Source organism: Anas platyrhynchos, chromosome W, assembly GCF_047663525.1.
Source record: "Anas platyrhynchos isolate ZD024472 breed Pekin duck chromosome W, IASCAAS_PekinDuck_T2T, whole genome shotgun sequence".
Lineage (NCBI taxonomy): Eukaryota > Metazoa > Chordata > Aves > Anseriformes > Anatidae > Anas > Anas platyrhynchos.
Genome location: NC_092620.1, coordinates 3,384,808 through 3,527,529, shown reverse-complemented (window position 1 = coordinate 3,527,529; position 142,722 = coordinate 3,384,808). Strand labels below are relative to the sequence as shown.

The 142,722-nt window shown below is 50.5% G+C and overlaps 4 protein-coding genes and 1 pseudogene across 7 annotated transcripts; 3 read left to right on the top strand and 2 right to left on the bottom strand.

The window, feature by feature from the left end:
• Positions 1-24,530: 24,530 nt before the first annotated feature.
• LOC119714295 (tropomyosin beta chain) lies at positions 24,531-37,832 on the bottom strand. Of its 4 annotated transcripts, none has more exons than XM_038169459.2 (9): positions 37,612-37,832; positions 36,872-36,997; positions 30,567-30,700; positions 29,115-29,232; positions 28,921-28,991; positions 28,605-28,680; positions 27,894-27,956; positions 27,599-27,668; positions 24,531-24,836 (listed from the first exon to the last, which is right to left on the bottom strand). In XM_038169459.2, the coding sequence occupies exons 1-9, from the start codon at positions 37,723-37,725 to the stop codon at positions 24,754-24,756; spliced, it is 855 nt and encodes a 284-aa protein (XP_038025387.1). In that variant the 5' UTR covers positions 37,726-37,832; the 3' UTR covers positions 24,531-24,753. The 4 variants fall into 4 exon arrangements, with proteins under 4 accessions (XP_038025387.1, XP_038025386.1, XP_038025385.1 ...); XM_038169458.2 differs by lacking the exon at positions 28,605-28,680 and adding an exon at positions 28,079-28,154; XM_038169457.2 differs by lacking the exon at positions 24,531-24,836 and adding an exon at positions 26,537-27,250.
• Positions 37,833-40,696: 2,864 nt separating this feature from the next.
• LOC101795363 (talin-1-like) lies at positions 40,697-83,623 on the bottom strand (annotated as a pseudogene).
• Positions 83,624-83,720: 97 nt separating this feature from the next.
• LOC101798346 (cyclic AMP-responsive element-binding protein 3-like) lies at positions 83,721-88,345 on the top strand. Its single transcript, XM_072030492.1, is given in 11 exon segments — positions 83,721-83,879; positions 84,324-84,461; positions 84,531-84,804; positions 85,052-85,176; positions 85,393-85,485; positions 85,969-86,075; positions 86,226-86,294; positions 86,447-86,531; positions 86,665-86,743; positions 87,172-87,333; positions 87,336-88,345. Coding segments are annotated over 11 exon segments (1,488 nt in total). The 3' UTR covers positions 87,533-88,345.
• Positions 88,346-91,180: 2,835 nt separating this feature from the next.
• On the top strand, positions 91,181-101,267 carry LOC101799710 (dual specificity testis-specific protein kinase 1). The gene is given in 2 exon segments (XM_072030491.1): positions 91,181-92,155; positions 92,157-101,267. Coding segments are annotated over 2 exon segments (1,143 nt in total). The 5' UTR covers positions 91,181-91,232; the 3' UTR covers positions 92,377-101,267.
• A 16,596-nt stretch (positions 101,268-117,863) lies between these two features.
• Positions 117,864-124,556, top strand: LOC140000516 (endogenous retrovirus group PABLB member 1 Env polyprotein-like). The gene has a single exon (XM_072030434.1). The coding sequence runs from the start codon at positions 122,783-122,785 to the stop codon at positions 123,968-123,970; it is 1,188 nt and encodes a 395-aa protein (XP_071886535.1). The 5' UTR covers positions 117,864-122,782; the 3' UTR covers positions 123,971-124,556.
• Positions 124,557-142,722: the final 18,166 nt, after the last annotated feature.

Here is a 142,722-nt window from a genome sequence, read left to right as displayed (position 1 = left end):
CTCACCTTATGAGATGTTATATGGAATGCTGTATTCCCAAAGAATGCCAATGGATTATTCTTTGATAGATAATTATGAAAGCCAGAAATATGTGATCATGACAGGGAAACAAGTACAACAATTAAGGGAAAAGGGAATTTTAGCACAAAACGCCCCACTGGGGTTTGCTATTCATAAGATACAACCAGGAGACATGGTCTTAATAAAAACCTGGAGGGAAGAATCATTGAACCCCCGATGGGAGGGACTGTACCTTGTTTTACTGACTATTGAAACAGCTGTGAGAACAGCAGAAAGGGGTTGGCCCCACGCATCCAGAATAAAAGGACCAATACCTATTGAAGCTTGGAGGGTTGAGTCCACTCCTGGGGAACTGAAACTCAAGCTAAGGAAGAACTAATATTCTGGCAACGAGGCTCTGCATGAATTAAGGATGCCAAATAAAGGGGACAAGCCTGAAGTGAGGAAAGGGAGAAGGCAAGACCGGGGCAGGACCCTCCACTGCGGTGTGTATGGTCTACTGAGGGAGGCAACCCCTATGGGTATTGACCGTCGAGTGAGGGCCTCGACCGGACTTCTCCCACACTAAGGCTAGGTTGTCCCAAGAAAATAACATAAGAACCTTTTTTTAAACCCATATAAAATTGTGATTAGTTTTCCAGGAGCTGGATCACCCCAAAAGGCTGAACGGTAACTCAAGCCTGAATCGACCCTGAAAGCGGGCCCAACCCCTTGATTGAAGGCGTTTCCCACACCCTCAAGATTGGACATGCAGAAGGATAAGAAATGCTATACTTCCCGGTATTGTTTTTACAGGGGCAATTGAGCCATGGGCAAGAATGGAGGAATAACTTTTTCATTCTGGGGGAGGAAGTGGCCAAGGCCTTTAACCTTAGTAACTGCTGGGTTTGTGGAGGAGCAGGGGGGAACTGAAAGGTGGCCCTGGGTAGCTGGCCCGGTCAAGTGGTGGGCTAGTAATTTGAGTGAAGTTCATAATGGGACACAATTTTGGAAAGAGGAAGGAGGCCTGTGCACTTGTCAGATCAGGGTATATACTGTTTAAACAGAACAGGAACGATAGCAGTAGGAAAAAACATTTGTAATTGTATTCTGTATCCCAGATATGATTGTACTGATCCTGAATGTAGACCTATAAACTGTACAGCATGTAGTGGGAAATGGAATGCCACACATGTCCAGCTGAGAAACAGGACTTGGCTGAAATGCTCATATAGGGAATTTTTTTGGATCTGGATGTGAAACCATTGAAAGAGCACAAGCAGAGGGACAATTTGACGGTCAGATCTTGAGCTGTCAGCGTGATAACACCACTAGGGAACAGCATGTGGTAAAGGTCTACTGCTGGAGATGGCAAGATGAGAATGGGAGGCGAGTGTTCTTTAAACATTTCTGGTCAGCTTGTAATATGACAAGCCGCGAAGGAGAACTTAGTCGTAATTGTAGATGGGAATCCAATGAGGGAGCTTGGAGGTGTGCATATACGAGTACTAATGGGGCAGACATTGTAACAGGACCACTCGGTAACAAGAACAATCTGTATTTTAACGCTCCAAAGAATAAAAAAGGATGGGATGGTCCTTTTCCAAATGGAACGTGGGCCCTAAAGGGACATTATTGGGTGCGTGGCAAACATGCTTACAAGAGGCTACCAAAAAAACTGGTCAGAAATATGCTATGTGAGGTACATAAGACCCTTGTTCTTTTTATTGTCACAAATACAAGGAAATCATTTAGGAATAAAATTATATGATGATCTGAATAGAATGAAATGATCTATTGATGCTTCCTTAGCCGGGGGTAGTGCCCAAAAATGGAGAGAGAATGAATGGCCTCCTGAGAGAATCATACAGGATTATGGACCAGCTACCTGGAACCCAAATGAGGTAATATCCGGGGCCCGAGAACCTATTTATAATTTGAATCAAATAATTAGGTTGCAAGCTGTCCTCGAAATTGTAAACAATCAAACAGCAACGGCTTTGGATCTTTTGGCTGATCAATCCACACAGATGAGGAATGCTATCTTTCAACATAGAATGGTTTTAGACTATTTACCAGCAGAAGAAGGGGAAGTGTGTGGAAAACTGAACGATTCTAATTGTTGTTTACAAATTGATGATAATGGAAAAGTGGTTAAACAGATAACAAAGGAAATTAGAAAATTAGCCCACATCCCAGTACAAACTTGGAAATGTATGGATTGGGATTTGTATTCATGGCTGCCCAGTGGACCATGGGTTAAAAGGATGTTATTTTTATTTTTATGTGGTGTAATTATGTTATTATTTATACCTTGTATGATACCTTACTTTACATTATTGATACACCAAATAATAAATAGTACCCAATTTGTGATGACTTTGGTAGAGAAGAAAGGTGATATGTCAATAATGATGCTTAAGACATGGACCCCCCAAGAACAGACTGATGAAATCCAGTTGTTACTGGAAAAAGTTGAAGAAGAGACACAAACTGAGAATATTAAAAAGAAGATGAAGGATTGTAAGGAATGTTTCAGCAATTCATGTCAATAGAGGGCTTGAAGGGTAAACCTTGAGTCTCTGATATCTGGGGGGGGGGTCAGAATAACTGCTAACTATTGTGACTATTGCATGGGACACTACGCAAGTCTCTGATATCTGGCCAAGAGATTGTTATAAATGAGGATGCAACTCAATCTGAATTTAGTAATATTTATAAAAGTCAAGTAAACAGCGCTGGGTGCGCGGGGAGTCTATGCTCTACCAACACGCACAAATGAACATCAAACATTCGAAATATACAGACCATTGGTTTTACATACTAAACCCGAGTATGCCTAAACATATGTACAATCAGAAAAGGCAACAAACAGTACTTTAAGTCTATTATTATCAATGTCCATGACTGGCGGAGCATAGTTGGCCTGGTTGAAGTGCTCCCATATCTTCCATGACTTATAACAGTCTACATTTTCCATTCCTTTTCTTGATTACAAACACCGGAGAATTCCAGGGCTAGTCATGGGAACAATATGCCTTGCTTTAAGTTGTCAAGCAACTCGGTCTTCAGACCTTATGTATCCTATTGCTATTATTATTGTTGCTATTATTATTTTCCTGTCTTAATAAACTGTCTTTATCTCGACTCACAGGCTTTGCTTTCCCATTTCTCTCCCCCATCCCAGAGAGGGAGGGGGAAGGGTGAGAGAATGGCTGTGTGGTGTTTAGCAGCCAAGCAGATTAAACCACAGTAATAATAATAATAATAATAATAATAATAATAATAATAATAATAGTACTATAATATAATATAATAATGTGTACAAAACAAGTGATGCACAATGCAATTGCTCACCACCCACTGACCGATGCCCAGCATAACCCTGAGCAGCCCAGCCCTCCTCCCCCCATCTAGCCACTACTATATATTGTTTAGCATGATGTCAGATGGGATGGAATACCCCTTTGGCCAGTTTGGGTCAGCTGTCCTGGGTCTGTCCCCTCCCAGCTCTTGCTGCACCCCCAGCCTGCCCACTGGCAGTACCGGCAGTCAGGGTGCTAGGAGGAGCTGCGCTTCAGTACCGACCACCTCCGAAGCAGATCGAACTCCTTCATATGCTGCCAATATCTCCTTTTCGGTTGGAGTGTAGCAGGCCTCAGATCCTCTGTATCCTGACTCCAAAACCCCAAGGGTCGACCTCGAGTTTCCCCAGGTTCTTTCTGCTAGAGGCTCCAGGTGGGGCCATTCTCTCCGGCTGCGGTGTAGAGCACATTCTTTACATCTGGTCCTGTTCAAACTGGCCCAAGGGCTACTGCATGAACTATGTCCTGCTTGATTTGTTGAAAGGCTTGTCATTGCTCAGGGCCCCATTCAAACTCATTCTTCTTACGGGTTACTTGGTAAAGCGGGTTTACAATCAGACCGTAATTTGGAATGTGCATTCTCCAAAACCCCACGACAGCTAGGAAAGTTTGTGTTTCTTTTTTGTTAGTTGGTGGAGACATAGCTGTTATTTTGTTGATCACATCCATTGGGATTTGATGACGTCCATCTTGCCATTTTATTCCTAAAAAATGGATCTCTCATGCAGGTCCTTTGACTTTGTTTTATGGCAAAACTGGCCTTCAGAAGGATTTGGACTATTTTCTTCCCTTTCTCGAAAACTTCCTCTGCTGTTTCACCCCACACAATAATGTCATCGATGTACTGCAGGTGTTCAGGAGCTTCCCCCTGCTCCAGCGCAGACTGGATCAGTCCATGGCAAATGGTAGTGCTGTGTTTCCACCCCTGGGGCAGCCGATTCCAAGTATATTGGACTCCCCTCCAAGTGAAAGCAAACTGTGGCCTGCACTCTGCTGCTAAAGGGATGGAGAAAAATGCATCAGTGATATCAATTGTGGCGTACCACTTGGCTGCCTTCGATTCCAGTTCATACTGGAGTTCTAGCATGTCCAGCACTGCAGCACTCAGTGGTGGCGTGACTTCGTTCAGGCCCCGATAGTCCACTGTTAGTCTCCACTCACCATTAGATTTTTGCACTGGCCATATGGGACTTTTGAAAGGTGAATGATTCTTGCTGATCACTCCTTGGCTCTCCAATTGAAGAATTAGCTTATGGATGGGAATCAGGGAATCTCAGATGGTGAGATATTGCTGCCAGTGCACAGTTGTGGTAGTGATTGGCACCTGCTGTTCTTCGTCCCTCATCAGCCCCATAACAGAAGGGTCCTCTGAGAGACTGGACAAGGTAGATAATTTTTTAATGTCCTCTGTCTCTAAGGCAGCTATGCCAAAAGCCCACTGGAACCCTTTTGGGTCCTTGAAATATCCTCTTCTAAGATTGTCTATGCCAAGGATGCACAGAGCATCCAGGCCAGTTGCAATACAGTGCTTTTCCCACTCATTCCCAGTTAGACTCACTTCAGCCTCCAATACAGTCAACTGCTGAGATCCCCCTGTCACTCCATAAATACAGATGGGCTCTGGCCCTTTATAGCTTGATGGCTTTATAGTACATTGTGCACCAGTGTCTACTAAAGCCTTATACTTCTGTGCGTCTGACGTGACAGGCCATCGAATCCATACAGTCCAATAAACTCGATTGTCCCTTTCCTCCCCCTGGCTGGAGGCAGGGCCCCCCTAGTCCTGGTCATAATCTTCATTTCTGTGTTTAAAGGACTGCCTGCTGGAAGTTGGAGCAGCAAACTTTTCAGAGAAGCCCTTTTTCCCGACTGTTTTCTTTTGCAACTCACGTACCCATGCCTCTAGGGTTGCGGTAGATTTTCCATCCCATTTTCTCATGTCCTCTCCATGGTCACATAGGTAAAACCACAGGGTAGCACGGGGTGAGTACCCACCATATCGTCTTCCTTGCGTAGATGAATGCTTACCCCTGACAGCTGAGACACTGCTTTGTACAGGTGGGGAGGAAAATAATCTCTCTTCAAGTTGGTGGACGCTTTCAGAAAGTTTCTCCACAGCTGAGACGCAGGCCTGTAAGGAAGAGGAGAGACTTTCTTCGTACTGCTGGAGTTGTTTAGCCACTTCATCCACTGTGGGTTCCTCATCCTCTTTCCAGGCCATTATTGCCAATGAGCTGGCATATGATGATGGTGCACTCCGTACAAACTTCCGCCACATGGGTCGTGTACACCTGACTTCATCTGGATCTGTGGATGTTTGTCCGTTGTCTGGGTGCTCATAAATCACCTCTCATATGGCTAATTCCCTCAGGTACTGGATTCCCTTCTCCATAGTGGTCCACTTGCCTGGTAGACATAAAAGTTCTTCCTTGAAGGGATACCTTTCCCTCACAGCTGAGAAGAGACACCTCCAGAGGCTGTAAGGTCGTGCTCCATCTCCAATTGCTTTGTCAATGCCTGCGTCTCTAGCAAGGGATCCCAGCCGTCTGGCTTCCCTGCCGTCTAATTCCACACAATTGTCTCCGGTGTCCCAGCACTGGAGCAGCCAGGTGACAAACTGCTCACCTATGCAGCGACCAAAATCTTTTCACACATATCGTAGCTCACAGTGGTATGGGTTTCGGGTAGTTACTGCTGATTTTTCGACATCCTCATCTTCATCCTCCTGCATCTCTGATGGCACAGCCTTGCCTTCTCTATAGCTAGACCTAGCAGAAGACTCTGCATTCTAAACGACCTGAATCTCTATACCATTTTTTCACCTTGTCTACAAGGGCAACTTGCACTGCTACAGCTCGCTTCTCTGACCCAGCCACAGGAACTGGAGCGGCTGCAGGAGCTGGAACTGGAATGGCTGCAGGAGCTGGAACATCTGCAGGAGCTGGAGTGGCTGTGAGAGCTGGAGCGGCTGCAGGGGCTGAAGGGGCTGCAGGGTCCATCGTAGGGGTTGGAGTGGCCATTGGGCCTGTCACAGGACTTGGAGTGGCCGCAGGGTCTGTCACTAGGTTGATAGTAGCATCAATTGCAGCTTGATAGGTATAGGCCAGACCCCAGCACGTTACAGAGATTTGTGTCACTTTGGAACTGCCAGAGTCATGACACCCTTTTTTCAAGCATTCTACCAGTTTTTTAGGATTTTGCAGTTGTTCAGGGATGACTTTCCAAAACACTGGAGGTGCCCACTGCTCTAGAAACCTGCCCATATCCTCCCACACTCCCTGCCACTCACAACTATCCTGCCTCAGGACAGATCTCTGGATGAGATTCCTAAGTACTTGTTTAACCTTAAATAAAACCTGAAGCACGTTCAGGAGATATAACAACAAGACCATGCTGGTCTGAGTATCCCAAGGATATTCAACATCTTGGAGAGCTATTGTAACAAGCTCGGAGGATAAGAGGGTGGTGAAGGAGAAAGGGAGAGTGAACAAGTAGGAAAAAATATCTTCCCCTTTCCCCTCCACAGATTGACTCCCTGATGAAAAAAGGCAATAGGTGTAATTGCTAACAGTTTCCGAGATATGGTTTCCAAAGTATAGAGTCAATGACAGTGCTGAGTACAAATACCAGGTTAGGGTCATGACCAGAAATTTCATCGTACCATAAGCCATTGTTACATTGCACAGTACCATAACGATCTTAAACCAGGGCCCGGAAAGGATAAACAGCATGACAGGGAGCACATACAGAAAGTAACGTGCTATAAAACTCAATTTGGAAAACAGGCGCAGCAGACTTGAGATTAAAGGAATCAACATTGTGACTAGCAACAATTAAGAAGGTCTAATACTTATGCCAATTTTAGTTTAGCACATTCTGCTCAGATCTGTCGTTATCTCAACCCTTCGTACCCCACATTGGGCACCAAAAAGGACTGTTGTGGTTTAACCCAGCTGACAGCTAAACACCACACAGCCGTTCGCTCACCCTCCCCCCTCCCTCTCTGGGATGGGGGAGAGAAATGGGAAAGCAAAGCCTGTGAGTTGAGATAAAGACAGTTTATTAAGAGAGGAAAATAACAATAACAATAATAATAATAACAATAATGATGGTGATAGTACTACTACTAATGATGTGTACAAAACAAGTGATGCACAATGCAATTGCTCACCACCTTCTGACCAATGCCCAGCATAACCCTGAGCAGCCCGGCCCTCCTCCCCCCGGCTAGCCACCACTATATATTGTTTAGCATGATGTCAGATGGGTTGGAATAACCCCTTTGGCTAGTTTGGGTCACCTGTCCTGGGTCTGTCCCTTCCCAGCTCCTGCTGCACCCCCAGCCTGCCCACTGGCAGGACAGAGTGAGGAGCTGAAATGTCCTTGGCTTGGTGTAAGCACTGCTCTGCAACAATTAAAACATCAGTGTGTTATCAGCTCTCTTCTCATCCTAGGAAATCCTATGAAAAAAAAGCAAGGCTTTTGATACTGTCTCCCATGACATCCTGCTAGCAAAGCTGAGGAAGAGTGAAATAGATGAGTGGACGGCAAGGTGGGTTGAGAACTGGCTGACTGGCCGAGCTCAGAGGGTGGTGATCAGAGGAGCAGAGTCTGGCTGGAGGCCTGTGACTAGCAGTGTTCCCCAGGGGTCGGTGCTGGGTCCGGTCTTGTTAAACATCTTCATCGACGACCTTGATGAGGGAATAGTGTCTGCCCTCAGCAAGTACGCCGATGACACAAAGCTGGGAGGAGTGGCTGACATGCCAGAAGGCTGTGCTGCCATTCAGTGAGACCTGGACCGGCTGGAGAGATGGGCAGTGTTATAAATGGCTCAGTCTTCAAAACGGGATTAAATAAAAAAATAGGATTTATTAAAAGAATAGAGGTAAGCAAACAGCGCTGGGTGCACCAGGAGTCTCCGCTCCACCAGGATGCACACCAGTTACATCAAGTAGCTGATTTTTATGCTCCTAGACTAATACATATTCATTACTACTTCTAAAAAAAATAGGTTATTATAATTAGCTTCCGGGGTCCAGTCCCTCCTACTGGAGCATGCGCATCAGTAGGTCTCTAGGGGTCTTTCATGCTGAAGCCTCGTAGTCTTCCTCTCCAAGTTTTTTTCTTGTCCTTCCCCTTTGTACTCCTTGGCACCGTGTCAAGTTTATACAGCATCCCCTGCAGGTCTTGTCTCCTAGCCGTCCTGCAGCTTCTTTTTTTTCTTCTTAATCTCTTGGCCACCTGGCCAGATATCAGAGGCCTGCATAGTATCCCATAACAGTCACTAGTTGTTATCAGTTGTTCTGAAACCCCCAGACATCAAAGACTTCATACAAACACAAATAGCTTTCTTATTGACACTTCATTAGTAATTAAAACATTCCTCACCAGCCATTCACAGGGACAGTCACACCTATAGCAGTGTTAAGTTAATCTCTTAAGAAGACAAAAAAAAGGCTGTAACTGTTAGAAATAGAAGTCCGGAATAACAAAGGCAAACAGGTTCATAAATTTGAGGAGTATTTTCTGAAGACTTGATAAATTGACTAGAATGAGGGGGAGACTGGGACACACTGCATCTGTGGTTCAAGAATTAAATTGCCAGTGCAGGACCCAGAGGCAGACAGGGCTGTTCTTTATTGACACAAATTGTTAAAACATTCCTCACAATCCCTTACCTTCTTTTTAATATCAACAATTCGTGTCTCTTCTGTTGTTAATAACTGGATTTCATCAGTCCGTTCTTGGAGGGTCCAATTCTTAAGCATCATAATTGACATATCCCCTTCCTTTTTTTAATGAAGTTATTACAAATGTACTATTTATCACCTGGTGTATTAATAATGTAAGGCAAGGTATCATACAAGGTATAAACAATAACAACATTACACCACATAACAATAGCAATAACATTCTTTTAACCCATGGTCCACCAGGCAGCCATGAAAATAAATCCCATTCCATATCCTTCCAGGTTTGTGCTGGGACGTGGGCCAATTTTCTAATTTCCTTTACAAGTTCATTTACAGCTTTTCTTTCTGTTGTGGTTTAACCCAGCGGGCAGCTAAACAACACACAGCCGCTCGCTCACCTCCCCCCCTCCTTTTCTGGGATGGGAGAGAGAAATGGGAAAGTGAAGCCTGTGAGTTGAGATAAAAACAAGAAAATAATAACAATAATAATAATAACAATAATGATGATAATAGTACTATTAGTAATAATGTGTACGAAACAAGTGATGCACAATGCAATTGCTCACCACCTGCTGTCCGATGCCCAGCCTAACCCCGAGCAGTCCGGCCCTCCTCCCAGCCTGTCTGCTGGCAGGACAGTGAGAAGCTGAAACATCCTTGGCTTGGTGTAAGCACTGCTCTGCAACAATTAAAACATCAGCATATCATTAGCATTCTTCTCATCTGTCGTGGTTTAACCCGGCCGGCAGCTAAACACCACGCAGCCGTTCGCTCACCCTCCCCCCTCCCTCTCTGGGACGGGGAAGAGAAATGGAGAGTGAAGCCCGTGAGTTGAGATAAAGACAGTTTAATAAGACAGGAAAATAATAATAACAAAAATAATAATAACAATAATAATAATAATGATACAATGGTGATAATACGAAAGTAATAGTATGTACAAACAAGTGATGCACAATGCAATTGCTCACCACCCGCTGACCGATGCCCAGCCTAACCCCGAGCAGTCTGGCCCCCTCCCCCCGGCTAGCCACCCCTATATATTGTTTAGCATGACGTCAGATGGTATGGAATACCCCTTTGGCTAGTTTGGGTCACCTGTCCTGGGTCTGTCCCCTCCCAGCTCTTACTGCACCCCCAGCCTGCCCGTTGGCAGGACAGAGCAAAAGGCTGAGATGTCCTTGGCTTAGTATAAGCACTGCTCTGCAACAATTAAAGCATCGGGGTGTTATCAGCACTCTTCTCATCCTAAGCCAAAACACAGCATTCCACCAGCTACTAGGAAGAAAATTAATTCTGTGCTAACTGAAACCAGGACATCTATCCACCCCTTATTCCATACCATTTATGTCATGCTCAGGTTACACTATTTTCCATACATTCTAATTAGTCACCTATAGTAATCATGGTAGTGATAACATACAGTATAATATACTATTTAACATGGTACAATTCAGTTCATGGGCTATTCTCACCCAGTATTAAATCTCCTTGAGGTACACACCGGACCTCTCCGTTCTTTTGCATCACCCACCAAGTGTATCCAGGTCCCTGAGCGAAAACAATTCCACGAATAGGTTTGCCTTTTCCTGAGGCAGGAGTAGCCCAGACTGTTTTACCCAGCATATTTTTTACATGCACTACAGGAACTTTATCCCCATCTACAGTACGTAACAGGTTTGATTGGGCAGGTCCAGCTCGGTTGGTAGATCCCCTAGTATTGACTAACCAGGTGGCCTTTGCCAAATGCGTATCCCAGTTTTTGAACGTCCCAGCGCCCATTGCTTTCAAGGTAGTCTTTAACAGGCCATTGTATCGTTCAACTTTCCCGGAGGCTGGTGCATGATAGGGGATGTGATACACCCATTCAATACCATGTTCTTTGGCCCAAGTGTCTATGAGGTTGTTTCGGAAGTGAGTCCCATTGTCTGATTCTATTCTTTCTGGGGTGCCATGTCGCCATAGGACTTGCTTTTCAAGGCCCAGGATGGTGTTCCGGGCGGTGGCATGAGGCACAGGATATGTTTCCAGCCATCCGGTGGTTGCTTCCACCATTGTAAGTACGTGGCGCTTGCCATTGCGAGTTTGAGGGAGTGTGATGTAATCAATCTGCCAGGCCTCTCCATATTTATATTTCAGCCATCGTCCTCCATACCAAAGAGGCTTTGACCGTTTGGCTTGCTTGATTGCAGCACATGTTTCACAGTCATGAATAACCTGTGCTATAGCGTCCATGGTCAAGTCCACCCCTCGATCACGAGCCCATCTGTATGTTGCGTCTCTACCTTGATGGCCTGAGGTGTCATGGGCCCATCGGGCTACAAATAATTCACCTTTATGCTGCCAATCCAGGTCCACCTGAGCTACTTCAATCTTAGCAGCCTGATCCACCTGCTGGTTGTTTTGATGTTCTTCAGTAGCCCGATTCTTGGGCACATGAGCATCTACGTGGCGTACTTTCACAGCCAGGTTCTCTACCCGAGCAGCAATATCTTGCCACAATGCAGCAGCCCAGATGGGTTTGCCCCTACGCTGCCAGTTGTTTTGCTTCCATTGCTGTAACCATCCCCACAGGGCATTTGCTACCATCCATGAATCGGTGTAGAGATAGAGAACTGGCCATTTTTCTCGTTCAGCAATGTCTAAAGCCAGCTGAATGGCTTTCACTTCTGCAAACTGACTCGATTCACGTTCTCTACAGGGGCAGCTTGCACTGCTACTGCTCGTTTCTCTGACTTTGTTACAGGGTCTGCCACAGGGGTTGGAATGCCCTCTGCAGGGGCAGCTTGCACTAAGTTGATAGCAGTATCAATGGCAGCTCGATAGGCATGAGCCAGGCCCCAGCACGTTACAATGATTTGTGTTACTTTGGAACTGCCAGCATCATGACACCTTTTTTTCAAGCATTCTGCCAGTTTTTGAGGATTTTGCCATTGCTCAGGGGTGAATTTCCAACACACTGGGGGTGCCAACTGCTCTAGATGCCTGCCCATATCCACCCATACTCCCTGCCACCCACAACTATCCTGCCTCCGGGCAGATCTCCGGATGAGCTCCCCAAGTAGTTGTTTAACTTTAAGCAGAATCTGAAGTGCATTCAGGAGGCAGAACAACAAGACTATGCTGGTCTGAGTATCCCAAGGATATTCAATATCTTGGAGAGCTATTGTAACAAGCTCGGAGGATAAGAGGGTGGTGAAGGAGAAAGGGAGAGTGATCGAATAAGAAAAAAATATCTTCCCCTTTCCCCTCCACAGATTGACTCCCTGATGAAAAAAGGCAACAGGTATAATTGCTAATAGTTCCCAAGATACTGTTTCCAAAGTACAGAGTCCACGATGTTACTGAGTATGAATACCAAGTTAGAGTCATGACCAGATATCTTATCGTCTCATAAGCCATTGCTATAATACTCAGTACCATAATGATCTGAAACCAGGGCCCAGAGAGGATAAACAACACTACAGAGAGAAAATACGGAAAATAATGTACTATAATACTCAATTTGGAAAACAGGCGCAGCAGAGTTGAGATTAAAGCAATCAGCATCATGACAAGTGACTATTAAGCAGGTCTAATCCTTACACCAATTTTAGTTTAACACACTCTGATCAGATCTGCCGTTATCTCAACCTTTCGGGCCCCACGTTGGGCGCCAAAAAGGCTGTCGTGGTTTAACCCGGCCGGCAGCTAAACACCACGCAGCCGTTCGCTCACCCTCCCCCCTCCCTCTCTGGGACGGGGAAGAGAAATGGAGAGTGAAGCCCGTGAGTTGAGATAAAGACAGTTTAATAAGACAGGAAAATAATAATAACAAAAATAATAATAACAATAATAATAATAATGATACAATGGTGATAATACGAAAGTAATAGTATGTACAAACAAGTGATGCACAATGCAATTGCTCACCACCCGCTGACCGATGCCCAGCCTAACCCCGAGCAGTCTGGCCCCCTCCCCCCAGCTAGCCACCCCTATATATTGTTTAGCATGACGTCAGATGGTATGGAATACCCCTTTGGCTAGTTTGGGTCACCTGTCCTGGGTCTGTCCCCTCCCAGCTCTTACTGCACCCCCAGCCTGCCCGTTGGCAGGACAGAGCAAAAGGCTGAGATGTCCTTGGCTTAGTATAAGCACTGCTCTGCAACAATTAAAGCATCGGGGTGTTATCAGCACTCTTCTCATCCTAAGCCAAAACACAGCATTCCACCAGCTACTAGGAAGAAAATTAATTCTGTGCTAACTGAAACCAGGACATCATCCTAAACCAGAACATAACATTCTATCAGCTACTAGGAAGAAACACCCTTTTTATCAATCTTTAAACAGCAATTACTAAAGCAAAATTTTCCACAGACTTCTCCTTCTTGTGCTAGTAAATAATCCAAAGCTAGGCAATTTTGATACAAAGCAGGTCTCATCTTGGGATTTTGCTTTGCAATTAATCCAAGTGCATCTCCGGTTTTATTTATAACTATTTCTATTACAGCTAATAACATAATTATTCTATTAAGTATATATACTGGGGTCCTATAGCCCCAGGATCTGTCTTCTGCCCACGTAGCTGTATCATAATAGGCAAACGCCTTCAATCAAGGGGTTGGGCCCGCTTTCAGGGTCGATTCAGGCTTGTGTTACCATTCGGCCTGTCAGGGTGATCCAGCTCCTGGAAAACGAATCACAATTTTATATAGGTTAAAAAAAAGGTTCTTATGTTATTTTCTCAGGACAACCTGACCTTAGTGTGGGAGAAGTCCGGTCGAGGCCCTCTCACTCGGCAGTCAATACCCATAGGGGTTGCCTCCCTCGGTAGACCATACACACCGCAGTGGAGGGTCCTGCCCCGGTCTTGCCTTCTCCCTTTCCTCACTTCAGGCTTGTCCCCTTTATTTGGCATCCTTAATTCATGCAGAGCCTCGTTTCCAGAATATTAGTTCTTCCTTAGCTTGAGTTTCAGTTCCCCAGGAGTGGACTCAACCCTCCAAGTTTCAGTAGTTACTGGTGCTTTTATTCCAGATGCGTGGGTCCCTTTCTGTGGTTCTCGCAGCTGTTTCAATAGTCAGTAAAACAAGGTACAGTCCCTCACATCGGGGGGTTCAGTGATTCTTCCCTCCCGTGGCTGCTTGTTGAAACACTTTCTTTTTTATCTTCTGACAAGTAAAGCAACGGTTATGTAATTTGCTTTGCCATATGGCCCTTTCCAGGTTCCTGTAGCAGGATTCATCTGATAGCCACGGCTACATTCACATTTGTAGCCACCTTTCAGGTTGATACAAATTTGACTACAGATACCAGGGTTTTGGCATTCATCAATATCTCCACAGTTTCCCAGCTGGACAGTCACATTCATTTATGTTGCATTCCTTCAGGGGCTCATCACCCCAGTCCTTGCAGTCTCTCTGCTGGTTACACACTTTATTGATATCTATGCATTCTCCACTTCTGCACTTGAATTTGCCAGGTCCAGAGCACTGAATAACATTGTTACAGTTTGCTTCATCAGTGCCATCCAGACAGTCTCTCACACCACTGAACTGCCTACTCCCATGGACACAGCTCCCATCTACACATCTGAACTGGTCTGGTCTGCAGGTCCGAGAAGGGCAGTTAATTTCATCACTTCCATCCTTGCAATCAGGATCTCTGTCACATCGCCACTTCTTGTGGATACATTCACCTGAGCCGCACTGCACCTCACTCACAGAACACTTCACCGGAGGTGCAGGCTGGCGGCCACGCTGCTCCAAAGATTCATCCGAGTGGTCGGAGCAGTCACCTTGACCATTGCAGACAAAGCTTTTGGAAATACATTGCCCACTACTACATGTGAACTCTGCTGCACTACAAGTCACATTGCCACAATTCTCTTCATCTTCTCCACTGTCACAGTCTTTTTTACCATCACATTTCCACGACACTGGGATACGCTGGGTTGACTAAGGACCACATGATTCAAAGATCGAAGCCAAAATTCCTTTAAGTGGTATATTCTTTATTGCAGCGCTGGATGCACGGGGGATCTCTCCACCTATCGTGCATACCCAAAGCGGAAAGCAGTCTTGAATTTATACAATCAATCTATCAATATTCTACAAGCGCCTATACATATTCATTACCTATCCCCCCCTTCCCTCGCTTCTCATGCTAATTAGCCTTTTGGCACCTTGCGCCTGCATAGAGCCTCCCAAGAATTGTGGGCAGGGGTCTTTGGGACGTGGGCAGTGGTCTTTGGGAGGAAGACCCCGAGTCTTCCTCACAGTGTACTTTTCACCTTTGGTCAGGAATCTGCTGAGTTGGCATGTTTCTTAATTGCAAGCGCTGGTTGTTGCTAATTCTTCCATTTGTTGTATCTTTATAATGAATTCCAATGTCCAGTTTTGAGATTTATAGTCCTTACATTTGTTTCTCTGTCCGTCTGCCGCTTCCTTATCATGAGTTCCAGTGTCTTGTTTCAAGATATACAGTCCTTGTCTGGGGATTGTCCTTGCCTCCCCAACCAGAGAACATCTCTGCACCTCCAGAGAGGAAAAGTCACAGAATTTTCTAGGTTGGAAGAGACCTCAAGATCATCGAGTCCAACCTCTGACCAACGCTAACAGTCCCCACTAAACCATATCCCTAAGCTCTACATCTAAACGTCTTTTAAAGACTTCCAGGGATGGTGACTCCACCACCTCCCTGGGCAGCCTGTTCCAGTGCCTAACAACCCTTTCAGTAAAGAAGTTCTTCCTAACATCTAACCTAAAACTCCCCTGGCGCAACTTAAGCCCATTCCCCCTCGTCCTGTCACCAGGCACATGGAAGAACAGGCCATCCCCCACCTCACTACAGCCTCCTTTGAGGTATCTGTAGAGAGCAATAAGGTCGCCCCTGAGCCTCCTCTTCTCCAGGCTGAACAAGCCCAGCTCCTTCAGCCGCTCCTCGTAGGACTTGTTCTCCAGGCCCCTCACCAGCTTCGTCGCACTTCTCTGGAAGTGACATAGGCATGGGGAGGCTGGAAGGGGAGAAAGGCATTACAGCAGGCTAGAAAAGCCAAAGGTGTGTGTTTATTATTGTGAGGATGTCAGGCACTGTCTGTGTAGCATTTTCACTCCAGGTCGTCGACAGCAAGAACTTTCATGCAGAGCAGCATGTGACAAACTGATTTTCTTTGCAACTTTCAGCTGACCTTTGAATACTCCCCAATGCCTCCCCAATACCTCCTTAATCACACAGCTGATTTCATTTACCTGGCATGTTCTCATATGACACAGCTCAGCACTCTTGTCAGACCCATCTTCACAGTCTGGATCCCCATCACACTGCCATCCATCTGTTTGGCACACACTGACCACTGTTGCACACAAAGTCAGATTCAGCACACGTCTTCTTCACACAAGCACTCTCATCACTGCCATCTGAGCAGTCTTCACATTTTGCTCTAGCACCGTTGGCAGCAGTGCACAGTCAGGCGAAGGCGAGCAGCAGGCAGAGCACCCCGCAGCGCGGCAGCACCCAACGCCACCCCGCACCGTCACCTGTGTCACTTATACTACTCCTATTACCCATGCTGTTAGTGTCAGTGGCATCCTCCTGGTACCGTTTCTGTCTTTGTCTCCCCCCTTTTCTTTTTGTCACTGGCCATTCACCACAAATGGATAAGACACATGATTACTAATTAGGAAAGAGAGTGTAACGTCTGCTATACGGCTGCAGGCAGTGCCAGCTGCAACCTTAGAAGCGGTTTCTGAAAGAGCCTGCCGGTGGGCATTTGGCAGTGTAATCTGCGTCTCTGCACTCCTGCCCCGCAATAGAGCTAAGTCGTCATTAGTAATAGTTATAACACCGATCTGGGGACTAATAGTCTTTTTTGCATTGCAAGATAAACCTCTTATAAAAAGAATGCTAGAGAGAAGCAGCATAGCCGCTGCTGCCTCCATGGTTACGTCAGACAGGCTGCAGGGTCCTGATGTCCGCCCCTCTGCTATGTGCCGACTTGCCACACGGTGAGGGTCGGCTGCCGTTGTCCACTGACGCCTCTGGTTTCCCGTAGCAACTCGATCTCTCGGTGCCGCTCCGGGCTCCCGGCCTGTTGGGGTCTCAACCTGTTCGGGCCTCATATGTTGCAGGAAGCACGGCCGAAAGCACAACAGACACCAGTAGAGTCAGATCATGCTCCCGCCTTTTTCTTGTCACACTCAAAGCATTTAAGAGCAAAAATAGGATCACAAGATACACCGCCAGGCCCATATATTAGGCACCACCACTCAAAACTTGGATAAAACAGCACTTCTTTTCAGTCTGTCACGCACTTCGTTCGTCTCCGCCCACTCCCCTTGCGGAGAGTACAGAACCAGGATTGGAACTCTGCACTCGCTTTCCAGCAACACTGCGTCTTACTCGCACAGCACAATCGCACACAGAGGCCTCTAGCACATCTCATTCATACCACAGGAATATAATTTAGAATGATAACCAACCAAACAAGTATTGTCTCTGACTGTTCTTCATGAAGTGACTTGTAACACTTTGTTTCAAACCCTTGCACTTACACAAATACTTTCAACACAAAATACCTGGACATTTAAGAATAAGACATACAATTATTAACACTCCAGTTAGTATCCCTCCAGCAGCTGAAAACATAATGTTTGTCCACAGCTTCAGGAGATCTTTGTCTGCTCCTGCGGTGAGCAGCTGAGAGTGGAGTCCCCTCTGAGCAAAACACTCAGGGTGCACCTAGGGGCGTCCACGCTGCAGCTGATGCCGCAGCCGAGCAGAGTGTCTCCTGCCTGGCTCACCAAAATGCCTCACAGAAAGCTGACTCCACAATCAGTAAGATTGTAAAGTAGGTATGTTTACTCAGTTCTGGGCAGCACAGGGCGGGTAGTCCCACCAAAGTCGTGCACGCCTAATGTGGCAACTTGCTTTAGTAAAGAGTTACATATACATGAACATTCCTATACATATACATAACCTGTCCCTTTGTGATCAGTCCTCCTTATCTCAGACCCCTTGATTAAAGTCTGAACCATGAGGTTGTTTTTGATCTGGTTCTCGGTTTCCGAGAGGCTCCTGTTATCTGGTGGTATAAGTGCAGCACAGGCACAAATGTAGCACATATTCATTCTTAATCAATTGCTCTCTAATTTCTAATTCCAATGTTTCAGCTTGCTCTTTTCCGGATCCACGGGTATTCTACTATTAATGTTCAAAGCCTGACAGACCCCGTCCTCCGTGGATCAAAATACATGGGGTCTTAAGGGTTCTTTTGGTCATTCTATCATATAATACTGGATCATTTTTAATTTACTCTTTAATTTTCTGGGGCCCCTATTGTTCCAATTTCTAATCATTATTCATAATGGACTTTCTGGTGGCATATCTGGTAATTTTCTCCCTTCCTGGTCCTCGGTCTTCGATTTTATCTGACTCATCTGGGAATTTTACTTGTGGCAATTCCCACAGCCCTTGGTTGCCCCCAGTGAGAGTGGCTTGCAGGGGGTTTAGGACCTATCACCCACCCATGTATCCCTGAATTCTATAGGAACCACTTCTATAGAATCACTCCCTTCACTGGCCAAGCCCCCCCACAGGAGATTAGAACCGGTGAGAAAACAAAAAGACCTCCACGCTGACTTTAGAAGTCTCAGTTACACTCTCACACACACAAACACTGGCAACTGCACCTTTACCCAACCGAACGGTATCCGCAAACACGACTCCGTCATCTTCGTCCGGATCTTCGCGCGCAGAATTACGGGCAAAAAAAACAACAGCCGGCAAGGGAGCTCAAAAAAATCAAATTCTTTGCTTACCTTTATTCAGGTTCAGGATGGCATCAGTCCCGACCCAACTCAAACAGGAGCCACCAAATGGTGGGGCGCCTCTCCTAGATCAAATCAGAATTCAGGAACCATAGCCATCCCGGACGAGCCCCCAAATTGTTATAAATGGCTCAGTCTTCAAAATAGTTCTTCTAGAAATAGAAGTCCGGAATAACAAAGGCAAACAGGTTCATAAATTTGAGGAGTATTTTCTGAAGACTTGATAAAATGATTAGAATGAGGGGGAGACTGGGACACACTGCATCTGTGGTACAAGAATTAAATTGCCAGTGCAGGACCCAGAGGCAGACAGGACTGTTCTTTATTGACACGAATTGTTAAAACATTCCTCACAGGCAGGAAGAAACCAATTGAGATTTAATAAGAGCAAGTGTAGAGTCCTGCACCTGGGAAGGAACAACCTGAAGTATCAGTACAGGCTGGGGGACGACCTGCTGGAGACGAGCTCTGACAAAAAGGACCTGGGGGTCCTGGTGGACGACAGGTTGACCATGAGCCAGCACTGTGCCCTGGTGGCCAAGAGGGCTAATGGGATCCTGGCGTGCATTAAAAGCAGTGTGGCCAGCAGGTCAAGGGAGGTGATCCTCCCCCTCTACTCTGCCCTGGGCAGGCCTCACCTGGGATATTGTGTCCAGTTCTGGGCTCCCTGGTACAAGAAAGGCAGGGATCTCCTGGAAAGAGTCCAGCGGAGGGCCACAAAGATGATATGGGGCCTGGAGCATCTTCCCTATGAGGAAAGGCTGAAAGACCTGGGTCTGTTCAGCCTGGAGAAGAGAAGACTGAGAGGGGATCTCCTCAATGTATATAAATATCTGAGGGGTGGGGGACAGAAGGATGTAGCCAACCTCTTCTCAGTGGTTTGTGGGGATAGGACAAGGGGCAACGGCAGCAAGTTAGAGCACAGGAAGTTCTGCACTGACATGTGAAAGAACTTCTTCACAGTGAGAGTGACGGAGCATTGGAACAGGCTGCCCAGGGAGGTTGTGGAGTCTCCTTCTCTGGAGATATTCAAGGCCTGTCTGGATGCCTATCTGGGCAGCCTGCTCTGAGGAACCTGCTTTGGCAGGGGGGTTGGACCTGATGATCTTTCGAGGTCCCTTCCAACCCCTACAGTTCTGTGATTCTGTGATTCTTAATGCCTTCTTTGCATCTGTCTTTAATAGTCAGACCACTTATCCTTGGAGTTCGGAATAGATCACCTTGAATGCAACCACACAGCATCTGTTAGACAACCAGGGGATCAGGCCCAGCCAGCATGGGTGAATGAAAGTCAAGTCCTGCCTGACCAACCTCATCTCCTTTTATGACCGGGTAACCCACTTGGTGGATGAGGGAAAGGCTGTTGACGCAGTCTACCTAGTAGACTTCAGCAAGGCCTTTGATGCGGTCTCACCCAGTATTCTCCTGGAGAAGCTGGAAGCCCATGGCTTGGACAGGTACACTCTTTGATGGGTTAAAAACTGTCTGGACAGCTGGGCCCAGAGAGTGGTGGTGAACAGAGTGAAATCCATCTGGCAGACCATCACCAGTGGTGTTCCCCAGGGGTTGGCATTGGGGCCTATCCTCTTTAATATCTTTACTGATGACTTGGATGAGGGAATTGAGTGCATCCTCAGCAAGTTTGCAGACGACACCAAGTTGGGGAGAAGTGTCGATCTACCGCAGGGTAGGAAGGCCCTGCAGAGGGACCTGGGAAGGTTGGATCGATGGGCAGAGGCCAATGGGATGAGGTTCAATATGGCTAAGTGCCGGGTCCTGTACTTTGACAATAACTCCATGCGGTGCTACAGGCTTGGGGCAGAGTGGCTAGAAAGCTGTTCAAAGGAAAAGGATCTGGGGGTGCTGATTGATGCTCACCTGAACATGAGCCAGCAGTGTGCCCAGGTGGCCAAGAAGGCCAACAGCATCCTGGCTTGTATCAGGAATAGTGTAGCCAGCAGGACCAGGGAGGTGATTGTCCCCCTGTACTCTGCTCTGGTGAGGCTGCACCTCAAGTCCTGTGTTCAGCTTTGGGCCCCTCATTACAAGAAGGACATCACGGCCCTGGAGCGTGTCCAGAGAAGGGCTACGAAGCTGGTGAAGGGCCTGGACCACAAGTCCTGTGAGGAGTGGCTGAGGGAACTGGGTTTTTTCAGCCTGGAGAAGAGGAGGGTCGGGGAGACCTTATTGCTCTCTACAACTACCTGAAAGGAGGCTGTGGGGAGCTGGGGGTCGGCCTCTTTTCGCAGATACCCAGTGATAGGACTAGTAGGAATGGCCTTAAGTTGCGCCAGGGGAGATTTAGGTTGGAAATTGGGAGGCATTTCTTCTCAGAAAGAGTGGTCAGGCATAGGAATGGGTTGCCCAGGATGGTGGTGGAGTCACTGTCCCTGGGGGTGTTTAAGGAAAGGTTGAACATGGTTTAGTGGGTGACATTGGTGGTAGGGGGATGGTTGGACCAGATGATCTTGGAGGTCTTTTCCAACCTTAATGATTCTATGATTGTATGACACCATGCTGAGTGGTGTGGTCTGCTCACTGAGGGGGGGATGGTGGACAGAGGGAGCTGGGGAGGCTGAGAGGTGGGGCTGGGCAAGCCTCATGGGGTTCAGCAAGGCCAAGTGCAAGGTCCTGCATCTGGGAGGGGGGAATCCCAAGCACAAATACAGGCTGGGAGGAGAATGCATTGAGAGCAGCCCTGAGGAGAAGGACCTGGGGGTGTTGGTTGATGAGAAGCTCGACACGAGCCTGCAATGTGTGCTTGCAGCCCAGAAATCCAACTGTATCCCAGGCTGCATCAAAAGAAGTATGGACAGCAGGTCAAGGGAGGTGATTGTCCCTCCCTGCTCTGCTCTCGTGAGACCCCACCTGGAGTACTGCACCTAGCTCTGGGGCCCCCAGCACAAGAAGGACATGGAAGTACTAGAGCAAGTCCAGAGGAGGCCACAAAGATGCTCAGAGGGCTGGAGTACCTCTCTTACAAAGAGATGCTGGGGGAGTTGGGGTTGTTCAGCCTGGAGAATAGAAGGCTCCAGGGAGACCTTATAGCAGCCTTCCAGTGCCTAAAGAGGGCCTACAGGAAAGCTGGGGAGGGACTCTTTGTCAGGAATTGTAGTGATAGGACAAGGGGGAATGGCTTTAAACTAAAAGAGGGGAGATTTAGGTTAGACATCAGGAAGAAATTCTTCACTCAGAGGATGGTGAGGCACTGGCATAGGCTACCCAGAGAAGCTGTGGATGCCCCATCCCTCGCAGTGCCCAAGGCCAGGCTGGATAGGGCTTTGGGCAACCTGGTCTGGTGGGAGGTGTCCCTGACCATGACAGGGGGGCTGGAATTAGGTGGTCTTTAAGGTCCCTCCCAACCCAAACCATTCTGTGATTCTCTGATCATTGAGCTATCAGACCCAGGTCAGCACATCCAAAGGCTGAGATGCAGCAAGAGGGTTGCATGGGGAGGCATGGCAGGAACATGGCTCCTAGCTGAGACTTGGCCAGTACCAGCCTCCTGGGGCTCCCCACTTTCTCATAGAACAAGGGGGAGCAGAGGGTGAAGGGAAGGCAGAGCAGTGCTGGGCCCTTGGGGATCAGCTGGTGACCATGGGCAGAGCATCACTGGGAACAATCACCAGAGCCTCCACAGAAACAGCAAGTTCAGAGGTGAAGTAGGATATGGCAGAGGGATGTAAATGGTTAAACAGGCCAATCCTATCCAGGAGGCTGGAATGGGGAAAAGTACTGGGTGTGAAAGGGCTCTTTGTCCTGGCAGGAAGGTGAGTGATGCCCAGAAGCTGGGCACTGGGGACGCACCCTGATAGGGAGGCCAGGCAGGATTGTTTGCAGGGCAGGGTGCTTTGCATGGGGACAGGCTCCAGACAAGAGGTGTTTTTGCCCTCTTGTTCCTTTTACAGCCAGACAAATCCATTTCAGGGAGGTGCTCACTAAATATCAGCTTAACACAGTGATTTGTTGAAACCCCCAACCTTTGCACTGAGCAAGCTCAGACAGCCAGGAGAGCACCATACTTCTCCTCCAGCACCATGTCCCATGATGTGACAACCCAATGGAGAATGAGCACTGAGGCACAGAGCAGGGAGTGCCCATGCAAGGTGATTTAAAGATCGAAGCCGAAATTTCCTTAAGTGGTATATTCTTTATTGCAGTGCTGGATGCATGGGGGATCTTTCCGCCTATCGTGCATGTTCGAAGTGGCAAACTATCTCATATTTATACAGCGAAACAATGAATATTATATTAGTGCCTATACATATTCATTACCTAACCCCACCTACTCTCGCTTCATATGCTAATTAGCTTATCAGTCCTTGCGTTTGCACAAAGCCTTCCAAGAATTGTGGGCCAGGGTCTTCGGGATGTGGGCAGTGGTCTTTGGGAGGAAGGCCGTAGGTCTTCCTCGTGATGCACTTTTCACCTTTGCTTAATCAGTTGTTTTCCAAGCTGTAAAAATGCTGAGTTGGCTTTCAGTTTAACTGAGGGTCGGCAGATAACAGGATGTCTCAGTTAACAAGACATTACAGATAGTTGACTCAAGTTATCTCAAGTCTCAGCCTGACTGAGGGTTGACAGATAACGGGATGTTTCAAATAACAAGATGCTTCAACATAACAGAAGGTCAACAGATAACAAGATGTCATCTATTTTGTTCTCGCTAATTTTTAAACACAAGTTTTATTCTATCCTAAAGTGAGTTTATACAATATCAAAGGGGAGCCCTTTGCTGCGTAGTCAAAGGCCTTCAGAACTCCAAATGTGATTTGAGGGGCCAGAAACACCTGGGCAGGAAAGAGCTGCACTCTCTCCATCCTTTCCTGAGCTGAGGGGTGCTGCAAATAAAGGAAAGCAGATAGGGAAAGCTCTCCCTGTCACTTGCTGGAGTGATGGCTTGGCCCAGAGAGGGGTCAGTATGAATTAATATTTCCTGGCCACATGAGGCTGTCCTGCCAGAGTGATATCTGCTGAGTGGTGTGGGACAGCAGGGCTCTGCGCAAGCTTCAGAGGGGCCCGAAGCAGAGGGCAGGGCTAGATCACAGCTTTGGGCATCCCCAGGGAGTCCATCCCTTTTTGGTGACAGTGATGAGACACATCCTGCCACTCTTCATTTTGTGTTGGAGAAAATACAACAGAACAGAAGGAAACTTCCTGAACGCTCTGGGAATTGGTTGCCTGCCATATTAGTATTTGCTAGTTTATACAGCTGTCCCTCAGGCAGCTGGTAATAGAAAATGTAACTAGTATGCAGGGTGAGCAGCTCTAGAACTGGAGAAGACCCTGGTAAGTAACAACATGTGCATGTGTGTGGTCACACACTTGTACATGTGCTCAGGTGGCATCATTAGCACAGGCCATGGAGCAGAGTCAATTCTCCATTGACTCTGTCAAAGACCATGCAACTTCTGCAAGTGCCCGGCAGATAACATAACAGTGGTGGAAAGGGACACGCTAGTAACATCTCTCTGCTGCTGTGCACTTGAGGAGGATGCTCAGTTTGGACTGAGCTTGAGACTTTGAGGTTTCCTGTGCATCCTTGCTGTCAGTCCCATCCCAAGGCCAAGGAGGACATACCTGCCCCATAGCAAGGCCCCTGCAGAGTGGCCCTGCATCTCCCAGTGCCTGTACCCACCCACAATGACCAAGCACACTCATCCTTCTTGTCAAATTGCTTTAATAGTTGGACATGAAGACAGGACAGAGCCGTTCGGGCTGTGCACAGACAAGATGCCCCTTGAGCCACAGTGTAAGGCTGCAGGGCTTCCCTTTTCAATGGATGTGTGGATTTGGCCAAGATGCAGTTCAGCTGATGACATCCTGAGCGTGCCAGTGAAGTGCACGTGTAGGGTAGGGAAGAGGGGCGGGGGCTCCCCAGGCAGCTCAGAGGTTGTTCAGCTCCAACAAGGTCTGGTCCAGGACCTGGTGGATGCCCACATTCTCCTCTTTAGCACTGGCCAGACTCTCTGTGAACACAAGGGACACCCAGCCAGCCACGAACACAGACATGGCACAAGCATATCCAGGCACAGTTGGACCCACGCACACAGATGGGCAGCTCAGTACGGTAACAGTCTGAGGGGGGCGTCCCTGTCTAGCAGCCCCAGCACCAGCAGGGATGAGCCCAGACCCTCTGCGATCCCTGGGTGTCAGGCAGTCCCTGCTGTTCAGCTTCTCCCTCCTCCCACTGCACCCTGTTGCCCTTAGCCAGCCCCACCAGGGTATGGGTACCACTCCCCAGCCAGCTGCCACTGTGGCCCCATCTCCCCATCCTGCTGTCCCCGCTGGCTTCAACGGGCATATGCACAAACCCTCAGCCAGCGAAAGAGGAGAGCCAGTGCCTGCAGCATGAGCCAAGTGCTCTGTGAAGAAGAGTGAGACAGCAGGACAGGAAGGTGGGCAGAGAGGACAGCAGAGAAGGAGCAGACCTAATGAGGCTGCAAGGACGAGCTCCGCCAGGCGGCCTGGTGCCAGGGGAGCCTCCTCCAGCGCTGGCTTCCAGATGGCATCTGCCTTCCTGCTAGAGATGGGGATGGGATGAGGGCTCTGCCCACCCAGCACCCTGCAGGGACCCCACCGCGAGGGCATCCTCCCTGCATGGTTTGGGGTGCCCAGAGGGAGGGGGAAGCAGCTGGCCACCTGGGACAAGAGAAGGAAGGCAGTGACACAAGCCACAGCGACAGAAGCCACTGTGTCCCTCTCCAGTGAGGCCAGGTCGATGCCAGGGGACAGCCACCATCGTGTGGGCATCCCGGGACATGGCAAAACCCTTCATCCCTCTCTCAAGAAAAAAAAACATCACCTCTGCAGGGGCTCCCTGTCCCCCCAAGCAGGACAATTACCCCAGGGGGGAGTGGGCAGGGGCTCCCAGCCCCAAACCAGCCTGGTCAAAACAGGGCAGGGAGCAGTCGGGGCTGGGAGCATCCTGGGGGCGGAAGCCTGGGCTGGGGCTGGAGCTGTTGCAGCTCAGTTGTTAAGTTCAGTAAGAATGACCCACAGCTCGTTAGTGAGAACGCAGTTTTTCTCAGCTTCCTGCCGGGAGTGCTCTAGAGAAAACGGAGATGTCAGCACAGCAAAGGGGAGAGAGAAAAGCAAGTTAGTGAAGAGACAGTGCTGCCCACAAGAGCCTTTGCTGGGCACCTCGTGGCCACCTAGTCGACACTGGGGACCAGTGGGGATGGCAGGAGGAAGCAGCCAGTCCCAGGTATATCAATTCTGAGACAGGGTTGTAGGGCAGGGTAGGATGCTGAGGGAGGAGGAGGAGGATTGGGGACCCATTTATGGGCCAGGAACCGCTGCCAAATAGTAGGGCCAACCCCATTGGCAAGAGCGGGTGATGGAGAAGAGCGGTCAGGGCTGTGAGAGGTTGTTGCGATGTCCAGGAGTGCAGATGGGGAATGGACAGGACCGGGTCTAACCCTATTAATTCAGGCCAAAAGAGTGATGGAGAACATCTTGGAAGGTGGCACAAGATGAGGAAAGCTGTGCTCAAGCGAGCTGGAGGTGGTGGGGGACATCCCCGGGCTGAGGCACAAAGGGGCTCAGCTGCAGCCATGCAGTCCTTTCGGCCACCTCCCGCCCTTGGCTGCCAGTACCCATGTGAGACAGCAGGAAATGAAGGATGAGAGTGGAGAACCAGAGCAGCATGAAGAAAACAAAGGAGAAACCAAGGAGAGAAAACACTTTATTGAGACCAACTCAGTAACCCAGAGGGACAGAACAACAACAACAAAAAAAAGTAATGAAATGCAAACTGAAGAGCAATGTGCAAAGGAAAGAGGGGAGCGGGGAGGGGAGCAGTGGGGCTGGGGGCTGCCTGCCTGGGGCCAGACACCCCCTCAGCCCCCAGGCCAGAGCCCACCCCTCCTCAGAGGTGCTGCTTCTGGATGTGTCCCCCCCCACCCTAGGCTCGGTGAGAAGCACCGAGGCTTTGTTGGGGGATGCGGGATCCCTGGTTCTTGTGCTGCCGGGGGGGGTGGGGGTAGGCTGGAGCAAAGGGCTCCTGGGCACAGCTTCGTCCCCCCTGCAAGCCACCTGTAACCCCGAGGCGCATGGGGGCTGCTCCCCTTTACCCCAAACACCCCATAGCACCTACGCCTTGTTTTTGTTTTCCCCCAAAAGAGGGACACTGTGGGGACACCCCAGGCTGGCTCCTGTGACTGCCAGACGCGGGCCAGGAAGGACAGAGAGGGAACAGGGCAGGCAGGAGGAGCGGTGGGGGGGGCGGGTAGGCAAGCGGCTGAGCTGGGGAGGAGGGAGGCAGGTGGGGGAGGGGTGTCAGTGCCCAGCGGAGGGGCTCAGAGTGAGGTGATGTCGTTAAGTGCATTGTCCAGCTCCTCGCTGATGGCTTTGTACTTCATCTTCTGTGCATACACTTCATCTGCAGGTGGGGGGAGGTGGGGGGGGGCAGGTGGTGGAGCGGGGATGGGGCAAGTGGCAGAGAGAGAATGATGGTGAGCAGGAGATGAGGGCGGCAGGAACGTGCAGGTACGGCACTGGGCACAGGCAGCATGGATGCAGCCCTATTTCCCACCCAGGGACCCCAGCACTCCACCCCCACAGCATCCTAGCCTCCCTCCTGGGGTTCCTGCCCACCTCCTGCACAAGGATCCCTGCCTCAGCTTGCACATGGGGTGCTTCAGCCTCAGTCCAGCCAAGCCCCCCCGGGAATATGTCCTGTTCCGTTCTCCCTGGGAAAGAGGGGCACAGGGTGGCAGGGCCATTTTACCTTCTAAGTCATCAATGGTTTTCTCCAGCTTTGCCACAGACCGCTCAGCAAACTCTGCCCGGGTCTCCGCCTGTGGAAGCACAGCAGGAAGAGGCTGAGCGTGATGGGGATGTCCCTAAACCCACATCCCAAGCCTGTCCCACACCCCAAAACTGCCCCATTTGCATCTCCTGCACCTGGGCTCCTCAAAGGTGGCGAGCACCTGAATTAGCCTCCAAGCTTGGGAGGTGAGAGATTATTTTGCTGCTGCCAGAGTGTGTCCTGTACCCACGGAGACCCAAACCAAGAGCCTTACCTCCTTCAGTTTTTCCCCTAGGAGCTTGATTTCCTCCTCGTACTTGTCCTCCTTGGTGGAATACTGCAGGGACAGAGAGGTGTGCCCATGAGCCCCGTGGGACACCACTGGTCATCCTTCACCTCAGCGAGGGAGCCCCATCCCCCTCAGCCCCAAGCACTGTGCCCAGCCCCAGCAGCCCCTACCTTGTCAGCCTGGGCCTCCAGGGACTTCAAGTTGTTGGTGACAATTTTCAGCTCCTCCTCTAGGTCACCACATTTACTATATCCCAAGTGGAGGCCACCAGGCAGGGGAGCAGGGACGGGGAGGGAGTGATGGAGAGAAGGGGGAGCAGAAAGAGCGGGCGCAGGGAAGGAGGAAAGAAAGAGAGAGAACAAGTTGAGAGAGGAGAAAACTCAGGTAGTGCAGGTGGAGGAGGAGCAGAGCCACCAGGCATGGGTCCCTTCCTTGTGCCTCTGTGTGTCACCATGCGTCTCTGCTGCCACTGCTGCCACCATGCTCCTGCATCCCTCTGAGGAGGAGAGCGGACATGGAGGAGCGTGCCCAGCCCACGCTGGCTCCACGCCTGCCCACAGCGATAGAAGGAAAGGCAAGGTGAGGGCTGCGGCCGAGGCAGCAGTGCAAAGAAGAGAGGTGGCTTGCGTGGCTCGAGAGACAGCAACAGAGAGAGAGGGGGCTGCTGCACATAGCCCCATGCCCCTGCTGCAGTACCTCTTCCTCTGAGGCAATGAGGGATTTGAGGGTCTGGTCCATGGTCCGCAGTTCCTCCTCCAACTGTCTCACTCGGCTGGGGTGGAAAAGGGGTGCCCCGGGGGGGGGGGCAGCAGAGAGCAGGTCATGGACGTACCGGGGGCCAGCATCCCTCTGCCTCCCCCCCACTCCCAGCTCACCAGCCAGGGAGCACCCCAACGGCTGGGAAGGGCCATCCCTGTCCCCACATGGACACACAGCTGCCCCTGGCTTCCACGGACATGGGGTAGGGCTGGTGTGGGACCCTCATGCGTTGCACACCGGGTGCCCTGCTCACCTCTCTGCAACCTCTGCCCTCTCCTCCGAGCGCTCTAGCTCTCCCTCAAGGACGACCAGCTTGCGGGCGACCTGTTGGTGGCATCAAAAGGCAGGCATCAGATCCAGCTCGGGGTGCAGGGCTTCAGGGGGGTGACCCCAGGTGACACTGGGGGTCAGGGCTGGGGAAGGGGGCACATGGGTGCTGGCATACACCTCCTCGTATTTGCGGTCAGCCTCTTCTGCTATGTGTTTGGCCTCCTTCAGCTGCATTTCCTGGAGCTCCATCTTCTCCTCATCCTTCATGGCCCTGTTTTCGATGACCTTCATGCCTCTGAGGAAAGCCAAAGCAAGAAGATTAGGAAGAATTTCTTCAGGGAGAGAGGGGTCAAGCAGTGGAACAGGCTGCCCAGGGAAGTCCCATCTCTGGAGGTATTTAAGAGACATGTGGACCTGGCACTAAGTTTAATGATGGGACTTGGTAGGTCAATTGGTGGTTGGACTGGTGATCATGAAGGTCTTTTCCACCTAAATGACTCTGTGATTCTAAGATGTTATTGCTGTGGGCTGAGGTAGCACCTGCACCTCCTGCCTGCCCCCTATGCTCTGACACTGCCATCCTCCAGCTCCAGTGACATGGGACATTGCCTGGGGATACTGGCACCCACTTGGCCACCCCGTGCAGTAGGGTCATGCCAGTGGTACCCCAGGGATGCTGCTGTGCACAATTAAAGTAGCAGAGATGCCCCAAGGCCACCCTGGAGCCATGTCCCAGAGCAATGAGATGTGGCCATGGTGCCTCTCAACCAGGCAGGTCCCCAACTCATCACCTGGGGGGGGGAAGATATGTGCAGTCCATGTAGAGCTAGCCACAGCCTCTGCAAAAGCAGTCTGCAGGCCAGCAACCTTTAGGAAATGTTAGGAAAAATCCAATGGCAAAGCCTTTCCTCACTAAGGGGTGATGCCCACAGACAGGGACACCTGAGGTGGGACATGCAGCAATCACATCCCACTTGGCCCTTCTCCTCTTGCTCAGGTGCTGCTGCTCAAACTGCTCTTTGCCAGTTGAGGCCAGCTGCAAATTGCCAATTGCTCACACAACTGTCAGGAAGGTGGTGATGTGTCTAGGTGCTTACCATGATACCCTTGCACCCTCACCTTCATGGCTCCTGCCCAGGAAACATGTGTGCCACAAGCAGGCACTTCATCAGAGGATGGGCCAATGCACCATATGTGCTCTGCAGTGCTTTCCTGAATTAGGCTGTTTCATTCCCCAGGGCCAACCTCAGTTCCTGGGCACAGGAGTCCCCTCCTGGGCTTTGCTCAGCCCTTGAGCAAAGGAGTCAGCTCTGGGGCAGGAAACCAGCTCCAAGCACTCTCTGGCTTTAGCCTGATATTTGAATAGGCATCCAATCACATTTTTAAGGATTTTATGGGTGGCCTGGAAATTTCAAAGTATGCAAAGATCACCCATAGCATGGGGCGGGGGCGGGTTGGACTCTGTGTTGTCCTCTCGTCCTTTGCAGTCTGCAGGAAACTAACACAAACCCCATGAGGTCAGTTCAATTTTAAGGCTCCCAAAGCCCTTCTGCAAAGACAAGGGGTCCTGCCTTCAATCAAGGGTGACCTAAGGCAACCCTGGCTGTCGTCATTCCCCCCCCATCACACCTCTCGCTCTCATCCGCCGCCTTCTCAGCCTCCTCCAGCTTCTGCAGGGCAGTGGCCAGGCGCTCCTGGGCCCGATCCAGCTCCTCCTCCACCAGCTGGATGCGGCGATTCAGAGAAGCCACCTCAGCTTCAGCCTGTGGAGCAGAAACCCCTCTGTCACCGCCCATCCCCACTCATTTTCAGCAGTTGCTTTTGCATTTGCTAGCTAGAGCACCCCTTCATACCATGTTGCACTCCCACAAGCGCTCGCCCGGCTGGGGCACACACCCCATCACCCTTCCATGAGGACAAAGGAGCTTTCCCCATCCCTAGCATCTCATTTGATGCCACAAAACTCTGTCCTGAGTTTGGCATGTGCAGCCCCTGCACCACATCCTTGTGCCCCCAGCCCCAGCCCTGGAGATGGAAGAGACATGCTCAATGGGTCGTGTTATAAATGAAATCTCAACTCATTCTGAATTTAGTAATATTTATAAAAGGCAAGTAAACAGCACTGGGTGAGCGGGGAGTCTGTGCTCTACCAACATGCACACACGAACATCAAACCTTCTAAATATACAGAACATTGCTTTTACATACTAAACCCAAGTACACCTATGCATATGTACAATCAGAAAAGGTAATGTCCATGACTGGGGGAGCGTAGTTGGAGTTGGTAATCCTGGTTGAAGTGCTCCCATATCTTGAATGACTTATCATATAACAGTCTCAATTTTCCATTTGTGTTGCCTTTTTTTCATCTTGAGGACAGGCTCCCCTCTTATACCCTTCACCCCACAGCAGTCCTTTTCAAAAACAACTTTTCATTGGTCAAACAACTTTGCCCAGCAACAGCAAACACCCAGCAACTTCCATGCCTTAATGGCTACAGAACAAGTAACCCGAGACTGCATGGAGTCTCCTGAATCACCCTTCTTTGTTCCCTCTAAACTCTTTTACATTCCTGGTGGCCTTATCGTTAAGAGTCTGCCCACATCTCCCCCTTCTTTATTAATATCAACCATCTTCTTGACACGAATTATTACTCCATATATCACAGGTTGGATGGCCAGGGTGGCTGTGCCATCACAGGGATGGTGTTTGGGGTTTGCAGAACAGTGAGTAAAGGAGGAGGAATGCCCTGTGCAGATTCACTCCTGAAAAGAGGATGGGAGCCAATTGTGGATTTCCTGTTTACAGATGTGGCAGCAGAGCCAAATAGCTGGGACGCCTTCCCTGGCCCCACACCGCCGAGCCTCACTGCGCCATGGGGCTGCTTGGAGCCCCTGTGCCCCCCCCCCCCCCCCCATTTACAGCCTGGCACCAGGGGCAATGGAGTGAGTTGCCCTCGGTGGGCTGGATCCTGGCCAAACCGAAGCCTCCGGCTGGCAGGACAGGGTCCTATCTGCCCCCTGACCCCTCCACTACCCTCCTCCCTGTTCCCAGGTTCCCCGTGCGCAAGCCCAGGAGCCGGGCAGGCCGGGAGCAGTGGCCCTGGCCCCCTGCCAGCCCCTCCATGCCTGGCCCTGCGCTCTTTCCATTTGCTAAGGCCTCCTGCTCCATCACCACTGGGAAATGCTGCCTCAGCAGCTCCTGGCCCCTCCCCACGGGGGTGTGTGGGAGGGAGGCTGCTGGAAGGAGCGGGGTGGGAAGAAAAAAACCCTGGGGTGCAAAGGGATGGGCAGCAGTGAGAGCACCAAGGGGCAGGCAGCAGCCCAGGGGATCATGCCTCCTGCTCATTCATGGGCTGGAGCAGGCCTGGCCTGGCCCTGTGCTCTAGCAGCGGAAGCACCCTTGGGACACGGAGCAGAGGGAGTGGGGAGCCAGGTGGGGATGTCCCCATGTCCGCCACCACAGTCCCCCATAGGGTGCTGGTGGGCACAGCCAGCACCTCTACAGATGCTCTGCCTCACCCCAGCAGGGACTTTTCTCCCTGGGATTGCCCCCCAAAGTGGGTCAGAGCTGCCCAAATGGGCACTCGGAAACATGCTCACCAGCAGCTCCTGGTGACCTGGAAACCGATTTGCGGCTGCAGGAAGGGGCTGTTTTCTCCCCACACAGCCCCAGTGACAACAGCCCGGGTACTGTACCCAGCTCTGCTGCCCCTGATAGCGCAAGGATGTTAAATGAGCGGGGAAGGCATAGGAAAAATAAACAAAACAAAACAAAAACACACACACAAATACCCAACAACAACAAAAAAGCCACACCAGGAACAAGATGCAACCTGGAAATGCCATCCTACCAACATAAGAGTGGAAATGTTGGCCGACAGCAGTGTGATGGGGTGGCTTCTCCCTGCCAAGGGACATGCTGGAGAGCAGGGGGCTCTGCTGGGAAGTCAAACCCAGAGCTTGGGCATGGGATTCTCAGCCAAACCTCAGGGGGTGGGGGGAACCCTTTCCCAGGGTCTACTGGCCCCAGCCAAGCCAAGGCAGTGAGCTGGCCACTGCCCCATGTCCTGCCAGCTGGGGAAGCCGCAGTGAGCCCTGTCACAGGAGCATCCCTAGCAAGGTCCACGGGTACCTCCCATGGCACTGGGCAGCCCACTGGCAGCGAGGACCCTGCCCAGAGCCCCCCACCCCATACCTGCATCCAGGGAGCTCTCATGCACCAGGATGCACAACTCAGCTGTGCCATGCCCCCCCAGCTCTCTGTCCCAGGGGCAGCGAGGATGCCGGTGCCGGATCCCACCCAGGCATGCCATGGGGCAGCTGGGGATCGGCTGCCCATGCTCGTACCAGGGCAGCCAACACCCAGGAGGGCATACAGTGCTCCGCTTCCTGGTGTCTGGCCCTGAGGGGCTGGCAGCCGTCCAGCCCCCCTTGCAGCGTGGGGGTCCCAGGGGTCCCCAGCCCCAGGAGCCTTACCCGCTCCTGGGCCTGCCGCTCGGCATTGGCCTCCCGCTGCAGATGCTCGGCGTGCTCCTCCGCCTCATCAGCCACCTGCTGTAGGCTCTGGATCTTCTTCTTGACGGCATCAATGGAGCTGATGCCAGCCATGGCCGTGTGGCCAGCGGGGAGCACAAAGAGTCTGTGCTGCCGAGCCCTTTGTGGGATCCGCCTGGCTTGGGCAGGAAGCGCTCAGGCAGCAGTCGCTCCTGCCGCCCACCCTGCCTCCATCCCTTCCTGCTCCTCCTCCTACTGCTGCTGCCACCATGGCCTGCCAGGACCCAGGCCCACCATGCTCCCCAGCCAGAGCATGTGGTGCCCCCAGTTGGAGCACATGCTCCCCCCCCGGCTGGGTATGCAGCCCCTGCCCTGAAGAGGAGGTACATGCCCCCCCTGGCAGGGCACACGTCCGCCCCAGGCTGAGGTGACAAGTTCCCCCCTCCTGAGGGAAGATGTACAGTGCCTTCTGGGCATGGCACATTGCCCCCCTGGGCAGGGTGCATGGCTCCCCACCCCAGCTAGGGTACAGGGTGCCCCCCAGCATAGGGGACATAGCCCCCTCCTGGAACAGGGCACACAGTGCCCCCCAGGCAGGAGTGCATGTCCCCGCCAAGCTCTAGTAGACAGGCGGAAAGGAGCTCAGCAAGTCAATTTTGCTGGGGGGACAAGGGTCCGGGGAATCTGAGGGGGTGCCCTGTGGGCCCCCACAGACAGGGGAGTGGCATACCCATGGGAGCTCCCCAGCCTCTTCACACACCTGCTGCAAAGCCGGGGGGGGTGGGGAGAATTTCTGCCCCATAGGTGAGTCAATGAGAGGGATGGGGCAGGCATCCCCCTGGATACCTGGGCACAGTGTGCCCCCCAGTGTCTCAACCCCTTGGCATGTGCTCCTCTAAACTGGGACCTGGCTGGCAGCCCCACAGAGACCCCTGGGGCCAGTGCCCCATGGGAGAGGCCAGTCCCCCAGCTCTGCATCTTGGCCACAGCAGATGCCCCAATGCGTTAGGAAGCCATAGCACAGTGGCACTCAATCCTGCCTTAAGGAGCTCTGACAGCTCCCGGGCAGCCCTGACCTTACTTCACACCTGCCTCCAGGGATGCTGATTCCTGGGCTGTTCCTGCTGGCTGCCATGGGGTCTGGGGCCACCTTGGGGAGGGCAGCACCCAGACATGCCACTGGAGGGGGGGGCCTGCAGCCCCATGCCCCTGGCCAGGTGGCAGCAGCATGGGAGCACGTGGCCTTGTACTTGGCCCCGGTCCTTTCCCGCTCCCAGTGTGACACTCGGGCACAGAGCGGCACACGGGACACAGGGGTCCCACTGGCTAAGGGGCAATGGGATATGGCAGCAGAGGGCAGGCTAGGGGGCAGGCACCCTGGTCCTGTGGCAGCCAGGCTGGGTGCCTCCAGCTCTGGCCCCACCCAGGGATGCAGTCACTTCCCAGCAGTGCCCCATTCCCTCCCACTGGCTCAGGGAATCACCAAATAAGAGCAAAGTCTCAGCTTGGGAGAGCAACGGGGCGGGAACTTGGTGAAGCCTCCAGGATCATGGCCTGGGAATGGCAGAGCCTGAGTTTCCCTGTGCTCAGCGGGCGGCTGGAGACAGGCTGGCCATTGGGGACATGTGGGGCTGGAGGGGCTGCAGGGAATAAACCCTGCTCCAGCTGCTGTTGGACTTGTGCATTGTCCCTGTGGGCTGTCCTTCTTGGGGGACAAGGAGATGATGGGGCCACGGTGGCCTCATAAAGCTGCTGGGAAGGATCCACAGCTCCATGGAGCTGCCGACCTGGGGCTCTGTCCTGCTCCTCCTTGCCGGAGCAGGGAGCACTTAGTGCTGTCAGCACATTCATGTCCCCGCCATGGACACCCGGTGACTTCCAGGTCTTGCACAGAGCACAGCCTGTCCCTGTGAATGGCACAGACAGCCTGCCCTTCCCGATACTGCAGCAGGGCTCCTTCGCTGTGACCCTGCTCCAGACCCTTCCCTCGAGGGGCCAGAGGCTCCCCGCCCCCATACCTGCCAGGATGGGGGGAAACCTGCTTTCTTCACCAAAACCCGCAGCCTTTCCCCACTGCTGTGGACCTCTCTCAGTGCCACCGAGCACCCCTGAGTCCCCCCCACATCCCGCCAAGCCCCACACTGAGCTCGCCCCACCCCATATGGATCCCATCAGATGGGTACAGACCCTGGCACGGACCCTGGAATGCAGCTCATCCCTCCCTGGCCAGTCCAGCATGCCTGCCTCTTGCCAAGACAAATGAGCCCTTCCAGAGTATTTCCAATGTTTTAACAACTTGGGTTTGTTTCTAACTTTGGGCAGGCCCGAAGGGTCAGCAAACAGCACCAGAGTATTTATCAGGACAAACTTCTCAAAACTCCTGCAAGATGCAGCCTGGCGCTGGCGGGATTCTGGCACCTTGCGGCCCAGAGCTTGGGGGGGCACACAGGCTGGGGACACCCCCTCCTCACCCCCTCTCCGCTGCCGGCACCCCTTGTGCCCATGGAGGCTGAGGGTCCCTGTGAGGTGGCATGGGGGGTGGGTCCTGGTCACTCCCCAGGGACTCTAGGCTACCCTGGGGACTTTACTGCCACTGCTTGTCCCTGCCTACTCTCCTCTGTCCTTGGCAGCCACCTTGGAGATTTGACACATCTCCCCCATTTGGCTCCATAAAACAGCTGGGATTGAATTTTTGGTTCTCAGTCCTGAAAAGCCTGGCCGTGCCCCTGCTGGCTGCACTCCCAATGGCTCCCCTTTAGTTTCTACTCCAGTTTCCAGGGTTGGTTTTCATCAGAGAAGGACTGGCTATCAAAAGGAGGATTTATTTATAGGGTGTCAAATACCCTGTTATACCCAGTTCCTGAGCAGCAATGAGGCCACGCACAGCTGTTCCACCCTTCATCCTGGTCAGGCACAAGCCAATTTCAACACCTTCCTAACATCTCCCTGCCAGGATCCATTTCCCAGGAGAAACATCAGTCATAGCCCTAAATAAAACTCTTCCTGGCCTTTCCCTTCCCAGGGTACAGGATGGCATGTTGGAGCCCAAAAGGACTGTCCTCCCACAAACTCCAAGAATCCTATGCAACCAGTGCTCAGCAGCTGGCCACAGGCGAGAGCTTTTCCTGTTTCTCTGCTCTTTTTCACTTTTCTAACACATTTGTGCGACCACTGTGGAGTTTTCCCTCCACATGTATTGGCAATGCATGGCGAGGCTGCTTGTCCCCGTGTTTTGGGGTGCTGGGACTGAGCAGTGCCCCCGTACCGGAGGCACCTGCGTGGGACCTGCCTGGCACCCACTGCCTGGCTTGGTGTCAGCATGGCAGGGACGGATCCTGCCACCCTTCCCCACCAATGCTTGCCATATAAGGCTCCCCTCTTCCTTTGCTCCCCCCCCCAGGGTCCAGTGCCCACACAGAAGAGGGGTTGCCTACATACATCTGTGGCTTTCTTCTCCGCCTGCTCCAGCTTCTCCTGGGCCTCCTTGACGGACTCAGAGTACTTCTCCACCTCATCCTCCGTGCCCTTCAGCTTCTTCTGCAGGCCCTGCTGTTCCTCCTCCAGCTGCAGAAGGGATGGATTATGGGGGCACCCACAGATGGATTATGGCACCCCTGACGCACAGTTGGTCACCCTGGGGCACCCACCTGGCAGGGGACAGTCACCCTCATCCCAGGGTGGCCCAGGCTGGGGGCACAGCAGGAGCAAGTGGACACAATCACTCTGTCAGTTCAGGGGTCACACATTCTTGGGAAGCCCCAGGTCCCTTGGGGCTGGAGCACCCCTGAGCCTGGAGGGGGCAATGGGGTCCTGATTTGAGGACACAGCTGCAGGGGCACCAGGAAGGTCCCCATCTCTGTGTGGTTGAGGTGGGAGCATGCTGCCCCCCAGGGGTCTCCCCGGCAGAGGGACAGGGAGTTGGCACTGGGGTGTCCCACCAAGACCCAGTGTATTTTGGAAGTGCTGAGGCCAGGTACAACAGGCTGGGACACTGGTCCCCAGGGCTGGCCACCCAGCAGGGTGAGGTCCCCAGGGCTGGGTGTCCCCAGGGTGGTGGTTCCCAAGGTCGGACACACAGTAGGGCAAGGTCCCTGGGGTCAAACCCCTTTAGGGCAGGGGTCCCCATCAACTTTTTTTTTTTTTTGGTGGGGGGGGGGGTCTGTGGGACACCCACCTACCTGCTTGCAGCGGTCCTCTGCCTGCTTCTTGTCAGCCTCTGCCTGCTCAGCTCGGTCGATGGCATTCTCCTTGTCCAGTTTGAGCATCTGCATCTTCTTCTTGATGGCCTCCATGGTGGCAGTGGCGGAGCTTAGGGTGGCGGCGGGGCACGGAGCACCGGGGGCGGCGGCAGTACCGGCACTGAGCCCCCCGCCTCGCCGCGCCGCCTAAGAGCCGGGGAGGGGCCGCGGCGGGTGGGGGCCTCCCCGGTACCTCCCCCACCGCCCGCCAGCACCTTTTAGGGACAGGCTTCGCCACCGGCCGCGGCACCGAGCGGGATGGGAGAAGGGGGGGTATGGGGGGGAGGCACCCGGTAGGCACCACCACGGCCCCCGGCACCAGGCACCCGCGGGGGAACCGGGAGAGGGTTGCCCCGGTGGCGATGGGCTGAGGACACCCCCGGGGGACAGCGCTGGGGACACCCCGGGGGCTCTGTGCTGTGGGGACACACACGTGCTGTGACACCCCACAGGCACTGCTTCCTGGGGCCGCAGGGACACTCCTTGGGCTGTGAATGAAGTGGGGAACACCCAAGGACTGTCATGATGCTGCTGTGCCCCAGGGTCCCCTGGGTTGTCTGTGCCCCCCCCCATCTCCCCTGCAGGACACCATGCTACCAGCACTGCAGCCCCTTTGCTGCAGTTCCATGCCCTGGGGGTCCCCCAAAGCTTCCCCTACCAGACATCCCACCCCCTAAACTCACAGGGGGTTGCTCTATCCTAAGGAGATCCCTGCTCCAATAACGGTACTGTTTCCCAGGACCAGTCCCATTGCTTGCCCGGGCCTGTCCCCATCCCCCTGCCACCCCCCAGGGCCAGCGATGGGCACAGGGATGCTCGGTGAAGGTGGCCACAGTGGGAATCCCACTGTCCCCCCTGCACCAAGCAGGCTTTTCCCAGCACAGCTATCCCAGGACACTTCCCCACACTGCCCTGGCATCCACACTAGACCTGGCAGTAAAACACAGGGAAAACCCTTTGGGAGAGAAGGGAGCTGAGCGACAACCTCCCGATCCCATTCCTGCGTCACAACAAGGCAGGGGCCCTGGTTCCACGCAGGCGCCCCAGTGTTGCCCTGACATCGCTGCCACCTTGTGCCCAGGTGCCATTGTCCCCAGCATGCAGGGACAGCCAGCACCTATGCATCCCATAGGCTGGTGTTTTGGGAGGACATGGGGCATGCAGGCTGCCCCACTCCTTCTGCTCTAAATAAACTACATTCCACAGGCCAAAAAAAATGCAAACCCTTCAGATCCTGGCTCCTCCAAAAATACCCCATGGCTTAATGCCACTCATAAATACTTCTGGCGCATTCCCAGCTGCAGGGTGGGCTCTGAGCCTGGGAGGCCACAGGAAATGAGGGGCTGGGCTGGGCTGGGGCAGGGAGAGGGGGGCATGTGAACTCCCCAGCCCATCGCCCTGGGGCTGCATCCAGCCCAGCACAGGGCTCCCCAAAATGGGGTGCAGGAAACAGCTTTCTGGGGGCAATGCTGAGGGCAGCCTGGATTTTGGGGGACATAGGGAGGACATGAGAGGCATCCTCCAAGGACCAAGGGGCTGCAGGAGCCATGCAAAACAGCAGAGCCGCTGCTGGACACTGGCAAGTAGTATTAATGCTGATGAATTAGGCACATATTTGGAGGAGAGCCAGGAACCCCCAGCATGCTACTGCTGGGGAGGGGGGAGGATCTATCTCCTGTTGTTCCCAGATGAGGATGGATGGCTTTTGAGGAGATGCTTCAGCTCAGGGCAAAGCTGGTGATGTGCATGATGTGAGGAGCCAGGAAAGGGATGGGGGCTTTTAAATGTGTCATCATCGTGTCCCCCCCCCCCCAAGGAACACAGTTCCCCAGGCAGCTGGGGCCATCAGGGTGACCCCATCTGTGAGCCTGCCCTCGAAGCCATCCTCCAGGGTGGCCGCCAGGACAAATGGGTGCAAGGGGTGCACATCCCCTCTCCGTTCCCTGCTCTGGGGTCTGAGTGCCCTCCTGGGGAAAGGCTTTTCCTGCTAACGGTATGTCCCTGGGTGCCACCTGTGCTGCAGCCTCATCCCATCCCAGGAGTTCCTGATGAGCCGGGCTGCAGCTTCCCAAGCCCAGACAAATTTGGGCCGCTGGCACCTTGTGACTGAGGTGTCCCAAGTCCAAGCACCACTTGTGCCTGCTGGAACCTGTGTGCAAAAATACCCCCCACAATCCAGCCAGAAATATTTATGGGGCCGGAGCTCTGGACAGGCTGAATCCTGCCCCATGTCCCTCCCACATGGATTTAGTGCTGGGATCTGTGTCTCCTCCCCTCGTCCAGAGGATGTGGCCAGGGGTCCCCACTGCTGGCAGCCCCCTGCCCAGGTCCAGGGGTGGCAGGGTGGGACGTGCCTGCTTGCTTTCCTTGCTGTGCGATCAGAGGGTCCCATGTCTGGTTGTACCTGGGTGGGAGCCTGGTGCCAGGTCAGGTCAGCACAGATTGTCAGGGGACAGCTGGGAGGGCTAGGATTCCTGTGGGAGGCACAAATCTGCCCTGGAAACAGGCCACCATGGGAGAATGTCCCAGGTGAGGGGGGACAGCATCTTAGCACCCTGGGCGTGCCAGTACCCCAGGCTCAGCTGGGATGCTGTGGGATGCTGCTGTGCTGTGGGGGGACCCAGAACAGCCCCAAGCCCCACAACATGCCCCCCCGCCCCAAGCAAAGGCCTTGCAGAGTTGTGACATGCAATACTCACAGGGCAACTCAGCCTCTTGAGTGTTTGCTGGTGCTGGTATGTTCTGGGGAGGGGGGGATGCAGGGTGCAGGGGACAGATCGCAGGGAAAGAAGTGTCCCCACTCCGCCCCACAGCATCCCTTCCACCACTCGGGTCTCCCCAAACCCAGCTGAGTGATGGCATGGGAGCAGGTGGGGAAGTAGCCAAGCTGGGGCAGCTGCCACCTGCACAGGTCAGCCCCAGGGGGCTATTTCAGGGCCTGAGCTCAGCACCAGCAGCCAGGAAAGCTCAGGCCACATTCCTGGCCCTCTGGCACGCAGACGGCCGCAGCCACAACCGGGGTGGTTTGGGGGGGTCAGCATACTGGGGGATGACCCACCTGCACCCCCTCCTGCTGCCCTGCCCAGGGATATTTTCAGCTGGCTGCAGGAATGGGGCCAGGAGTGCAAAGCCCCAGGGGCAGTTGCTGCGCTGAAGCCCGGCCGGCCCTCAAATCCCCTAGCAACAAAATCCTCCCTGGCCCCCGGCAGCACCTGCAAGGACTGCACATGGCTGGCAGAAGGGGTCCGGACAGCTGAGTGCCGCTCCTGGACATGTCTCGAATAGTTTCCATGCTGTATAAGCACCCGCACTGCGCTTCCCCACCACCACCAAGGAGGGCTGGCAGTCCCCTCACACAGCCCGCGGTGGGGTCTGCAGCACCCCTGCCCACCAGCCCTACTCCTTGGGGCCACCCTGCACCGTCCCAGTGCCCCAGGTCAACCTAGCAGACCCAAACAGATGCTGGCCACCTCCTTGGGTTGCAATCTCCCCTTCCCTGCACCTCCCCATCGACATATGCACGGAGAAAGCAGAAAATCCTTTTTTATTGATGAAGGCATCTTCCCAAGGAGCCATCCTCATCCCCCTACCGCACCCTAGAGCCTCAGGGAGAGCTGGCTTCCTTCTATGTGTAATAGGGGATGCTTAAAGTATCAAAATACTGAGAGAAACCTCAGCAAGTGCAAGGGGAGGGATAGGGTCCTGGAGCCATGGAGGGGTGAGGAGTTCCGGGCCCCTGGACAGGCACTGGGCTGCAGGCAGTTAGTGGGGATGACGTGAACAAGGAGATAAATGAACTTTGAAAGCTGCAGGCTCAATACTACAGACATTTAGAAGTTATAAAGAATACTGGAAAATCTTGGAAAACAATGCAGGCACTTGGGAAAGAAAAGGAGGAGGGCAGAGAGGCAGGATCCTCAGAAAAGGGGACAAGGTGGGGGAGACCAGTTCTGGGGCAAAGCCATCTTGCACCAGCCCTGAGCAGAGGCACTGTGGTGGTGAGCCTGGGCCTCCAGCAAGAAGCCCAGACTGGAGAGGATGCTCTGGGGTGGTTCAGTGCCTCCTGGGGATGCTGCAGAGGAAGAGGGGTGGGCAATTCAGCCAGCAGTAAGGCAACAGAGGTGAAAGGCGGCTCTGTGCAAGAGCGTAGCAAAGGAAGGTGCAGAGCAGCGTACAAGATAGGGCAAGACACCAGCCTTCCCCTCTCCTACCTGGAGGAGGGAGAAGAAAGGAGCTAGAGAAGGAACAACAAAGGCACAAGAAAAATTCTGAAAGGTCTGGAGGGCCGGGACCCACCACAGGAGGGAGCCCTATGTCCCTGCAACTGGGGCTAGCAGCAGGGGCACCCTGAGCCGGTCCAGGACAGGTCCCACTCCTAGCAGCCCCCTACAGGGGTGCTGGTTGGGCCCTGGCGCGGGCGCGTGGGAAGGCGGGCTGGGTGGCGAAGCGGAGATGCTGGTGTGGTACCTGCTCGGGGCAGTGCTGCGCAGTGTATGGGTTAGTCCTGGTGCGCTGGTGCAGGCAGGGCTCTAGTCTACCCGAGGCAGCCCGGCGTTGCTCGAGGTGGGGTGTCTTAAATAGGAGCCGTCGTCAGCAGTCTGTGCAGTGAATGGCAGGAAGTCTCTGCCCAGGCACAGAGCGGTGGCGTGGGGCTCAGTTCTGCTCCTCCTCCTGCAGCTCGGAGGGCAGGAACTTGTACTGCTGCTGCCGGATCATAGCCAACTTCTTGCATGCCTCCTCCAGCTCCCACTCCTTGTGCAGCATCTCCTCCTGGGTTGCAATGATTTGCTAAGGGAACACAGTGAGATGTCTCAGCAGCCCATGGCAGTGACAGAGAGCACACCTTGCTCTGCGCCCTCCCATCCCCTCCCACCTCGTGGTTCCAGAGCAGTCCCTGCATCCCAGACCATGCTCCTTGGGAGACATGGGAAAGTGCAATGTGCCCTGCAGGCAGGTCTCACATCCAGGAGGCAGAGATGGAACCTGTGCCACCCCACACTGGGCTGCACCCATCCCTTATGCAATGCTCTGCCCTTTGCACGCATCCTGGATGCTGGTATGGCACAGGTGTCACACCAAGAAGGCAGGGTGTTACACTGTTAGGACATCAGGATGAGCATGTTCACTGGCTGTGCCCGCAGCTACAAGCAGCAGGAAGACTGCAAAGCCCAGCTGGGTGGGATGGGTGCCATTTCCCTGTCTGCAGCATTGTTTTGAGGCTCTTTGGGAACATACTCTGTGTTGGTGGATGGCAGGACATGGCTGTAGTGGTGGCAGCCAAAGCTCCCCCTGCCCCACTGGAGTAGCCCCACTCCTCACTTGTGCAATTCCCCCCACCATCTTCTCCTTCACCACCACAGTCTCATCGTGGTCCTGAAAGGCAGCTGCCTTCTGTGCTGCCTTCACCAGATTATCTGATGCTCTCTTCACGGCGTTGCCGGCGGCCTGGAGTGGGAAAGAGGTGGGGAAACAGCATCCTAAGCCTGGGGCACAACTGCTGCCTTGGCAGGGGAAGCCCTGTCCCAGCAGGGCAGGAGAGGTGGCCGGGAGAGGTGGGAGCTGCAGGCAGAGATCCCTGAGGATGGCTTGCTGCCAGCATCACTGCTCATGACCATTTCAGGCGCTGCTGCTCCCAGTCAGGCTCCTGTGGCGCTTCCCTCACTCTGCTCCCTTCTGAGTAGCAGGGCAGGGACTTCAGGGCAGCCTGGCTGACCTGTCCCAGATTTTGCCCTGAGGTGCCACACCCAAGGTCCCACTGGGATCCTTGTGTTAACCCCCAGTATGTGAGCATTAACCTCCATGCCATGGTCACGGAGGGTTAATCTCCTATGACAAAATATGTCCCCAGACATTAATGCCAGGGATTCGGTGAACACATTTCAGGCATTCTCAAGCCAGACCATCAGCCCTGAATGTTCCCGGCTCAGCAATCCCAGCCTGGTGGACAGGAGCCCAGAATTATGCATGCATACAGCTAACTAAGGTCCAAGCTACATGGAGCCTGCATCCAAGTGAACCACTGACAGTATGCAGGCAGGGAGCACAACCTTGTGGAGATGCTTCCTCTGTGCCATGGCCTCATCCCACAGTCCCACATGCCCCCTCTCACCACCACCCACCCTTCAAGCACCCACATGGGTGTTCAGGAGCCTGGAGGAGGCAGCTGGGGCTCAAAGGCAGCCTGGGACTCACCTGGAGCCTCATCATGGCATCTGAGTCATGGTCAGCCTTCACCTTGCAGGCCACCAGGAGCTGTGCTGTGGAGGCAGCCACCTGCTTGTCTGACAAGATGAGCTTCTCCTCACTGGCGTGGCCCTGCACTGCCACGTTGGCAGCTTCACACAGGTTGTTGGTAGCAGCAGCCACCATGCATGCCTGCAGCAAGAGAGTGTCAGAGGGGTGTGGGAGCCTCCCAGGAGAGGGTCCCAGGGAGGACATAGGGCTTGGGATGGGGACAATCAATCAGTTTTCATGCCATATCCCAGCTGGTGGGAGAGGGAGCAAGCAGTGGGGATGCCTCCTCCATGGAGGCATCCCACAAGGGCAGCACATCCCCCTTTTTGGAGCAAGAACAAGGGAAGATGTCCCCTGCCCCACAGGCACTACACGACCTTGATACTCACGGCTGAAATGAGTCCCTGGGACCACTGCCCATCATCCACTGCGTTGGCTGGGATGGCTCCCACCTGTGAGGCAGGAGAGGACTAGTGAAGCACGAGGGCTGCGGGCAGCCACTGGAGAAGGGAGGGAGCCCACCACAGTCCTAGATCCACCTGCCTGTTCCGTGAAAGCTCTGCATCTTGCCAACTTCAGCCCCAGGGTCCTTGCTAGAACATCCCACCCACCTTCACCTCAATGTCTCTGAGCAAGCCCACCTCCAAGGGGTCAGCCCAGGACCCCACAAATTGTGCACACAGTGCTTTGGTACTGACTCACACACTGTTCCTTTCTTTCCCCTTCCCAGCCTTACCTTTCCTTGGGCCACTAATTCTCGCTGGGCTGCTGAGGCTGCCTTCACCAGGGCACTCATAGCTGCCACAATAGATTTGGCAGCTTCCAGGATCTGCTTCTCAAAGTCCAGGCTCTCATCTGCTTGCTGTACACAAAAACAGGAGCGTGAGTCCTACACGGGGCTGCCAGGAAGGTGGCAGGGGGCTGAGGGGGGCACACGTAGAGCTGGGGACAGGAGTGATGGCTGTGGGACTCAGGAGAGAAGGGCCTGCCCCAGAGGGGGTTCAGGTGGGGCTCAGTACCCCATGCTACCTTAGGCTTGGCCCTTGGCTTCAGCTGCTCTAGCTTCTTAGATACAGCCTCAATGGCAGCCGCTGCCCCCAGCAGCTCGTTCTCAGCAATGACCTTGGGGTCTTCTGGGTCAACCCACTCCATCCCTAGAGAAGACAGAAAACAAAACAGGTTAAAGCCACATATGGCTTCATTTCTGATCCACCCTACCTCCTCCCATCAGCTGCTGAGCCCCAGGCTTAGATGCTGTCCTGAAGGTGGACAGAGCCATGGAACTCACCTTTCATGGCTTCAGCTGCTTGGATGAGCTCAGTGACAGAGCTGGCCACCCGCTTGGAGTACCCAGCCAGCTGCTGCTTCAGCTCGTGGGTTGGCTTCTGCAGGATCTGGGGGAAAGGAGCAGGTCTAAGCACCTTAGGGAGATCACAAAGCAGAGGGTGGACCCTACCTGGCAGCTCCTTCTGACCCTGTTTTGCCCCTCGCCCCCAGAATTCATCTGCCTGAAAAAGTACCACCAGTCCCACCTAGGGCCCATGGCACCAGCAGCCACACATTTCAGGCTGCTGCTGGTGCCACTGCAAAACAAGGGGACCCTGTAAGTCCATTTGAGGTGCTCCCCCCACAGAAAGAGAACCCCCACCCCCTGTGAGTATGTATTGTTCACTGTTTGCCATCCTGTCTCAAGCGACGCTGGCTGGTCTCCTCCTGTGTGGGGACAGGATGATCTTTTCCTTTTCCTTGGCCCTGTTCAGTCCATGGCTTCTGGGACATCTTGCAGCACCAAGGTCCTCAGTTCAAGTCAGGGTCCTTCCAGCACTCAGCAGCTGCCCCCCAGGATCTCCTTTTCTCCCCTCTTCAAAGCACTTCAAGCTCCAGAAAGCCATCCCCCCTCACCGTTCCCCTTTCCGAGATTCATCTGCAAACACAAGCTGGGCACGGAAGGACCCTGGAGCCAGGTCCCAGCCCCTGCAGGGACATGTCCCCTTCCCAGAAGATCCCCCCTGCAGCTGGGATGGAGGGCAGGCATGCACACACTACAGCACACCAGAGGCCACACATTAGCTTGAGCAGGGATGAGTACAGACACAGACAGCGGGGTCCTGCCCCAAACCACGTAGGCACAGCGCCACCCCAGTGCCGGGCTGGGAACACAGACACGCTGCTCATGCTGAGGTTAGACACTGGCAGGCACACCAAGTGTCACTTTACTCACCAGCTGATGGGGGAGGATGGAGAAGAGAGAAGAAAGCAGTGAATGCTCTGGCAGAGACGTGCAGGCAATGGGGATACGCATGGGGTGGGGTGAAGGAGGTGAGATGGAGAGGTGGGGAGGAAGGCTCAGAGGTTCCAGGCCCTGCTACCATCACCACTTCATACTTCAGCCCTGCATAATTCCTGATGGACAGGCTCCTGAGGCTCCCAGGGCTGGAGGAGGCACCCGCACCCAGAGCGGCTCTCCTCCTCACCCCGCTTGGCACCTCATTTCTCCCCACCCTGAACTCTTTAACTGCAGTTCTCACCCTGCATTTCTCTGCTTTTGGTGATGGAGACCTATTGTTATTAAATAACAAGTCCCCATGGAGGTTCAAATTCCTTCCCCTCCCCAGTGAAATACGCTGCTGGCTTACTCTTTTGCTGGGAGCCAAGTTTTCCATTCCGAGACAAATAACTCTCTTGAACTCTAACCACTTCTGCTCGCACGCTGAGGCGTTGGTTCCCAAAGGGACAGATCCAGCATACATACAGCAACAGTCTTCACTGATGCTGGGGGGTAAGGCAGTATCCTGTCCATAACCTTCTCTTCTACATCCCTCAATGTGGGGCAGGGCTCAGCGCTGCAGACTGCCCCATCAGCACCTCCTCATCCCTTCTGCTTGCTGCCTTCCGGGAACCTGCTGCCCTCCCATAAATGTGACCTCTGTGCTGGCTTCCTGCATTCACAGACCACAGTGCTGCAGAGTCTGGAGGGTTCCTGACTTTATTTGGGACTTGTGTGGGGCCATCCCAGCAAAGTCATGGCAGTTGCATATGGCAGGGAGCCCCCAAGCTGACAGCAATGGCCAATTTGCCCTCGTGAGCATGTCTGGACAAAAAGCAGTATTATTAAGTCTATCATCTGCTCTGACAAGATTTTTAAAATTGCTAAATGGTCTCTTTCTAGAGGCCATAAGCTTACTAAGATGTACCTCCAATGAATATTTCATGGGATGGACTGCATGTATGATATTCAGGAGACATTGCATGACAGATGGAAGCTTACACCCAAAATGCAGTGGAATAACATGCTTCTGCAAGTAGTCTGACCTTGGGCACTGCCACAGTATGTCATTAGCCCAATCATCTGTTAACAACAGGTCACCCAGAGAATTTCACCTAGCATTTCAGTCTTGGCTGCGATGACTTATGTGTGACTAAAGCATCTTCCAGAAAGAAATTTGATCTAGATGCAGAGTATGAAAAACTCACTGCTCTTTGTAACTGTATCCCAATGGTTATGTCTTTCAGATAAAACCATCCTTTGATTTCCCCCGTCTGGCTTCAATTTCTAGCCCTTGGGTCCTGCCTACCTCCCTCTTTGTTTTTAATCCCCTTTTAACCAACCTAGTGAAATCATGCTGCATAACTGACCCCATGCTTGCTCTTTTTCCTTGCTTCAGGTCCAGGGCTATCATCAGATCTACAGGCACACATTCTGTGCATCCTTGCAGCAGGATCAGCTCTTACAATCTTGCCAAGAATGCAAACCACTGGAAGCACTTCACTGAATCCTTTCTTCCCAACTCTTGGTTAATCTAGCCTTAATTCGCTTCATATGAACTACACTGATCTTGTAGGATAGCTAATTAAAGCAGCCAACTGAAGTACTCGGGAGGACTAAGCTGGAGGAAGACTGGATCAAAAGAGTGCAGCTGGCCTTTGCAGTCAACACCTCTGCCACTGCAGGCACTGCCTGTCTCGCACACTCTTGTGTAAGCTTAATGAGCTCTGTTTTCACACTGGCTAAGTTTCTCATTCCCACTACTCATAATGGAAGCTGCTTCAGGATTCTGTTCCTGTGTTGTAAATTTCCAGCCTCTGTTTATGGCCAGTTAATCTCCATCTGTTGTTACCCAAATACTTTTCTTCAGAGCTTGTTGATCACTCTGACATCTGCTTCTGTAAGTAATTATAGGCAGCCCTCCCATCCCTCCTCACCTTGCCTGCCTAAGCAATCAGGGAACATGGGAGGTGCTCCTTTCCTGTATGGGACCATCATGGGGATGGAGGTGAGCCACACGCTAGGTACAGGGGCAAGGAAGGGAAGAGGAATCTGGCACCTGCTTTTTCAAGATGATTTTGACATCAAATGTCTAGGTCAGGTCAAAGCAACTTTAACAGCATTAGCCCAGAGCACTGCAGCAATGAAGAGCTGTGCAGTCTCAAGGCAGCCAGCAGGTCTCTCCTTTATGTCAGGACCTGAAGGACAGGCAGCACGACCTGCATGCCAGTGGCCACTGCATGTTACCTCCTCCCCTGTGCTCAGCCCCATGGCAGGACTCACCTTGGGTGCTTCAGGGACAGGCAGTAAGGGGGAGCACACTAAAAGACCTCAGAGGGAAGAGCTGCAGAGCCCATAGGAAGTTGGGGATCTGGGGAGCACCCCGGTATCTATGGGTGGCCTCAGCAAAACATGGGAATGGGGCTGGGGACACTAACCACCAGCACGTGCTCCAGCAGCTCCAGGTAGCCACCAGCACATTCCCTGTCAAAGCGCAGCGCCCACTGCCGCACGTCCGCGCTCACCTCTGGGTGGTAGGCAGCCTCCTGGAACCCAAAGATAGCGATTCGCATCCAGACGCCTCCCCTGCCACAATGGGGCTCGTGGAGGGCACCCGGCTTGTCCCCCCAAACCTGTGCCAGCCCCATGTCCCCTGACTACCCACGCGGCACCTTGCAGGCGTGCAGCATATCTGCGATGGCACAGCGGCTCAGATTGGCCATGGCGATGACATCCTCCTGCCGACATGAGTTGCCAGCGGCCACAGCTTTGTCCGTGGCCATCGTAATGCCTTTTGTCATTCGGATGAAGTCTTCTGGGGTCGAGACCTGGGCAGGAGGCACTGGGGAGGAGAAGACCTGAGAACAGAGAGTCGGGTGAGGCGCAGGGCAGCAGGAGGGCAGGAGGCCAGCCGCAATGCTGTGGCTGTACTCACCACCAGCTCTTGATGGATGTGCTCTATCGTGGCCTCCAGCGCACGCATCCCTTTCGTGGCCTCGTCCTCGACAGTCTTCACCGTCTTCAGCAAGGAAGTGACGTTGGTGACCATCACCTGTGGAAGGGAGAACAGAACTGGGAAAAAGCCCCAAGAAAGCTCTGGAACGCTGCCAGCACCTGTCCCTCCCTTTGTGGTTTGGTCCCAAACTGTCCCTTCCTTCTCCATACTCCACCTCATTTTGATCTCCCACTTTGTGTTATGCCCTACCTTTTATGTGTCCCCTTGCCCTGACTACCTCCCAGTTGTCCTCCCATCCCTAGACAGGCACAGAAGCACCTTCCTGCTTTTTCTAGCCCTCCTGCCCCATTCCCTTCTCCCCATTGTGCCCCAGTGCAGACCTTGGCAGAGTTCTTCAGCTGGTAGACAGTGGGGTCATCCCCAGCTTTGCCAGCAGCTGCTTTGGTGGCACTGATCAGGTCCCCAAGTGCCTTGGCCACATCCTTCACAGCACTGATCAGAACCACCTAGGAAGAGCAAGACCAGGGTCATGGCTTGCTGTGGTCACAGTCAGGCTGTAGGTGGTGTGGCCCAGCAGCAGAAAATTAGGGCACCCCAGAACATGCCATATACATGGAGTTCAAATCAGCCAGTTCTGCTAGCAGGCAAAGCTCAGCCAGTGTTCTCCAAGATGTGCAGAGTCCAGCCCAGAGCACCAGATGACCTTTTACCCTCAGCTCCAACCCCTTCACACAAACTATAAGCAGCCTCTGTTCACCACAGACACCCCATCCTAGCTGAGTCTCTGGGTCTTCAGATCCCAGGATGGCAGCACCCAGCTTCACCACCTCTGCCAGGTGGGTGATGGTGGTCACAGAGGACTGGGCAGCCTGGGCTAGCTTCTCTTGGTTGGCCATGGCGTTCTGTACCAGCACTTTGGTGTCCTCCACCAGTGCCCTGGCTGTCTTCAAGATGCCCTCCCTGGTGAGAAGAAGGGAGTCAGAGAGGATGCAGCCCTGCAGAGGTGTGCGTGCACAAGGTGCTAAGTAATGACAGACAAACATCTGCCTCTACATGCACATGTGCTCCTTGCTCCCTGCCTTTCATCTGTATGAGCTGGAGGGGGAAACAGCCAGTATGACCCGAACTTGCAGGTCTCCTTGGAGCTGGTCCACAGCTTACAAAGATGCAAGACAGAGGGACAGAGCCTGCCCCACCTATCCTCAGCTGAGCAGGGGCTGGCCAAGGTGTTTTACCCCCCACCCTGGTACCTGTGGTCAGCAAAGGTTTCCGAGTTCTCCTGATTGAGGATCCCTGCTGTGGCAAACATGATGGTGGTGTCGAGGTCAGCGATGATGCCAGAGACAGCGCTGGCAGCGGTGATGCAGGCTTGCGTCCCACGGTTTCCAGCCTGCAGGGCTGCCAGTACATGGGACACCTGCATGGTACAAGCAGGGTGACTGAGTGAGGCAGAGCAGGTTCATGCAATCCCCACCACACACCTCTGACACCTCCCCAGGATAAATCAATCCAAGGAGAGGTCTCAGGAATTGTATGGTCTGGACACCCCTTCTTAGCTTCCATTTATTTTTATCTCATACCTATCATGCTTGGGGGTGCAGGAGACATTGGACTCTGCTACTTTCCAAACAAATACGGCTAGCACCTTATCAGAATGTTACAGCTCATTCCTTCTGTAAGCGCTAAATTCAATTTCTGCACTTTGGCAAGCACTCATAAGAGAGTAAGTTTCCTGATGGAAAGTAAGGTTGGAAAGAAAGAACCTACAAGAGGCCCTGGGCATGCAGACGTGCCAGACAGTATGAACCAGCGTTTGTTTTGCTTTTGTAATCTTGCTTGCAAGCATTGCAGCTCTACCCTTATCAGTTGGATTTTTTAAACTATTTTTTGTATGTTATTAATCACTGTGCTTTTTAGACTGGCTGATGGGCAGGATGCTTTCCATTGTACTAGCAAAAGACGCTGGGGATATTGATCACCTAGCATGAGCTGCAGGCTTACTAGAGACGCAGCAAATGCTACACACACCTCTTCTATGGCTGATTTAGAGAGCCCTGGGCTGCCACCAAGGTGTGGAACAGTCTTTCTCAGCAGGCCATTACCAGCACTTCAGCAGGTAGCACCTGGCCATTGCAGTTACCCATTGCAGCGCAAGTTGTTGTTATGGTGCCAGGAAGGGAACCCGTCCCACGCCCCACCAGCTGAATTGTGCCAGGGCAAGCATGGCACAGAGAGCAGACAGAGCCCAGCAGGACAACAAGAGAACCCAAGGTGGAGGCTCAAAGGGCACATGGCTCAATCTGGCATTCCTCCCAGCGCCTGCCTCCACTCTCCTGTTACCTGCTCTGGGACCCTTGGGGCAGCTCACCTTCTTGGAGACCTTGCACGCACTCTCTATAAGCTCCTTCTTGGTATAGGCATCGCTGGGGCTACACTGCAGGGCTCCAGCCTTGGTCACCAGGGTGGTGCAGCCGTGACCCAGCTCCTGGACCCGGCACTTGATGTGGGAGCCTATCTGGAGGCAAATGGGTGCATGAGAGAGCCTGAAGGGAACTAACCCCTGCACCCATCATACCTGATGGGACACACCAACCACCCCACCCAGCTCCTCTCCACCAACCCTCTCACCTCCTCGGTCTCAGCGGTGAGCGCCACTGGCTTGGCCTCTTGCACCAGCTGCCCATAGTCGTTGGTCAGCTGGTTGGCCAGTATGCCCAGCTCGTCCGGGTTGGTGGTGGATTTGGTGACCTGCCGATGGAAGAAGAACAGGGCTCAGGTGGGCCCTATGGTAGGACAGGTAAGCAAGGAGGACAGCTGCCCTGCCTGGGTGATACTGCAGCACCACTTTCTGCTTCCTGTCTCGAGTGGGGGTGAATAGGAGTGCAGTGGCAGCCTTACTGGCCCCTGCACCCACCATCTCCTGCACAGTCACTGCAATAGCCTTGGCCATCTTCACCATCGTGATCTGGTAGTCCACAAAGGTCCCCTCTGGCTCGCCCACTGGCCCCTCATCCAACTGCAAGAGAACATCAGGAGAGTTTGGCTCCAGCCCCTGCCCAGAGACACTCCTTGACTACAGCACGGCAAGAGACTTGTGCTTCCCTGCTTGGGGTTATGCCCACTATGGCCCTGGGCACTCCCTCCCCAGACTGGCCCCCAGAACTCCAATGGGGAAAGATCTAAATATCTTCCTGCATCTCTCCCTGCCTCTTTGGTTGCTCAAGTGCAGTGCCTCTCCTTCCCAAGCAGGACTCAGAGCCAGCATCCCAAGGAAGACAAGAAACAACTAAGTCCCACATAGGGTTTGACTCTGACTTCTCCTTTCCTTCAGCCCCATCCCTCTCTGTGTTCCCCTCACCTGGTTTATGGCCTGGGTGATGGAGTCCACCATGCCCCCAACAACACCTGCAGCGCTGGCTGCCTCGTTCAGTGTGGTGGTCAGGTCCTCCGCAGCCTCCTTCATCATCTGCACAGCTTCTTCCAGAGCCTCCTGTGTCTGGGCAGCTTGCTGCAAGGAGGAGATGGAATGAGAGAAGGAAGCTGCCCCCCCAGCAGGGACACCAGACACTTGCTAGGGATTTTGGTGCCCAGCATGCATGTATGACATGTGACAAATGTCTGAGGCTCACACTGTTGCCACATGCACCTCCTGCTCACCTTGGGGTTCCCACCAGCCTCCTTGGTGGTGTACAACATCTGCAGGGCAGATTCAGCCAGCGTTTTGGTCTGGTCCAGGAGGTTCATCTGCTGCTGGTGGTTGGGTGTCTTGGAGGCAGCACCGATAGCTGCCAAAATGAGCGGCTCAAAGTACTGAGCCATCTGGGACACCTAGGGAAGAGCAGTGTCAGTAGCTCCTAGCACACGCTGGTCAAAACCTCTCCTCCTAATGTGGACTCCTCCATACGCCTGGTGCCTGAACACCCTCTCCCCATCCCTCCCCTCCCATTACCTTGTGTCCCAGCTGTGAGGCCTCAGCCCACGCTGCACTGGCCACGGGCTCAATCAGATTGTTGATCTCCTGCACAGCTGTAATCATCTGGTTGTGTAAAGCCTGTTGCAAAGAGAGTGCATGGCAAGGCTGGCCTCACTGAGCTCTGCTAGAGAGGAGTTAACCTGCTGCCATTAAGCAAGGCTCCGAATTCCTGATTTCATCGCTAAACAAGCTCTGTCTCTAAGGGCTGTGTGACCAGACAGCCCTTCCCAGGTGCAGCACAGCCCTGCTCTGTTTCACTGAGACAGACATGCAGCAAGGACACAAAGCTTGGAACAAAGCTGCTCTATCCAGCACTAGACTGGATGGATGCAGGCCTCCTGCTAAAGACCCAAGGAGGGTTGCCAAAGCCCTGTGTGAAAGCAGAGGAAGCCAGCAGGGGCTCCAGAAAAGGATGCTGCTGCCCCCCACTTACCTCCTGGGAGATGCCTTCTCGAGGGGCCAGCTGCTGGCTTCAAGGGAGGGCTGGTCTACCTCCTGCATACACCTGTTCAGGATGTCAATGGCCTCATCACACTCCCTCTGTCCAGGAGCTTTGTCCCTGCGTGACAGATGGATTAGCATTGTACCAGGCTTGCCTGGTGCTACGCCACCCCTTTACCACACAACTCAACTGGTGCTTGTGGGGGGCAGGACCCCTCTCCTCAAGCAATCTGGTGTTAGAGCCAGGCCCCACAGCCCCACCAGCCCGTGCTCACCAGCATGTGTCTCCCATCAAACCATTTCAGTGCTGCAAGAAGGACAGCACCTTCCATCCCATCCCTTGCCTGCAACAGCAAGGAGAACAGGAGCAAGATGAGCCAAAACATCATCTTGGAATGAGTCCAACTGGGGGTACTGGTCAGTGGGGGCTCTGGCCAAGCACACCAGACTGGCTGAGAGGGTCCTAGCCTGCCCTCACCTCATGTTGGTGATCAGCTTCTTGATGGAGTCTGAGACGGTGCGAGAGTGGCTGGCCAGCACCGACCACTGCAGTGGGTCCTTGGGGTTAACGGCCAGGGAGCGGTCAGTCTGAATGAGGCCAGAAGAGCTCTCCAGCATGGTCTTGGCAGACGAGACGATGGGCTCCATGGTTCTGCATCCCTGTGCAGGGAGATGGTGGCCCAGTGACATGGATGGACAGGCATGCATGGGAAGTTACCCCTTCTCCTCACCCAGGAGCAGTCTCTTGATGCCCAACGCTCGCTGCTGCCTCCTCATTGCACCCTCCAGACATCAGCTCTGCTCTGGGTCCCATCCCACGCTCCGCAGGGACTGGCGCTGAGGCATGCAGCTCCTCCCCACCCTGCAGCAGCTCCCACCACAGGCAGGCCACTCCTCCCTGCCCCGGCGGCACCCCACCTCAGAACTGATCTGGGCAGGAACAGTGGCAAACTCCGGGTTGGAGGCGAAGGCTGTCAGGTTGTCCATGGCCTCTATCAGAGGAGCTGTGGCGGTGCGGCACCGCTCCCGGTTCTCCTCATTGAAGGTGCCGTCCAGGGCCTGGTGTGCAGGAGAGAGTGAGCAGTTATCCAGCCCTGAGCATGCCCCACATCCCACCTACCCTCCCATCTCTACTCCGCCTGCTTCTTGCAGGGCCACCCATGCTGCCCCAACACACCTTGATGGTCTTCACCAGGTTGGCGGTGCTGTTGGCCACCTCCTTGGCCGACTAGACAAACTGCCGCTTGGCAACGGGGTTGGCGGTGCGGAAGGCCAGGCGGCACGTGTTGCACAGAGCCGAGGTGTGCTTAGCCACAATGGTGGCTGCTGACAGCACTTGTGGAGAAGAGAAGATCGAGGCAGGATCCACAGCATCTCCCCACTCTTGCAACACTCCCTTTTAGGCAAGAAAATGCCCATCACGGTGCCCCACCTCATACTCACCTGTGACTGTGTGGAGGCAGGGTCCACTAGGTTCTGGCAGGCCATCTGGATGGCTTGGTTAGCTCTGGCAAACTGAGTGGGGTCTACCAAGCCCTGCTGTCCAGCCTGGCTGTTGAGATCAGAAACTCCCACCAGGTAGGCAGCCTGCGAGCACAAGAGAGGCAATGAGGGCTTGTGCCAGGGCAGAGGCAGGAGAGGGCTCCCAGCACCAGGCACGATGCATGGGGATGGGACTGAGCGCGTCTCACCTGGGCTGCTGCCTCTGTCAGCCCACAGAGAGCTTTGGAGGCAGCGCTGACGGACTCCCTGAACTCGGGCAGTTTGCTGTTTTTGGCATTCTGGGAGATGCCAGCCATGGACTCATCCAGCATCTGCAGGATACACAACCACCAGCTGGAGACCACCTCCTGCCTGGTGCTCCAGCCTCAGAGCTCACTGTGCTCCACCAGCCAAGCATCTAATCCAAAGGAAGACACTCACCTTGGAGTTCTCCATGACACTGTCCAGGCAGTTGAAGTAGGACATGTCATTGACAGCCTGGATGGGGTTCTCCAACAGCTCCTTCACCGCCTAGAGAGACAAGGGTGTCATGTCGAGGGGAAGGGTTTGCACTCTCCACATCCCACACCTTGCACTCACAGCTCCTTTTTGCTCTCTCCTGCCTCTTATGGCACAGAGGAGCTGCTCCTCTCCCCACCCCAGACATCTCAGCACCCAACCAAATCCAAGCCCCTGGCCTCCAATTCTCACCTCCAGCTCCCTCAGGGCATTGTCACACTCTTTCTGTCCTGATGCCTGCTGGATGCACATGGTGATCAGCTGATTAATGCTGTCAGTCACAGCCCTGCCAGGACAGGGGAGAGACATACCTGAATCAGTGCCAACTTCACCGCCCAGAGCTACCACTATTGCAAACACCTTAACCTGGCTGTGGAACATGTCCTGGTGTAGGAAATGGGCAGAGGTTCTGGCTGGAGGACATTCCTGCCTGCCCAAGGGTCTGTCTCTTCTGATAAGACTGTGATAGAGCAACAAGGTCAGTATGACGTTAGATAAATGGTCTCAGGATGGCCCCATAGCAAGCTGAGCTCCATGGAGGCAAACACCAGGACTCATGAAGTTGCAGACCCAGCACAAACTTTGGCACTTGACCACCTCCCTCCATGCAACCTGAGTAGTTCCTCCTACCGTGCAGCTGCTGCCAGCTGATTCTTGAGGTTGGGGGCTGTGGGGTCAGCAGAAAGCGCCTTTGCTGCCAGTAGCAGCTTGCTGGAGGACATGGAGACAGTTCTGTCTGTCTCTGGGTCCTGCACTGGCAATTTAATTCTTCCACAGATGTGGTTTCTTCCCTTTCCTCCCAGTGTCCCAGTCTCCCCCTCATTATAGTCAATTTATCAAATCTTCAGAAATATTCCTCAAATCCATGAGCCTATTTGCTTTTGTTACTGATTTCGAACTCTTATTCCTAACAGTTACAGCTTTTTTGCCTCCTTTGTGGTTGATTTAGCACTGCTATAGATGTGACTGGAGTGTCTCTGTGGATGGCCTGTGAGGAAAGTTTTAACAATTCATGAAGTGTCAATAGAGAGCTATTTGTATTTGTATGTTCTTTCTTTGAAGTCTCTGATGTCTGGGGGTTTCAGAACAACTGCTAACAACTAGTGACTGTTATGGCTTCTGAATGGGACACTATGCAAGCCCCTGATATCTGGCCAGGTGGCCAGGAGATTAAGGACATTAACAACATCCTGGTGGAGTGGAGACAACGTCCTGGTGGAGCGGAGACTCCCGATGCACCCAGCGCTGTTTGCTTACCTCTATTCCTTTAATAAATTGTAAACTTTGATTATAATCCTAATTTGAAGACTGAGCCATTTATAACATAGGGTATAGCTAATTGAACAAGTGCACAAGTGCCTTCCCAATTAGATGGTAGGGTGGACCGTAAAATCTTCCCTCCACCGTACCACCAGAGATCTGCCCTGGGGATCTCTAGTCTTGAGCAGTTTCCCATCAAGTCCTTGGTAGCACAAGGCAAATTCTCCCAGATGCCAGGTAGCACTCACACCCTGCCATGAGAGGCAAGCTGTATGGTTACCTATAGCTGTAGAGAATGCAGGGGGAGCCCTGATATCCCTATCACACAAGGAACAGCAAAGAGAGACTTACAGGCCTCATTTCCCCAGGCAGTCTTTTCTTGGTACAATGCAAGCATACATCACATCCCTTGGGAGTCTTTGGTCCACCCCCATGGGAAGGGCACTATCTGGGCAATCGGTCATCCTGAGGCGCAAGCATAGCAGTAGCTACGGTTGAGACTCTGGACGGTATATTTGACCCATTCTATCCAGGCATTCACATCCCCATACCCTGTTTGAATCTCAAATGTTTGAACTGCCACATTTCAGAGGGCCTCCTGTTTTCTCTCCTGTTTTCTCCTTGAGTTTCTCCCTTTCTCTGATGGCAATAGAGGATTGTTTCCATATGGAAACATTCTCAGTCTGGCTGTTGGGTCTCTCCCAGTTATTTGTTCTCTCTGCTCAATTGTCGTTGGGCATTTAAATCTCCACAAGCTAACTCCTCACAAGCATCAAACGTGACGGCTTGTGGTACATAACCCTCTGTCACAGTCACCCATATTTTGATGGGGTATCCCGTTTTTGCTATTATCTGGTCATGCCTTTTCCAAGTTGCCAATTGACCAAGGCCTTCTCTGAGGCCTAGAATCACTAAAAACAAAATTAGTCATCGATTTTTTCCCTGTCATTCTTCTTAAACCTTAGGTTTCCAAATAATTATCAATACAAAGAATAAGATGTACACTACTACTATAACAACCCCCCCTTGGGAGCACTGCAATTTGCTATAGATCTGGCCTTTCTCTCAATCACAAGTCACAGTCGTTAGTTACCTGTGAAAATAAAAGGTTAGTTTACAATTGTAAGCTTTTATCCTGCTCAGAGTCCACTATGAGATTTTTCTCTTCGATTTCAACTTCCAACAAGTCTTCTGTAGGAACAGCTTCCCAGGTACTAGCGTCGACGGATGCCTTCACTCGAGTATAGTGAGTCCAACCTTTTTCCACAGTTCTTACAGCTGTTTCAGTGGTTAGTAATTGTCCTTCCCATTCAGGCCGGAGTTGACCGTTTCCAGGTCCGAATCAGGACCCGGTTTCCTGGGTGATGGTGGTGAATGGGGAATTCCAAAGGTGGGGTTTGAGCCAACAACCCACAGGTCCTGAGAGATGACAAAGAAGAGGACAACCCCAGAATACAGTTCTTAAGAAAACTCTCTTGTTTTGAATTGTGGTATCTCATCCCTTCTGCCCAGATAGGGCAATCTGAACAGCATCTCATATGGTGAAATTCCTATATCCCTTCTTGGTGCTGTTTGAACCTGTAGGAGTAAGCATTTTACCCAATGAAGTTGGGTTTCTAACACTAGTTTAGTTAATTGCTTCTTTAATGTCTGGTTCATTCGCTCCACCTTCCCAGAAGAGCCGGGGTGCCAGGGGCTGTGAAAATCCCACTCAATCTCTAAGGCCTGCTTTAACCCTTGCAGTAAAGCTTTACACCCATCCAGTCACGTGGTCAATTAGGACAAACAAGTAACTCAGTAAAGTCTACCTGTATACTTTGGAAAGGTCACACCCCTGGCTCCCATCCCCCTCTAGATGGGTTACAGAAGACCTTTTTATTTACCTTTTGACATCTAGTACATCCTCTGCATATGTGCTTCCCTAAAGTGTATATTCCTACACAGACATGCTTTCTTAGCACAACATCACACATTGCTTGCACCTCCCAATGACTCTTTTGATGTAAAACAGTTAATATTTGCCTCATTATCACTTTATTCAGCATTTCTCTCCCATCAGGGAGTATCCATTTTCCTTCAGACTTCATGGCACCTGATTCCTTAAAAAAATCATTCCTTTAAAACTTTTTAGTTCTTTCTTAATTTTCAACATTTCCCTGAATCCTCTCTGGATTTATTCTTCATTTTCCCTCAAAGATTAGATGCCTTAAATACCTGACTTCTCTTTCTACACATTGTAATTTTTTTTTAATACTCCCAAGCCCTGCTTTCCCAGAAAGTTGAATAGCTTGTTAGTAGCTTTCTTCACAACTCTTTTCTCCTGTCCTGACAATAGAAAACGATCCACATATTTGTAATATTAATACCTCCTTGGGGGGTTGTAATTGCTCCAAAATCTTTTTTAGAACTTACCCAAATAGATAGGTGGCCCTGTAAACCCCTGAAGTAAAATTGTCCACCTATATTGTTGCTTCCGCCCCCATTTCAGGGTCTTTCCAGTCAGAGGTGAATATATGTTTGCTCTCAGGGCCTGAGAGCACTCCATTAATAACACTGTTATTCTTCTAGGATTCAGGCTACAACACAGGCAGCCTTCTTTGCCTGCCATTCCTTCATCTCTCTTCCTCTCCTTTCCATCCTGGCCCTGACTCCTCCTGAAGATTTTCTTCCTCTTTCTCCAACCCTCTGCCTCACTACCCACTGCACTGTCAATACCATTAGTTTCGCTCTCTGCTTTTCCTTCTCATCTCCCCTCCAGACACACACCTCCAGGGCCTCCCGCAGGAGGGTCCCCCAGTGACTGTTCACTACATCCCCTCCACCTTCTGAAGCATTTTCTGCATATCTTGCCAGGCTTTAATCACACAATGAACTTTCAAGAGCCCTTGGGATACCAGGTCCTCAGGACTCATCCCTGAGTACTTTCTCATTCTGACCCCAAGTCTCTCATATGATTTCTGTGTTGCACACTGTTATTATTCCAGCCAGGATTGGCAAGTGGGTATTTCTGCTCTGCCGGTATTACCTCTGGTCCTGGAGGATGAGCTCTTTCCCATTCTTGTATAGCAGCTCTCCTCCTGATCATTCCCATTTCTTTCCCTGTAAACAACATACTTATAGACATAATTCCCTCCCCCAAGAGTATAAATCAGGTCGTAGGAACTGGTCTAATTGTTCAACTAGGCTGTTGGGGTCCTTGAATAAAGACTTCCTCTCCTTCTTAAAAGTCCTAACCTCTCTGCTGGTAAGGAGGGGGGGTAGTTCACCTAAGAGGATACACAGTTAGTGTTAGTACTGTTAGTATCAGGGAAGGCAAAATTCTCAATATCTCTTCTACCTTGTTCTAATTCTTGCCAGAGCCTAGAGTACGATCCTTCTTTAGGGACAGTGTTAATTACAGTCCCTGTCTCCCTTCCTGGAGTGACTGCTGCTGCCACGGGTACAATATTAGGATTATAGGTAGCATAACTTGGCTCCTTCTCTGAAAAAGGAATCTTATTGTTTACACATAAATTTAAAGCCTGAATTTTCATCAGACCCGTATTTTGGACAAAATACTGCTGTTTCCTTAATTGGTTATTTTGTCCAGACTGATACACAATATTTAACCTTTTTTTAATTTATTTTTTCTTTTTCAATCTCCTCTAATTTTGGGACTATGTTTCCAATTTCTTATCATTCTTCAGGAATAACTATTAGTAGGCACTCCCCCAGGGATATCTCCCTGTCCCCTGGAACTCATATTTCCCATTTTTCCTTGCCCTCGTCAGTATGTTGCTACAGAAATTTCCCTTCTGCAGTGTACCACACACTAATGTTCCGATTATGGAAAATGGGGGTGTACTGCCAAGCACTTTCCCGTGCAAGGGTTACCGCACACCTATGAGTTTACCAGATTCCCTGGTGTACTTCCAAGCACTTCACTGTGCAAGGATTACCGTACACCAAATTTCCCTGGTGTAGTGTCAGCACTTCCCCGTGTGAGGGCTTACCATACACCAGATTTCCCGAGACTCTTCACAGAGTCTCACCCGACCCCCAAGGCAATACTTAATATTTCTTACCTTGGTCTGTGCACAGTTACCGGATCGATTCTTCAGTAGGTGACTGGATGCCGGACGAGCCCCCAAATTGTGAGAAACACTCCATAGCCAATAACTTAGGCTCAGGCGAGGATCTCAGTGAAGTAGTAATTTATTCGCGATTGCAATGGCAGGCGCCCCACAAGCAGGAGAGAGCGCATCTACTAGTTCCAAAACACAGTTTATATACCTTTTGATGGCAGGACCCTCCCCTGTTTCCCCACTGAGTGGGTAATCCAGGTTCACAGTCTATCTGATGCTTCACAAACAATGCATGGCCTTCAGTTGCTGGCCTGTTAAATTTCAATTTTCTTTTGACATTTTTACTGCTTGAAGTAGTAATGTTTCTTCACTTATCTGACTTGACACCGTGATTTTCACCTAATTGTCCTAAGGAGTCTGGTTGTCTGCATTTTACAAGGTCGCCTACTAAGCTTTCTTATCACTGTAAGCATATCTCAGTACCACATTCCCTCCTTCTAAACAATGTAACTGTAAAAACAACATTTATATTCCCACAAAACAAAGTGGAGTCACAGCATGAAGAACACAGTCAGAGACAATACTTGTTTGGTTGGTTATCATTCTAAATTATATTCTTGTGGTATGAATGAGATGCAGTGTCGCTGCAAAGCGAGTGCGGAGTTCTGATCCGCGGTTCCGTATTCTCTGCGAGGGGAATGGGCGGAGACGAACAAAGTGCGTGACAGACTGAAAAGAAGGGCTGTTTTATCCAAGTTTCGAGTGGTGGTGCCTAATATATGGGCCTGGCGGTGTATCTTGTGATCCTATTTTTGCTCTTAAATGTTTTGAGTGTGACAAGAAAAAGGCGGGAACATTATCTAAGTAACTAACAGTTGAGAAGTGTTGGTGTATTTGCTGCAGCGTTTGGTCAGTTTCCCAAGTACTGGGGGGGAAGGGGGCTGACTGATTATCAAAGCAGAACGGAGAGAGTCATTTCTTTGGTGGTTCGGGCTTGAGCCCTGGGAATTTGGTAAGAAGGGGGAGAGTGAATTTATTTAGGCGTCAATACCTTTTAAACCCCCATATTGACGGATGCACAGGAGTGATTCCTTGTTTTGTATGGGCTTACTAACAAAGTGCATGAGAAAAATTCGGCTTGAAATTCGGTCCTGTTGAAATGTAAATTTTTGTGGAAAAGGTGGTAATGTTTGTCTAGAAGACTGAAGGCTGCGAGCTTCAGCTGTTTTCCTGAAGTTCCGTGGATTTATGATTAAAACGGGGCTCGTTAATAATCTGAAATAGTAAAGTTTGTATGTGGGAAGAAGAGTTTAATCCCAGAGATTTGGGACATTTGGGAAGAAGATTAGGAAAAGATAGTAAAAACCCGCAGTAAAAAGGTTTGTGTGGAAATTGAAACAAAGGACAGTAACTAGTAAGGAATAATAAATAAATAAATAAACAAATAAATAAAAGGGAATGGGAAATCAAGGAAATGGGTAATATCCAAAACAAAGACGTTTTAAAGAAAACCTCCTTGGGTGCATATTGGCACATTCGAAGAACTGGGGGCACAGAAAGCAAGGGGACTTTCACTAAGTATTGCAATCAATGGTGGCTACTATATAAACTAAATGTCCACTTTATGGATCAATCGACTATAACACTATCTTGCAGTTAATGTTGTTAATGTTTTTGAGGAGAGAAGGAAAATAGGATGAAATGTTGTATGCTGATATGTTGTTTCAGCATCTTGGAGGGAAAAGGTATGGAATTAAGTTGGCCCCTGACTGAGCCTTTGGTGCTGGCATGAGAAAAGTACAGGCTGGAGAAAGATAAAGGAAGGGTTAAAAGGGGTGTTGAAGGTGTTAAAGGTGTGGCATGTAGTATTTAACAGAGCTGTTTGAAGTTGAATGAGCAGGGAAAGAGGATGTAGGAATGTTAATAGTTCTGCCTCAACAGGAGGCTGTGATCTCAAAATCACAGGTGTGAGCCCTCTGGGACAGAGGGACCATGATGGGTCCGAGAGAGTTGTCATGGAAACAGAAAAGCAGTTAACTCTTAAAACAACCTGAGTTTATGAGTGAGCTCAGATTGCCAATGGGACCGCTCAGGGAACTATTTACGATTGCATTCCCCTGACCGACCCCCCACTGAGACCCTAATCACCCCGGAAATAATGAAAACGGTAAAGTAAATACCAAAATCTGGTTAAATTGGGAATTGAGAATCTGTTCCAACAAAATCCAAAAGAAACCCCTACGGAATTTTTGGACCGACTATGAAATGCAATGGAAAACAAAACAAAACAAACAAACGAAACTGGAGAAAATAGGGGCTAAATTAGAAGAAGGAAAATGGACACTGCCAGACAGGCGAGAGATATTGCCAAAAGGTTATGAGAAGCAAATACTGGGACGTTTGCATGCACAAACACATTGGGGTACAAAGGTGTTAAGTGATCATTTACTAAAACAATTTGGTTGCATTGTTTTTTTTTTTTTGTTTGTTTGTTTGTTTTTAAATAGCAAAGTAAATTACATAACCATTGCTTAACTTGTCAGAAGATAAATAAGAAAGAGTTTCAACAAGCAGCCACGGGAGGGAGAAACAAAACATTTTTTAAAAACATTTAAAAACATTGCTTTAGCACTGCTATAGATGTGACTGTCTCTGTGGATGGCCTGTGAGGAATGCTTTAACAATTCATGAAGTGTCAGTAGAGAGCTATTTGTATTTGTATGTTCTTTCTTTGAAGTCTCTGATGTCTGGGTTTTTCAGAACAACTGCTAACAACTAGTAACTGCATAGTGACTTCTGAATGGGACACTATGCAAGCCCCTGATATCTGGCCAGGAGATTAAGGAGAAGAAAGAAGCTGAAGGACGGCTAGGAGACAAAACTTGCAGGGAACACTGTAAGCTTTTGACATGCTGCCAAGGAGTACAAAGGGGAAGGACAAGAAAAAAAAACCTGAGAGGAAGACTACGAGCCTTAGGCATGAAAGACACCCAGAGACCGCCAAGGGGGACCACCGGAGACTGATATGCATGCTCCAGTAGGAGGGTTTGGATTCCGGAAACTAATTATAATAACCCCGGTTTTTTTAGAAGTAGTAATGAATATGTATTAGCCTAGGAGCATAAAAATCGGCTGCTTGATGTAACGGGTTGTCGTGGTTTAACCCGGCCGGCAGCTAAACACCATGCAGCCGTTCGCTCACCCTCCCCCCTCCCTCTCTGGGACGGGGGAGAGAAATGGAAAGTGAAGCCCGTGAGTTGAGATAAAGACAGTTTAATAAGACAGGAAAATAATAATAACAAAAATATAATAATAATAATAATAATAATAATAATAATAATAATAATAATACAATGGTGATAATAGTACTACTAATAATAGTATGTACAAACAAGTGATGCACAATGCAATTGCTCACCACCCGCTGACCGATGCCCAGCCTAACCCCGAGCAGTCCGGCCCCCTCCCCCCAGCTAGCCACCCCTAGATATTGTTTAGCATGACGTCAGATGGTATGGAATACCCCTTTGGCTAGTTTGGGTCACCTGTCCTGGGTCTGTCCCCTCCCAGCTCTTACTGCACCCCCAGCCTGCCTGTTGGCAGGACAGAGCAAAAGGCTGAGATGTCCTTGGCTTGGTATAAGCACTGCTCTGCATCAATTAAAACATCGGGGTGTTATCAGCACTCTTCTCATCCTAAGCCAAAACACAGCATTCCACCAGCTACTAGGAAGAAAATTAATTCTGTTCTAACTGAAACCAGGACACGGGTGTGCGTCCTGGTGGAGCGGAGACTCCCGACGCACCCAGCGCTGTTTGCTTACCTCTATTCTTTTAATAAATTGTAAACTTTGATTATAATCCTATTTTGGGACTGAGCGATTTATAACACCATCTTCCCACTGGGCTGTCAAAAGAAGGAATGAGACAGGGCACTACGCAGTTGTCTCCTAGCTGCCTACGGCCAACAGCAGGTTTGGGGGTACCTGCAGGAAGTTCTGGCTGGCGGCAATGAGAGCCAGCTGGGCGCTGGGGCTGTCCAGCTGCAACTGGCTTCCTCGCACACCCTGCACCAGCATGGGGATCTGATCTGCCACCACCTGCGACCAGAGAAGAGGGTCACTGTGGGCACAGACTGCAGGTCCCTCCGGTGAAGATCCCACCTCCAGCCATGCAGGCTCTGGGTACTGAACCCGCCCCCCCTGCTGCCTGCAGCACGGCCATCCGCAGATCTGACTGCTAGTGGCTGTGGAGAGGGACTTTTTGTCAGGGAGTGTAACAATAAGACAACAGCTTTAAATTAAGGTAGGGTAAATTTAGATTAGATATAAGGAAAAAATTCTTCACTTTGAGGGTGGTGAGGAACTGGAACAGGGTGCTCAGAGAAGCTGTGGATGCTCCATCATTGGAAGTGCTCAAGGCCAGGATGGGACTTTGGGCAACCTGGTCTGGTGGGAGGTGTCCCTGCCCATGGCAGGGGGTTGGAACTAGATGGTCTTTAAGGTCCCTCCCAACCCAAACCATTCTGTGATTCTCTGATCCCAGGACCATTGATCAAATGATCAGAGAGAGTCAGACATGAACCTAGTCACTCAAAAGCCTTCTTGCAGGCATCCTCCCCAGAACCCAGTACTCTGTAACAAATCCTGGAAGCATCCGTAACTCATTTACAGATACCACACCCTACTAATATTTTGCTCAATGTGCTGCATGACACTAAGTCAAGTTTAAAAACCTTTAAAAAGCCCTCACACTGTATTTGCTGGAATAACTGTTCTCCTTAAAATAAGGCAGCTCAGCACAAACACGCTAAATGGGAACATAAACTACAATTCTCACAGCAGCTTTTCCCACCATTTTGCTCAGAGGCCTGCAGGCATCCAGACCCACTGGGAGTGGGGAAGTGCCGGGACAGGGGCCTGTGCCCCCCTGTGCCCCTTACCTTGCAGCTCTGCACCAGCTGCTGCTGCACGACAGGGTTCTTGTTGGAGGCAGCAGCATGCTGTGCGGCAGCAATGGTCTGGGTGGCGGAGGTAGCCGCTTGCTTGGCCACATGCTGCCAGGGGAAGGCAGGGATCAGCCGTGGGGACAGCGTGGCTTGGAAGCCCCCCACCGCAGACCAGGGTCCTGCTCCCCTCTAAGCTTCTCCTGCTGTGCCTCTGCCTGCCACAGCATCACCAGCACCTCTGGTGCTGGAGATCAAGTTCAGCACTGCAAGGCAACACAGTGTGAACATGGAAAAGGGGGATGCTGCTCAGATATTGTGATAACAGCAGGAAGCAGTGGAGAAGTTTCTACTGGATGCAGCATGGAAATGTAAACTGTACAAAAGGGACATCATCTCTCCAGAAAGCATTGGGATTCAGACTCCTGGCTAGGAGCAGTTCGCATACCGTCCCTGGTCCCACTCTGCCTCCCCTGCCCAGTGCTCACCTCCAGCTTGTGCACCAGCTTATTCTTGATGGCATTCTGAGCCACAGCGTTGGTGGCCATGCGGAGCCCCTCTGCTGCCTCCTGCAGCCACTGCTGCTGCTCCTCACTGTCCGGGTGGGCTGCAGCTCCCTGGGCAAAGCAGAAAAGTCATTTCACCTTCACGCGACCCCAAATCTCCCTCATTCTCCTGCCAGCAGCTACTGTGTTTGTTCATCAGCTCAGTGCAGGACCTCCCTCTGGAACTGTACACCTCACCCTGGAGCTGTGCAGAGCATAGGAAGCAGCCCCTCTGCTCCAGCAGCTCCTCCTGTGTGCCACGAATCTTTGCAGCCTCCACCATCTTGGCAGTGGCGTCAGCCAGGATTTTGGCTGCGCTCAGCAGCTTGCGCGAGTTCTCCAGGTCTGTCTCTCCCTCTGCATCAGCTTTGATGGCATTGACGAGGTTGGAGGTGGCCTGAGCCAGAATATGAGCCTGCCGCACCATTTCCCCTGGGACAGAAAGGAAGGGTGGCCATCAGCAAGTCCCAGGGGCTCCCTGATACCTCCCCACTCCACCATACCAGCCTCCTGTCCTTGGTGCAACCCTCAGGCACAAGACCACAGCAAAGGCACAGCAAACGGGCATGGACCCCAGAGAGGCTGCTCCATCTACCTGTGCTCCTTCAAGCCCCCTACCCACTATGCTCTTCCCCAGGTGCCACCAACTGCTCACTCTCACCTGCATCACCCATATGTTCTCAGTGACACTGAGGATGGTGTCAGTGGCCTGGTCATAGCACCCAATGGGCTGTCCGCCTGTGGCATGCTGCTTGATGTGCTGTAGCAGGTCATTTAGGGCCTGGTTGACAGTGGTGGTTGCCACCCCCACCTGCTTCAGCAGCTGGTCATCGCTGGTGGTTGCCTTGGAGGCCTCCACACAGCTCTCTGCTGACTTAGCCACCAACTTGCCGGCCTCGATCAGCTGCTCCTGGCACACTGGGGAGCTGATGGTGGGAGCCACGACCTGCAGGGGAGGACAAAGCCCAGGCAGCTGCTACCATGCAGATCCTGTTCTCCACCCAGCAGCCCATAGCCCAGATGACCACTGTCCCCAACCTCCAAAGAGGAGAGAAACCGGGACTTCTGGTCCCAAACCCAGTGGGGCGAGGGTTGGTGCCGCTTACCTTGGTACAGGCCACCAGCTGGGAGGTAGAGAGGGCGCACTGCGTAGCAGCCAAGATCACCTGCGCCTGCAGCACCGAGTCCTCCGTTTTCTGAGCCACATTCTTGGCTTTGAGTACCAGCGCTGCGGCAGCATTGGCTACAGCCTTGGCCAGCTGCATGAGCATGTCCTGCAGGGATGGAGAAGATCAGCGCAGGATCTACCATGGAGCCAGGCACGGCCGCTTGCACAGCTCTTGTGAAATATTCATCAGGGAAACATGATCTCAGGGGGCCTTTCTGCCACCTCAGCCTTGCACCAAACTCCTGAAGCAGCTTGTGCGGCTGGCAACACCTCAAGCACATCCCTACAGCGTGCCACAGCCTGAGATGCGGCAGCTCCTGGTACCAGGACACTGCCCTGGCTAAAATCACCTCCAGGAGCAGCTCGGACAACCTTCAGCATCACCTGTGATGCTGCCACAGGAACAACCTGCACTGCATCCCTGATGGTACCGCAGCAAGAACCTGCGTCGAGGCACCGTGCTGCTGGGATGCCCTGCCAGCAGGCAGCTTTCCTCGGAGGATGCCCGAACCGACAGCACACTGCAGCCATCAGGACTTGCCCTGACATCATGCTGCTAGCATCCACCAACAGGAGTGCTAAACAGAAGGCGCTTGGGGCACCGAGTGCAAGGCAGGGAGTTCGGACAAGGTGCTTGTCGTGTTAAGAGGTGTAGCTGATTAACCGTTATGGGCCCGGTCGGATTCAGGGTACTGAACTATCACAATCACAGATTTCACCAATAACGCATTAACTTGGCTCAAGGTAGCAAAAAGTGTGGCTTATCGGTCTCGGTGTACACAAGAGCAATCGAGTCCCCACCTGGTCACAGAGCCTAGCTGTGGTGTCTCCACTCCACTCTACGCTCCGTGCTGTTCCTTAGAGCTAGCACACCAGGTTCCCCCAGCGCGATAGCATCTAAGGTTGGAAGCCTAGGGAACGCTCAGGTAATGCAGCTACGCCCTACCCTGAAAGCCTCTTCAATGCTGTACATTTTCTTTAAAATGTGAATGTTAGTTTTATTTTCCTAGTTACTTCAGGCAATTACACCACAGCGCTGCATGGGCACCCTCCCGCTGCAGACAGGAGCTAAACTGCTGCCAAGCCCCAGTTCTCCTTCTGAGGGCTAGCTTGCAGAGCGTAAACGAGGCAAAACCACCACCAGGCTCTTGAGCAAGCTCTAAAGCTGCACCCTGCTACTACAGCGAAGCCTCTGGCTACCAAGCAGAAATGTCACACTGCCTCCTCACCTTCTGCAAGCAAAGGCTGCTCCTGCTGCCATCTATCACCCTTCCAGCCAGGACAGCAGTCTGAGAGCACATGCACCGAGCTCAGGAGCCCTCAGTTTCCAAAAGCACAGCAGCTGCCCAAGGCAGAGAAGCAGCCCCCCAGCAGAGGACCCCAGAGGAAGGAAGCAGATATACTTGAGGCTGGTGGCGGAGGGACAGGCTGCCCTGCACATCGTCCTCCAGTTCCTACATCTGCCCCTTGGCCGCACTGCCCTCCACCAGCTGCATGAGGTGGGATTGCCAGGTGTGCAGTGGGGGCCCTGCAGGCTGGAGATATCTTATTGGCTCTCTCTCCAGGCTTTTCTACTCATATTGAGGCCATGTGGCCACAGTAAACAGAAACCTCTCATTTTGGAAGCCTGTTTTGCTAGGGCTGGCTCCCTCTCCCAGCACTGTCTGCTGCCTCCCTTGTGCTGGGAGCAGCAGTCATGGAAAACCAGTGTGGCTGGAGGTCAGCTCAGCAAGAAAAAAAACATGAGGCTTCAGCTGCCTCAGTTCCCTGCTCTGGGCAGCCTCACAGACTTGGGCACAAGGTGACAGCTGGAGCACAGCTTGCCCATGCAGCGACCTGAGTGCACTTCAGAGGGCTGATTATGAGAAAAGCAGATTTTCCACAAGAGCCCTTCTCCAAAGAGTTCATCTGATTGTCCCCAGAAGAGCAGCCCTCACATCCGAGAGGGACAGACACCACCAAGCCATGCCTACAGCTCCCTTTTACCGTCTTTGGGTCAGAGGCAGACAGGACCAAGCACAAAGGTTTTCTGGTATCTACATGAGAATCCACAAGATAAGAGGCGTTATATGACAGTGGCTCTATAAGGACAGGGATGGGAATTGGCCTGTCCCCTCCATTGGCAAAGTCACTGTGCACGGGCCAAGCTTCAGCACAGACCTCTCCTGCCAGAAGAAGGTCCCCACAGGGTGCTCCTGTGCAAGGCAGAAGGTTTTTTCAAGCACGTGCCCCTGTGCGCAGCTAGGCCCACCCACCTGGAATCAAGGGTCAGTGTCACTCTCCCCAATCTGCTGCAGCAGCTCCCCGCTGGTCTGTCCCACGAGGCCAGCAGCCTGCAGGAGATTCTGATGGAGCTACAAGGAAGGAGGCAAAAACAATTGTGGGTTTTGAGCAAGCCCCAAACCAAGCTGTTCCCCTGGCTCCCACCCATTCTATCTCAGCTCCCCACACCCAGCCCCACAGCCCCATGTCCCTCCTGCCCATCTTGCACCTCGGCGCTGGCAGGCTGTGCTGTTTTCAGCAAGTCTGAGATGGCACTGGCCAGGTTCTTGGCTGCTTGCAGAAGCTGCCATCCATTCCCTCCCTCATCCTCCATCAGTGCAGCCAGCAGCTTCACACCCTTGGACATCTCAGTCAGGTTAGAAGATATGGTGGTGACGGCACAGCCCACAGCTGTGTAGTCCGTATCTGCTGGGTCCCCTGCACAGGAAGGAGATGAGATGTGGGGACAGGATACATTCAATGACACCCTAAGACCACCCCTGCACCTGGAATTGATGTAATTCTTCCTGTAAAAACTTGGAGAAGCCCCCTGTCTCCTAAGTCTGAAAAATGGTCACATTGTTTAGGAAAGACAGCATGGGAAAGGAGAGTTGGACCACACTGTGGCTGTGACCACAGCTGGGACTGGACAACACGCTCCTGGTTTAGGGGAAGACAGGTCAGCCACGGCAGGGGAAGGATGGGAAGCAGCCTGTGCACTGACAGGGATGTTTGGGGGTTGAAAGGCAGGGAGTGCTACTGACTCTTCAGGCATGTCAGGAGCGGTCTGGGCTCAGTTAGCTCTGGTTGAGCCAAACTGCCTCCCTCCAGTCTCCAATGGAGGGCAGGAACCTTGATCTTCATCCAAAGGCCAGAGAAGAGAAACTAAGTCTATTCCAGGAATGGAGCATGACTATTGTCCAAGCCCTCCACTTACCTGAGGTGAGGTTGACCACCGAGGCTGTGCCAGCAGTGATAGCATCCACCTGGGAATGGATCTCATGCTTGGACTCATCCATCTTGTTTTTGCACCAAGCTTTGGAAACCTGAAATGGGGAGAATGGACTCAGGTGGTAAAGGTGGTGGTGGGGAGCCACAGTGAGGTGCAAGAACGAGGAGACAAGAAGGGAAGAACAGTTACCACCCAAAACTCCTCAGCTCATCCTAAAGATGCAAGCCTATAAGAGCAAGGCCCCCATGACCAAGCATCCCTTCCACTCCTGTGCCTGGGGCTGGACACAACCCCACCTCAGTAGGGAGCAGATCTTCCTGGGAGCTGCTGACACCTCTGGGACAGCAGCCAGACTTATCTACCCTGCTAGCAACCAACACCCCTCCCAGTGGGAGTCCCCCAGCCCAGACAGCCCAGCACCCCTTTTCCCCAGGCACTCACGGCATTCTGCCCGAAGGGTGGCAAGGTCTCGAAGTCATCCAGGGTGGCCTGGGCTGCATTCACAGCCTGCATGCTAGAGTTGATGGTGCCCGTCAGCGCCTGCTGGGCTGAAGTCTGCAATGCAAGGACAGAGTGAGGTACGTTAGGGAAAGCACTCTGGGAAGGTGCTACCATAAAAGGGGGGCAGCCAGCCAAAAAGGGGTTTCCCCTCCGTGCCCCCCACTGGGAAATGCCCTATCCTACTGCAAAGTGGCTGCCCAGGGCAGGTGCTAGAGAACCTAGCAGGTAACCAGCTCTCTGGGAGAAGGGAGCAAAGACTTGGGGGGATGGAGGGACACAAAGCTTTTACAGCAAGCCCTGGGGGCAGACTGGGGAACACCAAAGGTAACAGACTCCTTGTGGCCCTTCTCAAATGCTTCCTTGGCTGCAGAGGAGGTTGAAGGGGAGGGTGGCATCTCCAGCAGCAGGGCTGTGCCACAAACCACAGCATCAGAAACAGCCCAGAGCAGTGCCCAGCCAGAGGACGGAAGTGAAGGCTGGGGCAGCTGGCCAGGGGAGGATGCCAGGGTGGAAGCAAGAGTTTGTGGAGTGGCTGTGGGAGGACACTGAAGGCCAGCAAGCACACCAGGCCAACCGCATGGAGCCCCTGCTCTTCCTGACAGCAAGCTAATGCCTGGCCAGAGGGATGGGTCTGCATGAGCCCCACAGGTACCTCGCAGTGTCCGCACACTGCAGTGGGCACCAGGAGCACTTACCAGGGGTGGCATGTGCCCTCGGTGCATCTGGCCACTGGTGATCTGCAGCTGGGCCTGGGGCATAGTCCCCACTTGTAAGTTCTCGGGCCCCCCAGCCCCTGTGCGCATGATGGCTGGCAGGGCAACTGAGCCCAGATCTGCCTTGCCTACACAGTTAAACTGCTGCTGCAGCAGTTGACCTGCAAAGGGGGAAAAACAGCAGCTAGACCTGGGAGTGCTCGGAGGAACCTCCTCCCCGGATCAGCACCGCGGCTGCTCCCCACAAGGCTGTGTATGAGCCCCTAAGGGTGAAGGATGCCCGTGGGATGCTGGGGAGCTGCAGCTTTCCTGCAGGCATGCAGCACGGCATGCTGCTCGGTAGCTGACTCGTGCCTGGCAGACTTACTTCTTTGGAGACACTGAGTCTTCCAGCATGGTGGACTCCTCATCCCCCTCTAGTCCAAAATGGTCTTTGCTCTTTTTCTGTGGAGGTCAAGAGAAAACACGTCAGCCAGCACGTGCCTCCCAGCCTCCCCACCACTGCCCAGTCTGGGGTACCTGCCAGCCCCATGGGATGTCCCCAGCTCCCCCAGCAGCACTGTGTGCCCAAGGGACATCTTGCACCACCCCAAGGAGAGGAGCTGGCTATAGGCAGGCTCCCCACACACTCAGACACTCGCCTTTTTCAGGATAATGTCGATGTAGCCAGCGATCAGCTGGGCGATCTGCTCTCCCTCCATTGTCTGCACAGAGTAGTAGTCATCCTGGTAATCTCCAAAATCCTGCAACAGCATGGCACAGGGTTGCAGGATGCTGGCACCCGTCCTGAGCCCCTCTGGTATGCGCTAAGCACCCGTGGCCAGCCACTGTGCCAGGAATGGGGCTCAGCCCTTCCATCCACCCATCTTGGGGTCAGGAAAGGCAGGGGGAGCAGAGAAAGGCATCCCCACGGAGGGGAAGCACTCAGGAGACAAGCGGAGGGGCAAGGGCTGGAGCTGGCCCCTACCAGGGTGAAGCTCTTGGGGGAGGCTGCCCAGCATTTGATGTTGGTCAGGCTCCACTCCTGAATCACTTCCTTGGTTTTCTCGTCCACACACATCACGCACTCCTTGGTGATCCCCAGCAGCCGTGGCACCAGCTTGTTCTTCCCCTTCATCTTCTCCTGTGGGCTTGCTCAAAGCTTGCTCGCCCCACAGCCTCGCGTGGCCAGCAAACACCCCCAAGGCCACGCTTCCAGATGATGACAACTGCAGTGTGGGTCTTGAAAAGGACAAACGGAAAAGCATGAACCAAGGAGTGAGAAAGAAGCACAGAGGGAAAGCCAAAATAAGGGGCAGGGCACAAGGAAAGCTGGAGCAATGTGGGTTGGGGTGAGGAGTGGATGGAGACAGGAATGATGAAGGGATGCTGGAAAAAGGGAATTTTGGCCAGCTAACATAAAAAGTGGGGCTGGGGAGCCACTGCTCTACCTTGACCAGGAAGAAGGAAACCCCGTAGGTCTTGAGGGAATGGGCAAGTTTCATGTAGCGAACTTTGGCCTCGATCTCGCTAATGTTTCCACAGTTCTTGTGGGCCTGTAGCAACAATGAGAGGATATCAGGCCAGATCCATGGTCCCCTGACTGTGACACCATGCTGCCCCCCCCCCCCCCCCATCACAGCCTTCCCAGGCTCTCCCCACTCTGCCCTGCACATACCATAAAGATCTTGCGCTCCCCTTTCTGCTTGATGTACTCCTTGGGCAAGAAGTCCTTGAGTCTGCCAAAAGACAGCAAAATCAGCTGTAAGAGCACAGCTTGAAGCCATTCCATTTCGCCTATGAAGACACCCAGCACAGAGCCTCGGACAAACCCTTGCCAGCGCAGAGAGTTTTTGGGAAGAGGAAGGATGTAAGAGAGGTCACTGCACTAATGACAATTCCAGGACCCAAAAGACTTCTCCTTAGGGCCACCTCTTCGCCCTCTGGGATGACGAAGCCCCAGGGGCTATGAATCAGTGCAGGCACTAAGGGAGGATGCTGGCAGAGGCGCTGACACCCACAGGACACTCACTCCAGAAAGACTGGCTTGTGCTTCTGCTCGTTGTGCGGCCCAAACTGGATCTGGCACTGGTAGCCAGCAAACTCACATGCTTTGTCGAACGAGACGGGGTGGGAACCGTTAAGGATGTCATTCCGAGCCTACGTGGGAAGAGAAGACACAGGGATCTGCCCTGCTGCCTTCCACACCAGACGGGATTTGTGCCGGCACTGAGGATGTAACTGAGCATCCTGAAATATCCCCTACGGCTGCTCCTGGCCAAAAACCTCAATTGTGAGCCCTGATGGGGCTGGCACAGGGCAGCGGAGTGAGGCACACCTGTGCCAGGCACTGTACCTGCACGTAGAGCAGGTTGAGCTGCACAAGGTCTTGCGAGTCCACGTTCTGGTCGGAGTAGAAGAACTTGCGTCGCAGCAGCAGCGTCTCGTCATCGATGCCTTGCTCACACAGGGTCCGGCCGTGATCCAGCCAGTTCACTGCAGGCAATGGCAGAGCATGAGCAGGGATGGACAGACACCCAGACAGGAGGCCCTGATCCCATCCCCTCCGCCCCCTACGCAGGCTGACTCCATCCCCAGCGCTCGCCAGCACATACGCTCGTCATCCGTGTGCAGCTTCTGCTTGAGCTTCTCCATCTTCTTCTCATCCCGCAGCAGGGTCTCATCCTTCTTGAGGGTGCCAGTGACCTCCTCCTACTTCTCTTCCATGATCTCACGAACAAGGGAGTACTCATCGTAGTTGGTGATGCCTGCAGGAGTGCATGGAACTGAGCTGGTGCCGCTCCCCTCCCCGAAGACCCTCCTGTCCCTTGCCACCTCCCTTCCTCCCTGACACCACTGCCCACCCTCTCACCGATTCGGGTGCATATTGTCATCAGTATGTCTGTGATGGTTTTGGAGTCATCAACCATGACTGTTTTCACCGTCCCATCCAGCTTGCGGATCTTCAGGGGCCACTGCTTCTTCTTGTACTCCATGGTGTCCTGCAGGCACAGCCAACACAGCTCCCAGCAGTGGCACTGGGCACCTGCATCCCACCGAAGCACCTACAGCTCCAGCTGACCGCAGGGTGCATGATGCAGGGCAGGCATGCCCAATGCAAGATGGATGCTTACCCCATTGCGGAGCATGTAGTAGTCCAGAGCCTTCCCAGCCTCCAGCCAGATCCCTTTCTTTGGGTCTTCATCCAAGAGAAACAGCCCAAAATCACTGGCTGGAAAACAGAGAGAACCTCTGTCGGCATAGCCCTGGGCTGGATGAGACCAGTGCGCACAGTACAGCAGCACCCTGTATGCTGCAGCAAGCAGCCACAACTGCCACGAGCAGGAGGAAAGCCTGAGTGGGCAAAAAGCTGGCAAATGAGCATTAGGGTAGGTGTTTTACATCTATTTATCCACAGGAAAATTCATCTAAAGCACGCCTACATAATGCTGACTCAGAGGTGACAGTCACAACCGAGGGAAGAGCTTGGAGTTGTGCTTGACAGCTCTCTAAAATCTTTGGTGTGAAACATAACAGCCAAAACATGATGACAAAATGCTGGGCATCATCAGGAAGGGTGCTGGGAACAAGGCAGAGGGCATCGAGAGGGGCAGCTAAAATGATGGACCAGGAAGAGCAGCCACTCAGTACTAGGGACTGAAGAAGCTGGCACTCCTCATTTTGGGGAGGAGCAGGCTGGAAGAGGACATGCTGGAGGTTTACAAAGTCTCAGAGTTGGTGAATTAGTGCAGAACTGATATTCTGTAAATCCTGACAGCTTGGGTGGGGGTACTGGATGGGTCTGCTGTTGCTGGAGCCCAGGGACAGCCCCGGTGCTCTTTTCATAAGAAGCCAGCACCACACCAGGCTCTGCCCCTTTTCCTCCCCTCCAGCAGCTGCTTGGCTGGTCATTGGTTTTGTAAGGGGGCGTTGCTGGCAGGGAAGGGGAAATTCCTGAGCTGCCCTGCGCCTGCCCACCTCATGCTTTGCTGAGGATCCTGCTAAACAGAACAGAAGAACCAGGGAGGCTGGTGTGTTTGTTTAAAAACAAACAAACAAACAAAACTATTTTCATAGCCAGTTTTAAGAGGATAATTCTAAAGCTCTGAAAACTGAGCAGCTTGTCTGGATCCTTAGCTCAGGAGGGGAGAGGCGCTTCCCGAAATAGGGCAAAAGCAGAGCTGGAAGCTTGCGCCTGAGCCCAGCGTGGCAGCTCAGCACAGAGCATGTGGGGATGTTGCATTTCAGACACAAAACCCAGGCCAAAAACAGGGGAATTGAGTAACACCTGGCCCAGTGGCTTAGGACCCCTCTCCCAGTCCAGAGAGAGCAGGAAAGCACGCTCAGGATGGGTTTGCTGGGGGACATGGGCACAGTGTGCTCAGATTTAATTAACAGGGCCCTGCTAAAGGCGACAAAACACAAGAGCAGCTCAAAAAGGGATCCACAAGTGCTACTAGGTAGGGGCAGCAAAGAGAAACAACAGCTGCAAGGATCAAATAGGAAAAGAAGAGCTCTGAGCTAGAGACGAGGTAAAAACAGATAAATAGAAGATCTATATCCGAGGTTCCCAAAATTGCAACCCAAATGCTTTGGGAGGGCTGGGGGCACGGTAGTGGGGAAGGGAAGACAGCAAGGAGCAGCAGTGCCGAGCTCAGTCCTGTTTCCAGCAAGGTCGAGCTCCAGCTGTTCTAGGGAAAACTGTGAGCAACCAGACAGGAACTCGGGCACGAGCAGCTCCCTTTAAGGTTTTCTCCTCGCCCCTTAGAGCAGCTTGGCTTGGGCCCAGGGGCAAGAAATGCATTGGCTGAGGATCTGTATAAACACCCAGCCCCCCCCCAAAACTGAAAGCTGTGGTCACACAGAGCAAGAAGGCATTTCCTCTGCTCCACCAGGAACCCGCTGCTCCCAGATGTATTCGCCTTCCCCTCCTCCTCCTCCCATGGTCCCCATGCCGTGGCCAATCCCTGCCCAATGTGGGGCTCAGTGGAGGGCTACAGGAATCATCAGGGCACAACTTGCATTGTGAGGTTGTTTGTCATCAGCTTAATTCTGAGTCTGACAGCAGCAGGGAGATATTAGAGCTGAAAAAGCTCAGCGAGGTAGCAGCGCACCAGCACGTCACAGCCTCATGGAGAGCCACTGGGGAGGGCTATCTATTTCCCAAGAAAGGAAAAGTTAACTTATATGGTATACGAACACCCACTGGGAGCACTGCAACTGTTCAAACCCACATAGCTTTGGCCAGCTTAACAAATACATGCAGGAGAGAGGAGACAAGACAGGCAAGGAGCAGGCTCAAATAGCTTGACCAGTATTTCACTTCCCATGTGTTCTCCTACCACCCTGAGCCCCCACATTTTGTCCCAGGCATAAATGAGGGAGACCAAAGAGCCCCAAGCTTTGGTCCCGTGCTCAATACACTGACAGGGAGCATCGAGGTGCAGAGGAAATCGAGGGGAACACTTTTCAGGCTGCAGGAACTATCAGTTATTCTTATTTACCTATTTTTAAGCAAGCAACCTTACAAGATGACAATCTGCACCCTGAACACGTAGGTCAAGTCAGCTCCTCTCGGAGCTTTTTGTGACCACAACCCTGCATGGCAGGGACACTGCCTTCATTTTTGGGAGCCTGTCCACCCAGCGAAGGGCTCTCCAGGCCAAGCAGTGATATCAGAACAACCTCTCCCAATGTGCTGGCAGACCTGCAATGCTTTGTCCAGCAACACCTGCGTATACTGGCATCACTGCATGCAAGGGAAGGTCTCCAGACCTCCAAAAGCAGCCATGGTGCTTGGATGAACATGAGAGTATCTTCGTGGATGAGGACTGTGCACCAAACACTAGTCGGATGTACTGGCTCCAACAAAAACCCTGCTTTGCACAAAAGCTTCTGAGGTTCAGAATCAAGTTTCTTTGCCCCTGGTGGTGCCTAGGCACTCCTCTCCCTTGAACCTTGCTCTGCCCATGCCATGGGGAGCACCCAACACATACCCCATTGCTACTTTCTTCTAGGTGCAGAAACCCAGGCCTGTGTGGGGATGAAACAGGAAAGGGAGGCTGTGAAATGTCTTTTTTTTTTAGGGGACTGAACAGCCATTTGTTGAGCAGCAACAGGTTGTGAACAGCCTGAAATAAATTTGGCTTGTTCAAAGCTGCAGTAGTGGGAAGGGGGCTTTCTGTCCTGAAAATACCAGTGCCTACCAGTGCCTAAAGGAAGCCTGTCCCAGGCAGGTGAGAGGCTGTTTAGGGCAGTTCCAGGGACATGAAAAGAAGAAAAAGGAGATGCAGCTGGGAAAGCAGAGACCGGGCAGCAGGAGAGGACAGGGGATGAGCCCAAGAGCAGGGCAGAGCCTTGTCCCTGCACCACACGGCCAAGATGGGGTCACTGGGGCTTGTTGACTGGCCACACTGCGGACTTACACTGTCCCATCTGTGCCTTAGGCACCCGCTCCTGGATCATGCAGCAGGCATCGTACACCATGGTGGAGGGCTCGAACTGCATCGTCTTCACCACACTGCCAATGCTGATCTTCAGCGAGAGGGCAACCATGGTGGTGGCAAGACTGTTCCCACACCTGCGTCACCTTCCAGAGGACACAACTGGGTCAGCTCTCCTTGCCAGGCCCCCACGCATACCCCAGGGACCTGATGGTGGCCGAGATCTTCTCAGCTGGAGATGTGTGTGCCCACTCCACCATACATACGTGGACGTGGCAGTGGGGGAGCAGTGGATTCTGTTCATGTGCAGCAGCGGCCGCAGCCCTCAACCAACAGTGAGGAGGAAATGTGCCAGCAGCATGGCGAGATAAGGTGGGACAGCATGACAGAAGGGGTTTTAATTATAATTACCATGACACAGAAGCTGCAAGAGGAAAAGCCCACTTTGACCCAAGACCAGTAGTGTCTGGCTCCGCTATCAGTGAGCAGTGGTCCCACGTGGGCAACCCAAGGTGCCAAGCCTGGAAACCCTGTGTGCGCTTCCTGGGGGTGCAGAGCTCTTGGGGAGAAGACAGGGACACCTGCGCTAGGGGGCACAGGCAACGCTGGGTCAAGATCCAGCTCTCAGTGCTCCCCTGCTTGACGCAAGCCTCTGCCCCACTGCCAAGGGGCAACTTGCCCATCCCTGCCCTGCTCAGCAGTGCCCCTGACCCCATGCTCCTTCCCCTGCCCTCTGGAGCCTTCTGGCTTCCATCCAGGCTGACCTGCTCCAGGCTCCCTCAAGCCGCAGCTGGCTGAAGGAGGCACAAATCCTGGTGGATGCACACCATGTTTGCCCGAGGCTGAGCGGGAGGAGTACGGTGTCGCCTCCACTAGCACATGGAGCCACTCCAGCTGTGCGTTCCTGAGCCATTTGGCAATGCTGCTTGCAGGAGCCCTCACAGAGGCCCTCGGCCCCCACCAACTAGGAATGTAACACAAACAGGGCCCCTGTGCATGCACCCTGACCTGCAGCCCCTGAACAGGATGAGTCCCCAACACTGGGCAGGTTGTGGTGCAGTGTGGACGAGGAGTAGCCAGTGCTGGAAGGGGCTTTTTGAGCATTTCACAGGCAGGGTGGGCCGCTACAGTCAGTGGGATGGTGTTTGTCATCTTCCCTATATCTAAAAATATTCTAGAGCTGAGCACAGGGCTGCTTTCCATCTCTGCCCCTGGGGAAAGGACGTGCTGTCTCCAGGACAGGGACTAGGACCAATGGGAGCATAGCACAATAAAATTAACTCTATCCCAGCCCAAACCAGGATGTTACAAAGGAAAGATGGTGATAGAGCAAAAAATGATGGTGCGAGCAGGCAGGAACCCTTCCAGCCATGCTGTGAGGCCACCAGCATGATGACTATCCCAGCAGCCCTACTCTTGAGCTTTTTGACAAAAACAGTGAGTTCACAGGAATATAACACTCTGCAGGGCAAGCTGGAACATGCGCTGAATAGGAAATACACCATTTTACAGCAGGATAGGGGCAGCTTCATGCCATGTGCACTCTTCCAGCTCAGTACAGACCCACAGGTCCTCCACAACCATCAGCAGGTGCATGTGGCCAATGCCAACGGCCTCACACCTTGCTGAAAGCAGAGTGCTGCCTCGCAACAAGTGAGGCACTGAGAGCTTGGGGGGAAAAGGACACTTGTACTTGGCGTTACAGCTTCACGCCAGACGTAACGCTGCAGACACTTTGTCGTGGTTTAACCCGGCCGGCAGCTAAACACCACGCAGCTGTTTGCTCACCCTCCCCCTCCCTCTCTGGGACGGGGAAGAGAAATGGAAAGTGAAGCCCGTGAGTTGAGATAAAGACAGTTTAATAAGACAGGAAAATAATAATAACAATAACAACAATAATAACAATAATAATAATAATAATAATACAATGATGACAATAGTACTACCACTAATAATATGTACAAACAAGTGATGCACAATGCAATTGCTCACCACTCGCTGACCGATGCCCAGCCTAACCCCGAGCAGTCCGGCCCCCTCCCCCCGGCTAGCCACCCCTATATATTGTTTAGCATGACGTCAGATGGTATGGAATACCCCTTTGGCTAGTTTGGGTCACCTGTCCTGGGTCTGTCCCCTCCCAGCTCTTACTGCACCCCCAGCCTGCCCGTTGGCAGGACAGAGCAAGAAGCTGAGATGTCCTTGGCTTAGTATAAGCACTGCTCTGCATCAATTAAAACATCGGGGTGTTATCAGCACTCTTCTCATCCTAAGCCAAAACACAGCATTTCACCAGCTACTAGGAAGAAAATTAATTCTGTTATAACTGAAACCAGGACACACTTATGTACAAGGTGCTTAAAACATCAAGCAAGTAGCCAGAGGCAAGCGAGATGGTTCAGTGCTATTTCCATGTTTTGAGAAAACGCTTTATGCTCCAGGCAGCCGAGCTTTGCTCCCATCAGTCTCTAAAGCAGAAGTGGTCTCTGCTATTTAAAGCAGCACATCTCAAACCTCAGAGCAATCTGGCAGTGGCTCATCACATGAGGTTTGCAAATCTGTCTGGGTGCCTCCTCCAGACACAGTGCTGTGTTGGGTCTGTCTGAGCTGAAGTCACCTTTTCCCTGCAGCAGCCCACACAGTGCTGTACTCTGCACTCGTAGCTGGAACAGCACTGATATCACTCCAGTGTTGTGTCTATTGCTGCGTAGTGCTGGCACAGCATCAGGACTCCTTCTAAGCCCCCAAGAGCCAGCAGGCTGGGGGTGGGCAAGTGATGGGGAGGGGACATCGCCAGGGCAGCTGACCTAAACCAACCAAAGGGATATTCCATAACACCTGATGTCACACTCAGTAATAAAAGGGGGGGCTCTCGTGGGGGAGGGGGCTGTTCCTCCTGAACAACTACTACACGTTTGAGGCCCTGCTTCCCAGGACATGGCCGAACACCGCTCGCTGATGGGAAGTAGAGAATAATTTTTTCTCTCTCTGTGCTTCCGCGCGGACTGATTGTTTCTTTTGTATCTGTTTTTCCTTCCCATTCCCTTTCCCTTTAATTAAACCTTTCTCATCTCAAACCTCGAGTTCTCTGTGTTGTATTTTCTCCCCCTTCCTCTTTGAGGAGAGGGGGAGTGAGAGAGCGGTTGTGGTGGAGCTCAGCTGCCCACCTGAGTAAAACCACCACAGTCCTTGGCCACAGCTGCAGCCATGTGGTGGTGAAGCCCCAGGTGGCTTCTGCCTCGGGGTGCTATGTCAAGGACAGGAGTAGGCATGTCTGCATTTCAATTGAAAAAGCAACAGAAGTCATTCCAGAGCATGGTTCTGCTGCCATGCTGAAGCTGCAGGAACATCTTGGAGGCTCCAGGCTGGTGACACTAGTGCTGTCCCCCCAGAGCAAGCTGGCACTGGGGGCACCTTGAGCACTGCCCACCCACTGGGCAGAGGGGCTGCAGCACTGGTGTTACGCTGGGCACAAAGCAGCCACAGCGACAAAGTGTAAAGTGATGGAAGAGGACAGCCAGCCTCATGCCATCCCTCAGGAAGGGGGAAAAAAAAAAAAAAAAAGAATAAAAAGGAGAAAAAAGACTTGACAAACGCACACCACATTTCTGCACTGACTACACTGCAGGGAAAGCAAACAAGTCAGCAATCGCTTACTGGTATGTGAAGGCAGATATGCCAGCGCAGCAGCAGTGTGGCCAGCTGAAGGCACTTCTGCATTTCGCTGTAAGCTCTTCCTCCATGATGCAGCCCCACCAGCAGCAGATGCCTTTTGTCCCTCCACCTCTCACACCCCAGCAGGGGCCACTGGCCCCAGGAGCGAGTTTTCCATCCTGTACATAATTGCTGCAATTCTGTCTACTGACCTGAGAGTACTGCTGCAACAACAGGTACAGGGCAAGTTTTACATTAACAACAATAATAATAAAAAAATATAAAGCCCTATAGGGTTTTTGTTACGCCAGAGGCTGTGCTTGAAGACAGCCTCCACAGCACACTGATGGCAAGTTTCCAGAAGCTGCAGACCTTTATCAAACAAACAGATTTCTCTCTTTTCACTATACTGGTGCTGAAGGAAGCTCTGGGTGTTACTGCCACACTGAACTGTCCCTGGGAAAGGCCCTGCACCAGGTGGGGCCCAGCCCTGGCTGCAGGAAACTCTCCCAGCCCTTCTGCCTGGGGTCCACAGCCAGCCTCAGCCTTGCCACTCTGCCAAAGCCTCCTGTGAAGGTTTAGGTGGTGATGCAGGAACAGAAGCAGCCTGCAGCAGCTGGGAAGGTCTAGAATTTATTTTTTTTGTGTGGTTGTTTTTCTTCCTTTTAATCTCAGAGAAGGCAAAACAATTGCTAGGCCACATGTACGGCTAGGTCTTGAGGCACCACTGCAATGCCTGCAAGCTGCAACTCTGCCTTGATGCAAGGATTTGTGTGGTGATGCAAAGTTAATTTTTAGCCCAGAAAAAACAGAAAATCAACTTGCCTAGCCCAGCACCTATGCCCATAGCAGAAGCGTGGCTTCATGGGGCTGGAAGTGCCAGAACGTGGAGGCATTCCTGCTGGGACAGTAGCACGGAGCTGCTGGTGGTGGCAGAGGTAGACGACAGCCCCACAGCTGATGCACTCTGTTTCTTGCCTTCCTCCTCCTCTTCCTCCTCTCCATCTGGAGCCATGGTGGGTACTGCAGGTGCTTGTTCCCACCCTGCCACCAGCCCCCAGCGGGGTCATCAAGCGGCAGCACTGCTACCAAATATGGGGCTGACGCCATTGGCTGGTTGAAAGGACTGGGAGGGGAAATGCAGCCACGGCCGCGGCCCCCGCCTCACCCCACATCCTATGCGGGATCAAGGACGCTCTGTTAGGTGCTGCTGGTTCGGGGCCCGGGAAAGCAGGACGCAGCCGCGAACATCCCCCGTGAGCCCAGGGCAAGAAGAGGAGCGGCCGCGCGTTTCCTCGCCCCACTCCCCCCCAGCCCCAAGAGTCCCCGGTACAGCGGCTCCCGCCCCAGGGGTCCACCCGCCGACAGAGTCGCCGCGTTGCGGCGTGGCCCGGCCCCAAGCCCCAAACCCGATAAGCGGGGGGAGGCGGGGGCGGGGGAAGTGAGGGGTGTCCCAGAGCACCGGGACCCTCCCGGTAAGGAGTCCCCGCGCTAGGCGAGGCCGCGTCGCCCGCGCCCCTGGCCCCGTACCTGTGCACGAGCAAGAACAGCGCGCCAGGCCCGCCGAGGCTGTGCAGCAGCGGGACGGCACCGCCCGCTTCCCGCCCCGCCGGCCCACGCCGCGCATGCGCTAGGCCCCGTGCGCCACTGGACAGAGCGGTGCGGTGGCCTCGGTCCCTGCACATCGGCACCCATGACCCCCAGCGGGCATCCCCAACAGACCAGTACCGCACCCACCCCCACTCCTCCGCCACCCGCGGGCAGCTCCCAGCTCCCGCCTCGCCGCGCGCGCTCCCGTGCCATCGGTCAATGGCGGGGCTCGCGCCACTGCATCACCCGGGGGCGGAGCGAGGTGAGGCGGGACTGTGTGGTGCTGCGCGAGGGCTTCTGGGAGGGCGGTGGCGTCACTGGCGGGTGGTGGATGCAACGTCCAGGTGAGGCTATGACTGGGTCCATGATGGGGGCTGGGTTGGGGTTGTTCTCGTTCACTTGGTGGCTCCGCGGTTGGGGGCGGGAGCGCGCGCCCGTGCCTTCCTGGGGCTCTTCTGTCAGCCTTATCTCTTGCTGTCTGCTCTGTGCGTGCTGCTGGGGCATAGAGGCCTGGCTGGTCCCGCTCTCTTTCACTGCTCTGCCAACGCCCGAAGCCCTGCTGCCCCATCCTGCTTCACTTTTCCTTTTTCCTCCTCCCTCCGGGGCACCTGTCTGAAGCCTAAAAGCTTCTTGGTGTCCCGGGTGCCTTTATGTTAAGCGGCACCACCACCAAAGGCCTGGGGCTCACTATGGGTGTCTCGTTCAGATGGCATGCCCAGAGGACCTGGCTGCCCTGGCAGACAAGGACCTGCTTGGCTTTCTCTTCAGCGATGACACTCATGACACTGTAGACCCAGGGGAGGAGAACCTCTTGCTGGAGGGCTGGGGCCTGCCAGGGCCCAAGGTGAGTTCTGCAGGAATCCGGAGGCTGCTGGGTTTGGCTCCCTGCTTAGCAGAAGGCTTTTCTCCACAGCTCCTAAACAAGGAGATGGATGATTTCATCAGCCACGTGCTGAGCCCCTGTGAAAATGAACCAGGCCCACTGCAGGGCTGTTCATCTGCTGACAGTGACAGCGGCATTTCTGAGGATCAGAATCTGTTCCATAGCCCTGGCAGTGACTTTGCCAGCAGCCCTCAGAGCTTGGATATTGTGCAGTTTGATCACAGTTATTCCCTCCATCAAGACTGGCCTGCACTGGAAAGCATGAGGGCTGATATGGCAGAAGGAGATGTTTCCATTGACTTTGGTAAGTGATGTGTGTGTGTGTGTGTGTGGGGGGGGGGGGGGTCTTTTTGTCCTAGCTACAGGCGGTGCCATGCCTAGCAGAAAAGCACCCTGACACAGGTTTTGTGTGGGGGCACAAAGTAGCAATGGAGAGACAAGTTTCATGGTTTTCTGCTGCCATAAAATTGCAATTCCATGCTACTCAAATCTGGCTGGTGAGGTGTTTGTGCTGCTTCACTGAGGCCCGTAGCTTGACTCTCCTTCCCCAGAGACATGGATGGGTTTGGAAAGCACAACTGAGGCACTGGAACAGAGCTCCAGTTTCCCAATTGCCATTGATGTGGACGCCAGACCCCAGCTCATGCCTAGAGCCACCATGCAGATACCAACAGCTGTGCCTAAGGAAGCGTGTGGTGGTGGGCCCAGCCTTTGCTTCTCATCCCATCTCCCCTTTTTTCTAGTCTTGGCTACTCTGAGGGATATCTTTGGGGAAAGCGTGATAGTGCTTTAGGAGAGCTTATCCTCGTTCTGCATGCCTTCTCTGTCCTGGGGTGGATCCCCCCTCCCTTTACTTTGGATTCTCAGTAGGTATATTTCTGCTGTTTTCCAGCCTGACTTCCCAGAACTGATGCTGACTGATGAAGAGAGGCAACTCCTGGAGAAAGAAGGTGTTTCATTGCCAACCTGTCTGCCACCGACCAAAGTGAGTTCTCACTGCAGCTCGTCACTCCCAAGCAGACTTGGATTCCTCAAACACTTCTACACTGAACATGTAGGACAGTGCCTCGACAGGGCAGTGTACGGCAGGACTCAGGGTCCTGCTCCTTCCTTCAGTGCCCTGGCTGCTCTCAGTGTCCCCCCCCCCCTTGTGACTGATTGCAGGAGGCAGTTACACTACAAGTGTTTTCAGCCTTCTTCCCACCTGCCTGGTGGCTCATGACCTGCATGCTTTTCATCTTCCTTCAGTGTGCTTTGCTTTTCTGGTATACTGGGAAACTGCCAGTATTATCAGCAGGTCAGAGTTTGCCTTGCAGCTTGTGCAGTTCATTCACTGGTGTGGGAAGAGCAGAGGACAAAAATACATAGGTTTCTGCCTTTCTAAGCAAGGTTGAGTGCTATGCAGGATTTGTAAGGGCTAGGCTGCCATCACCTTGGAGTGACTGCTAATGAGAAATGGCTCTTGCAGGCTGAGGAGCAGCTTCTGAAGAAAGTGTGTCAAAAGATCTGGAACAAGCAGTCAGCCCAGGACAGTCATCACAGGAAGAAGATCTATGTGGATGGCCTGGAAAACAGGTATGGGTACACAGCAGCTGTGCTGCTGCTGGGGTCTTGCCACCATGGGCAGAAAGAGAGCAAACCTGATGATCCTTGTGGGTCCCTTCCAACTCAGGATATTCTATGATTCTCTGTTTTTCCCCTATGCTGTTTGTCTGTCCTGGGCAGGGTGGCAGCCTGCACAGCTCAGAACCACGAGCTGCAGAAGAAGGTGCAGCTCCTGCAGAAGCAGAACATGTGAGTTTTCTTTGGATGTGGCAGGAGATGTGGTGGGTAAGGTTGTTCCTCTGCTTGGGATTGTGGTCTGTCACTGGCTGCAAAAGGGAAGGAGGGGTGCGCAGCTTGTGGATCAACTGCTGTGCTAACCTGCTGTGCCTGCTCTCCTTCAGGTCTCTGCTTGAGCAGCTGCACAAACTGCAGGCCTTGGTGAAACAGTCCACCACCAAAATGACCACATTGAGCACCTGCGTCATGGTGAGTGGCTTCAGCTCCAGTGTTTGGGAAGGGGCCTTGGCTGTCCCCATAAGTTTGGGAGACAGGTGTTTATTGCAGCCAGTAATGCCTTTTCATATCCTTTTGCTGTGAGCTCTGCTGATCTTGTTTCCAGGTCCTGGTTCTGTCCTGCCTCATTGTCTCGCCCAGTTTCTACTCGTTTGGGAGCAGAGGGCTGCATCCAGAGCTTGGAGGTGAGTGCCCAGGGGGCTGAGCATGGTTCCAGGGAAAGTGCTGCCCTCCAGGGTAGAGCACTTCCCACAGAGCCCAAATTCTCAGACACTTCCAACCCAAGAGCCCCTCACCTATGATGAGCATATGGTTTGTCTTCCCTTTCTCAGTCCAGTTCCAGACCCTTCCCCAGCCCTGTTGCAGAGACCTTCCCAAGGTTAGGGGTGATATCAGAACTGCCCAGATCTGCTGTCACTTGGAGTGCAGGCTGTGCTTGTGCTTGGCTGCTGTGAAGCATCCTCACCCCACCTCCCTGGGAGGAGGCAGCCCTGATTGAACAGTTTGTTCTCCTCTCATGGGCTTGGTGGTGGCCTGTGCTTAGTAGGATAACAAGAGGTTGATGGATCCTGCTCTTGAGTTGGGAATGATGAGGCAGCTCTCCCTCTTACAGCGCTATTGCAGCAGATTCGTGAGTTCCCGAACCAGGCTTGGCAGACAGCACACAGCAGGCAAGAGGAAGCTGTGCTGGAGAGGCTCAGCCCTGAGCCTGAGGACACCTCACTGTTGGGCAGCCTCAGTCAGTCACGGGAAGAGGGGCAGAGTCCACCCAAGCCTGATTCAACAGCAACTCATCCTCTGACCCTCCTGCGACAGCAGGCTCCGAGCTGAGCCATCCCCAGCTGCAGGAGCAGCGCTCCTGGAGTAACCCCTTGCACTCTGAGGTGCTGGTGCCATGGAAAGCCAAGAGTCAGGAGTGGGTGGAGTGTGCTGCCACTGTTGTCATCCAGCAGCACCATGCTGATGAGATGTGACCATCACCTCCTGCTTGCTGCCTACCAGGGTGAGGCAGGGCACCCTGTCAGGGAGAGACAAGCAGAACTGTGTCAACAGAGAATCTGTCAAAGCAAATGCTTTTAAATAATCTCCTGATTGCTGGCAGCTCAGGGTTTACCAGAGGAATCATTTTACAGGTTATCTATTCCTACACCCTGCTCTGTATATCTGTAACAGGAGCCTGCCTGAGATGGGGTGGAAAGCTCTGGGAGCTTTGTTGCCTTCCTCCTGGGCTGGGGAAGGGCTGTGGTATGGAGAGTGAAGGCAGCTGGGCCTGAGATGCCAATACCTGATCTGACTGGAGGCAGGTGGTGCAGAATGCTGCTGTTCATCTCCATCTGGGCGGGAAAGAAGCAGAACAGGCTCAGTCCTGCCCTTCTTACTGTGTCTGGTAGCCACAAGCACTTCTTCCTTGTCTTTCCCCAGTAACTCTGCAGTGCTGTCTGGTGTTTGGGTGTGAGATGGCAAGCTGGATAGTGACCTTCAGTGACAGGCAGTGGTCCTGCCCTTGCGACAGCCCCTATGCTTCCCCTGTTTCTGGTAGCTGTTGAGCCATGGGCTTGCTGCTGGCCTGGCTAGAGAAGGTGTTGGGGATTCCCAAGCTGTGTGAGCCGGTTCCCTTCACAGGGGCTGAGCCTTTCTTATTTCACAGCCCAAAGCCGGACTTCTGCCCCTTGGGGAGAAGGAGCAAGGCTACTAAGGGGGAGCAGACCCAAGAGCTGTGAAGCCTCTTGCTCTTCTGAAGACTTTCCTGTCTGCAGGCTGGATCTGGAGCTGTGCCAAGCTTTGCAGTGAGGCAGTCAGCTGGCTCTAGCTGCTCTGTGGGGTGCAGCAGCTGCTCTGTGAGCTGGAGCTTGGTGTCCTTCCTGCAGTACAGCCCGGTGGTACCTGCTGAGCACCTCTCCTTGCCCTACTTCAGATCTAAGCTGGTGAGGATGTTTCATTGTTAATGAAGTGGAAATAAAATATGCTGTGTAACTGTGCCCTCCATGGTCTTTTCAGTCTGGGATTGGGCTGACCAGGTGAGGCTGGGCAAGGGGCTGGGAGTATCACAGAAGTACCCCCAAGTGCAGGAGTCCCACTTCCAGTCTAGCAGAGGCTGGGGATGTGTGAACACCCTGGAAACAGTTTGGGACAAACAGGTGGTGCCAGTACACATTAATGACACCCGTGTACGGGGAGTGGCGGCAGCAGGCCCATAGCACCATGCCATGCACAGCGGCACTTAGCACAGCAGAACTAAGTAACTTCCCTTGGAGGAAGTGCAAGGAGCTGTTGTCTGCTCCCACTTCTGCTTTTGTAACAAGAAACTGCACAATTGCAGGAAGTGAAGCAAAGCTGGAGTGGTGTAATAGCCCCCATCCCCTCAGCCAGGGGGCCCAGGGCTGACCCTGCCAATGGGAAGGCAATGGTTGCTAAATGAAGGCTGTGTGCTGAGCTCAGTTGGGATCATTGGATCCATGGAGGCACCAGCAGCTCCTGAGCTCAGGCTGTAGAGCCCAGCATGAGGTTTGGGGTGCAGGAACCCAGAGAGGCAGGCAGCACCATGCTTATGGCAGAAAAGCACAGGAAAAGGTGCTTGTGTAGATGGACAGGAAGTAAAATTGTTTGCTGCGTCTCTGTTTGCAGAGGAGAAAAAGTGGAAGAGTGCAGCTCATGCATGGACTGTGCCTTGGGACAGGTGACAGCATGTTTCTGCCTCTAGGATGAGGTGACCCTGGGAAGGCAGCCACTGCTCCTTCCCCAGGGACCTTCTGTGGTGCCAGCTTGGTCTAGGAGCTCCGGCCTTGCTTTTGGTTTTGTATCTTTATTGATGATCTGGATGAGGGGATTGAGTGCACCCTCAGTAAGCATGCAGATGACACCAAGTTGGGGGGGAAGTGTCTATCTGTCGCAGGATAAGTAGGCTCTGCAGGAGGATCTGGATAGGCAGGACCAATGGGCTGAGGCCAACTGTATGAAGTTCACCAAGGCCAAGTGCCGGGTCCTGCACCTGGGGCACAACAACCCCAAGCAGTGCTACAGGCTGGGAGATGAGTGGTTGGAAAGCTGCCTGGTGGAGAAGGACCTGGGAGTACTGGTGGATAGTCGTCTGAATATGAGCCAGCAGTGTGCTCAGGTGGCCAAGAAGGCCAGCAGCATCCTGGCTTGGATAAGAAGTAGTGTGACCAGCAGGTCTAGGGAAGTGATTGTCCCCCTGTACTCGGCTCTGGTGAGGCCGCACCTCGAGTACTGTGTTCAGTTTTGGGCCCCTCGCTACAAGAAGGACATCGAGGTGCTCAAGCAAGTCCAGAGAAGGGCGACGAAGCTGGTGAGGGGTCTGGAGAACAAGTCTTATGTGGAGCAGCTGATGGAGTTGGGATTGTTCAGCCTGGAGAAGAGGAGGCTCAGGGGCGACCTTATTGCTCTCTATAGGTACCTGAAAGAAGGCTGTAGCGAGGGGGGGATTGGTCTATTCTCCCACATGCCCAGTGATAGGATGAGGGGGGGAGGTCTAAGGTTGCTCCAGGGGAGGTTTAGGTTGGATGTTAGGAAGAACTTCTTTACCGAAAGGGTTGTTAGGCATTAGAATGGGCTGCCCAGGGAAGTGGTGGAGTCACCATCCCTGGAGGTCTTTAAAAGACGTTTAGACGTAGAGCTTAGTGATATGGTTTAGTGGAGGACTTGTTAGTGTTAGGTCAGAGGTTGGACTAGGTGATCTTGGAGGTCTCTTCCAACCTAGATGATTCTGTGATTCTGTGAAGATGTAAATGGAAAATGTTACCTACAGGTTTAGCACAAATAAATGGTGGGAAAATCGTGATGACATGCGGTGGGACCTGGGGACATGTCACCAAACAAGGGGGACCAACGTGAGCAGAGCTCCCTGCCTGTGGCAGAGGCTATGGGGAGCTGCCCCACATCTTGGGGTGGGGATACCACATCCCCAATGTCTCCTGGCAGCAAGAGGGATGCTCTCTGCCCATAACCTGTCTTTGGAGCCCAGAATCAGCCCAGAGAGGAGGGTGGGTGCCTTCAGGCAGGGAGCAGGAGGGATCTGTGTCCCAGCACCCTGCAACCTTCCCCCTGCTTGGGTTACCACAGGGTCCCTCCTTCCTTTATGCAACCATGGCGTGTCACCTTGTGGCACCTGGCCTCACTCTTCCCCATCTCCCTGGCACAGGATTTTGGCCTGAATGTCACTGCTTTCCACACCATGGTGGGACTTGACTGCCCAGCGGCCTTCCTCCAGATGGCTTTCCACTGCTGCAGTGTGAGCCCCTGCCGCGGGGATGTCCAAATCCTGGTGTCCCATCGGGGGTTGCCTTTCCCTGCCTACTGGAGCTGCTTCCAGGTGGTGCACCCCAAGGGCTGTGGGGTGTACTGCAGCCCTCAATGGGGACCCATCCTGCCTGCAGATGGAGCCGACCTCCCGCCCCTCGTTCCTGGAAATCACACAGTGCCTGGAGGGCATCCTGCAGCACCAGCTAGGCACCGAGGGTTTGGGGGCCCCCCTCTTCAGCACCAGGGACAGCCTGACTGTGCCCAGCACAGCACCCATGCTCAACGGTATGTGGGTGTCCTGGGGGCGGGGGGATGCCCCTTTACCACCCCACCAGCTATTGGGGAGCAGGCTGGGGTAGGTTTGTAGGAAGCAGCCCCACTTCTCACTGCCTGGGCTGCTTCCTGTTTTGCCCCATGGTGCCTGGGCACACCCAGGGCGCCAGTGAGACAGACAGACAGACAGACACACACACACACACACACACACACACACTCCTGTGCCCTTGCTCAGGAGTAGCCAGGAGGCCAGCCAGCCATGCCAAGCAGTTGCTCCTGCATGAGTTGGGGAAACAGCACCTGCAACTGGACCAGCACCTGTCCTGCAGCCAGTCCGACATATTCCCCTCCAAATTGCCCACCTTGCTACAGCTGCCTGAGCCCTGTGGCAGGGCCAGAACAAAGGAGACACTACTGCGCATCAACCCCTTCTCCCAGCGTGAGGACCTGAAGGGGGGGAAGATCAAGCTTTTTGATATGCCCAGCAAGTCTGTCATCTCGTTCACTTTTGACCTGCCCCCTCCGGCCTCGCTGCAGCTCTGCTCCCCCATGACGCCTGAGCCAGCCATAGAAGTGCAGTGTGACTTCTTGGTGCCTGCTGCAGCCCCCCACAAGTGCCACTCACTGCCCACCTCCCCTGAGCTGCCCTGCCATGGGGGCCTGGCACTGGGTGTGGAGTCGCCTGCCCAGCCCCCCAGCTCGAAGTGGAGCCGGGAGGATGCTGGGGAGCTGGGAAGTGGGATTCACGCCTCCCCCCCTGGTCCCACAGCAGGGGAACAGATGGACTGCAGCCCCCACAGCCCCAAGCTGCTGTAGGTCTGTGATCTGGCACATGCTGCCAGCAAATTCATCCATGTGACAGCCTCAGGTGCCCAGCCCTGATAAATGGAGCCATGGGCACCCAATGGGCTGCTCATCAACAACAACCATGTGGTGGTCAGCAAGCCACTGGCTGGGGGCAGCAGGTTGGAAAGTGGCTTCTCCCAGCTCAGCATCCCCTGTGCGGCAGCAGCGCTGGAGCAGATGGAACACGTGGCCTTGCTGCCTGGGCATAGCACTGGCACTGTTGGAGCTGGATGAGGTGCTGTACTGCCCTGGCTGCTGCTTGGGGCCTTTCACTTTCACCTCCGTTTTCCACCAGCCTGCGCCCAGCCCTCCCCACTACCAGAACCTCAACTGCTAAGCCAAGAGCCTCCTCTGCTGCGACCACAGCCGCCTCCAGAAAGCCCAGGGGCTGATGCTGGCGGAGCCCAGCCTGAAGCTGCCAGGAGTGCAGTTCTAGTGCTAGAGACCACAGCTGCAGCCAGGTGCTCCTGGGAGCTCCCCTTGTGTGTGGGGTGGCTTTGTAAGCCTGGGGTTTTGTGTCCTGTTCCCCCCTCCAATGAGTCTGTCCTTGCTCACCTGGTGGCCATGATGGCAATGCTGAGGTGCCTGTTCCAATGGGATTGGCCTTGGGGGGGGCTGCAGGCAGCACCCAAGCAGGCTGGCTTTTTGCAGAGGTCCCAGTGGGGCTGGGCTGTAGTGCAATAACACTGCTGCCCCAGGCGGCAGGGCCCATCCTCTATCCCCAAGAGCTCACCCCTCAGTGGGCTCTTGCAGCCCCCTGGGATGGGGGGGGATGTCCCACTGCCTCCCCACAAGTGTGGGGAACATTCCTAGTCCCCCACAGGGGCATGCAGAGTGGTGATGTTAGGGGGGTGCAGCACAGCAGGAGGGTGCCACTGCTTGGGTTTCCCTGGGTGTTGAGCCCTCTGGCATGCGGGACACCCTCCTGCCCCAACACCACACCAGGGTTGCGGGGACACATCTGCGTTGCCCCCCACCAGCAGTGAGTACCCTGTGCCCCCCCCCCCCCAGTGCCTCCTGGGTAGCCAGGGGGACAAGGGGAGATATGCCTAGCAAGGATGGGAGCCAGCTTTCTTCCCTCCTGCACAATGCACTGGTGAATGTAAAACTCTTGCATTTTTTATTAATGTTAATAATAATTGCTAGTAATATATACCCAGCTTATTTAAAGCGTTCAATAAAAAAGTAATGTCCCAGCAAGCCAGGCTGCCACATGTGTCTCTTGAATGTACTGAGAAGGGTGGGGAGTCCAGACCCCAAGGGTGACATGGACTTGGTCTGGCTGTGTCCCCTGGGGACCGTGAGTCAGCTCTGGCTCAGTGCCTCTGAAGTGGCAACCTCAATTGAGGCAGCTTTAGTGAAATTCCAGTTTCTGGTTTGGGATCGTTGGCTTTGTGTCCTGAAGTCTGTGTCGGGGTGGTAAAGGCAGAAGCAAACAGCAGACAAGCTGTCTCTATTTGCTACAAAGTAGGTTCAGCCAGTGGACAAGACAGAGGAGTGGTGGACCTCCAAAACACCTGCCTTTAACAGCCCTGTGCTATTCAAGCAAAGTGGTTTACATACTAATTAATCAGTATTGAGACAGAGAACAAGATAAAGGACGTTGATTCCTGTAGGTCTTAGCTAGCACAATTGTATGTTAACGACCCCAAAGATAAGGGAGTAAAAGACTATGCATAGATAATGGAACCAGCAAGAACTGAACCAAGTGTATATGGGAGTTTGGGCTACAGGAGTACCTGGGAGAGTACCTGAAAAAAAAATTGGTTTAAAGGAAAATGCTCTCAAGGTATGACAAAAGGAATATTCACTAAAGGTAGAACACAGAAGGGGAATGGAAGGAATAATTAATAACTTTCTTAAATATGGGCTATTAGTAGAATGTGAGTCAGAATATAGTACTCCATATAGGCCCAGTTAGAAAGGTAGATGGAACCCATCGTATAGTCCAGGACTTAAGAGCCATCAATAGGATCACAAAAGATTTATACCCTGTAGTAGCCAACCCCTATAACCTTTTGACAAAATTAGAAAACAGTCAAGTTTGGTTCACGGTACTAGATTGAAAGGATGCCTTTTTCTGCCTGCCCATGGTGACTGAAAGCCAGAAACTCTTTGCCTTTGAATGGGAAAATCCTAATAGAGGATGAAAAACTCAGCTTACTTGGACAGTGTTACCACAGGGGTTCAAGAATAGCCCCACCATATTCGGGAACCAACTAGCCTATAATCTTGAAGCTTGGAAAACCCCTTCAGGAAAAAGGGACACTGCTGCAATACGTAGATCACCTGTTGATAGCTACTGAAGAAGAAAAGGAACGTGTATAATGGACTATTAGTTTACTAAATTTTTTTGGCACTAATACTGTGAACCCAGCCTCTTTCCTTAAGTAACAGTTTCCAGATCACCCATTTGTGATTGCATCAAGACCATGGAAACGGTCTCCAGCCATCCAGACTTAAAGGATATACCCCTAGAAGATGAGGAGGATTGGTATATATATGGCAGCAGCTTCATCTGCCAGGGAGTTCACTTAAGGCAGAAATAATAGCCTTTATAAGAGCTCTTGAGCTGGCAAAAGGGAAAAGAATTAACATTTGGACAGATTCGAAATATGCCTTTGGTGTGGTGCATGCACACGGGGCAGTTTGGAAGGGGAGAGGACTCTTATCATCCTCGATTAAACATGCAGAAGAGATACTGAAGTTACTCCAAGCGGTATACCTGCCTATTAAAGTTGCCATTATGCACTGTAAAGGACATCAAACAGGATACTGATATTGGAAGAGGAAATCGATTGGCTGACGCAAATGCCAAAGGGGTGGCAGAACAGGCATCTGAGAGTCAAATTTTGGCACTACTACTAGGAAGAGAAAACCAGGCATTAACAAAAGCCTTAGAAAATTAAGTAGAATATTCTAAGATCGATTAGAATTAGCAATTAATTGAAGATGTAAATGGAAAATGTTACCTACAGGTTTAGCACAAATAAATGGTGGGAAAATCGTGATACCATATTATATTGGATGGTAATTGAAGAACATAATAAAGCATGCTGGGGAGCTGAAGTAGTATAAGAGTTTTTAAGTAGAAAATGGATAGGGCCTAATTTGTATACTATTGTCAGACAGGTATCAAAACAGTGCCAGTCATATATCTTAAAAATAACCCACAGACAGGAATCAAACCCCAAATGGGAACAATAGGGAAGGGAAATGTTCCTGGGAAACAGTGGCAAATTGATCTTTTTCAAACTCCTAGGAAAAGAGGGGTTTAGATGCTTATTGGTACTAACAGACACCTTTTCCAGATGGCCGGGAGCATTCCCATGTAGAACTAACAAAGCCAGAGAATGAAATTATAGTGAGATTTGGTGTACCCTCAGTGATGTCATCTGACAGGGGACCACAGTTCACTGCAGAACTGACCCAACAAGTCAGCAAAGTGCTAGGGATTGACTGGCAACTACACACTCTGTATAGACCAGGGGCGAGTGGCCAAGTGGAAAAAATTAATCATTTGATAAAACAACAGATTGCTAAAATCTGTCAAGAAACCAATATGTATTGGTATCAGGCGCTACCCATGGCACTTAGAATTAGAACTAGGCCTAGGAGCAAGGAAAAACTAAGCCCCTTTGGGATATTGTATGGCAGGCCTTACCAAATGCCATACAAAGGAGAAGATCTAACGCAAGTAGGAAACCAATATTTATGACAACATATTATAGTTTTGGGCAAGCAACTAGAACAAATCAGTAAGAACATTTTAGGCACTAGACCTTTTATTAGCCTCCCAAGGGGGAGTATGCACTTTAATAAATATTTGTAGCTGTATGTATGTAAATGAGGCAGGACGAATTGAGACTGATCTCAAAAAATATTTGGAAAAGACCAAGATCTTACATAAGGTAGTTCAAGATGACACCTTGTGAGGTTTTTGAGAATTATGGAACGAACTGACCTCTTGGTTACCCAAATTTTCTTGGCTTAAGCAATTGTTTATAGGAATATTGATCTTGCTTATACTAGTATTCTTACCCTGTGTATTAGTACAGTGTGCATTTTGGTGCTGTATAAAAGGACTAGATGATTATGAAACCTGGAAGTGTAACCGAATCAAGCACCAAGTAGAAACCGGTAAGAATTTTATGAAAACTTTGAATCAAGAAGGAGTGCTATAAGCAAAAGAATTTGCCTTAGGATAAAGAAAAGGGGGGACTTGAGACAGGGAACAAGAAAAAGGATGTTGATTCCTAGGTCTTAGCTAGCACAATTGTATGTTAATGACCCCAAAGATAAGGGAGACTGTATGCATAGATAAGGGAACCAGCAAGAACTGGCTTGACTGCTGAAGTCTGTCAAAGACAGGAAGGGCCAGAAGATTAGCAGCGAGCTGATGGGACTCCACAGTTGTGGTGGTTTTGCTCAGGTGGGTGCCCAGACTCCTTAATCGTGGTGGTTTTACTCAGGTGGGCGGCTGAGCTCCACCACAACCACTCTTTCACTCCCCCTCCTCAAAGAGGAAAGGGGAGAAAATATGATGAAAAGGGCTCAAGGGTTGAGATAAGGATGAGGAGATCGCTCAGTAATTATAGTCATGGGCAAAACAGACTTAGGGAGATAGTAAGATTTATTGCCTATTAACTAACAAGATAGAGAGGTGAGAAACAAAGGAAATAAAAAACAAAAATGCCTTCCCCTCATCCACCCTCTTCCACCTCCTCCCCCTGAGTGGTGCAGGGGAACGGGGAAATGGGGGTTATGGTCAGTCTACAGCGCTTCTTCTCTGCTGCTCCTTCTCGGTCACTCTCATCCCCTGTGCTGTGGGGTCCCTCCCACGGGATGCAGTCCTTCCTGAATTGATCCTGTGTGGGCTTCCCACAGGCAGCAGCTCTTCCAGAACTGCTCCAGATATGGGTCTGTACCACGGGGTCCATCCCTCTTGAGCAAGCTGCTGTTGCCGACAGAAGGAAGACCCAGACGCTCAATATGAGTGAACAGTAAACTTCAACTTTAATGGATAGCTCAGTCACCTTTTATTTAGTTCGAACATAATCAACTCATACATATTGCAGAAACTAAGCTCAGGATTGGTTAACACTTCCCGGGCTTTTCAGTCTGGTCCTCCTTCTTTTGGCTACCTGTCCCACCTTAGGGACTTTCCCGATCGCCCAAGGGCATTGTGTCCTTGAGCCTGATTGGCTCTCAGCCAGCTGCATATGTGCCAAGGCTCATGTAAGTTGAGTACGGTGCTTCACCAGCCCATTGTCTCCCAACTGCTCAACATTCACATGTCCTGCCTCACTTAATGATTCCTCCACAATTCCCCCGTTTTTATTTTGCAGCAACTATAATCAATATAACTATAAGTAGAAAACGAAGTTCCTCTTTGACGAAGAAAAAACCATCCGCCCATGTTCCCAAAAACAGATTTTAACCAACCTTCAAACCAACTATCTTGTACTACAATTTTTTGCGTATGATCCCTTAACCATTTCAAACATAATCAACTCATCAACGAAAGGATCAGACGCAGAAGCGAGGAATAGGCAAAATGAACTTTGTCCGGTTTGATTTGCCCAAGTGACCCACATATTGGTTTGAGGATCGATTTTGCTTAGGATGGCACTATTACGTCCAACCGTCATTGTCAAAGATAATGCAACCAAAATCCCTTGTGCCGTTAGATCAGCCATGGTTGCTGTTATTCGTACTTGATGACTTTTCTTCAATGGCTGGTTTAACACATCGACTAGGAACCCAGGTTGGCCCTGTAGGGGAAGAGATACACACATAACCTCGCCCCATATAAATCACATCAGCAGGCCCCAGCCATTGTCCCGTTTTCGTATCTCGGTACAGTACTCTCATAATACATTTATTATCATTTTCAGACTTAATGCAATGACGTGTCGCGGGTGGTTCCTCATCATCTCCAAATACACACAAATGATTGAGAACAAATAAGGTTTTATCCACCCTCTCTCTAATATCTGTAATGTCTTTAAACTTTTCCAAATACTGCTTAACTGTTCCATTAGCTCTTTCTACTATAGCTTGACCAGTTGGTGAATGTGGAATACCAGTTATATGCTTAATGTCCCACAGTTCCATAAATCGCTTAAGTGGCCCACTAACATAGGCTGGACCATTATCTGTCTTTATGGTTTGTGGTACTCCCATTACTGCAAAACAACTGGCAAGATGACGTCGTACATCCCGAACTTTTTCCCCAGGCTGCGGTGTAGCCCAAATCATGTGACTATAAGTGTCTATCGTTACATGCAGATATCTCAATCTGCCAAATGCTGTGACATGAGTGACGTCCATTTGCCACACTTTGTTGGTTTTAATCCCTCTCGGGTTTGTTCCGATTCCGATTCCCACACCCGAATTGTAATGACTACACGTTGGGCAAGCTTTTACTATCGCCTGCGCATCAGCTCTAGACAGTTTGTAAGCCCGCGCAAGTCCTTTAGCGTTCTGGTGAAAAATAGCATGAGCCTCCCGAGCTCTGCAAAAGGGTGACAGTGGTGCTTCAATAGCTGTTGCGGCGACTAGTTGGTCCGCTCGAGCGTTGCCTTCTCCCAGGCCTTCTTCCCACTGATGACTCCTTATGTGTATTACTGCGTACGGTTCACTTCTTTGAGCTATGGCGATCTGTAGACTGATTATTAATTCTGACAGCCGTTCATTTTTTAAGTCTCTCAAGGCTGAGTCTTCTATACGATTTGCTATGCCTACTACATATAAGGAATCGGATACCACATTTAATGGAACATCTCTCCATTTTATAAATGCCCATACTACTGCAAGAAGTTCTAGTGTCTGTAATGAGTCTTTATCTTGGGCTTGTAAAATTTGATGTTTCCAACCATGCTCATCCTTCCAAGTCACTGCAGCAGTTCGAGAACGTTTTCCTGCATCAGTGAAAACTGTCACTGCATTCTTAAGTGGGATAGACGATCGTTTTGGCTTAGTTATCCATCCCTGGTTTTCCATCCATGTCAGAGCAGTTGATTGTAACGTTTTTGCTACTATAGTAGCGCCATCCTGTAGTAGTGCAGCTTGTAACTCTTCAGAGTTTTGTATATACCATTCCAAATCGCCTGGCTTCATGGGTAACCAGATAATATTTGGAGGAACCCCATCCACTTGCAATATTCGATTCCTCCCCTTCTTTACTAATTCTGCTAATGTTGCAATTTTTTCTTGAATTGTTCGTCGAGGTTGTAACGGAGGAGCTATCCATTCTAATACCACAGTTTCTCCTCCCTTCTCCCCCGTTTTTATTTTTTGCTGTGTTATGGCACCCATCAGGCATTTTGAGCCACATAGAACGGTAAGATCGAGTGGCTTGTCAGATATACGTCGATGCGTGACACTCGTTGTGATCAAAGATGCGATTTGTTGTAGTATTTCTTGTTGTTTTTCTGATAGTGTCACTTTTGAAGCAGGATCAGTTCCTTTTAATAACGGCCGAAGGGGATTTAACAGTTCATTCGGAATCCCGACTACTGGCCTGATCCATTGTAAATCTCCCAGCAGTTTTTGAGCATCATTAAGAGTTTTGATATCCGATTGGATTGTAAGTTTTTGAGGCTGAATGGTGGAATTTGTAATTTTCCAACCCAAAAACTTCCAGGGACTTGTCTCCTGAACCTTTTCCGGTGCAAGTACGAGTCCCATTTGTTTTAAGGTCAGTGTTAAGTCATTTTTCTGTTGTAGAGAAAACGGTTCCTTCTGGGCTAACAAAATATCATCCATGTAATGATAGATTATTGTCTCTGGCCATTTTCGTCGAATTGGTTGCAGAGCTGCGTCAACATAAAGCTGACATAACATAGGTGAATTACGCCTTCCCTGGGGTAATACAGTTGTCCTGGTTTCAGTTAGCACAGAATTAATTTTCTTCCTAGTAGCTGGTGGAATGCTGTGTTTTGGCTTAGGATGAGAAGAGTGCTGATAACACCCCGATGCTTTAATTGTTGCAGAGCAGTGCTTATACTAAGCCAAGGACATCTCAGCCTTTTGCTCTGTCCTGCCAACGGGCAGGCTGGGGGTGCAATAAGAGCTGGGAGGGGACAGACCCCGGACAGGTGACCCAAACTAGCCAAAGGGGTATTCCATACCATCTGACGTCATGCTAAACAATATATAGGGGTGGCTAGCCGGGGGAAGGGGGCCGGACTGCTCGGGGTTAGGCTGGGCATCGGTCAGCGAGTGGTGAGCAATTGCATTGTGCATCACTTGTTTGTACATATTATTATTATTTCCCTATTATCACCATATTATTATTATTGTTATTATTGTTATTATTATTTTGTTATTATTATTTTCCTGTCTTATTAAACTGTCTTTATCTCAACTCACGGGCTTCACTTTCCATTTCTCTCCCCCGTCCCAGAGAGGGAGGGGGGAGGGTGAGCGAACGGCTGCGTGGTGTTTAGCTGCCGGCCGGGTTAAACCACAACAGTCTTTTTGGCGCCCAACGTGGGGCCCGAAAGGTTGAGATAACGGCAGATCTGACCAGAGTGTGTTAAACTAAAATTGGTGTAAGGATTAGACCTGCTTAATAGTCACTTGTCATAATGCTGATTGCTTTAATCTCAACTCTGCTGCGCCTGTTTTCCAAATTGAGTATTATAGTACATTATTTTCCATATTTGCTCTCTGTCGTGTTGTTTATCCTCTCCGGGCCCTGGTTTCAGATCATTATGGTACTGTGTGTTGTAGCAATGGCTTATGAGACGATGAAATATGTGGTCATGACTCTAACTTGTTATTTGTATTCAGTAACATCGTCGACTCTGTACTTTGGAAACTGTATCTTGGAAACTATTAGCAATTATACCTATTGTTTTTTTTCATTAGGGAGTCAATCTGTGGAGGGGAAAGGGGAGGATATTTTTCCTTACTTGCTTACTCTCCCTTTCTCCTTCACCCCCCCTGTATCCTCCTGGATCACTCTGCCTTCCTCCTTCACCACTCTCTTATCCCCTGAGCTTGTCAAAATAGCTCTCCAAGATATTGAGTATTTCTGGAATACTCAGAATACCATAGTCTTGTTGTTCTGCCTCATGAATGCACTTCAGATTCTGCTTAAAGTTAAACAACTACTTGGGGAGCTCATCTGGAGATCTGCCCGGAGGCAGGATAGTTGTGGGTGGCAGGGAGTATGGGCGGATATGGGCAGGCATCTAGAGCAGTTGGCACCCCCAGTGTGTTGGAAATTCACCCCTGAACAATGGCAAAATCCTCAAAAACTGGCAGAATGCTTGAAAAAAAGGTGTCATGATTCTGGCAGTTCCAAAGTAACACAAATCATTGTAACGTGCTGGGGCCTGGCTCATGCCTATCGAGCTGCCATTGATACTGCTATCAACTTAGTGACAGACCCTGCGGCCACTCCAAGCCCTGTGACAGATCCAACGGCCACTGTGACCCCTACGGTGGATTCTGCAGCCGCTCCAGCCCCAGCTCCTGCAGCCACTCCAGATCCGGTTCCTGCAGCTGCTCCAGCTCCAGCTCCAGCTCCTGCAGCTGCTCCAGTCCCAGCTCCTGCAGCCGCTCCAGCCCCAGCTCCTGCAGCTGCTCCAGTCCCAGCTCCTGCAGCCGCTCCAGTCCCAGCTCCTGCAGCTGCTCCAGTCCCAGCTCCTGCAGCCGCTCCAGTCCCAGCTCCTGCAGCTGCTCCAGTCCCAGCTCCTGCAGCCGCTCCAGTCCCAGCTCCTGCAGCCACTCCAGTCCCAGCTCCTGCAGCCGCTCCAGCTCCTGCAGCCGCTCTAGTCCCAGCTCCTGCAGCCGCTCCAGCTCCAGCTCCTGAAGCCGCTCCAGCTCCAGCTCCTGTAGCCGCTCCAGCTCCAGTTCCTGCAGCCGCTCCAGCCCCAGCTCCTGAAGCCGCTCCAGCTCCAGCTCCTGAAGCCGCTCCAGCTCCAGCTCCTACTGCTGCTCCAGTCCCAGCTCCTGCAACTGCTCCAGCTCCAGCTCCAGCTCCTGTAGCCGCTACAGCTCCAGTTCCTGCAACTGCTCCAGCTCCTGCAGCCACTCCAGCTCCTGTGGCCGTGTCAGAGAAACGAGCTGTAGCAGTGCAAGTTGACCCTGCAGAGGGTATTCCAATCCCTGTAACGGGGTCAGAGAAACGAGCAGTAGCAGTGCAAGCTGCCCCTGCAGAGGGTATTCCAACCCCTGTAGCAGACTCTGTAACAAAGTCAGAGAAACGAGCAGTAGCAGTGCAAGCTGCCCCTGTAGAGAAGGTGAAAAAATGGTATAGAGATTCAGGTCGTTTAGAACGCAGAGAGTCTTCTGCCAACCCAGGTAAGGCTTCTGCCAAAACTAGGTATAGAGATGACGAAGATGACGACGACGCTGGGCCATCAAGGATTCAGGAGGAGGAAGATGAGGATGCCGAAAAAGCAACAGTAACTACCCGAAGCCTAAACGAGCGCGAGCTACGAGATGTGCGAAAAGATTTTGGTCGCTGTATAGGTGAGCAGCTTGTCACCTGGCTGCTCCGGTGCTGGGACTCTGGAGCCAATTGTGTGGAATTAGACGGCAGGGAAGCCAAGCGGCTGGGATCCCTTGCTCGAGACGCCGGCATTGACAAAGCAATTGCAGATGGAGCACAATCCACCAGCCTCTGGAGGCGTCTCCTCTCAGCTGTGAGGGAAAGGTATCCCTTCAAGGAAGAACTTTTATGTCTACCAGGCAAGTGGACCACTATGGAGAAGGGAATCCAGTACCTGAGGGAATTAGCCGTACGGGAAGTGATTTATGAGGATCCAGACCTCAGACAAACATCCAAAGACCCAGATGAAGTCAGGTGTACACGACCCATGTGGCGGAAGTTTGTACGGAGTGCACCATCATCATATGCCAGCTCATTGGCAATAATGGCCTGGAAAGAGGATGAGGAACCCACAGTAGATGAAGCGGCTAAACAACTCCGGCAGTACGAAGAAAGTCTCTCCTCTTCCTTACAGGCCTGCGTCTCAGCTGTGGAGAAACTTTCTGAAGAGGTCCACCAACTTAAAGAGAATCTATCTTCCTCCCCACCTGAACCAACCAGTGTCCACCGACCAAAAGAGAACACCTGGGAGAAAACACTTTCTGAAAAGTTTCACCAACTTGAAGAGAGATTATTCTCCTCCGCACCTGTACAAAGCAGTGTCTCAGCTGTCAGGGGTAGGCGTTCACCCACACAAGGAAGACGATATGGTGGGTACTCACCCCGTGCCACCCTCTGGTTTTACTTACGAGACCATGGAGAGGACATGAGAAAATGGGATGGAAAATCTACCGCGACCCTAGAGGCACGGGTACGTGAGTTGCAAAAGAAAACAGTCGGGAAAAAGGGCTTCTCTGAAAAGTTTGCTGCTCCAACTTCCAGCAGGCAGTCCTTTAAACACAGAAATGAAGATTATGACCAGGACTAGGGGGGCCCTGCCTCCAGCCAGGGGGAGGAAAGGGACAATCGAGTTTATTGGACTGTATGGATTCGATGGCCTGTCACGTCAGACGCACAGAAGTATAAGGCTTTAGTAGACACTGGTGCACAATGTACTATAAAGCCATCAAGCTATAAAGGGCCAGAGCCCATCTGTATTTATGGAGTGACAGGGGGATCTCAGCAGTTGACTGTATTGGAGGCTGAAGTGAGTCTAACTGGGAATGAGTGGGAAAAGCACCGTATTGCAACTGGCCTGGATGCTCCGTGCATCCTTGGCATAGACAATCTTAGAAGAGGATATTTCAAGGACCCAAAAGGGTTCCAGTGGGCTTTTGGCATAGCTGCCTTAGAGACAGAGGACATTAAAAAATTATCTACCTTGTCCAGTCTCTCAGAGGACCCTTCTGTTATGGGGCTGATGAGGGACGAAGAACAGCAGGTGCCAATCGCTACCACAACTGTGCACCGGCGGCAATATCGCACTAACCGAGACTCCCTGATCCCCATCCATAAGCTAATTCGTCAATTGGAGAGCCAAGGAGTGATCAGCAAGACCCATTCACCTTTCAATAGTCCCATATGGCCAGTGAGAAAGTCTAATGGCGAGTGGAGACTAACAGTGGACTATCGCGGCCTGAACGAAGTCACGCCACCACTGAGTGCTGCAGTGCCAGACATGCTGGAACTTCAGTATGAACTTGAATCGAAGGCAGCCAAGTGGTACGCCACAATTGATATCGCTAATGCATTTTTCTCCATCCCTCTAGCAGCAGAGTGCAGGCCACAATTTGCCTTCACTTGGAGGGGAGTCCAATATACTTGGAATAGGCTGCCCCAGGGGTGGAAACACAGCCCTACCATTTGCCATGGACTGATCCAGTCTGCGCTAGAGCAGGGGGAAGCTCCTGAACACCTGCAGTACATCGATGACATTATTGTGTGGGGTGACACAGCAGAGGAAGTTTTCGAGAAAGGGAAGAAGATAGTCCAAATCCTTCTGAAAGCCGGTTTTGCCATAAAACAAAATAAAGTCAAAGGACCTGCACGAGAGATCCAGTTTTTAGGAATAAAATGGCAAGATGGACGTCGTCAAATCCCAATGGATGTGATCAACAAAATAACAGCTATGTCTCCACCAACTAACAAAAAAGAAACACAGACTTTCCTAGGTGTTGTGGGGTTTTGGAGAATGCACATCCCAAATTACAGTCTGATTGTAAACCCACTCTACCAAGTAACCCGTAAGAAGAATGAGTTTGAGTGGGGCCCTGAACAACGACAAGCCTTTGAACAAATCAAGCAGGAAATAGTCCATGCAGTAGCCCTTGGGCCAGTTCGAACAGGACCAGATGTAAAGAATGTGCTCTACACTGCAGCCGGGGAGAACGGCCCCACCTGGAGCCTCTGGCAGAAAGAACCTGGGGAAACTCGAGGTCGGCCCCTGGGGTTTTGGAGTCGGGGATACAGAGGATCTGAGGCCCGCTATACTCCAACTGAAAAGGAGATATTGGCAGCATATGAAGGAGTTCGATCTGCTTCGGAGGTGGTCGGTACTGAAGCGCAACTCCTCCTAGCACCCCGATTGTCAGTACTAGGCTGGATGTTCAAGGGAAGGGTCCCCTCTACGCATCATGCAACTGATGCTACATGGAGCAAGTGGGTTGCACTGATTACTCAGCGGGCTCGAATAGGAAACCCCAGTCGCCCAGGAATATTGGAAGTGATCATGGACTGGCCAGAAGGCAAATACTTTGGGATATCATCAGAGGAGGAGGTGGGTCGTGCTGAAGAAGCCCCACTGTACAACCAGTTGCCAGAGAATGAAAAGAAATATGCCCTGTTCACTGATGGGTCCTGTCGTATTGTGGGGAAGCATCGGAGATGGAAGGCTGCTGTATGGAGTCCTACGCGACGAGTTGCAGAAGCTGCTGAGGGAGAAGGTGAATCGAGTCAGTTTGCAGAAGTGAAAGCCATTCAGCTGGCTTTAGACATTGCTGAACGAGAAAAATGGCCAGTTCTCTATCTCTACACCGATTCATGGATGGTAGCAAATGCCCTGTGGGGATGGTTACAGCAATGGAAGCAAAACAACTGGCAGCGCAGGGGCAAACCCATCTGGGCTGCTGCATTGTGGCAAGATATTGCTGCTCGGGTAGAGAACCTGGCTGTGAAAGTACGCCACGTAGATGCTCATGTGCCCAAGAATCGGGCTACTGAAGAACATCAAAACAACCAGCAGGTGGATCAGGCTGCTAAGATTGAAGTAGCTCAGGTGGACCTGGATTGGCAGCATAAAGGTGAATTATTTATAGCCCGATGGGCCCATGACACCTCAGGCCATCAAGGTAGAGACGCAACATACAGATGGGCTCGTGATCGAGGGGTGGACTTGACCATGGACGCTATAGCACAGGTTATTCATGACTGTGAAACATGTGCTGCAATCAAGCAAGCCAAACGGTCAAAGCCTCTTTGGTATGGAGGACGATGGCTGAAATATAAATATGGAGAGGCCTGGCAGATTGATTACATCACACTCCCTCAAACTCGCAATGGCAAGCGCCACGTACTTACAATGGTGGAAGCAACCACTGGATGGCTGGAAACATATCCTGTGCCTCATGCCACCGCCCGGAACACCATCCTGGGCCTTGAAAAGCAAGTCCTATGGCGACATGGCACCCCAGAAAGAATAGAATCAGACAATGGGACTCACTTCCGAAACAACCTTATAGACACTTGGGCCAAAGAACATGGTATTGAATGGGTGTATCACATCCCCTATCATGCACCAGCCTCTGGGAAAGTTGAACGATACAATGGCCTGTTAAAGACTACCTTGAAAGCAATGGGCGCTGGGACGTTCAAAAACTGGGATACGCATTTGGCAAAGGCCACGTGGTTAGTCAATACTAGGGGATCTACCAACCGAGCTGGACCTGCCCAATCAAACCTGTTACGTACTGTAGATGGGGATAAGGTTCCTGTAGTGCATGTAAAAAATATGCTGGGTAAAACAGTCTGGGCTACTCCTGCCTCAGGAAAAGGCAAACCTATTCGTGGAATTGTTTTCGCTCAGGGACCTGGATACACTTGGTGGGTGATGCAAAAGAACGGAGAGGTCCGGTGTGTACCTCAAGGAGATTTAATACTGGGTGAGAATAGCCCATAAACTGAATTGTACCATGTTAATTAGTATATTACACTGTATGTTATCACTACCATGATTACTATAGGTGACTAATTAGAATGTATGGAAAAGAGTGTAACCTGAGCATGACATAAATGGTATGGAATAAGGGGTGGATAGATGTCCTGGTTTCAGTTAGCACAGAATTAATTTTCTTCCTAGTAGCTGGTGGAATGCTGTGTTTTGGCTTAGGATGAGAAGAGTGCTGATAACACCCCGATGCTTTAATTGTTGCAGAGCAGTGCTTATACTAAGCCAAGGACATCTCAGCCTTTTGCTCTGTCCTGCCAACGGGCAGGCTGGGGGTGCAATAAGAGCTGGGAGGGGACAGACCCCGGACAGGTGACCCAAACTAGCCAAAGGGGTATTCCATACCATCTGACGTCATGCTAAACAATATATAGGGGTGGCTAGCCGGGGGAAGGGGGCCGGACTGCTCGGGGTTAGGCTGGGCATCGGTCAGCGAGTGGTGAGCAATTGCATTGTGCATCACTTGTTTGTACATATTATTATTATTTCCCTATTATCACCATATTATTATTATTGTTATTATTGTTATTATTATTTTGTTATTATTATTTTCCTGTCTTATTAAACTGTCTTTATCTCAACTCACGGGCTTCACTTTCCATTTCTCTCCCCCGTCCCAGAGAGGGAGGGGGGAGGGTGAGCGAACGGCTGCGTGGTGTTTAGCTGCCGGCCGGGTTAAACCACGACAACAGTCCATTCAAATCTTTGATCTGGACCTTCACGATTTATTGCCGGGAGAGTAAGGGCAAACCTCTGTTTGTCATTTTCATGGAGGGCTATTGTGAAAAAACAGTCTTTCAGATCCACAATCAATAAATGCCAACCCTCTGGTATCATAGCAGGATTAGGTAGACCAGGTAATTGAGCTATCTTTGTATTCCGCGGCACATGCATTGGAGGAAACATTGCAGAAACTATAATCTGTATTTCCCCACAATAGTCTTGATCTATAAGTCCAACCAATATTTGTAATCCATTCAAGGTAGCAGACGATCTTCCGATCAATAAAGCTCCTACAGGATCACCATTGACAATAACTGGTCCCATAACTCCTGTTCCTACCCTGGTGGGTTTAGAGTCCAACAGCGTTACATCTACTGCTGTTGCCAAATCCAAGCCGAGACTCCCTCTGGTGGCTGGTCGGAGGTAAACGGTGTTGTTCCGGCCGCTGTGGTAAATGTCGCTTTTTGTGTCGTCGCGGGGCGGTCCTTCCCGCTGCTCTGGCCGTTTCCCGACGCACCATACCGACACCACACTGATCTCGTTTTGCACTCTCATTTCCTATGTCCGGTGATCCCACAGCGAAAACAACGCGGTTGCAGTGAAGACCCTCGGCCAGTAGGACGGCCTCCGGGCGTTTGCAAAGGAGCAAGGGCAGCAAATACTTGATTCTGCGATTGCTGTGCAGTCTCTCTGAATACCTGTGCCTGTTCTTTCATGCTATTCCCTAGTTGTTTTATTACATCTACCAACATAGCCTGCGGACCCACGGGTACCTGAGCCATCCTTTCTAAACCCTCCTCAGTTGTCCAAGTTCCCGGTAACGTAGCTAATATACTACGAGTTGAAGGGTTGCAGTTTTGAATTGCACACTGCTTTAGAATAGTGCCCTTTAGATAATCAGGTACCCCAGCCGCTTGTATTGCATTTGCTACTCGATCAATAAACAACCCAAATGGTTCCTCCCTTCCTTGCTTGATGCCCATATAGGATGGTATCCCCCCTGGCTCTCTAATTTGGTCCAAGGCTCTCTGAGCCAATCTCATTGATTCTTTAGCTTTGTCTGGACCCAGCAACGCTTGTGTCTCTAATCTATAATATGGTCCGAGTCCCATCAATTCCTCCAACGTGACACCATGCAACGGATCTCCAGGTGCCCTTATCACAGCTACTGCCTCTTGACAAACACTTTGCCAATGCGCATTAAAAAGAAGCTGTTGATGTTGTGTTAGGATCAGCTTCATTATACCACGTATGTCCCCGGGGAGTAATATATTAGTTCCCCAAATATAATCTAACATTTGCCGAGTAGGTTCCCCCTTTAAACCAGAATCATTTACTGTAGATCGTAATTGAGTTAATAGTTTCCAGTATAAATTTGTCATATTAACAGTCGCATTCCCCTGTGCATCTGGTGGCGAGTATACTACCGGAAAAGCTTGTGTTAACTGTGCTGCCATTTCATAATTCCCTTCACGCAGTGCCTCATTTGCTATTTGCCTCCATCGCTCCTTTCCAAGGCCAATAGGGCCTGGGTCAAAAGGCACGTTCAGGTCAACAGGGGGCGTAACAGCAAAGGCCTTCGATGGCTGCAGACCTTCTCTTCCCTGCGCCCCTGTTGTGAAGGGATTTATATTTGATAGAAATGAGTTAGCACTGGTCCTTTCACTTGCTCCTTTCTCACTTTCTATTGGAGCAGTTGGAGCTGTTGGTAGTGAGAGCTCCTCCTCTGCTACAGAGGACATTGTCACAGGCACCCCTGAAATTCCCGAGGCCCCCTGTGTAATAGTAAAAGTTCTAACGGAAGGTGGCAACGGGCAATCTGTTCCTTCCATATTTATTTGCTGTGGATTAACATTATTAACCCTTCTTGGTGGTCCTAACCACTCTGTTGCAGCAGCGGCAACTCTTTGTTCATCTTTATGTGTGGCTAATGCATTAGCCACTGCTCTCCATGGCCTCATCAAGTCTCCCAGTAAACTTAACATCGTTCCTAACATCATCAAACAATTTATTTCCAAATTTACGCCACTGTTTGTTCAAAAAACTGTATCAGGCCTTGTAAAACAACCCTTAGCTAGCCCATATACTAATAACCCTGGCAAATCTTTTTCTACAATCTGTATTTAAAATGCTCTGCTTTTCTAAAAAGCATTTGAGCAAATAATACGCCGCTTATCTTTTCATACCTTTATATACGTCGGTTGCAGCCTTTGCAAAGACCTCGGCGGCGCTTTTCCGGCGGGACCCTATATAGGCTCATCCCGGGTGCGGGGACTCCCTTCCACCTTCCGAGCTGCAGATCTCGGCGACGCGCGACCGGCGGGATCCACTCCCGGGTGCGGGGGACTCCACGTCCTTTTCACCTTCCCGGCGCGGGTGCGGGGATTCTTGTCCTTTTCACCTCCTGGGCTGCGTTGCAGGACCGGCTTCCCTTATTCCGTCCAACCGTGGCCCTGGATCACTGCCAGCAGTGTCCAAATCCCGTTCAGACCGGTCCCTGTTCGGGCGCCAATTTGTTGCCGACGGAAGGAAGACCCAGACGCTCAATATGAGTGAACAGTAAACTTCAACTTTAATGGATAGCTCAGTCACCTTTTATCTAGTTCGAACATAATCAACTCATACATATTGCAGAAACTAAGCTCAGGATTGGTTAACACTTCCCGGGCTTTTCAGTCTGGTCCTCCTTCTTTTGGCTACCTGTCCCACCTTAGGGACTTTCCCGATCGCCCAAGGGCATTGTGTCCTTGAGCCTGATTGGCTCTCAGCCAGCTGCATACGTGCCAAGGCTCATGTGAGTTGAGTACGGTGCTTCACCAGCCCATTGTCTCCCAACTGCTCAACATTCACATGTCCTGCCTCACTTAACGATTCCTCCACAAGCTGCTCCAACCTGGGTCCCCCATGGGCAGCAGCTCCTGTCAGGTCACCTGCTCCTGCATGGTCTCCTCTCCACGAGCTACAGGTCCAGCCTGGAATCTGCTCTGGCAGGGGTCTTCAACAGGCCTCAACCTCCTTTGGTGCAGGTCCACCTGCTCCACTGTGGTCTCCACGGGCTGCAGTGTGGAATCCTGATCCACCATCATACTCCATGGGCTGCAGGGGGACAGCGTGCTTCACAATGGTCCTCACCAAGACTTGCGGAAAACGGACTCCACAATCAGTAAGATTGTAAAGTAGGTATGTTTATTCAGCGCTGGGCAGCACGGGGGGTAGTCCTGCCAAAGTCGTACGCACCTGATGGCAACTTCCATGGTTATATGCAGCAAAGAGTTACATATGCATGAAGTTTCACAATGCACCTATACATATACATATACCTCCTGCCTAACTAACCTGATTTCCTTTTATGATAAGATCACCCGTATGGTGGACCAAGGGAAACCAGCTGATGTGATTTTTTTGGACTTCAGCAAGGCTTTTGACACGGTTTCCCATAGGATCCTACTGGACAAAATGTCCACCATACAGCTAATTAAAAACATCATACGATGGGTGAGCAATTGGCTAACGGGCAGGGCCCAAAGGGTTATGGTGAATGGGGCTGCGTCAGGCTGGTGGGCGGTCACCAGTGGGGTCCCTCAAGGCTCCATTTTAGGGCCGGTACTTTTCAATATTTTTATAAACGATCTGGATGTAGGAATAGAAGGTATTTTGAGCAAGTTTGCTGATGACACCAAACTTGGAGGAGTTGTGGACTCTGTTGAGGGTGGAAAGGCCTTGCAGAGGGATCTGGATAGGTTGGAGAGCTGGGCGATCACCAACCGCATGAAGTTCAATAAGAGCAAGTGCCGGGTCCTGCACCTGGGACGGGGAAACCCTGGCTGCACGTACAAACTGGGCGATGAGACGCTGGAGAGCAGCCTAGAAGAGAGGGATCTGGGGGTCGTGGTAGACAGCAAGCTGAATATGAGCCAGCAGTGTGCCCTGGCAGCCAGGAGGGCCAACCGTGTCCTGGGGTGCATCAAGCACGGCATCGCTAGTAGGTCGAGGGAGGTGATTGTCCCGCTCTACTCTGCGCTGGTGCAGCCTCACCTCGAGTACTGTGTGCAGTTCTGGGCACCACAGTATAAAAAGGACATGAAACTGTTGGAGAGTGTCCAGAGGAGGGCTACGAAGATGGTGAAAGGCCTGGAGGGGAAGACGTACGAGGAACGGCTGAGGGCACTGGGCCTGTTCAGCCTGGAGAAGAGGAGGCTGAGGGGAGACCTCATCGCAGTCTACAACTTCCTCGTAAGGGGGTGTCGAGAGGCAGGAGACCTTTTCTCCATTAACACCAGCGACAGGACCCGCGGGAACGGGGTTAAGCTGAGGCAGGGGAAGTTTAGGCTTGACATCAGGAGGGGGTTCTTCACAGAGAGGGTGGTTGCACACTGGAACAGGCTCCCCAGGGAAGTGGTCACTGCACCGAGCCTGACTGAATTTAAGAAGAGATTGGACTGTGCACTTAGTCACATGGTCTGAACTTTTGGGTAGACCTGTGCGGTGTCAAGAGTTGGACTTGATGATCCTTAAGGGTCCCTTCCAACTCAGGATATTCTATGATTCTATGATTCTATGATATTCATGACCTGTCCCCGCTTCATATTAAAATTAGTTCCAAGGAGTCATTTCCATAAGCTCCTCCCATCTGCTCTTGCGCAGTGTCATTGGGGTCATGGGGATGAAGGTTGGTGGCTCTTCCTTGTCACCACTAGTTGACCTCTTGTCTTTGCACAGACTCAGTTGCTCCTTGTCTCTTCTCCATCCACAGGGCCAGTTTCTGCCAGTTTCTTAAGATAGGATCACACTCTTAATAAGAGACTGACCTTGGTAAGGGGCCCAAGGCTTCTTGCTTGTACTGGTTTCAGTTAGGACAGAGTTAATTTTCCTCCTAGTAGCTGGTAGGGTGCTATGTTTTGGATTAGTATGAGAAGAGTGCTGATAACATGCTGATGTTTTAGTTGTTGCAGAGCAGTGCTTACACCAAGCCAAGGACTTTTCAGCTTCTCGCTCTGTCCTGCCAGCGGGCAGGCTGGGGGTTGTCGTGGTTTAACCTAGCTGGCAGCTAAACACCACACAGCCATTCGCTCACCCTCCCAAAACATAGTATTCTACCAGCTACTAGGAAGAAAATTAACTCTGTCCTAACTGAAACCAGGACAGGGTGCAGCAGGAGCTGGGAGGGGACAGACCCAGGACAGCTGACCCAAAATGGCCAAAGGGCATTCCATCCCATCTGATGTCATGCTGAACAATATATAGGGGTTGCTAGCCGGGGTGGGGGGGGGCGGCTGCTCGGGGATAAGCTGGGCATCGGTCAACGGGTGGTGAGCAATTGCATAGTGCATCATTTGTTTAGTACACATTATTAGTAGTAGTACTATTATTATTATTATTATTTTCCTGTCTTTATCTCAACCCACAGGCTACACTTTCAAATTTCTCTCCCCCATCCCAGAGAAGGAGGGGGGAGGGTGAGAGAACAGCTGTGTGGTGTTTAGCTGCCGGTTGAGTTATACCACAACATTGCTTTAGTTAATTTGCACAATGCACCATAGTTAGCAAAGATACTAAGTAGCATCCTAGTTTAATGCCATCAGTGCTCTATCTCTATTTGATAAGATTCTCCTAACTCCCTCTCTCAGTCCCCCCTTTTCTAAAAAGTTAGTGAATTCTTTTACTATTTCTAGGTTCAATATAGTGTTTCTCTATCACTCTTTCAAAATATCTGTTAGACTCCAGTTTCTGACTGAGTTGGTTCTTTTTCCACTCACTGCAGGAGTTTCCTGTACTCCTAAAACACCATAAGGTACATCGGATCACTACACAAAGGACCATGGATAAAACTACGACCATGATTATTGTGATAAACAACTGTTTCAGCTAGGTTAGGTTTGGCAACCAGGAAGTTAATTTTTCTACCAAGTCTGTAAATCCCCAGGATATATCATCCTGAGCTACTGCATGCAAAATTTTATTCTTTTCCCAAATCTTCTCCAGGTCAGTCTCAATCTGTTTTTGTTTGTTAACATACATGTATACACAGCAAGTTTGGTTTATGACTGTACACAATCCTCCCTCCTTGGCTAAAAGCACTTCTAATCCCATCCTATTCTGAAGCACTACTTTGTGTAGGGAGGAAATTTCTTCCTATAATGCTGAAAGAGCATAGGCTGTGGCATTTTCAATAATTTCTAATGTGTCTGAGATATTTACAACAGCTTTTTCTAATTCACTTATTCCCAGGGATGGAATCAACCACCTTACAAAACTATGGAATCCCATGGGTCTCATCACGAGGGGGTTATTCAAAACAGTACGTGTTTGTCTCCATAAGGTCCAGACTATTCCCAGAGGTGGTTTAGTGAATATACCCCCTCGAGGGCTAAGATAGCCCCCAATACAATGACCCTTCCAATTTAAGGGTAAGCTTTTTCTAGCACGCCCATCTCCACATAGCCAATAGAATCCTTTTTGTAGCTTGCAAATTTGCATGAGAGAATTGAGGCCATGAGATCCTGAGTTCGTATCCTTTTTATCAGCACATATTGTGACACCTACACCATTATCTCTAATTTTAGTAAGATTAAAAGTTCCTACGTATTCTGCCATACTACAGTTGTCAGGTTCCAGGGCTAAATAACTAAGTGGACCTGTACCTACGCATGGGGTTTTATCGTTTAAGCATCTGGTGTATATGTTAACATTTTCACGTGGGAGTAGTTCAGATCTCTCCCCTAGATGTTCACAATCATCCTTGCCAAATGGACGTTCCATTTCTTAGGTGCGCAAAGGTCAATGTCCAATTCATAATTCTAGGTTGCCTCTAGGCAGCACTGTGCACACCCAACAGTCAGGAAGGTTGAAACTATTACTCACTGCCTGGGTGAGTTTCACATAGGTATTGTGCACCCACTGTTCAGTTTCCTTGACCAATGATACCATTAAGACCGTGAGAAATGTAACCTTCCAGGTCACACCTGAGTAACCTTCCATGGGGTCTTGGGTGCCTTTTTCACTCTGGTGTAATGGATCCAGGCATTCTGCTCCTTGATTCTGATCGCTGTGACCTGGAACGGTCCTTCCCACTGTGGTTTCAAGGTCTTCTCTGCAAGAGACTTTACATACACATAATCTCCAGGTTGTCTATTGCGCACCGGTCCATCTAACCCTCTACCCGGAGTCCCACTCACATGCTTTCCAATTTAATTAAGCTGTTTACCTAAAACCACTATATAGGAGGTCATAATTTCATCCCCAGCTTGCATGGATATTCCTCTTTGTATTCCATAGCATTGTCCATATAATATTTCAAAGGAGCTTAGCCCTTCCTTTGCCCTAGGTATACGCAAAAAGGGCTAAAGGAAGATACTGAGGCCAGGCCAAACTTCCTTCTTGTCCCAGTTTCACAATTTGCTGTTTGATTAAGTGGTTCATTTTTTCTGCTTGGCAACTCAACTGAGGGCGATATGGAGTATGAAGTTGCTAGTCTGTATCCAAATGGTGGCTAATTTTTTGTACCACACTTCAGATAAAGTGTGGTCCCCTGTCAGGGGATATAGTTGCTGGAACTCCAAAACGTGGTATTATTTCTTGTATCTTAATTACCTCCCCAGCCTTGGCTGTTCTAGTTGGGAATGCTTCTGGCCATCCTGAAAAGGTGTTAGTTAATACCAATAAATACTGATACCCACCTTTTCTTGTGAGTTCAAAAAAATAATTTGCCACCGTTTGGAGCTTGATTACTTTTATACCTGTCTAACAATGATATACAAATTAGGCCCTATCCATTTTCTACTTAAAAACTCTTATACTACTTCAGCTCTCCAGCATGCTTTATTATGTTTTCCAGTTACCATTCAATTTAATATGGCATCACAATTCTCCCATCATTTATTTACATTAAACCTGCAGGTAACATTTTCTGTTTACATCTTAGAATATTCTACTTAATTTTCTAAGGCTTTTGTTAATGCCTGGTTTTCTCTTCCTAGTAGTAGTGCCAAAATTTGACTCTCAGATGCCTGTTCTGCCACCCCTTTGGCTCCTGCATCATCCAATTTATTTCCCCTTTTGTGTCTCCTGGTGGTGGTCGTCGGGGGTCGTGGGGATGAAGGTTGATGACTCTTCACTGTCACTAGTTGACCTCTTGTCTTTGCGCAGACTCAGTTGCTCCTTGTCTCTTGTCCATCCGCAGGACCAGTTTCTGCCAGTTTCTTAAGATAGGCTCACACTCTTATTAAGAGACTGATCTTGGTAAGGGGCTCAAGGCTTCTTGCTTTAGTTAATTTGCACAAAGCACCATAGTTAGCAAAGACACTAAGTAGCATCCTAGTTTAATGCCATCAGCACTCTATCTCTACTTGTTAAGATTCTCCTAACTCCCTCTCTCAGTCCTCCCTTTTCTAAAAAATTCTTTTATTGTATTCTCCTAACTCCCTCTCTCAACCACAGGCCGCAGGGGACTTCTGCTCCAGCGCCTGGAGCTCCTCTCCCCCTCCTTCTTCACTGACCTTGGCGCCTGCAAGGCTATTTCTCACTCCTCTCACTCTCCCAGTTGCTGTGAGGCAGCTTTTTTTTTTTGCCTTTTTTTTTTTACTTTCTTAAATTTGTTCTAACAGAGGTGGAAACAACATCGCTTGTTGGCTCAGATCTGATCAACAATGGGGCCCTTATCTTACATGGGGCAACTTCTTGATTCTTCTCACAGAAGCCACCCCTATGGCCACCTGCTACCAAAACCTTGCCATATAAACCCACTACAACAATCAGGAAGATTGTAAAGAGTGTATGCATGTTTATTAAGTGCTGGGCAGCATGGGGGGTAGTCCCACCAAAGTCATGCACACCGCAGCATGGCAACTTGCCTTGGTTGATGCCAGGGATAGAAGAATGGGGGCTTGATTAATCACTTTAAAATAGATATTGCTGTTATAAATGAAGTCTCAACTCAATCTGAATTTAGTAATATTTATAAAACAAATATTTATAAAAGGTATAAAAGGCAAGTAAACAGCGCTGGGTGTGTGGGGAGTCTATGCTCCACCAACACGCACACACAAACATCAAACATTCTAAATATACAGAACATTGCTTTACATACTAAACCCGAGTATGCCTATACATACGTACAATCAGGAAAGGTAACAAACAATCCTTTAAGTTCCATAACTTACTAAAATCGAGTAGGCCTATACATATTCACAATCAGAAAAGGTAACAAACAATCCTTTAAGTCCCATGACATAACAGTCTCCATTTTCCATTCCTTTTCTTGATTACAAACAAGTCTCCATTTTCCATTCCTTTTGAACAATATATCTCGCTTTAAGTTGTCAAGCAACTCAGTCTTCAGGCCTTACGTATCCCATTCTTCCCAGATCGAAGAAAAGCATATCCATCTCCTTTTCAAGGCCAATAGGCCTGGGTCAAAAGGCACGTCCAGGTCAGCAGGGGGCGGAACAGCAAAAGCCTTCGATGGCTGTAGCAGCAGAGGGGCCCATGGCGTAGCAGTCGGATCAGTAAAGGAGCCCGCAGCTCCCTCACTATCTGGCAAACCAAACGGTTCTGACTGTGGACCCACATGGCTCTTTAAGGCCTCAGAGATTGCTCGCCAGGTGCCGAGCAATCCCACTGCAACCTTGTCGTTTTTAGTTGCAGAGTCCCACACCTTGACCTCAGTTTGGTCCCATATTTCAGGCTCATAAACTGTTCGATTGTTAATAAGGAGAATAAGCTGTAAGGTTACCCGGGCAGTCTTTGTTCCTAAGGACGTATGATTCCCCATAATGTGCAACTGCTTACCAGTGAGAGGCAGTTGTGTGCACGGGTCCGCTTCTCTCAGCTCGAGCTTCTCTCCAGCTCCAGTGCGCCTATTTCCAGCGACTTTCTGTACGAGCTTCTCTGAGCAGTTTGCTGAGTCTGGCCGAACCTATCTTCATGAGGCTGATTAAGGAGGTATTGGGGAGGTATTGGGGAGGCAAGGACAATCCCCAGACATGGACTGTATATCTCGAAACAAGACACTGGAACTCATGATAAGGAAGCGGCAGACGGACAGAGAAACAAATGTAAGGACTATAAATCTCAAAATTGGACATTGGAATTCATTATAAAGATACAACAAACGGAAGAATTGGCAACAACCAGCTCTCGCAATTAAGAAACGTGCCAATTCAGCAGATTCCTGACCAAAGGTGAAAAGTACACTGTGAGGAAGACTCGGGGTCTTCCTCCCAAAGACCTCTGCCCACGTCCCAAAGACCCCTGCCCACAATTCTTGGGAGGCTCTACGCAGGCGCAAGGTGCCAAAAGGCTAATTAGCATGAGAAGCGAGGGAAGGCGGGGATAGGTAATGCATATGTATAGGCGCTTGTAGAATATTGATAGATTGATTGTATAAATTCAAGACTGCTTTCCGCTTTGGGTATGCACGATAGGTGGAGAGATCCCCCGTGCATCCAGCGCTGCAATAAAGAATATACCACTTAAAGGAATTTCGGCTTCGATCTTTGAATCAATCTGGCACCCCAGATGGGACTACCTCTCTGCCGGACCGCAGGACCCGCTGGGGACAGGACTCCCTAGGGTACCCCCGGGATTTCCCGGAGGGACTCCTCGACTCACCGGATCACTGCGGAGGCAGACAAGGACCCCATCATTGTAAGTGAGTATATTCTTTATTCTGGTTTGGTTTTCTGGTAGACCGGTCATCTGGGACTGTCCAGTAAGTCGGAAGGTGACTTCTGCAGGACAGTGTTTGGTATATACTTTGTGGTTAGTACCACAAGTATATCTGGGGACCTTGAGGTCCATCTGTATCTGGAACTGTCTGTAAGTCAGAAGGTGATCTTCTGCGAGGCAGTGTTTGGTATATACTTTGTGGTAAGCACTATAAGTATATTTGGGGACCTTAAGGAAAGAGCTCGCTTTAAGGTCCATCTGGAATTGTGTTGTTTATTTCGGTTTTCTGACTCATGGAGTATGGTATTTAACTCTGGTTATTGTTACTGTGATTTTGGCTATTTTTCTGGTGGTAATAGTAGGTTCGTGGCATTGTTATAAGAAAGATATCGTTACGGTATTACATATTTTGGTTTTCTGACTTATCGCATGTGGAATTTGACTCTGACTATTGTTATTGTGATTTTAGCAATATTGCTGGTAATAGTAGCTTTGTGACATCGCTACTGAAAGATATTGCGTGCCTGTAATTTTGTGAGTGATACGTTTTTGTGATACGCTTTTGTAAGTAACACGTGTATTCTGAAAGTGTAAACTGGAAAATGGGGGGGCGAGTAAGCAGTGAAATTCCTAAGAAAAGTGCGTTAGGATGTGTTTTGAGTCACTGGAAGGATATTGGAGGATCTGCCGGTGGAAGTGTGAACAGGAAAACATTGATAAAATATTGTAATCAATGGTGGCCGCTTTATAAGCTGGAATGTGGAGAAAAGTGGCCCCTAAATGGAACTTTAAACTCTAATGTTTTGCTACAGTTAATGTTGGTTTTGAGAAGGAGAATAGGATGAAATGTTGTGTACTGATGTTGTTTCAGCATCTTGGTGGGAAAAGGTACGGAATTGAGTTGGCCCCTGACTGAGCCTTTGATGTTGGCATTAGAGAAGTACAGGCTGGAGAAAGATAAAGGAAGTGTTAAAAGGGTTGTTGAAAGTGTTAAAGGTGTTTGAAGTTGAATGAGCAGGGAAAGAGGATGTAGGAATGTTAATAGTTCTGCCTCTGCTCTAGGCAGAGATCTTAAAATCATGGGTGTTAGCCCTTTGGGGCAAATGGATCATGATGGGTCCGAGAGAGAGTTGTTATGGAAACAGAAAAGCAGTTAACTCTTAAAACAACCTGAGTTCATGTGCGAGCTCAGATTACCGATGGGACCGCTCAGGGAACTGTGGACAACTGCATTCCCCTGACCGACCCCACTGAGACCCTAATCATCCCTAAAATTATGAACGGCTAAGTAAATACTAAAATCTGGATGAATTGGGAATTGAGAATATGCTTCCAACAAGGTCTAAAAGAAACCCCTATGGAATTTTTGGACCAACTCTGAAATGTAATGAAAATAAATAAATAAATAAATAAAACAAAACGGTTTGGACCTGGCTTCGGAGGACAAATTGACTAGCCTTTTTCTAGGGTAATCATTGGTCCCTGATTTCAACAGGAATAACGGGGACCTGGGGAATCTACCCTAGCGGATCCTCCACTGATTATAATGAAGCTAGGGGAGGAATGGAAGTGAAATTTCTTATTGATATGGGGCAACGTATTCAGTTCTAAATCAAGCATTAATGCCTTCACAGAATTATTATGTTAGGGTAAAAGGTGTGTTGTGGTTTAACCCGGCTGGCAGCTAAACACCACGCAGCCGTTCGCTCACCCTCCCCCTCCCTCTCTGAGACGGGGGAGAGAAATGGAAAGTGAAGCCCGTGAGTTGAGATAAAGACAGTTTAATAAGACAAAATCTAACTGAAACCAGGACAAGGTGTAACCGAAAAGGCTTATTTTTGTGAACCTTTGAAGTACAAGTTAGGGAAACAATGGGGCATACACAGATTTTTATATACGCCTAACTCCTCATGGGCACTCTTAGGTAGAGATTTATTAGAGCAATTAGGAGCAGAAATTGTCGTTGAAAAAGGGAAAATGAAATTAAGAATAGGAGAAGAACAACTAATAAATGTGTTAAGCCTGGCACTAATACAAACTGACCCTAAAAGTGAAATACCTTTAGAGATCACAGATCAATATGTCCAGGAGTTTGGGCTACCGAAGTCCCTGGAAGAGCAAAAATGTGACCTTAATAATTATTAAATTAAAGCCAGGAGAGAAACCCGTTAAGGTTAAGTAATATCCTTTGAGGATAGAAGATAGGAAAGGAATTAAAGAGATAATTGATAAATTTTTACAGTATGGATTATTGATTGAATGTGAATCAGAATACAATACACCCATATTGCCAATTAAAAAGGCAGATGAAAAAAGCTATAGGTTAGTTCAGGATTTGAGGGCCATAAGTAAAATCACTGAGGATATACATCCAGTAGTGGCAAACCCTTATACTTTGCCGACTAAATTAAAGAATAGTCAAGTCTGGTTTACCGTACTGGATTTAAAAAACGCCTTCTTCTGCCTACCTTTAGCCACTGAAAGCCAAAACCTATTTGCCTTTGAATGGGAAAATCCCAATTCAGGCAGAAAGACGCAGCTTACGTGGACATTACTACCTCAAGGATTCAAGAATAGCCCCACTATTTTTGGAAACCAATTAGCAAGGGAACTCGAAACATGGATGCCTCCGGACACTGAAGGTGCTTTGTTACAATATGTAGATGATCTCTTAATAGCTACCGAGACTAAAGGGAGCTGTATTCAATGGACTATAAGTTTTCTTAATTTTCTGGGTTTAAAATGGATATCAAGTCTCTTGACAGAAAGTCCAGCTGGCTCAACAAAGTGTGACCTATCTGGGATTTGAAATTTCGGGAGGACAACGAGAACTAGGAACTGAACATAAGGAAGTCATTTGCCGGACTCCAGAACCTCAAACGGTAAAGGAGCTACAAACCTTTTTAGGAATGACAGGTTGGTGTCGCCTTTGGATTTATAATTATGGACTAATGGTAAAGCCTCTATGTGAATTGATAAAGATTAACCAGTCAAAGTTAGTCTGGACTGGAGAAGCACAAAAAGTCTTTAAACAACTTAAACGAGAATTGATGATTTTAAAATATCAAGCAATATTAGTAGAACTAGATGATGTGGAAATTGTGGTCACTAACGTCGTAAATCCAGCTTCTTTCCTTAGCGGAACTCTGGATGACTCATGATTGTATAGAAACAATAGAGACTGTGTATTCTAGTCGACCCAATCTTAAGGAAGAACCTTTAGAAGATGCTGACCAATCTTGGTATACTGATGGGAGCAGCTTTGTGAAACAAGGACAACGTAAGGCAGGGTACGCCATTACAACCACTCAACAGGTAATCAAGTCCAAACCATTACCCCTGGGACGTCCACCCAGAAAGCAGAGACAATTGCTCTTATGCCAGCACTGGAACTAGCAGCAGGAAGGAAAATAAATATTTGGACAGATTCTAAATATACATTCGGCATGGTACATGCTCATGGAGCAATTTGGAAAGAAGAAATTTTAAAATTGTTAGAGGCTGTAAAACAACCAGAAAAGGTAGCTATCATGCATTGTCAGGGACACCAAAAGGGGAACACCGATTTTGAAATTGGAAATCGATTGGCAAAGGCTAAGCGGGCAGCTGAAATAACTGAGGTGAAGGCATTGTCTTTAATACCAGACGGTAAAATCCAAACTATATATATGAACCAAAAAGCCAAATTATACAAAAGAAGACTTAAAATTAATTGAAGATTTGAAAGGTAAAATGAAACCAGATAGATGAGTATATTTAAAAGATAACTGTGTAATAATACCCTCTAATTTGATATGGCCCATAGTTCTTACAGAACACAATAAAACACATCGGGGAGCTGACACATTGCATAAGAGCCTGAGTCAGACATTAGTGGAACAAAATTTATATACAACAATAAAACAAGTAACTCAACAATGTAGCATTTGCTTACACAATAACCCCAATACCAAGAATAGAATAAAATTTGGAATAATCAGTAAAGGAAATTATTCGGGGCAACTGTGGCAAATTGATTTTTCAGAACTCCCTAGAAAAGGGGGGTATTGTTATTTACTGGTTCTGACTGACATGATTTCAGGAAGGCCTGAAGCCTTTCCCTGTCAAACAAACAAAGCAAGAAGAAGTGGTTAAAGTCTTGTTAAATGAAATAATACCATGCTTTGGGATTCTAGTAGCAATGTCTTCTGATAGAGTTTCACATTTTTGTGTGCAAGTGGTACAACAGATAAGTAAGATTCTAAAGATATTCTAAAGACAACTGCATACTCTTTATAGACCGCAGGCAAGTGGACAGGTAGAAAAAATGAAACATTTAATTAAACAACAAATAGCTAAAATCGGACAAGAATCTAATTTGTCATGACCTCAATCCCTCCCTTTAGCATTACTTAGAATTTGAGTTAAACCTAGAATAAAAGGGAATTTGAGTCCCTTTGAAATCTTATATGGAAGGCCGTATCCATTTCTATTTAGTGGAGAGGATCGAACGCAGTTAGGATTAGAATATTTATATGCATATATAACTGAACTTCAGAAATAATTAAATAAAGTACATAAATTTGTTCTCAGGACCTGGGCTAGACGGTTGGATCAACCAATCCACCCTTTTAAGCTCAGGGATTATATATATAAAGACTTTTTCAGGACAACCCCTAGAGGAAAAACGGAAGGAAAGTGGACGGGACCATACCAGGTATTACTGACAACACACACCGCCATTAAGATTAAGGAGCAAGCAGCTTGGATCCACGATTCAAGGGTGAAGAAGGCCCTGGCGAGGATATGGACCACCACTCCAATTGGACCAACAAAATTATGGTTTTCCAGATCCTAATGATTGCAGGGGTGTGGTTCTCAGATTCGGGGTGGGCAGTTTGGGATGAGAACTTACACCTGTCCCTGATACAAACAATTTCTCAAGTAATTAATAAGACAAACTGTTGGGTATGCACCCATCTGCCACAGCATGGGAATAAGGGTGTATCGTTAATCAGGATTCCCTTGCCTGCAAACTTACCTTGGACTAATTTGTGGGAAAACACATCTTGGGGTCAAAAATATGAAGAAGTTTTGGAACTAGAAGTTAGTAGCTTCGTGCCATTGGAATCTTACTATGTATGTGTACAAAGGTGTAACCCGCCTAAGGGTATGGGAAAACAGGATTGTATAAATACGGGTACTACTTATGTGGGAAATCAGACATCTTGTAATCAAACAATTGATATTAGTACAACTAGCAGTTGGGCAAATTCAACCAGCTGGCCAGTTCCAGAAGGAAAAGGGTGGTATTGGCTATGCAATGATACAGCCCGTAAGGTCTTGCCCGAGAATTGGAAGGGAACTTGCACTCTTGGAGCAGTAGTCCCCAGTATGACAGTACATGATGTAGTGCCTCGAGGTTACTTGAGAAATCATATCTGGAGAATTAGACGAAAAATTAACAATCCATTGATAGAGAGACACACCGCTTTTCATAGTTTTGTTCGATGGTTTATCCCATGGTTAGGAGTGAATGAATTGGAAAAGGCGATAGTTAATATTTCTGCAATTATAGAGAAGTTAGAAAACAAAACTCTGGATGCTATAAAGGCTCAACAAGAAGAGATATCTAGTTTATCACAGGTAGTATTACAAAATCGGATGGCCCTAGACTTGTTACTGGCCGCTCAAGGGGGAGTCTGTACAGTAATAAATACAAGTTGTTGGATGTATGTAGATCAGAGTGGAAGGATCTCTACCAACCTGGAAGAAATATGGAAGCAGACAAGGGTCCTACATGAGATCAGTAAAGATGATCTTTCATGGAGTTTTAGTGAAATATGGAATAAGTTAACCGCCTGGTTGCCCAACTTCCAATGGTTGGAACAAATGTTCATTGCTCTAGTCACATTAGTAGTGTTAGGAATATTTGTGTGCATGTTGTTTAGATGCCTGCTTTGTTGTGTTACTGTAAATAATGAAAGTATCTGATGCAAAAGAATTTGCATGGGAAAAGAAAAGGGGGGATTGATTAAGGAGGTATTGGGGAGGTATTGGGGAGGCAAGGACAATCCCCAGACATGGACTGTATATCTCTAACAAGACACTGGAACTCATGATAAGGAAGCAGCAGACGGACAGAGAAACAAATGTAAGGACTATAAATCTCAAAATTGGACATTGGAATTCATTATAAAGATACAACAAACGGAAGAATTGGCAACAACCAGCTCTCGCAATTAAGAAACGTGCCAATTCAGCAGATTCCTGACCAAAGGTGAAAAGTACACTGTGAGGAAGACTCGGGGTCTTCCTCCCAAAGACCCCTGCCCACGTCCCAAAGACCCCTGCCCACAATTCTTGGGAGGCTCTACGCAGGCGCAAGGTGCCAAAAGGCTAATTAGCATGAGAAGCGAGGGAAGGCGGGGATAGGTAATGCATATGTATAGGCGCTTGTAGAATATTGATAGATTGATTGTATAAATTCAAGACTGCTTTCCGCTTTGGGTATGCACGATAGGTGGAGAGATCCCCCGTGCATCCAGCGCTGCAATAAAGAATATACCACTTAAAGGAATTTCGGCTTCGATCTTTGAATCAAGGCAATCAAAGTGCCTGTTCCCATCCTGGTCTCCATTCTTCCAGCCTGTTCCTCTTCACTTCTTTTTTCTGCTTCTTTATTGATGTAACTTAATCGTGTTGCCTTTTTTTCTTTTTCTTTTTCCATCTTGAGGGCAGGCTCCCCTCTTATACCCTTCTCTCCACAGCAGTTCTTTTCAAAACAACTTTTCATTGGTCAAACAACTTTGTAACAACGACAGCAAACACCCAGAAACATCCATCTTAATGGCTGGAGAACAAGAGACCAGCTGGAGAACAAGAAACCTGAGACTGCATGGAGTCTCCTGAATCACCCTTCTTTGTTCCCTCTAAACTCTTTTATATTCCTGATTTTATATTCCTGATGGCCTCGTCTTTAAGAGTCTAATGTTATCTCAACCATGGGGCTTTCCAACCCCCATGGCCACATTCCCAAATCTCCCCCTTCTTTATTAATATCAACCATTTTCTCGACACAAATTACCACTCCATATATAACATTGCTGAGTGTCTTTGCTTACTACTGTGCAAATTAACCGAAACAAGGAGTGTTGGGGCCCCTCACAGAAGATGTTTCCTGACTAAAATGGGGAGCCTGATTCAAAAACCAGCTTAGACCAACCTTGTGGTTTGGACAAGAGCCAAGGAACAGCTGAGTCTGCACAAACGCAGGAGGTCAACTAGTGGTGATGAAGAGGAGTTATCGGCCTTCATCCTGTGGTGGTTCCGTTCGAGTGGGCAGCCGAGCTCCACCACAATCGCTCTCTCACTCCCCCTCCTCATAGAGGAACCGGGAGAAAATACGATGAAAAGGGCTCAAAGGTTGAGATAAGGACAAGGAGATCACACAGTAATTATTGTAATGGGCAAAACACACTCGACATAGGGAGACAGTAAGATTTATTGCCTATTACTAACAAGATAGAGAAGTGAGAAACAAAGGAAAGAAACCAAAAGCACCTTCCCCCCCTATCCACCCTCTTCCACCTCCTCCCCCTGAGCGGCGCAGGTGAACGGGGGAATGGGGGTTATGGTCAGTCTACAGTGCTTCTTCTCTGCTGCTCCTTCTCAGTCACTCTCGTCCCCTGTGCTGTGGGGTCCCTCCCACGGGATGCAGTCCTTCCTGAACTGATCCTGTGTGGGCTTCCCACAGGCAGCAGCTCCTCATGAACTGCTCCAGATACGGGTCCGTACCACGGGGTCTATCCCTCAGGTGCAAACTGCTCCAACCTGGGTCCCCCACGGGCAGCAGCTCCTGTCAGGTCACCTGCTCCTGCATGGTCTCCTCTCCATGGGCTACAGGTCCGGCCCGGAATCTGCTCGGGCAGGGGTCTTCCACAGGTGGCAGCCTCCATCAGTGCAGGTCCACCTGCTCCACCATGGTCTCCTCCACGGGCTGCAGTGTGGAACCCTGCTCCACCGTGCTACTCCATGGGCTGTAGGGGGACAGCCTGCTTCACCATGGTCCTCACCACAGGCCGCAGGGGACTTCTGCTCCGGTGCCTGGAGCACCTCTCCCCCTCCTTCTTCACTGACCTTGGTGCCTGCAAGGCTGTTCCTCATTGAACTTACTCTCCCAGCTGCTGTGTGGCACAGCGTTTTTTTCCCTGACTTAAATATGCTCTCACAGAGGTGCAAAACACCATCGCTTATTGGCTCGGCTCTGGTGAACAGTGGGGCCCTTACCAAACATGGAGCAGCTTCTAGATGCTTCTCACAGAATCCACCCCTATGGCCCCCTGCTACCAAAACCTTGCCATGTAAACCCACTACACATCCCCACGACCCCCCAGTGACCACCACCAGAAGGCACTGCGCAGGCACAGAAGGGAGGAGTTTATGGAAATGACTTCTTGGAGCTAATTTTAATACACAGCGGGGATAGGTTATGAATATGTATAGGCATATTGGTAAACTTCATGCATATGTAACTTTTTATTGCATATAACCAAAGCAATTTGCTGCATTAAGGTGCGCATGCCTTTGGGAGCTATCCTGCATGTGCCCGGCGCTGAAATAAACTGCATACCTACTACATAACTTATTTGCTTTGAGTTATCGAGTTCTTCCACGAATCATGGTTATATGATTGGGGAGGCAAGGACAATCCCCAGATAAAGAAGCGGCAGACGGACAGAGAAACAAATGTAAGGACTATAAATCTCGAAACTGGACATTGGAATTCATGATAAAGATACAACAAACGGAAGAATTAGCAAAAGCCAGATCTTGCAATTAAGAAACGTGCCAACTCAGCAGAATCCTGACCAAAGGTGAAAAGTACACTGTGAGGAAGACTCGGGGTCTTCCTCCCAAAGACCACTGCCCACGTCCCATAGACCCCTGCCCGCAATTCTTGGGAGGCTCTATGCAGGCGCAAGGTGCCAAAAGGCTAATTAGCATGAGAAGCGAGGGAAGGCGGGGATAGGTAATGCATATGTATAGGCGCTTGTAGAATATTGATTGATTGTATAAATTCAAGACTGCTTTCCGCTTTGGGTATGCACGATAGGTGGAGAATCCCCCGTGCATCCAGCGCTGCAATAAAGAATATACCACTTAAAGGAATTTCGGCTTCGATCTTTGATTCAATCTGTGCACACAACTGCCTCTCGCTGGTAAGCAGTTGGGCGTTATGGGGAATCATATGTCCTTAGGAACAAAGACTGTCCTGGTAACCTTACAGCTTATTCTCCTTATTAACAATCGGACAGTTTATGAGCCTGAATTATGGGACCAAGCTGAGGTCAAGGTGTGGGACTCTGCAACTAAAAATTACAAGGTTGCAGTGGAATTGCTTGGCACCTGGCGAGCAGTCTCTGAGGCTGATCTGACTGCTACACCATGGGCCCCCCCGCCACTACTGCCATCGAAGGCCTTTGCTGTTACGCCCCCTACTAACCTGGATGTGCCTTTTGACCCAGGCCTATTGGCCTTGAAAAGGAGATGGATATGCTTTTCTTCAATCTGGGAAGAACGGGATACGTAAGGCCTGAAGACCGAGTTGCTTGACAACTTAAAGCGATATATATTGTTCAAAAGGAATGGAAAATGGAGACTGCTGTTTGTAATCAAGAAAAGGAATGGAAAATTGAGACTGTTAAGTCATGGAACTTAAAGGATTGTTTGTTACCTTTCCTGATTGTATAGGCATACTCGGGTTTAGTATGTAAAAGCAATGTTCTGTGTATTTAGAATGTTTGATGTTCGTGTGTGTGTGTTGGTGGAGCGTAGACTCCCCACACACCCAGCGCTGTTTACTTGCCTTTTACACCTTTTATAGCTTTTATACCTTTTATAACTTTTAGAAATATTTGTTTTATAAATATTACAAAATTCAGATTGAGTTGAGACTTAATTTATAACAATAATGTGTATGAAAAAAATGATGCACAGTGGAATTGCTCACCACCCAATGACCGATGCCCAGCCTAACTCTGAGCAGCCAGCCCCCCCACTCCAGCTAGCCACCCCATATATTGTTTAGCATGATGTCAGATGACATGGAATACCCGTTTGGCTAGTTTGAGTCAGGTGTCCTGGGTCTGTCCCCTCCCAGTTCCTGCTGCACCCCCAGCCTGCCGGCTGGCAGGACAGAGTGAGAAGCTGAAAAGTCCTTGGCTTGGTGTAAACACTACTCTGCAACAATTAAAAAATCAGCATGCTTTCAGCACTCTTCTCATCCTAATCCAAAACATAGCACCCTACCAGCTACTATGAGGAAAATTAACTCTGTCCTAACTGAAACCAGGACAGTGGGGGCTTACTAACAAAGTGCATGAGAAAAAAATGGCATTCGTCTTGAAATTTGGTCCTGTTGAAATGTAAATTTTCTGGAAAATGTGGGATTGTTTGTCTAGAAGACTGAAGGCTGAGTGCTTCAGGTGTTTTCCCGAAGTCCTGTGGATTTATGATTGGAACGGGGCTCATTAATAATCTGAGATAATAAAGTTTGTATGTGGAAAGAAGAGTTTAATCCCAGAGAATTGGGACATTTGGGAAGAAGATTAGGAAAAGATAGTAAAAACCTGCAATAAAAAGGTTTGCCTGGAAATTGAAACAACGGACAGTAACTAATATAAATAAATAAAAGGGAATGGGAAATCAAGGAAATGGGTGTTATAAATCGCTCAGTCTTCAAAATAGGGCTATAATCAAAGTTTACAATTTATTAAAGGAATAGAGGTAAGCAAACAGCGCTGGGTGCGCCGGGAGTCTCTGCTCCACCAAGACACACACCCGTTACATCAAGCAGCTGATTTTTATGTTCCTAGGCTGATACATATTCATTACTACTTCTAAAAAAAACAACAGGGTTATTATAATTAGTTTCTGGAATCCAAACCCTCCTACTGGAGCATGTGTATCAGTCTCCAGTGGTCCCTCTGGGGGTCTCTGGGGGTCTTTCATGCTGAAGGCTCATAGTCTTCCTCCCTCTTGTCCTTCTCCTTTGTCCAACTTGGCTGTATGTCAGAGACTTGTGCAACATCCCCTGCAAGCTTTGTCTTTTAGTTGTTCTTCAGCTCTCCCCGTCTCCTTAATCTCCTGGCCAGATATCAGAGACTTGCATAGTGTCCCATGCAATAGTCACAATAGTTAGCAGGTATTCTGAAACCCCCCAGATATCAGAGACTTCAAGGAAAAGCCTACAAATATATTCCCCTTCAAGCTCTCTATTGACACGAATTGCTAAAACATTCCTTTGCAAGATGCAAGAACTATATACATTAACCACTCTGTTTTTCTTAGACTTGTGGTTATACAAGGGTATGTAAGACAGAAGGTCACATTCATCATACCATGCGGCCCTAGCATTGTTCCATATTGACACGAATCAGATGAACACATTTCACATGGGTAATATCCAAAACAAAGGCGTTTTAAAGAAAGCCTCCTTGGGTGCATATTAGCACATTGGAAGGCTCTTGTTAGAATTGGGGGGGCACAAAGCAAGAGGACTTTCACTAAGTATTGCAGTCAATGGTGGCCACTATATAAGCTAAATGGCCACTTTATGGATCAATCGACTATAACACTATCTTGCAGTTAATACTGTTTTTGAGGAGAGAAGGAAAATAGGATGAAATGTTGTATACTGATATGTTGTTTCAGCATCTTGGAGGGAAAAAGTATGGAATTAAGTTGGCCCCTGACTGAGCCTTTGGTGCTGGCATGAGAAAAGTACAGGCTGGAGAAAGATAAAGGAAGGGTTAAAAGGGTTGTTGAAGGTGTTAAAGGTTGTGTGGCATGTAGCATTTGACAGAGTTGTTTGAAGTTGAATGAGCAGGGAAAGAGGATGTAGGAATGTTAGTAGTTCTGCCTCAACAGGAGGCTGTGATCTCAAAATCACAGGTGTGAGCCCTCTGGGACAGAGGGACCATGATGGGTCCAAGAGAGTTGTCACGGAAACAGAAAAGCAGCTAACTCTTAAAACAACCTGAGTTCATGTGTGAGCTCAGATTGCCAATGGGACCGCTCAGGGAACTATTTACGATTGCATTCCCCTGACCAACCCCCCACTGAGACCCTAATCACCCCGGAAATAATGAAAACGGTAAAGTAAATACCAAAATCTGGTTAAATTGGGAATTGAGAATCTGTTCCAACAAGGTCCAAAAGAAACCCCTATGGAATTTTTGGACCAACTTTGAAATGCAGTGGAAAACAAAACAAACAAAAACAATTTGGACCTGGCTTCAGAATACAAACAGAGGCAATTGGCTAGGGTCAATTGGCCCCTGAAATCAGAAAGAAATTGTCTTAGGCTGCAGGCTGGAATGACAGGGACCTGGGACTTCTACCCTAGCAGGTCCACTGGTTGAAATAAAGCTAGGGAACGAAGAGAGGCTTGAATTTTTTGTTGGTTATGGGAGCTTCTTTCTCTGCGTTAATTAGTCTGTAAATGTAATAGGAGCAACTGGCCAACAGGAAAATGTGTTTGTTTTTTTTTTTTTTGCAACGTGTGGGAATAGAAATGTTTTTGCAGAGTTACATTGTTTAGAGGAAAGGAATGTGGTATTGAGATATGCTTGCAGTGATAAGAAAGCTTGGCAGACTACCTTGTAAAATGCAGACAACCAGAATCCTTAGAGCAATTAGGCAGAAATCACCATGTAAGAAACATTACCTCCTCAAATAGTATAAAAGTCAAAAGAAATTTGACTTCTAACAGGCCCGCAAGGGAAAGCCATGTATTGTCTGTGAAGCACCTGGATTACCCAGTAAATGGGGAAACAGGGGAGGGTCCCGGTCCTCCAGGGAAAAAAAAAAAAGTATATAAACTGTGTTAAGGATCTATGCTAAAAGAAAAAAACAAAAGGTTAAATAGTGTGTATCAGTCCAGACAAAAGAACCATTTAAGGAAACAGCAGTATTTTGGCAAATGAATGAAAATTCAGGCTTTAAATTTATATGTAAACAATGATTCCTTTCTTGGAGAAGGAGACAAGTTATGCTCCCTGTTATAAATTAAGTCTCAACTCAATCTGAATTTAGTAATATTTATAAAACAAATATTTATAAGAGGTGTAAAAGGCAAGTAAACAGCACTGGGTGTGTGGGGAGTCTACACTCCACCAACACACACACACGAACATCAAACATTCTAAATATTCTTCTTCCCAGAATATTCTAAATATAGAGGGGCCTTTACTATAAATGCTATGAGCAGTGCTAGTCCTGATAGGATACTTGTTCATGAGGTGGATAGGGTTGGGTGGGTTAATTCTAGGGTTGGTAGGTGTAGGGTGCCGATTTTTACGTACAGGTGCATGATCGTGATTAGAAGGGGCAGTGAGCTCACTAGTGTGTAAAATAGTAGGTAGGTGCCGGCGCTGAGGCGTTCGGGTTGACTTCCTCATCGTGTGATCAGGATTAGGGTTGGGATAAGTGTGGCTTCGAATGCAATGTAAAATAGCGCTAGTTCTGTGGTGGAGAAGGCTAGAAGGATAAATGGTTGGACTATAACTAGGGTTGAAATGAAAGTTCGTTTTCGTGGTAGGGGTTCTTGTTGGAGGTGGTTTTGGCTTGCTATAATTATAAGTGGGAGTAGTCAGCAGGATAGTACTAGGAGGGGGGAAGAGATCTGGTCAATTCCTGTTCAATCGGACAGGAATTTGTAGGGGTGGTAGGTCGGGATTAGTCATTGGAGGCTGAGGGCGGCGATCAGTAGACTATACATGGTAGTATTAGTTCATAGGAATTTTGGTGGGGATAGTAAGGCTGTTGGGAGGAGTATAATTGTTGGCAGGATAATTTTTAGCATTCACACACACACAGAATCTCTAGGTTGGAAGAGACCTCAAGATCATCGAGTCCAACCTCTAACCTAACACTAACAGTACCCCCTAAACCATATCCCTAAGTTCTACATCTAAACGTCTTTTGAATACTTCCATTGTAGCAAGTTTAGGTTGTGCAGGTGGTCGGAGCCGTGGGTGCGTGTGGAGGCTACTAGGATAGCTAGGCCAGTGCCTGCCTCACATGCTGAGAAGGTGAGTATAATGATTGGTACCATGGTGAATGAGGGGGTTTGGTTTTCGATGGGCCATATTGTTAGGCCTACGAACATTGAAAGTATCATGCTTTCAAGGCATAGTAGGGCTGATACTAGGTGGGTTCGGTGGAAGGCCAACCCCAGTCCGCTAAGGACGAAGGCTGAGTAGAAGCTCAGGTGTAGGAGTGACATAAGAAAGTTACAGGGTTGGCTGTAGTCTGCTGGGCCGAAACCAGCTGTCTTTTGATTAGACTAACTTTCTGTTATTCTGCCCACTCTAGGCCCCCCTGGGCTCATTCGTAGGCTAGTCCTAGTGTTAGGAGAAATAGGATAGCTGCGGTTCAGGTGCGGGTTATCAGGGGCGATTGTAGTTGAATCGCTCATGGTAGAGGGAGTAGGAGGGCTATTTCTAGGTCAAACAGGAGAAACAGGATGGCTACTGAGGAAGAATCGGATTGAGAATGGTAGGCGGGCAGATCCGAGGGGGTCAAATCCGCATTCGTATGGCAGGAGTTTTTCTGAGTCGGGAGTTATTTGGGCGAGCCAGAAGTTTAGTGCGGTTAGGATGGCACTTAGGGCCAGTGATAGGGAGAATATGAATGTGAGTATGTTCATTGCTCTTCTCTGGGCTTGCACCAGATTTTAGAGATTGGAAGTCAATTGTAATTAATATACTAGAAGAGCAAGATCCTCATCAGTAGATGGTTATGTAGAGGAATAGTCAGATAACGTCTACGAAGTGTCAGTATCAGGCTGCGGCTTCAAATCCGAAGTGATGGTCTGATGTGAAGTGGAATTTGATTAGTCGGAGGAGGCAGACAGTTAGGAAGGTGGACCCAATAATCACGTGGAGTCCATGGAATCCGGTGGCAACAAAGAAAGTGGAGCCGTAGACACTGTCGGCAATTGAGAATGGGGCTTCATGATATTCTATTGCTTGTAGGGTGGTGAAGTAGAATCCCAGGAGGATTGTCAGCGTTAGGGCATGGATGGCATGTTTCCGGTTTCCTTCTGTGATGCTGTGATGGGCTCATGTGACAGTTACGCCTGAAGCCAGAAGGATGGCTGTGTTTAGTAGTGGGACTTCTATGGGGTTGAGCGGTTTGATGCCTGCTGGGGGTCATTGGCCGCCTAGTTCTGGGGTTGGCACTAGGCTTGAGTGGAAGAATGCCCAGAAGAATCCTAGGAAGAAGAATGCTTCGGACGTGATGAAGAGGATTATGCCGTACCGTAGGCCTTTTTGGACTGTAGGGGTGTGGTGGCCTTGGAAGGTGCTCTCTCGGACAATGTCCCGTCATCATTGGAGTATTACCAGGAGCATTGATAGGAGGCTGGCGGCTAGTAGGGCAGATGAGTTGTAGTGAAATCATATGACTAGTCCTGAGGTTGTGAGTAGGGCGGCGGCTGCCCCGAAGATTGGTCAGGGGCTGGGGTCAACTATGTGGTAGGAGTGTGCTTGGTGTGCCATTAGATGTTTTCTTGTAAGTACAGGCTTAGAAGGAGGACGAAAACGTAGGCCTGGATCATGGCCACTGCTACTTCTAGGATGGTGAGGAGTAGCAGGATGACTATTGTTAGGATTGATACTGCGGGGAGGATGGGCATGAGTGTGATGGAGGCTGTAGAGATGAGCTGAATAAGTAGGTGTCCTGCTGTGAGGTTTGCTGTGAGGCGGACCCCTAGGGCTAAGGGTCGGATCAGTAGGCTGGTTGTTTCGATTAGGATTAGTGCGGGGATCAGGGGTGTTGGGGTGCCCTCTGGCAGTAAGTGGGCCAAGGAGGCCGATGGTTTGTTTCGTAGGCCTGTTAGTAGGGTGGCGAGTCATAGGGGGAAGGCCAGGGCCATGTTTATGGATAGCTGGGTGGTTGGGGTGAATGTATATGGAAGGAGTCTGTCCTGGTTTCAGTTAGCACAGAATTAATTTTCTTCCTAGTAGCTGGTGGAATGCTGTGTTTTGGCTTAGGATGAGAAGAGTGCTGATAACACCCCGATGCTTTAATTGTTGCAGAGCAGTGTTTATACTAAGCCAAGGACATCTCAGCCTTTTGCTTTGTCCTGCCAACAGGCAGGCTGGGGGTGCAGTAAGAGCTGGGAGGGGACAGACCCAGGACAGGTGACCCAAACTAGCCAAAGGGGTATTCCATACCATCTGACGTCATGCTAAACAATATATAGGGGTGGCTAGCCGGGGGGAGGGGGCCGGACTGCTCGGGGTTAGGCTGGGCATCGGTCAGCGGGTGGTGAGCAATTGCATTGTGCATCACTTGTTTGTACATACTATTACTTTCGTATTATCACCATTGTATCATTATTATTATTATTGTTATTATTATTTTTGTTATTATTATTTTCCTGTCTTATTAAACTGTCTTTATCTCAACTCACGGGCTTCACTCTCCATTTCTCTCCCCCGTCCCAGAGAGGGAGGGGGGAGGGTGAGCGAACGGCTGCGTGGTGTTTAGCTGCCGGCCGGGTTAAACCACGACAGCCTTTTTGGCGCCCAACGTGGGGCCCGAAAGGTTGAGATAACGGCAGATCTGATCAGAGTGTGTTAAACTAAAATTGGTGTAAGGATTAGACCTGCTTAATAGTCACTTGTCATGATGCTGATTGCTTTAATCTCAACTCTGCTGCGCCTGTTTTCCAAATTGAGTATTATAGTACATTATTTTCCGTATTTTCTCTCTGTAGTGTTGTTTATCCTCTCCGGGCCCTGGTTTCAGATCATTATGGTACTGAGTATTATAGCAATGGCTTATGAGACGATAAGATATCTGGTCATGACTCTAACTTGGTATTTATACTCAGTAACATCGTGGACTCTGTACTTTGGAAACAGTATCTTGGGAACTATTAGCAATTATACCTATTGTTTTTCTCCATTAGAGAGTCAGTCTGTGGAGGGAAAAGGGGAAGATAATTTTTCTTACTTGATTACTCTCCCTTTCTCCTTCACCACCCCTGTATCCTCCTGGATCACTCTGCCTTCTCCCTCAAAATATCTGCCTTCCTCCTTCACCACCCTCTTATCCCCTGAGCTTGTCAAAATAGCTCTCCAAGATATTGAATATTATTGGGATACTCGGAATACCATAGTCTTGTTGTTCTGCCTCATGAATGCACTTCAGATTCTGCTTAAAGTTAAACAACTACTTGGGGAGCTCATCTGGAGATCTGCCCGGGGGCAGGATAGTTGTGGGTGGCAGGGAGTATGGGTGGATATGGGCAGGCATCTAGAGCAGTTGGCACCCCCAGTGTGTTGGAAATTCACCCCTGAGCAATGGCAAAATCCTCAAAAACTGGCAGAATGCTTGAAAAAAAGGTGTCATGATGCTGGCAGTTCCAAAGTAACACAAATCATTGTAACGTGCTGGGGCCTGGCTCATGCCTATCGAGCTGCCATTGATACTGCTATCAACTTAGTGACAGACCCTGCGGCCACTCCAAGCCCTGTGACAGATCCAACGGCCACTGTGACCCCTACGGTGGACTCGGCAGCCGCTCCAGATCCGGTTCCTGCAGCCGCTCCAGATCCGGTTCCTGCAGCCACTCCAAATCCAGTTCCTGCAGCCGCCCCAGTCCCAGCTCCTGCAGCCGCTCCAGCTCCAGCTCCTGCAGCCGCTCCAGTTCCAGCTCCTGCAGCCGCCCCAGTCCCAGCTCCTGCAGCCGCTCCAGCTCCAGCTCCTGCAGCCGCTCCAGTTCCAGCTCCTGCAGCCGCTCCAGTTCCAGCTCCTGCAGCCGCCCCAGTCCCAGCTCCTGCAGCCGCTCCAGTTACAGCTCCTGCCGCCGCTCCAGTTCCAGTTCCTGCAGCCGCTCCAGCTCCAGCTCCTGCAGCCGCTCCAGTTCCAGCTCCTGCAGCCGCTCCAGTTCCAGCTCCTGCAGCCGCCCCAGTCCCAGCTCCTGCAGCCGCTCCAGTTCCAGCTCCTGCAGCCGCTCCAGTTACAGCTCCTGCAGCCGCTCCAGTTCCAGCTCCTGCAGCCGCTCCAGTTACAGCTCCTGCAGCCGCTCCAGTTCCAGTTCCTGCAGCCGCTCCAGCTCCAGCTCCTGCAGCCGCTCCAGTCCCAGTTCCTGCAGCCGCTCCAGTCCCAGTTCCTGCAGTCGCTCCAGTTCCAGCTCCGGCCGCTACTCCAGTCCCAGTTCCTGCAACTGCTCCAGTCCCAGCTCCTGAAGCTGCTCCAGCTCCAGTTCCTGAAGCCGCTCCAGCTCCAGCTCCTGTAGCCGCTACAGCTCCGGTTCCTGCAACTGCTCCAGCTCCTGTGGCCGTGTCAGAGAAACGAGCTGTAGCAGTGCAAGTTGACCCTGCAGAGGGCATTCCAACCCCTGTGGCAGACCCTGTAACAAAGTCAGAGAAACGAGCAGTAGCAGTGCAAGCTGCCCCTGTAGAGAAGGTGAAAATATGGTATAGAAATTCAAGTCGTTTAGAACGCAGAGAGTCTTCTGCCAATCCAGGTAAGGCTTCTGCCAAAACTAAGTATAGAGATGACGAAGATGATGACGACGCTGGGCCATCAAGGATTCAGGAGGAGGAAGATGAGGATGCCGAAAAAGCAACAGTAACTACCCGAAGCCTAAACGAGCGCGAGCTACGAGATGTGCGAAAAGATTTTGGTCGCTGTATAGGTGAGCAGCTTGTCACCTGGCTGCTCCGGTGCTGGGACTCTGGAGCCAATTGTGTGGAATTAGACGGCAGGGAAGCCAAGCGGCTGGGATCCCTTGCTCGAGACGCCGGCATTGACAAAGCAATTGCAGATGGAGCACAATCCACCAGCCTCTGGAGGCGTCTCCTCTCAGCTGTGAGGGAAAGGTATCCCTTCAAGGAAGATATTTTATGTCTACCAGGCAAGTGGACCACTATGGAGAAGGGAATCCAGTACCTGAGGGAATTAGCCGTACGGGAAGTGATTTATGAGGATCCAGACCTCAGACAAACATCCAAAGATCCAGATGAAGTCAAGTGTACACGACCCATGTGGCGGAAGTTTGTACGGAGTGCACCATCATCATATGCCAGCTCATTGGCAGTAATGGCCTGGAAAGAGGATGAGGAACCCACAGTGGATGAAGCGGCTAAACAACTCCGGCAGTACGAAGAAAGTCTCTCCTCTTCCTTACAGGCCTGCGTCTCAGCTGTGGAGAAACTTTCTGAAAAGGTTCACCAACTTGAAGAGAATCTATTGTCCTCCCCACCTGAACCAACCAATGCCCACCGACCAAAAGAGAACACTTGGGAGAAACTTTCTGAAAAGGTTCACCAACTTGAAGAGAGATTATTCTCCTCCGCACCTGTACAAAGCAGTGTCTCAGCTGTCAGGGGTAGGCGTTCACCCACACAAGGAAGACGATATGGTGGGTACTCACCCCGTGCCACCCTGTGGTTTTACTTACGAGACCATGGAGAGGACATGAGAAAATGGGATGGAAAATCTACCGCGACCCTAGAGGCACGGGTACGTGAGTTGCAAAAGAAAACAATCAGGAAAAAAGGATTCTCCGAAAAGTTTGCTGCTCCAACTTCCAGCAGACAATCCTTCAAACACAGAAACGAAGAAGATTCTGACCAGGATTAGGGGGGCCCTGCCTCCAGCCAGGGGGAGGAAAGGGACAATCGAGTTTATTGGACTGTGTGGATTCGATGGCCTGGCACATCACGCGCACAGAAGTATAAGGCTTTAGTAGACACCGGTGCACAATGTACTATAATGCCATCGAGCTATAAAGGACCAGAGCCCATCTATATTTGTGGAGTGACAGGAGGATCTCAGCAGTTGACTGTATTGGAGGCTGAAGTGAGTCTGACTGGGAATGAGTGGGAAAAGCACCGCATTGTGACTGGCCCGGAGGCTCCATGTATCCTTGGCATAGACTATCTTAGAAGAGGATATTGCAAGGACCCAAAAGGGTTCCGGTGGGCTTTTGGTATAGCTGCCTTAGAGACAGAGGGCATTAAACAATTATCTACCTTGCCTGGTCTCTCAGAGGACCCCTCTGTTGTGGGGTTGCTGAGGGTCGAAGAACAGCAAGTGCCAATCGCTACCACAACTGTGCACCGGCGGCAATATCGCACTAACCGAGACTCCCTGATTCCCATCCATAAGCTAATTCGTCAATTGGAGAGCCAAGGAGTGATCAGCAAGACCCATTCACCTTTCAATAGTCCCATATGGCCAGTGAGAAAGTCTAATGGCGAGTGGAGACTAACAGTGGACTATCGTGGCCTGAACGAAGTCACGCCACCACTGAGTGCTGCAGTGCCGGACATGCTGGAACTTCAGTATGAACTTGAATCGAGGGCAGCCAAGTGGTACGCCACAATTGATATCGCTAATGCATTTTTCTCCATCCCTCTAGCAGCAGAGTGCAGGCCACAATTTGCCTTCACTTGGAGGGGAGTCCAATATACTTGGAATAGGCTGCCCCAGGGGTGGAAACACAGCCCTACCATTTGCCATGGGCTGATCCAGTCTGCGCTAGAGCAGGGGGAAGCTCCTGAACACCTGCAGTACATCGATGACATTATTGTATGGGGTGACACAGCAGAGGAAGTTTTCGAGAAAGGGAAGAAAATAGTCCAAATCCTTCTGAAAGCCGGTTTTGCCATAAAACAGAATAAAGTCAAAGGACCTGCACGAGAGATCCAGTTTTTAGGAATAAAATGGCAAGATGGACGTCGTCAAATCCCAATGGATGTGATCAACAAAATAACAGCTATGTCTCCACCAACTAACAAAAAAGAAACACAGACTTTCCTAGGTGTTGTGGGATTTTGGAGAATGCACATCCCAAATTACAGTCTGATTGTAAACCCGCTCTACCAAGTAACCCGTAAGAAGAATGAGTTTGAATGGGGCCCTGAACAACGACAAGCCTTTGAACAAATCAAGCAGGAAATAGTCCATGCAGTAGCCCTTGGGCCAGTTCGAACAGGACCAGATGTAAAGAATGTGCTCTACACTGCAGCCGGGGAGAACGGCCCCACCTGGAGCCTCTGGCAGAAAGAACCTGGGGAAACTCGAGGTCGGCCCCTGGGGTTTTGGAGTCGGGGATACAGAGGATCTGAGGCCCGCTATACTCCAACTGAAAAGGAGATATTGGCAGCATATGAAGGAGTTCGATCTGCTTCGGAGGTGGTCGGTACTGAAGCGCAGCTCCTCCTAGCACCCCGATTGCCGGTACTAGGCTGGATGTTCAAGGGAAGGGTCCCCTCTACGCATCATGCAACTGATGCTACATGGAGCAAGTGGGTTGCACTGATTACTCAGCGGGCTCGAATAGGAAACCCCAGTCGCCCAGGAATATTGGAAGTGATCATGGACTGGCCAGAAGGCAAATACTTTGGGATATCATCAGAGGAGGAGGTGGGTCGTGCTGAAGAAGCCCCACTGTACAACCAGTTGCCAGAGAATGAAAAGAAATATGCCCTGTTCACTGATGGGTCCTGTCGTATTGTGGGGAAGCATCGGAGATGGAAGGCTGCTGTATGGAGTCCTACGCGACGAGTTGCAGAAGCTGCTGAGGGAGAAGGTGAATCGAGTCAGTTTGCAGAAGTGAAAGCCATTCAGCTGGCTTTAGACATTGCTGAACGAGAAAAATGGCCAGTTCTCTATCTCTACACCGATTCATGGATGGTAGCAAATGCCCTGTGGGGATGGTTACAGCAATGGAAGCAAAACAACTGGCAGCGTAGGGGCAAACCCATCTGGGCTGCTGCATTGTGGCAAGATATTGCTGCTCGGGTAGAGAACCTGGCTGTGAAAGTACGCCACGTAGATGCTCATGTGCCCAAGAATCGGGCTACTGAAGAACATCAAAACAACCAGCAGGTGGATCAGGCTGCTAAGATTGAAGTAGCTCAGGTGGACTTGGATTGGCAGCATAAAGGTGAATTATTTATAGCCCGATGGGCCCATGACACCTCAGGCCATCAAGGTAGAGACGCAACATACAGATGGGCTCGTGATCGAGGGGTGGACTTGACCATGGACGCTATAGCACAGGTTATTCATGACTGTGAAACATGTGCTGCAATCAAGCAAGCCAAACGGTCAAAGCCTCTTTGGTATGGAGGACGATGGCTGAAATATAAATATGGAGAGGCCTGGCAGATTGATTACATCACACTCCCTCAAACTCGCAATGGCAAGCGCCACGTACTTACAATGGTGGAAGCAACCACCGGATGGCTGGAAACATATCCTGTGCCTCATGCCACCGCCCGGAACACCATCCTGGGCCTTGAAAAGCAAGTCCTATGGCGACATGGCACCCCAGAAAGAATAGAATCAGACAATGGGACTCACTTCCGAAACAACCTTATAGACACTTGGGCCAAAGAACATGGTATTGAATGGGTGTATCACATCCCCTATCATGCACCAGCCTCCGGGAAAGTTGAACGATACAATGGCCTGTTAAAGACTACCTTGAAAGCAATGGGCGCTGGGACGTTCAAAAACTGGGATACGCATTTGGCAAAGGCCACCTGGTTAGTCAATACTAGGGGATCTACCAACCGAGCTGGACCTGCCCAATCAAACCTGTTACGTACTGTAGATGGGGATAAAGTTCCTGTAGTGCATGTAAAAAATATGCTGGGTAAAACAGTCTGGGCTACTCCTGCCTCAGGAAAAGGCAAACCTATTCGTGGAATTGTTTTCGCTCAGGGACCTGGATACACTTGGTGGGTGATGCAAAAGAACGGAGAGGTCCGGTGTGTACCTCAAGGAGATTTAATACTGGGTGAGAATAGCCCATGAACTGAATTGTACCATGTTAAATAGTATATTATACTGTATGTTATCACTACCATGATTACTATAGGTGACTAATTAGAATGTATGGAAAAGAGTGTAACCTGAGCATGACATAAATGGTATGGAATAAGGGGTGGATAGATGTCCTGGTTTCAGTTAGCACAGAATTAATTTTCTTCCTAGTAGCTGGTGGAATGCTGTGTTTTGGCTTAGGATGAGAAGAGTGCTGATAACACCCCGATGCTTTAATTGTTGCAGAGCAGTGTTTATACTAAGCCAAGGACATCTCAGCCTTTTGCTTTGTCCTGCCAACAGGCAGGCTGGGGGTGCAGTAAGAGCTGGGAGGGGACAGACCCAGGACAGGTGACCCAAACTAGCCAAAGGGGTATTCCATACCATCTGACGTCATGCTAAACAATATATAGGGGTGGCTAGCCGGGGGGAGGGGGCCGGACTGCTCGGGGTTAGGCTGGGCATCGGTCAGCGGGTGGTGAGCAATTGCATTGTGCATCACTTGTTTGTACATACTATTACTTTCGTATTATCACCATTGTATCATTATTATTATTATTGTTATTATTATTTTTGTTATTATTATTTTCCTGTCTTATTAAACTGTCTTTATCTCAACTCACGGGCTTCACTCTCCATTTCTCTCCCCCGTCCCAGAGAGGGAGGGGGGAGGGTGAGCGAACGGCTGCGTGGTGTTTAGCTGCCGGCCGGGTTAAACCACGACAGAGTCCTAGAAGGTTGATTGTAAGAAGTATGATTATTAGTGATGTTAGTATTAGGGCTCATTTGTGGCCGTTTTTGTTTAGTGGGATTATCAGTTGTTTTGTAATTAGGTGTAGGAGCCACAGTTGGATGGTGGATAGTCGGTTGTTGATTCATCGGTTGTTTGGGGATGGGAACAATAGGGCTGGGAAGAGCAGGGACAGTAGGATTAGGGGGATGCCGAGCAGGTGGGGGCTTGAGAATTGGTCAAAGAAGCTTAGGTTCATGGTCAGGCTCATGGTGTGGGTTTAGTAGTGAGTGATATTTTTTTTGACGGGGGATTTGTTGCGGTGAAGGTTAGTAGTTTTGGTTGGATTAGGAGTGCGAGGGTCAGTCAGGTTATGATTATGATTGAGAATCATGGTGCGGGGTTGAGTTGAGGCATATCATTAAGGAGGGGGTAATTCCTCTTTAGCTAGCTTAAAAGGCTAGTGCTGTTGCATAGCTTCTTAATGATTAGGATGACGACAGGAGGGATGATCAGGCCTCAAAATGTGGGAGTGGGGTAGATTCTACTACAATAGGCATGTAGCTGTGGTTGGCTCCGCAGATTTCTGAGCACTGGCCGTAGAAAATCTCGGGCCGGGTGGTAATGAATGAGGTTTGGTTTAGTCGGCCTGGGATTGCATCTGTTTTAACTCTGAGTGTTGGGACTGCTCACGAGTGGAGTACGTCCCCGGCAGTGATAATTACGCGGATCGGTGATTCTATGGGTACGACTACACGGTGGTCAACTTCCAAGAGTCAGAAGTGGCCATTTGGCAGGTCTGTGGTGGGAATTATGTAAGAGTCGAATGAGAGGTCCTTAAAGTCTGTGTATTCGTAGCTTCAGTACCACTGGTGGCCGATGGCTTTTAGTGTGAGGTCTGGTTCGTTGATTTCGTCTATTATGTATAGGATTTGTAAGGATGGGAGGGCGAGGAGTACTAGGACGATAGCGGGCAGGATCGTTCAGATTAGCTCTACTTCTTGGGCATCTACTGCATTGGATGACAGTTTTTCTATTAGTATGTGGGCTAAGAGGTATAGGACTAGGCTGCAGATGGCTAGGGCAACAATCAGAGCATGGTCGTGAAGTTCTTCTATAATGGGTGATGAGGCATCTTGGAATCCTAGTTGGGAGT

Bases quoted from the DNA above. Each gene is read 5' to 3' on its own strand.
- LOC140000516 (XM_072030434.1), top strand. From the start codon at position 122,783: ATGGACCACCACTCCAATTGGACCAACAAAATTATGGTTTTCCAGATC.
- LOC119714295 (XM_038169459.2), bottom strand. From the start codon at position 37,725: ATGGAGGCCATCAAGAAGAAGATGCAGATGCTCAAACTGGACAAGGAG. The intron at 30,701-36,871 runs GTATGTAGGCAA...TCTGCTCCACAG, and splicing joins CGGAGAAGAAAGCCACAGAT to GCTGAAGCTGAGGTGGCTTC. The intron at 27,669-27,893 runs GTAAGGCTCTTG...GTGCTTCCACAG, and splicing joins TAGGGGAAAAACTGAAGGAG to GCGGAGACCCGGGCAGAGTT.